Source organism: Brachyhypopomus gauderio, chromosome 17 (assembly GCF_052324685.1).
Source record: "Brachyhypopomus gauderio isolate BG-103 chromosome 17, BGAUD_0.2, whole genome shotgun sequence".
In the NCBI taxonomy this organism is placed as follows: Eukaryota; Metazoa; Chordata; class Actinopteri; order Gymnotiformes; family Hypopomidae; genus Brachyhypopomus; species Brachyhypopomus gauderio.
In genome coordinates this window covers 16,888,084-17,009,979 of record NC_135227.1, presented here as the reverse complement: position 1 = coordinate 17,009,979, position 121,896 = coordinate 16,888,084, and the positions used below count along the sequence as shown (strand labels likewise).

Genomic DNA, 121,896 nt, shown 5'->3' with positions numbered 1-121,896 from the left:
CTCAATATTTTCCTGAAGCTTGGGCTTGCTAAATGCCACATGGCAAAACCACTCAATAACACAGGGGAGTCTTTACGTCCTAGACAGGTGCACCATAAATCACATCTCAGCTCTAGGCCAGGCACTCAAGAACCAAGCAAGAGCAATTCGTTCTCACTGCAGCGTGAACTCCAACCATTACAAGGGCAAGATGTCTAAAGTTCTCCTAAATGGTCACTTTTATAGAATATAATACGGCATATAAATCCAGCTACATCTGATAAATGTTGGCTGATTCCACGGGGAGTGATTCAGACTTTATTTAAAGCCACATCTTAAATATAGAAACTCTAAAATAAAACATTAGAGACAAACCAACCTCAAACTCATTGTGCATTTGTACCTCACATTACAGACTGGTAATTCAGTATGCTTAATAAACATTATAAAGAGGTCCAAGCTGAGGGATTGAGAAGCCTTATTTCTGTTCTGAGTGGAGTGAAACTAGAAACTGTGGCAGGCTTGTGTAGCAAACTTGACTGCAGCAGCTCTGCTATTTTGTGGCTGGGTTTGTGTGTGTGTGTGTGTGTGTGTGTGTGTGTGTGTATGTGTGTGTGTGTGTGTGTGTGTGTGTGTGTGCTGGGAATACACAACATCAGTGCAGATATGATGCTGAATCTGTTCTCGATCAGAGCGGGACGGTTGTAAGCATAACAGCAACACTATCATAAGATCATGTTTACATAGAGCCCTGGACAGCAGTGACCACCCAGAAATATGCTACGACAGCAGAAGCAACACAATAAACAAACAAAACATTTTTAATTCTAATATTTTAACATTTAATGTCTGTAGAACCAAAGTTGTTCTTAGGGTGACGACTGGTAATTATCAAATAAACTTGATAAGAGATTCCAGAGCATGTTGAATGCTGGGGTTATTTATGCCTTTCACCACACTCTTCCATTGTCTCCCTGCACTAATTGCCACATTGGAATCAAATGGGAATAGCACCCATAAAGCTAGATTTCAGATTTAGTGTCTGATAGAGCAATAAGCTTTAATAACTCACAACAGGATCATTTTGAAATGGTTCTATACACCAAAAGGCTGAACAAACCCAACTGCTTCCATCTAGAACCTTTGTTAAAAACAATGTGACATTTATTCCATTCACAGTTTTCTGAGGCACAGATCACAGGGGTTTCCCTTTCTCTGTGGCACAGATATGGCTGTTGTAACAAAGAAGCCTTGGAGAATAGAAAGGACACATTGGATCCAACACTACGATGATTAGACTACAAAGTGCTTCCTGAGCACGGTTTCACATAGACGCGTGCAACGTTTGGATGCAACAAGATCTGTGCACGACAGCAGAAACTAAAGAAATATTCACCGAAAAGTCTTTGAGCCGTGTAATTTGTTATGACACATTTGAAGGATTTCATAGGATACACCTTAGTATACGAAGGTTTATGAATAGGCTGAGGAAAAATGATCTCACGATCATCTCATCTCTCTCACATTTGGCCATGTGGTGCTATACACAATAAGCTTTTATTAAAACATCACACAAAAAGTACACAGCTGATGCAGGTGAAGCCTAATTCTAACACACTGGTGTGTGGAGCATCAAATTATTTGGTACTTTTTGGAGGAGATGCTACTTCACATTTGGCGTGACTGATACTGGTACATTAGGCAGAAGGACAGGGACCATTAAGGGGCATCTGGGACAGGATTCTGGCTCTTCATGTTGAGGTATTCCAGCAGGAAGACCTCCAGGATCTTGTTGAGGTTCTGGATGGTGGCACGGTCCAGGTTCTCCTCGTTGTCTTCGAAGGTGTGCCACACAGAGGGAAACGGCATGGGAATGAGATGGAGAACCCGAACGCCTGTGGGACCAGGAAGAGGGTTCTGAGCATTGATCTAGGTCTCCAACAGCCTCATGCATGGGAACATGCTGCATCGGGACGCTCACGCTTCACATAAATGTCCACCATTCTGTCCTAAAGCTGCGTCGTGTGAAGGAGATTGCATCAGGCTGTTACCTCTGTTGAGGAAGGGCACGTGGTCATCCTGCACTGGTCCCACACGCAGGCCTGGCCAGAAGTACTGCACCTCATTTGGGTGATCCTCCAGCTGACCCAGGGCATGGAGACGCCGTTCTGCAAGCAGACAGAACAGTTACTGCACGGCCAAGTCGGTAACAACCATACGGTCTTGGAGGCAAAAAGCAGATAAGGAGATGAGTCGGGAGAAGCATCTAATCTCATGAAACAGAACAGTGTCTTCCTCACACTCAGGTCCAGTGATTGTGAAATAGTTTAATGGAGTGACATCATAGTGAAATATGAGTGGGTAGACATGCCTGAGATTAGACACCAGAAATCACAAATAGGGAGTCCTTTCTTAAACACTGAGCCTGATAACATCCTGAAATAGCTCATTACATCCTCTAAACATTTAATAATTTCATGTCATTTATTTATATTTGCAAATGCTCAGTATCCGTCTAAAGCAATTACCCTCCTCCATGATCCATACCATCTGTTTATCTGCGAAGGACAGGAGGAGGAATGACAGGGAGACAGACCCCCCTGTCCGGCTGGGGGAGGAGACAGACCCCTCTGTCCGGCTGGAGGAGGAGAGGACAGCAGGCGGAACGAGATCATTACAAAGGGGAGACTAAGCCTCACCGATGTTCTGCAACCTGGACAGCCACCTGGCAGTATTGGAGAACTGGTTACCGAAGCGAGGCATGGGACCCCCGATCAGATCCAACAGAACAAACAGATCCTGTTTTAAAAGATAGGAAAAAAGGGGGAGGAAGTGAGGATGCAGACAGAATGAAAGAAAAGGTAAGAAAAAACAGGCACCTAGTGAGATGGGGAGAAAGACAGAGCACGAGAGGAGGAGAAGAAAATCGGTGTTGCTGTGTTTCTCTCCCTGGAGACAAACTTTCAAAGTCTCCGCTTCCTGCGGGTCTTTGAGGTGAAACACGATGCCAAGTTCTGTCCGCTGTCTGCAGCACCGTCTCATGGGAAGACTTCATACCAAGGCCCAATAAAACTCCGCCAGAGTTTGTATTCCTAATAAAAGCTGCTTAGCCTTATTGCTTAAATACAAGTTAGAATCAACAAATAGATCACCAATCAGGATAGCAAGGGAGTAATTATTGAAAAGTTCAGATGTGTACAAATTCGCTTTCCACATACAGTTGTACAGTATATCTGATATTTACATGAGTAGCTAGATGTGCGGGCGAGACAAACGTACGATGCCATGCAGCTGGTTTGTGTCACTGGCTCCTGGGGGGTGAGCCGTGCTTTCCATTTTGTGGGCCAGGTGACGGGAGCCGTACAAAGAGTCTGTGGAGGACCACTGGAAGAGAGCCTCCTCTCCATCAAAGAACAGCAGCTGCAGAGTCAGGTCCGAACCCGAGTCCTGAAAAGACACAGAAGACGCACTGCCATCTAGTGGTCAATCTATAAAAATACACCGGTTTAAAATTCAAGTTGCACGTTTCTAATTTTTTTTTTTTTTAATTTTTATTTTAACCTTTATTTAACCAGAAAAACCTCATTGAGATTAAAAATCTCTTTTTCAAGAGTGTCCTGGCCAAGACAGGCAGCAGTACATTCACAATTTACAATAAAAACAATCATACATAAAAACAATAACAAGTTTTCAATACATCAGAACATAGAATCAAGACAATAAGTCAGATCAATTAATCAGTCAAAACATTTGCAACTAGAAGCATCCACCTCCAAGTTGCTCAACATCCTCTTAAAAGAGCCCAAAGAAACCAGATCTTTAAGTTTCAAGTCTTTTTGTAGCTCATTCCAAGTAAATGGAGCTGCAAACCTAAATGCTTTTTTTCCCAGTTCAGTTCTAACTTTAGGAACAGACAATAAAAAAAGATTCTGGGAGCGTAGATTGTAAGAATCAATACTCCTATGACTGATATAGGTCAGAAGGTAGGATGGGAGTAGACCTAAAATAGACTTATAAACTAAAATAGACCAATGATATTTTCTACGAGCATACAACGAAGACCATCCAACACGCGCATACAGCATACAATGATGTGTAAGAGATTTAAAATTGGTGATGAACCTCAGAGCTCCGTAATAGACAGTATCCAGAGACTGTAAGCTTTGAGAAGAGGCGTGCATATACAAAACATCACCGTAATCTAATACAGATATAAATGTAGCAGAAACCAGTCTCTTTCTAGATTCAAAAGAGAGACATGATTTTATTCGAAAGAAAAAACCTAACTTCAGTTTTAATTTTTTAACAAGTTGCTGAATCTGAGCAGTAAAAGAAAGAGAACTATCAATTAAAATGCCTAGATATTTATACGTAGGAACAAGTTCTATCTGAGTTCCTTGAGCAGTAATAATTGAAGGCAGGTTTGAAAGTTTAGATTTTGAATTAGAAAACATCATAACTTTTGTTTTATCAGCATTTAAAACCAGCTTTAAATCATAAAAATTTTGTTGTATAATGTTAAAATCAACTTGTAACTGACTGAGAGCTTGGATAGGTGTGGATGCAGAAGTATACATAACTGTGTCATCAGCATAAAAATGAAATTTTGCATTACAAATATTGTAGTTAATGTTATTAATATAAAGTATGAACAAAAGCGGCCCCAGGACTGACCCTTGTGGAACACCCTTTTGTACAGTGAGTAAGCTGGAAGTGCAGCCATCTACTTGTACACACTGTGTTCTGCCTATTAGGTAATTTTTAAACCAGCCAACTGCATGATCTGACAATCCTGCTTTAGATAATCTGTGTGCAAGGATGGAATGGTCTACAGTATCAAAAGCCTTAGACAAGTCAATAAAGAGGGCCGCACAATGCTGTTTGTTATCAATAGTATCTATAAAATCATTAAAAACATGAAGTGCTGCTGTAATTGTGGTGTGTTTTTTCCTAAAACCAGATTGAAAATCAGACAAAATACTATTCTCATTTAAAAAATCCTTTAGCTGATCACTAATAAGAGACTCAAGAACTTTAGCCAGAACAGACAACTTGGAAATAGGTCTATAATTATTTAAGATCGTGGGGTCACCTCCTTTAAGCAAAGGAGTAACCTGGGCAGATTTCCAAATAGGTGGTATGGTATTAGAGACTAAGGACAAGTTAAATATATGAGTCAAAGGTGGGGCAATAAAATCAGCTGCTAATTTTAAAAAGTAAGGCTCAAGTTTGTCCGGGCCTGCAGCTTTTGTTAAGTCTAAGAGACTGAGGGTTTTGTGAACCTCAGTAACTTTAATAAGATTAAAAGTAAAAGAATCATTTAAATGAGTCTGGTTATCAGACTTAGCAGGAAAGGAGTTATATGAAGAGTTAGATTTTGTGAGGTTAAGAGACTCAAATAAGAATCCTGAAGCAACAAAATGCTCATTAAAACAAGCAAGCATTTTGGCCTTATCCGAGATTTTTTGAGAGTCTTTAATAATGCATGGAGGCAACTCAGAACCTTTACTATTTTCTGTAATAGATTTGATGATTTTCCAGAATTTTAAAGGGTTATTTAAATTTTGAGTAGTTTGTGAAAGAAAATAATTAGCTTTAGCTTTCCTGATCTTGACAGTACATGTATTACGTAATTGCCTAAAAACTAACCAGTCAGAGTTTTGATCTGTTTTTCTGGCTTTCGTCCAGGCCAGATTACGCTGATGGAGAAGATCTGAAAGGTCTGGAGTGAACCATGCATTGTTTCTACCTTTGACTCTATACCTCCGAAATGGAGCATGTTTATTGATAATGTTAATGAAACCATCATAAAAAAATTCCCAAGCAATATCAATATCTGCAATGAGATTAATTAATTAATTTGACCGCATCCAGGAGATCTCTAAATAGTTAAATAGTTGTTGGAGCCACCATGGGTGTGTATAGCATATTAACTTAACAATTTGCTAATTGTTGCTTGTTTCTTTACATCATCTTTCTTTTGTCTTTAACTCTCCCCTCTTTCCTTGAAGTACCTGTTTCTGTACAGTCATCATCAAATAAACAATCCACTTTGCTCCAGAAAAGAAAAGCTAACATATTTACGACATTTTTCCCAAACCCAGCACCAGAGTAATAGATCTACACAGTTTGGTGCCTTATTCAGCTCCCAAAGGATATATCGTTAATAGACTAATTACGCTAACTGTGTTAACACCTGCTAAACCGTTAATACAAGCTTAGCAGCTTAGGGACACCCAACAAATGTGCTCCAACCATAGCTACCACATCTACCTTCCATATCTAAGCTCTCACTGAAGTGTTATAGGCGATCTTGGAAGTAAAATATGAGTAAAATATATTCTGCATCCACTCCTGACCTTTAGACTCTTGAGCTCAGGGTCCAGTGCTCTGGCCATCTCCAGCATCATCGAACAGGGCACAGCTGAGTCGGTGGCTCCCACAAACACCCGCCCATGCCACTGAGCGGGGTAGTACTTGGAGTCGTAGTGGCAGGCCAGCACCAGGCGCCGCTTGGCAGCAGGGTTGAGAGTGGCAATGATGTTGGTGAAAGGCATCTGGCCGTAAGGGGTATAGCCTTGGAAGTGGTCCTCAGTGACTTCCCAGCCTGCCTTCAACGAGCCCAGGACCGATTTAATATGCTGGGGGACGAGAGAACACATACAGGAGACTACATTTCAGGCAACCGCATGAGATTGATGCACGCACACACACACACACACACACACACACACACGATCGCACGCGGACCTGCTGCACCGCCTGGCTTCCGGTGGAACCTGGGTAGCGCACCACCAACATGGGCCTCAGGTCCTTCTCCCACATGCGGCCCACGTCGGTGTGGGCCAAGACGCTGGTCAGATCATCGGAGCCCAGAGTGCTGGCCTTGTGATAGAGCTGGAGGGAGAGAAGAACATACCTCAGGGCCACATGCTACAGTCTGGGCTGTTACAGATCATCAGATGTGCTCCCTGGTGATGCCTCTGTGTGCTCTTTCTCCTCATGTGAGTCATCAGTGTGAGTAGAAGCTGCAGATGCAGCACCCAGTTGTTCTAGGTACTGATTATTAGTGACATTTCCCTGGTTAAAATAGCCGGTTAAAAATAGCACTGAGAGGCCAGTACTGAAAGTACCTGCTTTCAGTACTGGTTTTCTGACCAAATTTCACTAAGTATAAATCAGATGTGACTTGTTTAATCTAAAGGGACCATGAATACAGAACCAGCAGCCATTTTCATAGCAATTAAAATGAATAGCTATTAATAGTTATTTTATAGCCTGCTTAAATTATAACTTTTAGTCCACATATTCTGAAGTACAATGAACACTGGGCTCAGCACGTAGATGACTTACGCATTTGCACTATACATAACTGTATAGAACAATATACTACAATATTGGATGTACAAGATATAGCTCACCTATCTATGCTACTATCTATGATGCATTCTGTGAACAGACACAAAGCACATTGTAAGTCGCTCTGGATAAGAGAGTCTGTTAAATGCCCTAAATGTAATCGTAAATATACCGTTTTAAAAATAGAGCTGGTGCAGTGTGGATATTTTGTGTGTATATATAAGTACATATATAAACATTTACAAATGCAAATATAAAACCAAGAAAGTGATGCCGCACATCTGAATATGATGGGGAGCAGACAAACACACTTCTTCTCGCACTCTTCCAAATAAGTAAACCTTTGTTCTTTGTCTTGTCTTTTAAATACTCACGGGCTCCACCCACTCAGTAAGTATTACCGAATAACTTCCTTTGGGTCGCGCTGACTCAGCTGGTCTCCATGTGCTTAATAACAGGCCCCCTCACTTCAGGAATTACATGTATTTAAATTATTACTGTCAGAAGCTGTTCATTCCTTTGACTGCTGTCAGGTCTCTTGAGGAATGTATGAAGCCCAAATTCAGCCTAATGAATCTTTAAACAGTCGGTTCTTATTAATTTCAATGCTGCCTTGAAACGTTGTTGTAATTCTGCTGATAAACAATACTCCTAATTTTGTGACCCACTATTCAGGCAGGATTACAATTACGGAATTACTAAGTTAGTGAATTACAAGTAGTCAGACATGAAATATGCTTGCACCACTTAACTGTGCTGTTCTGATAGAGCTCATTCCTGCTTGTAGCGGTAATTCTACGCTGCATATGCCTGGTGGGTAATTATGTGGTCTGAGCCACACAAGGCAACTTTCAACAACATTACGTGCACTGGAACTACAGCTGGAAGTTATTCACAGAAGAGATGACACACAATCTGCTAGGCTGAATGGCCTCAGATTGGGCTCCAAACATGAAGCCAACGCTTCAGACTAAGAAGAACGATTAAAATGAACCAGAAAACATCATCCTTAGTAGGATACCGTAGACGTGTGCTCCAGACAAACACATTTTTTCCTCACGGCGTTCGCTGTCGGTGACGTCAGTCTCGTTAGTCTTGTTTGGCGTTTAGGTCCGTTTAGGTTGTTTGTTTGTTTATTTATTTGTTATGATCATTTATTCTCGCTAGAATTCACCAAGCACACCACGCAAATTCAAAAATGTAAAACCGTTTCACGTAAAAGCAGACTGATCTAGCCTGCATGTTCGTCTTAAATGCTGAGACCTATATCCAGACGCAGATATAACGGAACGATAAAGTTCATTACGTAAGATTTCACAGTGTGGCAGGAGAAATCGACAGCAGAACATGCATTGCATTGCAATTTAAAGACCATGCTATAATTCATACAAATCCTCCCGGGAATTTGCGAACGCGTTAACGGGTTTTAATCCTGGTTCTATAAATATCACGATCTCTACGGGCGGATCAATGAAAAAGAGCGTGCTGCCATGGCAACAAGGCAAAGGAAGAGACTGAACTGCGTACAGCTGGTTTTGAGATGCTGTGTTCAAACCTAATAGATAAGATGCAATCTGACTACGAAAGTAAATTGGGCTCTTCCCCACAAAAATGGCTTGGATTGCAACACACTAAGCAGTAATGTCTGCTTATATACCCAGACCAAGATGATCTTATGATGATCTCATCCTGAATCACTAGTCTCAGTATGGTAAACTTTTTTTTTGTTTAAAGCAAATAATCTTATCAAGAACGAAATGGAAGGCAAAAAGAAACTCAAACAGTATAATGTATTTGGAAATAAGCGTTGATAGGTCTATTTCAGAACACAACAGCACGCTTATGAAGGAAAATCTGGTCTATAATTCGTAGGCTACATTTGTCAGGTTTTACGTTGTAACGAAAACTTACAGCTGATGGGACAACTCGTGAATCACTAATAACAAAACCGACAAAATCGAATATTTAGGCTACCGTCACTTACAAATATAAAAAATTGGATTTTGTACAATAAATATGCAAAAAAACCATCCGAACCGTTCCATTCGTCAGTCTTGATGGACAGATTGAATGTAGGCTACACGCAAAACGAAGGTAAACATCTCCGTGTACAATACAGAAGGTAAATAAATTACCTTTTCTTTTGTCCATGGAATCTGGCAATTGATGTAGTCCGTAAACAACACAAAGATGCCAAAGAAAGTGAAGAGACACATGGTCCGACTTCGCCTTGAAGCGGCTGCTTCCCTTTTTACGCACGGCGCATTCCGCACCATCTGCTCCAGACCTGGAGATCATGTGAGGGTCTTGAGGGAGGACCTGCCGCCCGGGTCACGCCGCTGCGCTTCGGTCATCTACATGGAGCCAATGGGCTCGTAAAACAAGCAAATAAACAAAACGTATTTGTCTTTGCAGTGATGGAAACAGTTTGATTTCTTTTTCATACAGCTATTTTATTAGGGGGTGGAATAAGGCGTTTGATTCCACAAAAACTCTCGAGCATTCGAACTAATGAGTTTTTTGTACGACTATTCCCGATAAACTGACTGGTTTTTATTAAGGGTTATAAAACAAAGACCAGAGATTAGCCAGGTTTTATGTTAAATAGTGGGGGAGAAGTGAAAGATTATATGTTGTAGTTTGTCCTATAATGGGCTTCCTTATGTTAGGGTTAAAATGTACTATTTCAAGACAGTGTACATGCAACGAGAAATGTTGGGGAAAATACTCATTGGGGAAAATTAGTACACTCATATATGAGTATACTCATTTTCAAAGCTGCATACACCTTTGAAATACATAATACATAATAAAACAACAGTACGTTTCAAATAAACCTTCTAAAACCGGCCCTTACTAGACTACTACAGATGATATTAGGATAAATAAATGAAACATGGAAATATGGATCAGTCATGCCCTCCACTTTACGTGTACTTTGGCCCGTGTATTGAGGATATAGCGTTTATAGTCTCTTCTTTGATTGGTTAGTGAAAGCACGTGAGCTACCGACGCGCCCCTACGTATTTGTTGACGTATGTAAAACAGGAAGTAGGATTGAACGCCTGTATGAGGACATGTGCTAGCTGACTACCTGTCTAAGTAGGGGGTTTTAATTTCGTGCTTGAGTATAAGTACAGTTTGATTCGGTTAAAATATTTCATGTTGGACATGGACGACGGTATTTCGGAGCTGAAGAAACAGCTAGTGGAAAAAGACAAGGAAATTGCTGCTTTAAAAATGAAGCTTGATCAAATCCAAGAGGTTTGCATCGCAATACTGTAATCAAACATCTCGGTTTGTTCCTGTATCTTTATCTAAACTTGCATTCCTTCTGTCTCCTTAGGCTAACTATTTACTGTCGGACTTGCAGGACAAGGTATCGACTCTGACCCCTCTGAAAAACACATCCCTAACAAACGATGACATTTTGAGATACAGTAGACAGCTTCTCTTGCCAGACCTCGGCGTTAAAGGTAATCAGATGGCTAACCAAGCTTAAAGTTTAACGCAATCAAACGTTTACCAGAACATCTTGCGTTTATATCTAAAAAAAATATACCTGTCTCGTCTACTTCCAGGTCAGATGAGCCTGTCAAACACGTCTGTTCTGGTTGTGGGATGTGGAGGGCTGGGCTGCCCACTTGCACAGTATCTTGCTGCGGCAGGTATAGGTGGGTATTGGTACACTGTTCTGTGTATCCAAGCTGTGGTTAATTTTACACTAAAGGCACTTTGTCACTTTGAACTATTCAGAGGCAGGATGTCTTGAACAAAGACAATAATATACACACACACACACACACTATATAAAATGTGTCACATTTTATGTGTCACGTGGTCACTAACCTGGCGAGCTTCCCGTGTCTCGTGTCCTTGCAGGCCGTCTGGGTCTGCTGGACTGTGACGAGGTGGAACTCTCTAATCTTCACAGACAGGTGCTGCACACGGAGCAGACGCGAGGTCTGGCCAAAGCCCTGTCTGCAGCACAGGCACTCGGCAGGTAGCCCTCAAACACCGAACGAACATGCAACATGTCTGACAGCCAAGCTTTGCTATGGCCTTCAGAGCCATGCGTGGTCTGTGTGCTGTGCGCTAACTTTAAGGTTCTGACAGGTTGAATTCTAAAGTGCAGTGTGTGCCATACCACCTCCAGCTTTCTTCAGAAAATGCTCTCCAGCTCATTGGACAGTATCCTTTCACACTGTGCTTCTGCAGATAAGTGTTACAGAGAATTTTTTACTAATGTGAACTGTTAGTACTAGGACATTAATATTTGTTCCTTAAATTTCATCAGCAGTGGCAGTGCAGTCTTCATCTCTGTGCAATACATTTTCGAGCAGTTTCTGTCTGTACCAGACAAGCACAGTACTAATGATCTCATTCTGCATTATTCAGCAACATTAAAACCATTATGTAAGGCATGTAGTTCAGCCGGCAGGTTCTTGCAGTGTGAAGGGGTTGACCTGTGTGACCTGTGTAGTGTTTGAGCTGCTGGTTACGTTTGGAGTCCTTGACTACTTGTTCTTCATGTATGACATCGTGGCGGACTGTTCCGATAACGTACCTACGCGGTACCTCGTCAATGACGCCTGTGTCCTGAGTGGCAAGCCGTTGGTGTCAGCAAGCGCCTTGCGAATGGAAGGGCAGGTGAGACCACAGGTGCACACACAGGTGCGCACGCTCACATCACGTTGCTTCAGGACCCAGGTGCGCGTGTGATGTCTGATAAAGCAGGAGTCGCTGCGTTCACGCAAGCGTCTGCATCTTGGGGTGAATGGACGCTGCTTTGCTTCTCACGTGCTTTCTTGCCCATAGCTCACCGTGTACAACCACGAAGGAGGGCCCTGTTATCGGTGCCTACACCCCCTCCCTCCACCACCCGAGACAGTCACCAACTGCTCTGATGGAGGGGTCTTGGGAGTGGGTGAGGCCCATCGCATCCCTTTTGCACAATTAAAGTGAAGCTGTAAAGCAGCCTGGTAGTAATATTTAATGTAAAAAAAAGGATTTGAATAAAAAAATATATATATTATAAATGAATTATATTATTATAGGCTTACCTGAAGATTTTAATATTTCTGCCCATTACATATTATATTTCTCTACTGAAAGGTCTTTCATTTCTATACTGGTCTTAATTTATGGATGGAAAACAGCCCTGTTGTGTGCTGTTAATATGTATGTGTATAAATAAACTGCACTTATGTAAAAGCGTTCACTTTTCTACTTGTGACAGTGTTCGCCCCAGATAATTATAGGTGCCCAGAGTATTCAAGCCAAAGTCAAAGCTCCGGCATATGCTGAGATATTTCCATTTGCTTGCAGTTCCTGGAATCATGGGTTGCCTTCAGGCCTTAGAGGTTCTGAAGATCGCCTCTGGCCAACGACGTATCCTTCACCGAATCCGCGTGACGTTAGCGTAGCTGACGGTGCTGAGTGGTTGCGCCAGGGTCCTCGGTATGTGGCAGTGTCTCTCTTTGACTGGACCGCGACAGCTTCGTTCAGGCAACACCTGCTGCTGTTCGACGGCCAGGACGGCCGCTTCCGCACCATCAAGCTGAGGGCCAGGCGGGCGGAGTGCGCCGTCTGCGGGGACACACCCACCGTCACACAGCTGCAGGACTACGAGGCCTTCTGCGGCTCCGCGGCCACGGATAAGGTGCGCCTCACGGGTCACGCAGCCATGCCTTCTGTCAGCTGCAGTGCTCGACGTGTCTCTTTCCATGTGCGGTTTGATATGACTTGGAACAGACCTGCTGCTCTGTTTAGTAAATGTCCACAAGAGGTCACTGTGACTCTTATGGGAAGCATATGTGTACGCTGTGAATGGGCAGTAGACTACTCTTTGTTCCTAAAAAATGCTTGTCTTTGTCTTTGAAAGCCAAATAAGGCACGCAGGGCCTTGTGAGAGGCATTAGAAAGTCCCTGTTCAGAAATCCACCAGAGTTTCATACAGAGCTGCTATTGTCTTCCATGCTTAAGGCTTAAATTTCTGTGTTTTGCCGGTGTTTGAAAGCCCTCCAAACGCCCACTACATCAGTAACATCCAATCGTAATTTAATTCCACTGTATATTCCACTCATTTTCAGTGTTCACCTCCTTTGTAGTGTCGAAGACTGAATCTTCTAAGTGCTGGACAGAGATTCTCTGTGCAGGTATCATCCATCATGTATCATCAGACATTGTGTTTAGCACTAGTGCTTTATTAGAGATTTTTTTCCCTCTATATTCTCTTATTACAGCACAGCTTATGTAAGCAGACACAGCCCACAGCTTTATCAGTCATTCACTTACACAGTTAAAAGATTGATCCGCCTTTTCCTACTCTAAAGATGAACTTTGTGTGGTTACCTGCAGGAGTATAAAGCCATCGTGGATGGTGGCAGCCCTCATCTTCTGCTTGACGTTCGGCCCAAAGTCGAGGTGGACATTTGCCATCTGTCAACATCAATCAGTATGCTGTCTAATGGTTTTACTTCAGTACAAACCCGGGGCAGATGTTTTTGGTTTCGCTAAATGATCATACCGTAGTATAGCTTATGCTGATAAGTAATACAGTTATCTCTCTCTCTATCTATCTGTCTGTATCTATCCATTTATCACTCTGCTGATATTTGGTTTATTTTTTGTTATGAACAGATATTCCACTTCTCAGGATAGAGGAGCGAAAAGCTGATGATGTGAACCTGCTGAAGGAGAAGATCAATGAAGTGAAGCAGCAGATGAACACGGACTCACCAGTCCCAGGTCAGTATGGTGAGGGAGGACAGTGGGCGTGGTGAGGGAGGACGGTGGGCGTGGTGAGGGAGGACGGTGGGCGTGGTGAGGGACGACGGTGGGCGTGGTGAGGGAGGACGGTGGGCGTGGTGAGGGACAACGGTGGACGTGGTGCTTTATGTCCACATGCTGCTTTGTAGAAAAAATTAATTGTGAAGGGATTTCACCATTTTATATAATGTAAAATACTAGTTGGTGTCAAGATGTCAAGCTTCTTATGACGACGTATTCCTCTAAGGAAATCACTGCTATCCCATAACCCCTCCCTGCCTTCTGTAGTCCCCGCTCAGCAGTGCCACGCCCTCCTCAGACAAGTGCACAGCCGCAAACCGCACACCTCACGCTCGACAGGTTGCTAGCGTCGAGCTACGGCCGTTACACCGTCCTATCTTGTGTGTACAGTGAGCTCTCCTTCAGTGTGCTAAACGCCAGCAGCCACCTATCACAGGGCATTGTGGCCGGCTTCTTGGGCCAAGGAGAACAAAGGAGGAGTAATCGGAGTTTCCTCAGGCCAATTAGGCCTTTGTAATGTTGCGTTGCCAGATTACTTGCTTTTCTTGGATGACCAGTGAGGATGGAGGTGACGGCGTTGCTAAGCATTCGTTTTCCAACACAGAAATAGTCTGGTCATCAGAAACAGCTGGCCTCCTGTTCCATAACCAAGTATTTGTATGCGGCGTGTTCCTATTAGAGATGAGAAGCTCTATTTGAGCTAGAGTGTTTCGATTAAGATAAGATTACTTAATACAGTTGCCTGAAATAAGGTTTGTGTTGGGTAATTACTGACATTATGAAACTATGCTACTAGCGTTTTTTGCCTCTGGCTCCCTGAGGCGCAGGAGTAAGAACTGTATCTCCACCCTTTGGCAATGCGCTTCGTGTGTGAGAGTCGGCGCGTGAGGGACGGGGACCGAGCTAACGGCACGTCTTCTTTCCCTTGTGTCCCCCTTTCCCTTTGTTAGTGTTTGTGGTGTGTAAACTTGGGAATGACTCGCAGAGGGCGGTGCAGATCCTGGAGAAGATGTGTGGGTCAGAGCTGGAGAACATCACCGTGAAGGACATCTCTGGAGGTCTGATGGCCTGGGTGGACAAAATCGATCCCTCTTTTCCTCAGTATTAACTGACATTCGTTGCTTGTACTTTGGTTTTTAAATTAAAGCAAACCTGCCAGTGTGAATTGCTGTTTGTTAGCTTTTTGATATATAATGGTGTCCCCCCCCCAAGTGTTTTTGGTCTGTGTCATAATATGAATTTAGTGCAGCATAAATCTTCAGTTAGTTGTAGCTTAATTAACCTTTAGTCTTAAATTTCACTTACAGATTTATTAATATTCTATTTATTCTTTTTATTCTATTCTTTATTAATAAAGAGTTCACCTTTCTTTTTTTAACTATCAACAGTGTCAAGTAGAGAGTAGTTATTATATTTATAAATGTTGTATAAGCTTCCCCCCCTCACAACTCCCCACTCCGGCTATGGAAATAATGTCTAACTTAAGAATAAATTTAGGCTATTGCGTATACATTTGCGTTGACATACGAGTGAAACTCGCCCGACCACAAAAATAAAAGGTACTTCTATCGTTTCCCCAGAAGAGGTCGCTAAAACGCGTGAGTCGTCTTTTCCACACAACGGAAACGGTGTACAGGATAGGCATGCGCGTGGTGCAAATGCAAGAAAAAAATCTAAAACACTCAGCATTTATGGAGCTGTAGTTGAGTCCTTTAAGGCTTGAGAGAGGCGTTTGCTTTCGCCGAACTTCAAACCCCAAGCAGCGGTTCTGTTCTTTCATCCGACATGGACGAATCGTCGCAATTGGGACGATAAGATGCGCGTGAAGTAACTACCTGGAGTACGTAAGATAAAAGTTTTCCAAAAACTATACGAGTCGGTGTTGAGCTAATATATTGGCGATTCATAGCTTTTAAAATAGATAGTCTGTTACCAAAGGAGCAGTTCTGAATCCAAAAGTCTTAGATTGTAGAAGGTTGAGGTGTTTTTTTTTTTTTTTTTGCAGGCCACTTGTTACGGAAAAGAAAACGCCTTTTCTAAATATTAAGCGTTTTCATCGTGCAGTGTGTTTGTGATGTGAGTGAATCAGTGCTCATTACTCACGCATATATTACTGTGTAGTGTTTATGAGCGAGAACAAAGCCATTGTATAACTTGTTTTGCTGGCATTCGTGGTCCTCTGCCAGCTGTGATCGAGAGTGGGAGGATCCTCTCCAGATGTGAAATGGCTGTGGTTCCAGATGTTAGTCGTAGGGAATAACCGTTACAATAAGGAAGAAGTGAATGTAATTATTAGAGTACGTGTCCTGAAATTGGTAAACAAAGGTCATTTTTATAAACGTGTTTTTATAGCAGTTTAAAATAATTATTTTTCTCCCGCCACATTTAGACGTTAAAATCCTCATGATCTAGAGTAGGAGTGGTTGCTTTGATCATGTGACGGGATTTGGTATTTTGTTACTAAAGGGTTATATTTATAACATGTTTATCGATTACAAGTGTGATTCCTTTCTTTAATAAATACTGTCGATTGGTTTCAATTTTGTCTTTCTGATAGAGCTTTGGGAAGCAGGAATGCAACCTGACCACAAAGTGAATCACAAGGATGACTGTCACCCTGTCGAGGCTCAAGCTGCTGTCCTGATTGCTGAGACATGAGCGTAACTCGTCAGTCCAGCATGTACAACGCAGAACAGCACAGGTGCTGAGGCAGGGCACTGAGCCCCTCCCCCCCTTTCAAACGCTAAATGAATTACCACACAATAGCTGTAGCTGGCGCAACTGACAAAATACCTTTATCGAGATTTTCATAGCCTATGCAAAGGACAGTCCAAGCCTGGGACAGGTGGGACACCTCTGGCGTTAGGCACAGGGATCGGATGTCCACATAAAGCACTCGTTGGCTCTGAAGCGCCGTGCTGATCACGCCACAGATTCGAAGCTCATCACCTCCAGTTTCACGCAGCGGTCATCTCAGACGCAGGAGGAGAGCCAATGTCTGCCTGCAGCAGCACGCCTCCTCCAGCCGTGACCCGAGCCTACCTCAACACCCAGCACCCACCTTCGCCCCACGTCCACCATGGGGCAGCCTGCGGCCGACTGTCCAACGGGAGCCACAGCGCTCCCAGCCCCACCTTGTCCCGCGGGTCTGTCCACTGCGTCTCCTTCCTCCTCCAGATCGGCCTGACCAGGGAAGCGGTCAGTCTGGAGCCACATGACCTGTCACTCAATGCTGTGAAGGAACTCGTCTGCTCCATCGTTGACCAAAAGGTAGAGATCTCAAAACTCACCTCCGAAGCAGCATATTTTTCTGACTGAGACCACACGTTTATTATTCAGTAGCTGCACTGGAATCTGTAGGACTCTTCTGTGCGTCACTTACAATAGACGACAACACGATCCCATCGGGCAGGGTCTGGCCAAGGTGCCAGACTGCAAGTTATATTATGCAAGATGTAACTTAAACTTCTGTATTGTAGGCATGTTGCTTTTATTAGCAGTTACGAAAGAACGATATCAAGCTCAACAGCTAGAAACACCAACAGTGTCAGTTAGGTTCAATCTGGCAGACATTTATTTTGGAAATTTGATAGCTTTGGACTTTAGGAGAGAAGACAAATTAGTTAATAAGACAAACTGGGCATAACTTTAGTGATACTAGTAAGATGTAACTCATTTGAAAACTAAATTTGTGAATGCTAGTACTGGAAAATGTACATTGGTTTGGTTATGTCCAAATGTCCAGTTTAAGTTTTTTGTGAGACTTATTTTGATTGATAAGGTTGAAGAAATCCCTGTGATGACTCCCACCACACCAGAGCAGCAGGGTCCTATATATTGCCTGTCTCACTTGAATGCTATCCAAATGGCAAAGATAACAGTGAGTCATAGTTTGGCATTACCCATTTTTTGTAGCGTTTGTCATGCTAGTGTTAAATGTAAGTCTTCTGTGAGCTTTCTGTTATACATCTGATTTTACCAATGAAACATCTCAGAACACCTGCTTGTATACGTCTACCTCAAGCAAAGCCACATCAGAATGTCCATCTAATGGTCAGAATGGGCCAGTGCGTTGTGTGATCCTGCGCGCTAACCCGCTAACCTGCGAGCTATTTCACCATTTTACCACCACATCCCTCTCACCAGCCCCTCCAAAAGGCACCATTGTTCGTCCAGAGAACAGTCTGGTGGTCGTGTGCTGACGTGAGCTGTTAGCAGCTCTCCTGCTCCGAGATAAGATGTGAGCTGCAGTAATCTGCTATACGCGAGCAAGCCGGCGGCGTGACTCGATGCCTGACTTTGCGTGCTCCGCCAACACATTTCTGGTCAAGCTCACATTCCTTCGGGCTGGTGTAATAGTGTGGTTCTTTATGGGGGCCGTTGATGTGGACTGGCTAGTTAACTGAAGCCTTACTTAAATGGACAGGACAGAACTGATGGTTTTTAGATGTCGGCTTTTGCCAAGAAGGCAAGAGTTTCATCCAGAGGCAGGAGGCAGCCTCCCTTTGCTGTTTTGAAATTGTATTTATTTATTTATTTTCAATTGGTTAGAGGAAACATTTGCCCCTGGCGTAATGTCATGGTGTGGTGCCAGATTTCTGCGTTCGTCTATCAGTCTGTCCATGGTGTATCGCGTGCAGTTTTAAGGGTCAGCTTGTATCATCTTTTCAAAAATTGGCTATTTTACAAAGAGACTCAAAGAGAGTCATCCACTGTAAATGGTTCGTGATTGGGGGGTTGATATACAACAGTGCAGCGGTCCCGTTTGGGACACAAGCGTGCGAAGGGGAGTGAGGGTTTGCGGCCCAAGACTGCACGGCCCAAGACTGCACTATCGTGAGCTGTACTGGATCCCTTTCGCCCTTTTCCCCGAAGACCCAAGGGATGAGCTGAAAACCCCATCTGCTGAGAGCCAGCCCGGCAGAATCATATGGGTTTGATATCAGTGGAAAATATGACTGTTACTTCTCCCATCATCCTGGCCTTCTTTACACATGCAAGTGTACACTCATGTGCGCGCGCGCACACACACACGCACGGACACACACGCACGGACACGCTTTCTGCTCAACGCTTGCCCAGTTAACAGGCGCAGACAAGGAGAGTGTTTTATATTCTGATAGCTCATAAGATGTGCCTTTGGTGTGAGTTCTGCTTCTGGCAGACAGCCAGAAAAAGTAAACGATTCACCAGCACATTTCAGACCATTTCATTCATCCTCACATATTACAGATGTACTTTGTGACCTGTGCTGTTCAGCAAATTCATATTTTCTGGCCCGCAAAAGATGTGATTGCTGGCTTGATTGCCCGATTAGTTGTTCCACTATTATGATTTGTTTCAGCTACTACATTTGTGAACCAGATGTTTATTAATGACATGGGAATTAGTAGGAATGAGCTAGGAACGAGCTAGCTGTGTTCGTGTTTCGACTGATCCAGGACACACGTAAGGCAACTGTGGTTAAGGGAACCTAGGCTGGTGACCACAACGATGCTGATTTGAAGCATTAGTGGATTAGGCTTAGGTAGCAGAAGTCAGCTCAATCTTTCCCATATGCTGTTGTGTCGCCGAGCAATGTAGCAAGGGCAAGTATTTTGGTAATAATATTCATTGTTATTAGTAATATTTATAATATTTTAAGAATAGTAATTGGTATGCAGAGCACTGTTTCAAACAAATTCACAACCAGAAGGAAGAAAATGGGAGCCTTTTGATTTGAAATGAGAAGGTTTAGAGAGCTTCCTGGTGGCAGGGCTTTGATCTGAGCAGGCCCTGACCACAGCGTCTCAGCGGTATCGTGTGTGAGCTCCTGGATGAACTTTCACTTTTGAGTTTATAGATTCAGATGAGCTGCACTCACTGCGATGGAAGGGCAGTTTGTGAACACACCGGGCACTCCTGCCCCACGGCGCCGGCACGGAGGGTTGGAGGAAGAGGCCAATAACAAAATGCTGGATGTGTCCACCTGGGCCTGCAGGGCTGCTTCTGGATACAGGTGACCCACAGTGGGGAAGAGGCCTGCTGTTCTGTAGGAAAATTAAATCCCTGCAGTCTGCCAGGCGGCATAAAAACCAGCCGTTTCCACCGAAATTGGAGAACTCCGACCTCCTGAAGGGAACAGGCGGATGCGTGGAGTGCCAGGTGGCTTTCCGGATCTGTGCGGCACGGCCCTTTGGGCCTGATGCAGGGGCCTGAGGCAACACGCGTGCGATTGGGAAGCACTTCCTGTTTTGAGGTCACCCCAGCTTTGCTGCCACAGAAGGAGGTGCTCTCAGGACAAAAGTTCACCACAGCAGCAGTTGACACGTGAGGAGCATTCTTGGCATTTCCAAGGGTCTGACGTTTGAGGAGGTCCTATCAAAATCAGACGTCTGGAACCTGGAAAACTGGCTTAGCATTTTACTAGCTTCGTCCTTGCAAAAGACACAGGGTAATATAGGAGGTTCTGGACAGATCGGAGATAGGTGCAAATGAGAGAGAATCGTTGCACAGTCTGCTGTATTTCAGTGTAAAATTGGTTTGTGGGGAATGTACTTTGGCCCTGTACGTAACAACCCCCTCCTCCCCCCCTCTGTCAGAGGGGATGATAAAGCTAGCTGAGAGGAAGAAATTTTGCAGCTTTTTTGGCAAACACGTTGGAAAAACGCATAAACTTTTCATATTCTCTCAGAAGGCACTTTTATGAACACTGAACCTTAAAACCTAACCTTGGAATACTGGAGAAGCTGGAAACACTGTACAGTAGGATGGACAGGCAGCTCTTCCTATAGCTTAGCGCAACATCCGTCATTATTTGGACAAGGCCACGGTATTCGTAAACGTTCTCGAACATATCACGGCTCTGCACTTTCACAATATTAAAGTAGTATGTGCCAGAATAGGTGGATGACTGCAGAGTTAATCTGAGTGTATAGAGAGATTTTCATTTTCCTATCGCCCCTTTAATAATATTCCACCCTTTGCACATCATCTTTGTTTTTGAATGGAAGTGTGGGGGCTACAGCCACAGCTGTCTAAGGTACCCCCCCCCCCCCCCAACAGAAGCATGGAGCTCCCCAATTCGCCGTCTGCCGCTATAACGTGGAATGTTTAAGCAGCATTTAATAGTTTCAAATATTTCCGGCTATTTGGATTTCCATGGAAAATGCTATCTGATTGATCTGGCTGACAGGAAAAGGGAGGAGATCTGCCTTCTGTTTTCTGAGAGGAACTTTATCATTGCTCTCCCGTAGGTTCACTGAGAGGGTAGTTGTCAACATTAAAAATGTTACCGGGGTAACAAAGAGCTGGACGCAGGATCCAAACCATCAGTGGAGAAAGAAAGCGCATGAAAACTGGAGTTTGCTGTGATTCTACTGGCCAAAACCAACTGTGAAATGAACAGGAAATAAGGCCCCCCAGCCCCACCCAGAAGCTCATATAGTGAACCTCTGCTTACTCCTATGGAAGAGAGCGTTTCTCTGTTGTCCATCCAGCGTGACATACTGTTACTAAAACATTTACTTTCACAGCTCCTATAATGAAATGCGACAGCGTGGGTTTATGGAAGCATCCAAATTACAGTCAGTGGCAAAGTTAGACTTCACACGCCTTATTACTGAGGTATTGTTTACTTGTTTAATTCGGTATTAAGCTAATTCAAATGTGCGAGGCAGGTGAGCGTTGCTCTGTTTCACACACTAGGTGTGCGTAGGGGCGGGGCTTCTCGTCAGACTGGCTCTGATCAGCTCTGAGGCTGCTGTCTGTGAGAGTTGGGCAGAAAGGGGAAGTCCTCTCTCCCAAAGAGCTTAATCTTCACCATCTGTACTCTCACTTTGGCCCCTCTGCCCAAGTGCACGGCGGCGCGCTCTGAGAAAACACACTCCCCGCTGCGTGACTCATCACAAACGCCAGCAGCAGCGAAGGGACGTGTGTGTGTGTGGAGGTGTGTGTGTGTGTATGGTAAGAATCAGTGCCTGCACCACAACCACGTGGATGTCGGTTTCCTTGGCAGCATGTGTGGGAGATGGGTGTATGGATGGAGGGAGTTTTTTTCCGGCTCTGCGTTGAAATTGCCGATGGAGGTTGCCCTGAAGCGTGGCTGTTTTAGTGATGACTTGCAGAAATAAAGATTATAATTTTTAAAAATTTTGTTCTGATTTTAGATACGATTTAGAGATTGAGGTTTTTTTTGTGGTGGCTCGAACGTTTTGTTGGAGAGTATGAGGTTTTGTTCCATCCAAGTTGACTTCATTGATTGAGCAAAATATTCTTTATACTGAGGTCACCATCACCATCAACTGAACTACCTGCAGCCTAAAGTTCAATTCAGCCACATCAACCATTACAGTGTTTTTGTTTAAAAAATGCTGGAATTTCTCAAAGCCTATATGCACATAACTGCTAATTTTATACATTAATTTTCAGTCCATCAGATTGTCACACAATAACTGTGTAGCTTGAGCTATTGCTGATGGACACCGAGCTTGCCAAGTTCCAAGGGGGGGGGGGGGGGGGGGTTGCTGGAGTCCAGGCGAGGTCAACTGTTCTCAGCTTGTGTGCGAAACCCGTAGGCCTCCAGCTCTGATGGATAGCTCTGGGGCCTTGGTTTAACGGATCATCAGACTTCTGCAGCCGTATCTGTGCTGAACCACAAGAGTCCAGGGAATGGACGTCCTGGTCCTGGGAAGGAGGAGGAAGAAGACGACCAAGAAGAAAAGGCTGGGGGAGAAGAAGCGTGCATTGTCTGCTGTCCAGCCCGAGGCCGTGGCTGGACCTCACTGAGGTTCCTTGGGCTTGACGGAGGAGCATTGCTCATGTGTCCCATCATAAGTAATGTTTGCTGACAGGATGGAATGTAGGGTCAGAGTGTAATGCTCCGCGGTACTCTCGACGCTAGCATAAACGAACCCAAATGTGTTACGGCGCTGCTGCGATGAGCTGCCCTTCGGCACCACCGTGTGTAGGTAGGAGCTGTGAACGCTAGCACACCACGGTCATGTGGAAATGACGCTGGACAGGAGAAGCCTCCTTCACCCCAGGGTTCACTCGGCAACTTGCTGGCGGGCTTGTAAGAGGTCTATCCAACCCGAGCCTCTCCGGCAGATACGCAAGCTGTACAAAAAAAAATAAAAAATAGAGATGTGCTCCATAACACGTGTTGAAAGCACACGCAGATGCTCGGACCAGGTTTAGACACCTTGACAGTGTGAAACGAGCAAGTGGACGCCGTGAGCTTGTCCTTGGTTCCTTTTGTCAGGTCCGTTTTTACAATCTGCGGCCGTATGACACAAGCTCTCCCAGCAGAACAAATGCCCAGATGTCACCGAGACCCAACAATGGAGCCACTGTTAGCACTCGAAAATGGAGAGATTTCCTCCCATTATGTTAATAGCAGCAGGTTATTACAATGAAAACCATATGGAGGCCTTTCACAGTCTCCCGAACAGGGTGGCTAATGCTATCGATTGCCATGGTTTGGAAAGGTTGACAGAGCTGTGTTGTGAGGTGTTTTCATTAGCCTTGCTTTTCCTGTCTGCCCGTTGACTTAAGTGATCTGCTAAGCTGATAGCTACTTAGCAAGGAAGTTTGAAAGGGTCTCAAAAGAAATAACCCAGACCACCTCTCTGGGGACTATTGCTTAAGGGTTGTGAAGAAATTCTTGTCCGTCACCAGGTAGAGAAGACAGGCACCAAGGCTGTGAGATGCCCTTTATACACCCAGCTTGTGTTCGGTTGCCGTTGTAAGATGATCCACAGACATGGCTCTTTTGAATTTGATCATTCGTGCGAAGCGTTCCAGCACTGCTCCGAAACACAAGCGCTTAATTTTAAACAATCCACTTCTATGAAATTGCACCCAACAAAGACCTAATTGGCAGTGTTGGGTCACAGGAAATTAAATCATGTTTTTAGATCGCGTCTCGATTATTATTCCTGTGCGAAGCTGTGGCGTTCTCTTAGTCCAAACAGTGGAGCACAGCTTCACGGTCGCTCATGTTCACTCGGGGAATCAACTAAGTGAAGCCCCGCCTGCTCACTTCTTTTAGTGACTACACTTGATATCACAGTCATCCATTTTGTTTCATCCGTGTAATGGATAAGCCTTCCAAAATAGATTTACATTGGACATTTCATCCTTAGGTGGGTTGGTAAACTGGCAAGATGGTCTCTGCAGTTCTTTTTTTATTTCTTGAGGTGTATCTTTTAAGAATATGAAAAGGACAAAGTAAGACAAATGAAATATAGACTAGCATTAAAACGTGTGAACGGATTATGTGCATTACGTTGACTCCAGCAGCAGACCCACAGCAACCTCAGTGAATATCATAGTAAAATGTTAAGTGGTAATGCATTCAGGAAAGTGAATTCTAAATCCTTTGAATACTGTTCACACAAGAATAAATAGCTTTTTTTCTCCTTTTTCCCCAACTCACAATTTAGTCAAGTGCAGCAAATTTTTAAGCAAATTACTTTTAAGAAGATCAAAAGCACCCTGAGCTGAAATTCTAGTTTGATGGATGTTCTGTTTGGTTTCTCCAGACCTGGAGATTAGCCCGGTGGCTAAGGCTGCAGCGGGGGAGGGGCGAGGCTGAGGGCAGCTTTCTGGAAGGCCCTGTAAGTGTGCTGGCAGCTCGGGTGAAATGTGAACCATATGAAGGCGAATGATGGTGCAGATGGCTCGTGAAGTCTGCCGCTCCCGGGCCCTCTCCTCCAGATGCTGGTGCTTGACTTGGCACCGTCCACCCGATGGTAAACAAATAGTTTTAGGTAACCCCCGCCCCGCCGCCTCCAGCGGCTGACTGGACGCATTAGGTAGCTGTTGGAGATCGCAGGCCACGCGCCCCTCTGCTCCCGTGAGGCATCACCTGTGCTGGGTTCTTGAAAGCCTTCCTGGGTTCATACTGCTGTGACGGGCAGCACCCACAATGTTCAGGCAGGCAGGTGGTACGGAACCATCGATCTAGAAGTAGCTGTTTACTAATGGTGCACGGATTCCAGATCTCGTATTGTGTTTGAACATGGTGACAGGTGTATTTAGTTTCCAAATGACTTTTATATCCGTTCCGACATGAGATATGAGAGAAATGTTTGAAATCAGCTTTCAGTGTAATTATATTTCCAACTGATCGTTCAAAAAAATCTTTTATTGTGGAAACGAGTGTCTGTAAAGAAGGTTCCGTATTTCAGCTTTGGACGGCTTACTTCAACAGGACTTGGGTGATCCACTCAACAGACTCCAGCAAATGCCTTTTTCCTGGACGTCAGCCTCGATAAGTGGCCCTCTCCTCTTCTCTCTTTCTCCTTCAGAGCTGTTGTCTCACAAGAGAAAAGTGTGATTGCCTCAGCTGACTTTCTGAAAGTTGAAAGGATCGTTGGCTCTGAGAGTGCCATCTGTGAAACAGATCCCTCCTGTTAAGCTCTTACTGTGTTCTTTGCCAGTTGTTCTAAAATGCTAATTTATGAATTCTCTCCTTAGTAATAACACACAGTATTTGTCATAAATTATAGCTATTTGTCACATAATTATACATCTAAATTATTAGATGGTAACTGAGAATAAACTGAAACCTGTATTAATAATTAAGTAATTAATAATTCAAGGTTGAATTATTGGCACTTGCCAACTCTGTGCTATAGAGTACATCAGCTCCAATCTGTGAATATGATACAGTCATGTCTTGACTCCCATGATCTATTCCAGTGCTCACTTAATGTCCATGACCTCTGTGTGTGTTAGCCTTGTGTCAGACCTTCACATGGCGCTGTGCTGCTCTGCTCTGAGCCGTGGGTATGGCCTGCAGCTGCTCCTGCACTGGTATAGGAAACGTGGGCTAGTGAGGAGCAGAGACGGGGAGAAGGAGAGAGAAGTGTGGTGCCAATAGGAGTTGGCTCCTGCCACTGGGGAGGTGCAGGGTCCGGGGCCCGGGGTCTGGGGCCAGGGTCCGGCGCGTGGAGCCAGAGGAAAGCCTTGTGCAGGAAGGATGCCTTCCAAATGGGACGAGACAGCAGGGACGAGAGCATAAATCACGGCCGACACCACGACTGGGGCCAGCGGGCGGAAGCAGGCCTGCTCTTTTGAAACTAGACATGGGGCGCCGTGTTTGGGGTCCGATCTGCTTCCTTCACAAAACCTTCATCAGTCAGTGACACGCTGCCGAATCAGTTTCCTACCCCTCTACTGCACATTCCCTCACGTCTGCTCACTCCTGCCCACACGTGGTCTCCGCCGGTGCTCACGTGTTTTGGCGGCCGCGCGGCTGCTGTTATCCAAATTCAGGCAACCTGGTTCTCCTCGACTCCGTGTGCTAGGAGTGGCGTGCTTACAGTGGAGCCTCCGTCCTCGGGCCGGACGTGGTCTCGGGGGCCGGCGCACGTAAGCCAGCAGACATGTGCGTGTGTTTTTTGCATGTTGGGGAACAAAGGGAGACCTGGCTACACTGGTCCTTTGATGGTCTTTCGCAACTGTGGAACATAAGTGCTGAATTGGTATTAGTGAGACATGGAGAATTAATAAGGAATGATTAACATTAACGTGACAATGCATTTTGCACACAGTACTTCTCTCCTTCAGGCGTCTCCTGAACCACCAGGAGCCACTCCCCTCCAGCTCCTCACCCGGGCCCCGGGGCCGCAGGTGATGCCCGGGTCCCATCAGTGCTAGAGCCCCCGAGTCTCGTTTCGCCCTGGTGCTGGATGGGCGGTATTGTTTGCCCATGCATTGTGTACAGGGACAGTGCAGGGAAACAGCTGTGGTTGACGGACTTTCCAGACCTGTTTCTTGGCAGCATGGCGTGCCCTGTCCAAAGACCTCACCAGAGCCAAGCCTTCATCCTCTCACTCTCAGCTCTGCTTCTCTTCCTCCGTTTAAGCTTTCGAACCCCAAAAACCAGCATTACACATAAACCAGCTAGCGGTAGAGGAAACCAGGCTCCCACATTAGAAATACAAACATTCTAAAGAAGATACTGCTTCATTTAAAAGATGTCTCTGAAAATCTCTCACTAATCCCACTGGACACCTCTCCTCAACCCCACTGAAAATCTCTCACTAATCCCACTGGACACCTCTCCTCAACCCCACTGAAAATCTCTCACTAATCCCACTGGACACCTCTCCTCAACCCCACTGAAAACTTCTCACTAATCCCACTGGACACCTCTCCTCAACCCCACTGAAAATCTCTCACTAATCCCACTGGACACCTCTCCTCAACCCCACTGAAAACTTCTCACTAATCCCACTGGACACCTCTCCTCAACCCCACTGGAAACTTCTCACTAATCCCACAGGAACCCTTCAGTTTTTTATAGCGCTATATTTGACGACAGCCATTGCCACAAAGCAGCTTTACAGATGTATAAAGCCAGGCTCCCATTGGGCTAGCCGTAGGCGACATTGGGAAGAAGAACAAAAAAAACACCCTAGAACAGGGGTGCCCACAAGTTTTCGGCTTGCGAGCTACTTATAAGATGACCGAGTCAGAAAGATCTACCGGGGTGGCGGCGAACGTAATTTGTTGAGCGGGGGGGGGGTGGCGAACGTAATATGTTGAGGGGGGGGGGGGGGGGGGGGGGTGGCGAACGTAATTTGTTGAGTGGATTGCAGATTGGCTACCGTGAATGTCAATCCAAATACAACCGTCACTGCAGATGTGCGATTCATCTACTACTATTTTATGTGACGAGATCTATGCACGTTTCTTCGCGATCGACCGACACTTCTTTCGCGATCGACCGGTCGATCGCGATCGACGTAATGAGCACCCCTGCCCTAGAATGAGCATGAAATCTTATGAGGAACCAAGACTCAAAGGGGAAAACCTCACACTCACCTCACTAGAAGCCTCTCGCTAAGCTTTCTGATATTAGAAAGAAATACATGATTGCAAAAGTGTTGAGTTGGTCACAGTCAGACTACTATGTGGTATTTTTGATGGACTGAAACAAATTCTGTGTGGTAAGATGTGCTAATGACGGTCATCCTGATATATAAAATAGATAGGTGATAATATCTAGTACCTTTTTCTCAGTTCCATGTACTTTAGTAACCTTTGGAAAAATGCACATTTCAGAATACTTTAAATCAGTAACACTTTTTAATATTTATGCTGACTTGTAATGAAAAATGTGTCTTTTAATCGCGAGCATTTACAGTTTTTTCTAATATGGTTACTCAAGTCTTACACATTAAGAGCTTTATTCACAGCACCAAAATGGCTAGACAGTTGGGCTCTTTGGTTTAAACAAACATTTGTACAATAAATCCAGCAGACCTACAAACAAAAAATTAAATTATCTTTAGGAAGTTTTAATTAAGAAGAGGATTGATGCTGGTGTTGCAGTAATCCAGAGTAATCTCTGTGGGTTTTAACAGTAAACCTTTACATTTCCACGAGGCTCCTTTCAGACGTCTGCTTTGGTTTCTTTTAGAGTCGTTTGAGTAAAGACACAATGATTTTAATTTTGTGGTTGTATATTACTCAGCTGCTTACCGTTAATGTACATTATTCATTAATTGAAGAAATGGAAAAAATCACCGAGGTGGTTCTCTGTAGACCAAAGGGTTATTCCAGTTCATGTCAGTGTTGTGTAACCGTGTCTGCTGCCTTCGACAGGTGGGATCTCTGGTGACTTAGGAAGAGGAAGTGACTCAGTATTGGTGGTTGTGGACACATCCTGGCATGATCACACAAAGAGGCTGATTCTCGAACCGCTCCATTTCTAAAGGACCATAAATTGACTGATCATGATCTGTGATAGCAGAGCACTGGATTTTCACTCAACAACAACACTACAGATAGCAGCCCCTGAAGACAGACCAGGCATGCGAGTGGTGTGATCACATAGCTTCAGATCAGAGCAAAACACATGACACAAAAACCCTAATAGAAAGGTTTGCCTAGTACACACAGACAGACACACACGGATTACTTCCCATGGCTATGTTTTGGGCTGCAATGTATAGAAACAGACGTGGCTCGCTTTGTCTGTGTGTCTGACACAAACATGTCCTTACTGCACTGCTTATGCCCGTTCAGTCTTAAGCAAACTCTAACGAGGACGTTTCATTAGCCACGCGCGGGGCTTCAGTTTCAGATGCACACTAGAGCGTTAAAAAGCTACAGTTCAACACTTTTGACTTCTCTGTGTGTATACAAGTGGCAGGGAGAAAAGAATGAAGGAACGATGAACACGAGAGAAGTGAATGGAGGCTCTCTCACTGCAGACCTGCCCTGTACGGTTTGGGCAGGGAGGGGAAAGAGAACGTAGCCCAGGGAAGTGGCGAACAGAGGGGTGACTCATCACTCTGGGCTGCGATTCAGCAGATGGCTGTCAGGCCGGCCCCTTCGCTAGGCTAATATCCTGGACGTTTCCATCAGGCCCTCTCCTCCGCGTGCTTCCCAGCTTGGGTAATCTCCCCACGAGGGAAGCCATTACTCCAAAGTGGAACAGCACACAGCGCGTGTCACTACTGGCTCGTCCTCACACCCATCTCCGTCTCGGTGGCACTCCAAATCAGAATGGATTGTTTACATGTGGATTTTATATCCCGCAGTAATGTTGGGGAAAACAGAATCCGAGGTGGTTGTAAATTATGTCCCAAGAGTCCGAGAGACAATCCGAATGGTACATATGTTCTCAGAGACGTCTTGAAGCTCTCTTGGTAACTCTTGGAAAAAGGAAGCCTTTGTTATTTTTCGAACTCCTTTGACTAAGAAGAAACCTTCTGCTCCTATAAAGACCTGTGACGTATTATTAACAAACTCCCTTTCCTGTCTGCAGTTCCCGGAATGCGGGTTCTTCGGCATGTATGACAAGATCCTGCTCTTCCGCCATGACCTGAACTCGGACAACATCCTGCAGCGGCTCACGTCCACGGGGGACATCCACGAGGGAGACCTGATCGAGGTGGTCCTCTCGGGTAAGTTCAGGACTTCTGCCGTTCGTCTGGAAGGGCACAGGTGATGCTTCCTGACCGCTCCCCGATTCTCATGAGTCTAAGGTGCAGCCCAGACTTAACTGCATTAGACTAGATGCGAGCTCTCCAACGAACGGACTGTGGAGGACCGTTTCTCTCAACATGTATGCCAGATGTGCTGGGTCAATAAAATGTCAGTAAAAGCCTCAGTTGGCCCTCTCTGGATGACTGCGAACACTGACTGGTTAGGTCCTTGGAGGCCGCTACTCACAATCAATTTCAGCCAGGCCGCGAGTTAATGGAAAACACCACACGTGTTAAGAGAGTTAAAATCAGGCATGCGGACTCGAGGGCTTATTAATCTATTTATTTGACAGGGTTGGGGAGGGAGACTTCCAAGCCGTAACTTTGGAGTTCATTCCAGTCTTCTGTAGGCCTCTGTCACAATACAATTACACAATATGTTTTAGATACAAATCCTGGTTGGAAAGAGGTTTGCAGTAGAATCCTTCCAGCAGGCTTGTGGCGTGAGGGGCCGATCACAGGGTTCAGAGTTCAAGTTCATGTGTTGTTCCTGTGCTGAATGGCTTTCGCATCCTGCCCCAAGAGCGGGTCCATTTTTTTTTTTTTTTTCGGAGCCCCGGTTTTCCTCTCTGTGGCGTCTCCACAGGGGAGTCGTACAGTGCACCTGCCTTGAGGATCCTCCCCCCCAGCACAGATCCGCTGCACACGTGGGGGGGGGGGGGGGGTCACTCTTCTCGCTGTTGTTTGGCCTCCCATAGCCTCGCCAACGCCGGGTGACTTTTCACTGTTGCCCTGCAGCCGGTGACATTACCGGAGGTGGAGCCTCCTGGGCACAGAGGCAGTGGTTGGGGAAGAGCAGCCAGACAGCCAGCCAATGAGCAGGAGGGGGGCGGAGCTCGGACTGGGTTCAAAAGGCGAGGGCTTGTTTTTGTTGCAGTGAGTGGCAGTAGTTGTTCTGCTGGGAGGTGTTAGACAGAGAGAGGGAGAGGGAGGGGAAGAGAGAGAGAGAGAAGGAAAGGAAGGGAGAGAGAGAGAGAGATAGAAGGAGAGGGAGGGAGAGAAGTAAAGGGAGGGAGAGAAAGAGAGAAGGAGAGGGAGGGAGTTGGGGTCAGAGCACACCGAACCCCACAGGCATCCATATGTTGTGTCCTGACACTGCCCCCCAATCATGACTATAGAGTTCTTGACTACACAGAGCTCCTGCAGGGCTGTGGTTGCACCCAGCACAGCCTATGGGCTGTTTCCAGCGCCTGAGTGTGAGCTGGTGTCAGCGCTGGGCGCTGCTGTCTGCCATGTGACCACTCTGCTCCTCCACTTCCCTGCTTTGATGTTCAGAGAGGGGCACACTGCTCTGCTCTGATCCAGCTAGATTCTTTGGTTTCCATGTTCTTCCCTGTGCAAATGTTGGCCTGAGATTTTTTTTCCTGTTTCCTTTAATCTCTCAGAAGAGAAAATGTGGAAGATAGAATAATAGTGATAACAAAAAGAACAAAAAACAAAGCTTCCTTTTACCATTAGAAGTGCATATTCAAATAGGTGCACAATTCATCGAAACAGCCAATCAGGTGCGGTGTTCAGCAGCCAGACTGAGAGATGCCAAACGGACGTATCTGAAGTGGAGGGAACCTGCTGAGTCCAGCCGATGCCTCCTGTTGTCCAGGAAACGCCCCGACCCTGCCGGGCTTTTACAGTCAGCTTTTACAGTCAGCACAGCCCATCTAGATGAGATCACTCGTATATGGAGACGCGCCACTGGGAGGGGTTTCCGCCATGGGGGGGGCGCTGTACTCCCATGGTTGCGGTAAGGCCCGGTGGGTTACAGGTCTGCTGAGATGCAGCATGCCGGCCTGTCCTTAGCTGGTCTTCATCATCAGCGCAGCACAGACACCAGGGCAGACAAACTGTGGGCAAGCTGTCTCTCAGTGCCAGAACACTTGAGCCATGCTTTCTAGCAGTCAGAGATGGCTCTCTCTCTCTCTCATATGGTTCTCTCTCCCGCACGCCGGTTCCTGCTTTACCCCCCCCGAGTTAGTACTTTAATGTCGGGGTTAAAAGAAATTAACATGGTCTGTGTTAGAGGAAACCACCCCCAAATTCTGAAATTTCTTCTAATCGGCTGCTGATTTATACCTGATGAATAACCCAGATGAGATCACTGTTATCTGAAGAAATCACTTTCAATGCCGTTTCAGTTGGAATCACTTCAGTGCAGTAATATTCACTGACTCTGCACTCTGACTCACATTTGAAACACATCAGTGTCTCCCTGGCACGCTAAAGGAGAGTAGTGTTTTGTACTGGGCTGATCATGGTTTGACCTGCAGCTGTGTCATGCCTGTGTCTCATCATAGCCAAATCATAGTCAAAGACCTCTAATTAGCTTTATGAATGTGGAGCAGTTTGGGACCTGCTGTGTAAATATTGTATTTCTTTATATGTGCATTATTACACTGTGAAGTCCAACCCCGAGCCCAGTCAAACAGTCGGACCGCTATAGACTGGGACTCACTTTCTGTGATATGTTAAAATCTCAGACGACCAAAATACAGCAAATATACACTCCCATCTGTAATTCCCAGAATTACACTTATCACATACTGTTTGTATCCAGAAATGTTTAATATGTGTTTTAATGCAAAATCAGATCTTTTGTTGTTGACATAATGAGGACTGAGGGTTGTATTGATACAACTGAGCTGTTATTTCTAAATGAGGTCCAGTAGCTGGAGGATATCTTCTTAAGCTTGCTGTTCTATTATTTTAGGTTACAAAATAACTAAATTACTAAATATAATTTTGTACAAATTATTCAAAGTAATTAGTGACCTTAAAAACTGAGTTAATCTTACTGGTACATTCAGTTTGCTTTTGTGGCATATATTGACCAGTAAGGTAAAGTACCGTGCTACCGTGGGGTGTCCAAATGACAACTGTGGGAGTCATGGTGAGGAAATCTGTACCTGTGTGTATTTGTATTTGTGCAGTTCAACTTATGTCTCCTTAAATAATGTTGGTGTGGGTCTCTGTACAATTGAAATCCATTGAAATGTAGCCATCTTAAAATCATTATCGCAGAACCTATTCAGGACTGCGAGAAGACGTCAGGTTTGTTGAACCTCTGTGGCACGTATAGTGTTGAACTTTAAAAGCTTACTGTGTGTTCTCTTTTGTGTCATTTGCGTTTTCCTCGTGTGTCTTTTCCTTCAGCCCGTCTGAGGCTCTTTTCCTTTTGTTCCTTTGGTTGCGTGCGTCCTGTTTTAAGTTGAACTTTAATTGCAGCCCACGCTACGGTGGAGGATTTCCAGATCCGACCTCACGCTCTTTACGTGCACTCGTACAAGGCGCCGACCTTCTGCGACTACTGCGGGGAGATGCTGTGGGGGCTGGTCCGGCAGGGACTCAAATGTGAAGGTACCCGACGCTCCGAACTCACCGCCGCCCCCTTAGTGCTTTTTTCCGCAAACGCTTTACGTCATCGGGCGCGTGTGCAGGCGTCCGGACACACCTGAGCACCTGAGCTGGTACGACTGCAGCATGTGCACGACGCGTGTCCGGTACGGTCCTCCAGAGGGGACGGAGGTGCGTGAGGCCGAGCGGCTCCTGCTGGAGGCCCCCGACCACCACGTCCACCCTGTCCCCGCCCTGGACACGTGGGCCTGTCCTCTGCTGCGTGCAACCGCTGCTCGAAACCGACCGCGGCCCTCGGAGGCCATAAAGCAACCGCTCGCTGCTGCAGTAATAAGCCACACTGATGTGTGCAGCACATCAGACTCCCGCCGGGTGCTCTCCAGGGAACAAGCCTGTAAAACAGCTCATGATATATGTGATTAATATAGTGGCTTAAATCTTCCTGAAGCTCTGTCACAATGGTTTGGAATATGATCTGAGAGCTTTACTCTTTTTTTTTTTCCTCTTACTTTTACTGAACTGTTCCAGTGGGTGCTTCTAACAGCATGATTTCAGACATCAGTGAGATGGTGTATGTGGAGCCCTCTAGTGGGCGTTTAGAAAAACGACATGTAAGAGAGAAAGGAGACACCAAGTCCCCTCATCTGATTCTGTGTGTGGCGTGAACGGCGTTCCGTGACACGCGTGCGTGTGGCGTGTTTGGCACGTTCCCAGGTTGTGGGCTGAATTACCACAAACGCTGCGCCTTTAAGATTCCCAACAACTGCAGCGGCGTGAGGAAGAGACGGCTGTCCAACGTGTCCCTGACGGGCCTGTCCATGTCGGTCCCGCGCCCCCCGCTGGTGGAGCACGCTGCCGTGACCCCGGACGAGGTGAGGGGCCCCACGCTCACGTTTCCTACCGACTCCACTAGTTAGCGTATACAGTAATAAATACAGGGACGCTCGGCCCTTGCGAAGCGAGAGGTCTGCGTTTCGTCTGAGGCTGAACAGGAAGTGATTAAAGTTTGACTTTAGGCACCATCCCATAAGTGTTGTATATTATACTGTAAGCGTATCTCAGGGCTGTGCCTATACAAGCCAAACTCCCTCAATATGAATGGACATTACTTCCAGGAAATGCATTCTGCAGTCTGGCCCTGCACAACTGAACTATAGTGCACACAGAATGCTGACAGCATGAAATTTGAATCCCAGTATATATTTTATTGAGAGTTTATATATGACAGTATAGTAAATTGGTAATTCTACTTGAAACTCGTGCTTATCCGTGGATGCTTGAAGACTACGTTACTAAGCCTTTGTTTTCTTAGGTGTCTAAACAGTGCGTATGAATGGCCTTCTTTCCAGCAGTTATGTCAGAAAAATCACAAAAAGAAGAAAACTGACCTCTCCAAACGCAGCCAATACTCAAACCATGTGTGCACCTATCTGTCCGGCCCGGCCCGGTGCTGTTCCTCCGGGTTAACCCTTATGAATGCTCGTTGGAAATGGGGTTGAGTAAATCACTTCAAGCCCCGGCGGGTTCCTTTATGCAAGTCTGTGCCACGACTCCATGTGTTCTGCATGGAGAGGGCTCCAGGCGGGACTGCCCACTTCCCAGAGGCTCAGACAGGTTTTAATAAAGCGAAAACAATCCGAACACAAATGCACAAAATCGGAAAGACTTATCGTTTCCTGTGTAAAATGCTGCGGACGGTTTCGGCTCCACAGCGTCCAGCATGGCCCCTGATGTGTTTGATGCCTCTCCAGGTGGCAAAGCTCACATGTCTCCTCCACCCCTCCTCACCCCTGTCCAATCGCCATCCGCAGAGGCCCCATCAGGAAGCCGGGAAGCGCCTCCCGTCCTGGAGCGGCCGGCCCATCTGGATGGAGAAGATGGTGTTGGGGAGGGTGAAGGTGCCGCACACGTTCGTCATCCACACCTACACGCGCCCCACCATCTGCCAGTACTGCAAACGTCTGCTCAAGGGCCTGTTCCGTCAGGGCCTGCAGTGCAAGGGTGAGGCCCCCCCGGGGAACCGGAGGAGATCATACAAAGCACCACGACCACATCTGTGATTTATGTTAATACCTTTTCCTTTTATGTTTTCCAGACTGTAAATTCAACTGTCACAAGCGATGCGCATCTAAGGTACCGAAAGACTGTCTCGGGGAGGTTCTCTTCAACGGAGGTACGGGTTTTTTAACCGCTCTGGAGGTTTGGTGGTGAGACACCGGTGAGTTTGCGCTGGCTAGCTGACCTAACGAGCCCCGATGGTCCCACGGCAGAGCCGGCCAGCCCCCTCCCGGATTCAGACACCACCATGGAGGTGGACAGCAGCGACATGAGCAGCGAGAACACCAGAAGCTTGGAAGACTCTGAGGAACCCACGACCCCTGACGACAAGGTCTTTGGAGATTACCCATTTGCAGACCAGGAGAAGGACGAGGAGCCTGTGAAGACTCCTCAGATCAGGTACGTAACCTGCGGTCTAGGACACAGGCGGGCTATGGAATGTATTGTGGTGTGTATGATTTTGGTTTCGGTTCCGGTCATTTGTCCTGTTTCCCCTGGTCTTTGTGTAGCCCGTCCACAAGCACTAACATCCCTCTGATGCGTGTGGTCCAGTCCATCAAACACACTAAGAGAAGAAGCTCCACTGTGGTCAGAGAGGGCTGGATGGTGCACTACACCAGTCGGGACAACCTGGTAAGATCAACACACACCTGCTTTCATTCATAGCGCAATTAGCTTTTAGTTTTAAGATCTTCAAAAATAACTGCAAAATTCACATTTGTAAGGGTTTTCTTTAAACACATAACAGATGTATACAAAAATATATACGAATATATTTTATTTATTTCTCAAATCTATCAAAAAAAAGGTATATAAAAAAAATAATAATACTAAAAATAATAATATTTCTTGATTTCCCCAGAGGAAGCGGCACTACTGGAGAATAGACAGCAAAAGTCTGACTTTGTTTCAGAATGACTCGGGAGCAAAATTCTACAAGGTGAGAGAAGGGGGTCTGAGGGGCATTTCTCTTTCATTCTCTTCCTTCTGAATTATAATGACCATTCTATGGTACTTTTTCAAACAGAGACAACGCCAACGGTGCACACTGTGTGAAACGTCCCCTCCCCCGCTGATCTGGTTTCACTTTATGCAATGTAAAAATTTCACCCTGGTCAAAGTGGGACACGTGTAAACACTTTACCGTTTAGTCATAATGTATCTGAGGTCATTGTAGCACCTCCACAGCAGTTGGGCTGTAGATTATAGCTGTTAACATTTAAAAATTAAAAAAATATTCTGAGAAAAGACGTGATAAGTACGTTAGTAATGAACATGAGTTACTCCTCCATCTTCATACACCACTGAGTACTGTAGAGGGTGAATAGCTGTACGGTACTGAACAGTTGAAGTACGTGTATCCAAGCGAGGGTGAACAGTCACAATACTGCATGAAACTACATATTAATATGTAGTCAGATAGTACGTTATACGTTTTAAAAGTGAATTTATCTCGGCGATTGCATATGCACTCGTGAAAGATTTTCTTTATCACCCTACAGAGACTTTTATCATTTTAGTAGCCTGGATCACCTGTAAATCTGATTATTTATGTACAATGACAAAATGAAAAGACCCCCAGACTTACCCCCAGCAGCACCATTAGAAAGGAGTAGGCGTTGCGCACGATGGATATCTCCTTTCATGATCAGGGTCTGTGGGCAGCCCCGTGCCGTCTCCTGCGTGCCGTCTGTCAGAAACACCACCTGTGTGCTTATGAGTCAGACAGTGCCTAGAAAAGCCCGTCGTGTAGCGACTCCCGGGCGGTGCGGCGACTGTGTTGCACACCACTTCATTATCGACCGCCTCCTTCAGTCCTGGGGTGTCAACGTCAGTACTGAACGCTGGAGGCTTCTGTGCCCTCGACCTGGATTGATGTGGCATGGCTGTTGATTTTTGGACCCTTGGTGCTACGCCTGTCTGCTTTCATTAGTCGCACGGGGACAAATCTCCTCATAGAACCTTATTAGATGCGAGAGGAGAATTGGGGCAGCTCCCTCTCACAGCTGGGTAACAGCCAAACGTTTGTCTCTTGGGGGCATTTCCAACTGCTGCCAGCTACAGTGGTGTCTTTCTTGATGGAGGAACCCGTTGAGCAGTCAGCGTGGAGGTGATGAAGCAGACCCTCTGTGTTCAGACGTTTGCGATAAAGGGCCCTTGGTCCTAAGCACTTTTGGTGGTGACTGGGTTCAGATATTCTTTTTCTAAGCAACTAATGTTTGGTTTTCTTTTTTTTTCTCCCTGTATGTATTCACATGCTTTCTGGTGGTCATGTGTCAGTCATGAGCTGGAACACTGCCTCTGTTTCTTACATTTGGAAGTCATAGTCAGTTCTTTGAAGACAAAAGCCCTGTAGTTTTGGTTTCTCTGCCTCTTTTATGGGTTATGGGGGGCTTCAGTTCTGTCTCCAGATAACTGCTCCTCACCAAGACCACCCCCCTTTCAGGGTACAGTGGCCATCCCCAGCACAGTGTCACACTGACTACAGCTCCATTGCCTAACACACCCACCCACACACAAACACATGCAAACGCACACACACAAACACACATGCACATTCATAGTAATAGAGCCTTATGGTGCGCTGCCTTGTAATCATGGAGCTCTTCAGTGGGCGGGATCACGTGGTTCACCCCCTAACCACAAGCGCTTGAGCTGAAGCTCAGAGCAGACCGCTATTGGTCACAGCTACCGTTTCTGCCGCTCGTTTCAAGACTGTGCTGTGGGCTGGAAAGAGGGCCGGCTGTTTAAAGCCCCGTCAGAAGCAAGCTTGCCTCATTTGTCTATGAAATAGCAGAAGGGATGTGAAGTGCAAGTTCAAACCGATGCACACTCTTGGAGAAAACTGAAACCCAGCTTGGACTGTGTCAAACGCCCATACTGTGTTCTAAGGACCTTCAGGTATGGATTTGAAAGCAGGAGGTAGTGAAAGTTAGTTCTGCGTTAGTCTCACCTATCAGAAGCGGCTTGGTCGGACATGAATGACTCTCTGTGCTGTTTAACCAAAGTTCTGAATTCTGAATGCTGAATGAAAATGGAACTGAATAATTTTTTTTTCTACTGTCTTTTAGATTTTGACTGTAAGCTATAGAACTGATTCACACAGAATCAGATGTTGTCGGTCACAGCGTGTGAATGGCTGTTTCTTCTTGTACGAACAGGAAATTCCCCTGTCCGAGATCCTGCAGGTGGAGGCAGCTAAGGACTTCAGCAGTCTTGCCCTAGGGGGCAATCCGCACTGCTTCGAGATCATCACTGCCACCATGGTCTACTATGTAGGGGAGAACTCGGGCGGCCCCCACCTCCACATCCACAACCCTGCACTGGCCGCCTCCGGCGTGGGACCAGAGGTAGCTCACAGCTGGGAGAAGGCCATCCGGCAAGCCCTGATGCCTGTCCCCGTGACCCCACAACCAAGTGTGGGCACGGCTGCAGGCCAGGGAAAGGATCACAGTGAGTACAACAGAAATGGTTAAAGCATGCTTATGTTATTGTTTCAAAGCTGGATATTAGGGCATGGTAAAATTAGATTAGCAGCAGTATGTTCATATTCTTAAAAGGTAATTTGGGTAAACAGACTGACCTTTAGCAAAATTGCTTACTTAAAAAGATCTCAAAAGTAGCTTTACAGGAGGTATTCTTAACATCTACCCCTGGATATTTTTTTATATCCTGATTAGTTAATATTGATCTACCTTTCCTGAAATGTTCACACAATGAACATGTTCAGTGTAAGAAAATAAACACCAAGATAAATGACACAAAAGGAGTTCCACGGTTTTCTTTCGACAGTGAAAACTTAAGATATGGTAGCTGAAAGGCACCCTGATGTCTGATCAAATTCATCGTTGATGTGTAACACTCGTGCAGGTCCACTGACAGCTCTTGTGGCAGATGAAAGTGATTAGGCCTCTCAGAGAAGGACAAAACCTGACTCCCAACTCAAATGTATAGGACATGGGCGTAAGCCAGCATGGTGTGGGTGGGGAAGGAACCAGCTCCATACTATTAGTTGTGCTAGTCCCACATGTAGGACTGCTTAGATGTATAAATGATTCAGTATAAGGACTCAAATGAATAAATATGTCCCATATATATGTTGCATTTGATTTGAGATGGTTAACATTTCTATAAATTGAGTTTGGATAGAAGATATCAATAAATATCACATAACCAACATTGTGTGAGTCTGTTAGTTTTCATGTTGTGATACCAGAGTGCACAACTGCCACTCAATAATAAATAATTTGTTTTGTTGCAGGTAAATATGTAAAATGATATGATGCTAGCTATATGTAATGTCAAAATTGATTTGTATGAAGTAATAAATAAGCAGATAGATACATATGCCTGTAAATTTAGACATATCCAGGATTATGTATAGTGTTTAAAGTGATTCTAGGATTACTGAAATACCTGAATAGTATTGTGAATGGAGTTGCAATAAAATCAATATCCAAACTTAATATCCAGTCTTTTTTATTTAAAAAGAGATGATAAAATTTCGAAAAAGTGACTTTGGTGACAAAAGACTTTACATGGATATCTTTAGTGGACACTTTTGCATTTAAAATTACTAAATAAATATTTTAAAATATTATTGTGTTCCAGTGTTATATTGTAAATGTTAGTGAATAAGAATAGAATGATAAGTGATTCCAAACTGTATAAAGCTGTGTACGTGTTAAAATTTGTGTACGAGTTAATCACATTACTAATATGATATATTTTGCTGACTTCATACCCCTAAGCAAAGTTATACTATCAGGTCTGGGCATCAGTGGAAAATGACACTTTAGCTATGATGCACAAATATATATGTAGGCTGGGCTGGTAAAAGTTTAAATCTCATCTTCTTACCTTATGCATGTCAGTGTTTCCTTGTAAATCTAAAATGTTCTCCCTAAAACAAGGTTTTGCTACCTCACCATCTCAGCAGGGTTCCAACACAGTTCTCTGGCCCTTGGATTCTCAGTATTAGACATTATTTCACTACCTCCAAATGCCAGTTCTTCACTGCATGCCTCACCTTCCCATGAGAACATGTTTATAGAACGAGTTCCCACTAATCTCAGATGAATATCTTCATCTGTGCATACATTTTAGAATGTAAAAATGTATTGATTGAAAACATTTCAACGATGTACATCAATTGTTTGAATTTTGTATATATTGCTCTCATGATTTGTTGCTCTTTGACTAGATCGCGTAAGATGGCAAGTCTGTGAGTTGGATTAATGCCTTGTGTGGACTACTAACTGAATTTCTGCAAGGTGATCTGGAGAAGAGCATGTTCATCTGATGTTCTTTTTGTGTGCCTCCACAGAAGACCTGTCCATCAGCATTTCTGTGTCCAATAGTCAAATCCAGGAAAATGTGGTGAGTCAGGATTTACTGTTACTCTCGCACTCTCCACCGCATTTTCACTTATTGTCTCCAAGTTTTCTGCAAAAGACCAGTTGTACACACCAAGTTGACAGCTTTATAAAAAGGAACTACAGAACTAAATTTAAAAAAATCAAAGAACACAGTATATAACAAATACATGAAATCACTACAGACTCGATCATAAGTATGAGTACCTCGTCAGACAGTTTTGATTTGCTGCTCTTAACGTTTTCCCACATTTAGGATATCAGCTCCATTTACCAGATTTTTGCTGATGAAGTGCTGGGATCAGGCCAGTTTGGCATCGTATATGGAGGTATGTGAGGAGATGATTGGCCATTTTTAGATTTTTTTTTTCAATTATTTTGTTTATTTCTCACTTCATGTGCCTCTTCTGTTTATAAACCAAATAGTATTTACAGTCAAAATATGTATTTTAAAAAACTTAAAATATAAAATAAAAATTTCACATCTGTCAAAAGGAAAACACCGAAAGACGGGCCGGGACGTGGCGATAAAGGTGATCGATAAAATGAGGTTCCCTACCAAACAAGAGAGTCAGTTGAGAAATGAAGTAGCCATTTTACAGGTGATACGCCAACCCCACAGAGGAACAGTCTGACATCATTTGCCACCCTTGCCTCATGTAATTGTGACGAGGTCCTTTTTTCCCCCCGTGTGACAGAACCTGCATCATCCCGGCATTGTCAACTTGGAGTGTATGTTTGAGACTACGGAGCGCGTGTTTGTCGTCATGGAGAAGCTCCACGGAGACATGCTGGAGATGATTCTGTCCAGCGAGAAGAGTCGTCTGCCCGAGCGCATCACCAAGTTCCTGGTCACGCAGGTCTGCAGATCATTCTATGTCCCCTAACCCCTCGGTGTCCTTCCAGGTCTGTCCATGTTGAGACCTCTTTGTCTTCCCCCAGCCCTGTTTATGCTGGCTGAGTGCTATGAATGGGACTGTGTTTAGACTAGTCTGGATCTCATCAGGAGGCTTGAGCAAACCTCTGCCTCTAGTGTTGGGGTCTGTGGTCTGAATAGAACAGAGGGGCCACTCCAGGAGGGGTGGGGGGGGTGCAACGGGAGCTCATCTATTAGCTATGGATCCGCAGTCTCCAATTAGCACCGCTCGCCGGCTCTGATGTGGTTGGGAGGCCCCTAACACTGTCTGATGGGTATATATTTCAGTGAAAATGAATGATAAATTTGAGCCAATTTGATTTCCCCAACATGTGTTCTCAACATGCATCATAAAATGTATTTATCTTGTAAATGTGGAAACATATTTGGACAGTACTTAAAGTAAGGCTTAAGATATTAGCTTGAGTTGGACGTGCAACATGTTGCTTTTCTTTCTCGTCTGTAGATTCTGGTGGCTTTGAGACATCTCCATTTCAAGAACATTGTTCACTGTGATCTGAAGCCAGAGAATGTGCTGCTAGCTTCTGCAGAACCCTTTCCTCAGGCAAGAGTCCATTTTTTTTTAATTGCAAACAAACCTACAAAAAGACAACAAAAAGCACCTTGTGTGCTCGTGAGGATAATTAGTGCTTTTTTCCCTCTGCAGGTAAAACTGTGTGACTTTGGGTTTGCTCGCATCATTGGGGAGAAGTCTTTCAGGCGTTCCGTGGTGGGCACCCCAGCCTACCTGGCCCCAGAGGTTCTGCGCAGTAAAGGATACAACCGCTCCCTGGACATGTGGTCCGTTGGGGTCATCATCTACGTAAGTCTGAGCGGCACCTTCCCCTTTAACGAGGACGAGGATATTAACGACCAGATACAGAACGCTGCCTTCATGTACCCACCGACGCTTTGGAAGGAGATATCCTCAGAAGGTAAGAGACCATGGCGTACTTCGTCCAAAGCCGAGTAAAAATATTTCTTCGGGTTTTACCACTAAATGCTACGTTCTTCCAATTAAAACGATGACCTCAAGAGAACTTCACAATGAGGCATTTTTATTTCGCTCCTTTAAACATTTTATGCTGCACAAAGTGAGACCGAAGTTTTTCCAGTGTAGGGATTTTTGAGGTAGTATTTGTATCTTCTAAGTTTCTTATTATGTTTGCTTCTCTTTTACCAACATTCTGTTTAAACATATTAGGCAGTAGTTACAGTCTAGACAATTAGTCGTCTCGACAGGGATTTTCCTATATAACGTGGCTTACCATACAATTTCTTGTTGCTGAATAATGAATGCACTATACACTACAATGAATATGTTAATATGGTTGCTGTTACACCAGCCATTAAGAGGTGGGTCCAGTGATGGTCAGATTATATTATAGAGGTTCTAACCACAATTACTACAAACTGCAAGTCGCGTGCCACATTTAAAAATCTATTCAGTATAATTATTTGCAAATGGTCCAGCGTCTGGTTTTAATACTGTTGTGGGTGCTGCACTTGAACCCGCCAGCCCTACAGTAGACGCTAAGTGCGTAAGGGACCAGGCTGCCCACCCCCACGTCTGCTGTCTCCGACCTTTAAGCTCTTCTGAGTCACTCACTAAACCCCCCCCAGACGACTGCTCTGTCTCAACCACAGGAGACAGTCCCGCCCTTTTGCTCACCCACGGTCTTACCTCTTTATCAGGGTCGTCTTAAATGTGATCAGAACTTTGATGGGAGATCTTATTAATCATTCGTTTTCTGGTGATTATTTGGTCTGTTTGGACCATTTATATCCTATGACATTAGGGAATAATTAGATGACATTTTGATATCATCTTGACATTGAGTTTGGTATTTTGATAAAGATCTCTCTCTATTACTGTGCTGTAATTAGTGACTATGTCACGGTACGGCGGGCCCCCTACTGGTCGCCCCCGTCTACAGCGGCAGCTGTCCTGTCAAGTGTTGCGTTGATCAGGTGGTCTCACCTGAGGGTCGTTTGTTTGTCTATATATGTCTTGTCTTTGTACCAGTTGACCGTTGGTTATTATATCCTTAATTTGGATCAGTTCACGGGTTTTGGTTTGCACACTTTCTGTATTAAACCATCCTTTTTCCCTGAGACTTGGCGTGATCGCTTCCATTTTATTTCGCTCACCCTGCCCGTCACAGACTAAAGTGACGAACACTTTTCTGTAAGCTGCTGTAGATGAGATCATATGATAAATTTTGTAATTATGAATGTAAATGTAAATTTAAAAATGGATTCTCTCCATCGGGCCTCCGATGACATTTTGTCGATTTCTAACCTTGCAGCGACAGATCTCATCAACAACCTTCTCCAAGTGAAGATGAGGAAGCGTTACAGCGTGGACAAGACCCTCAGTCACCCGTGGCTTCAGGTGAGACAGCTCCGCCTACACCATGCCGACGCCCCCACCCCCCCACCCCAACCCCCTGGGCTGACTCGCACGTGCTGACCCTGCTCCACCAGGACTACCAGACGTGGTTGGACCTGCGGGAGTTCGAGACGCGCCGGGGCGAGCGCTACATCACCCACGAGAGCGACGATGCGCGCTGGGCCGAATACGCCGACGAACACAGGCTCGTCCACCCCAAACACTTCATCATGGCTCCCAACCTGGATGACATGGACGAGGACCCCTAGCCACCCCGCCAAGCAGGACAAGGGATGGAGGGCAGGGCTGCCACTAGGGGGCGCTAGCTCAGTTAACAAACTGAGACCACAGCACTGTGCTAGGGCAGGTGTGGACCCAGGCAGGATAATGCACTGCAAATCATTACCCTGGTGTTCTGGCATCTTGGATACAGTTCAGACCCATGTGTGATGATGAAGGGTTTCTCGGTTCTCTTATTTCAGGTTAATCCTAGTCAGAGTACAAAGCCTAACTGGGCGTCATGCATTCTGCTCTCTAGCACTGAATACCCTACGTGTAAAGGTGCTGGTCTCCGTCTTATTCGCAGATCGAGTGCTCTCTGTGTTAACTATTTTTTACGTGAATGATCAGAATTTGGACAACAGCACTAGGTGATGTTACACGTGGGAGAGAAGGAGAAGGATAAGGACCCTACTTATCTGAAGGCTACTTTCACATGGCCTCGTGTTTTGTAATCAAACTGGAAGCGTTTAGAGTTTTTTTTTTTTTTTAAATATGCTGGCTGAAAATGTAAGATTTTACACTTAAGTACGTGCAGTCAATAACTATAAGGAAATACACAGTTCTTTTTTCTGATAGTCCACTTGAGAGAAGGATTGACCGTCTTACAGGGGCAGAGATGGAGACGTGGGGCACTATTCAGCGAAGCTTACACAAGGCATCAAAACCCCACGCTGTGATCTGATCTGGAACATCTAGTGGATGTTTATTCACAAATAACCCCAGTCATTTGAAATCAGGAACCTTTCATATTCACACACCAAGTTTAAGTGGTAACTTCGCTACATTAAGTGGTAACTTCGCTAGATTGAGTGGTTACCAAAATGTTACTGAGCCATTTCCTGGTCCTGCTTTGCAGACTTCTGTGTGCACAGAAGATGTCTGTGGTGCCTTACACAAAATCCAGATTAGTCATGCTTTGGAGGACCATTTCAACAGCACTACAGTAGATTAACACAACTTCCTAAGATTAAAAAATAAATAAATTATTGAGGCCATTTAAGCATAAGACAGTGGCACATTACTTTTAAACCATGTTGTGTAGGAGTTTTTTATTTGAACTGCACAACTGACAGAACGTGGATGCATGGATGTATAATAGTGGCAGTTTTCAAAATTATTTCCAGAACTGGACTACCAAAGAAGAGAGGCGGTAAAAAAAAAAAGACTTTTTGTTCCAGTTATAAATGCTGAAACAACTTCAACTGTGGGCCTGTTTTCACGCAGACCAGAAAGATATGACTGACATTTGAAGCAGGGTCAGTGACTGACTGGTATGTTGCTTCACAGCCCTGTGTGCTTTGGGATGGCATTTGTGTACGTGCGGTGACCCGCCGAGACCTTACTTTAAAGAAGGGGTAGCATCTCTCTCTCTCCAATCTATTTAATTTATCAAACAGAGTCCGCTGGTCAATGCGTGCACACTTGCGGTGGTTTGCCATAGCACAGAATAAGGAGCCATCGTGAGCAGATATGACTGCATGAGATGGAACGTTTTCCATCACATTTTGATCCTGTAGTCTGGGAGAAGAAGGGGTGGTTATTCCCCTGGATCCTTATAACAGTTACTTTATGTTGCCGCTGGATTGGCAGGTGTGAGTGTTTTGTATATTTTAGTACAAAAACAAATAAATGGTCTACTTCATACATGTCATTCTTTTTTTCAGAGCTAAGTCACATAAAGGCATGTTGGAACAATTTATAGGTGGGCAAAATAAAAAAAAAAAAAGGACATGGCTGATTTTGATGTGTTGACGAAGCAAACGTGGAGTTTCTGAAGGTCATACATGAAACGAGCGGATCAAGGTGCCGACACCACCAAGGTTTGTTTGCCATAGAGCACTTTGGGGAAGGGGCTCAGCCAGTGGCTGGAAATCAGTGAATAAAGTGTGTGAGTTCTCAATCAGCTAAAGAGTTCTGCTGGTGCATCAATCACAAAAAATATATATTTTTCCAAGCACTGACAAAGGAATGAAGCGGGTCGAAAAGAGTTGATGAACACGACTGCCTCAGAAGTGACCGCAGAACGGAATCAGCGACGACATCAACTAAAAATACAAACAGACCAGAGCACAAAAGCCCCATAACCTTGTGTGTAAAGAGCATAAACCCCGGAGCCCTTAGCAATAATAACACTATGGTCAGATGGACTGACTTTCACCCGCTTTGCTACATCTGGACATGTTTACATTTGGAGAATGCCAAAGGATGCCTTAAACCCACAATGACCAACTGTTAAACATGGCGGTGGATCCATAACACCATGGGCAGCCATCTTGCATGAGCCGTCAGGTTCGGTGATTTCTTTGTGGTTGCGTAACGGCCAAGGAATATGAGGCCAGGTGCACCCTATGGTGCAATCATTGTTCCCTCATGATGTTCCCATATAGCAGTATCACCATGGCCTCATGGACCATGAGACATGGACCATCATAACTCCAGGATGCAATCCAGCTTTCCATTTCTTCCACAATCAACAGATATAACCATCAGTGAGCTGTACTGGCGTGGTCTGAGTGCCGAGTGTGAAGGCAATCGACTCCGCCCTCAAAGAGCTTCTCAAAAGCACATGGCGTCTCTTCTCCTTACCACAGAGTATGAAACTAATTCTCCTCGTCGTGCCACATACACATGACCCGTACTTCTCGGGTGAAATGTGACATTTCTGTCACAGCACATCCAGCTCAACATAGAAAACACTCACCAGGCGTCTTTTCAATGTGCTTCTGTTGCAGAGCTCCACGTGGCTGCAGTGTTCACCACTGAAATGCTCAATAAGAGCAATGCATTCAAAACCGGGAGGGGGTTCAATGGCTTTCTAAGAGCGCTGGAAATTAGCTCAGTGAAAGTCTATTCCTTGCTATTTCCATCATGTCCACCACCTGTAGTTATACAGCAAAGTCTTTTTTTGCTTGGGCTGTGGCTTTAAAAGAATTCAAAAAGGCACTGAAATTAAATGCTTGCTGTTAACTCTTACGGGGCCACGTGTTGACACCCCAGGCTTGTGTGCTTGAGGGAGATTTCTCTTCATGTGCAATGCTGGTATGTGTGTGTGTGTGTGTGTGTATGTGTGTGTGTGTGTATGTGTGTATGTGTGTGTGATTCCCGCTGCTCTGGTGGCACCACATGTCACATGTAATGTGCAGCAGCTGGATGCAATTGAGTAACCACTGGCCATCAAGGCAGGCAGGCTCCCCCCATAACACTGCAGTGATGAGGGCACTCTTACAGCAGCGTCCACCACTGCGCATGGATATACATACACATGTCAAGGTTTTTCCCCTTCCTGAATATAACTTTCCTAAAATATTATTTTTAGGAAACGAACTGTAATCAATACTGTAATAACTCAGAGAGACTCATAAATCATCATTTTGAAGGTGCGGGAACTAGTTATGCTACGTAATCTCATAATGGCACCGCAGACAAAACATTACTTGACATTCGGTATAATGTGTAGCTAGCTAATAGCTTTTCATGGCTTGTGTCCAAAGACACTCACCTATAGCTCCGAGGCACTCTGGACTGGAAGGGCAGTGTCTCCACCCACCAGCAGGAGGGGAGGGTGTAGGAGGCTCGGGGAGGGGGTCTCCGCTCCGTCCCATGGGCTGGGGTAGACTTGAAATGAGCTGCTTTATCTGCTCCCTCTTCAAATTGCTTAAAGATGCCAGTCATGGCACATGGTTCTCTGATAAGTGCTCATCTTCCAGACAGAGGAAAACCCGACAGACAAATTGGCTCTCACCCCATTCCATTACCAAAGCTTGTGAAGTGAGGAGAAGTTTTTATTTATCGTCATAGTGCCATTTAGATAAGGGGCAGGATGTGGCTGGACTGTTCCCGGATCAGTCAGCTGAGTGATGAACATGTCAAACATCAAGGGCTAATAATAATAATAATTAAAAAAAACCTTCAAACATCCCATTTAATCTTTTGCATAATCACAGTCATCACCAATTCATCTTACAGGACTACGTAGGTATATTCCTGAATGTATACCTTACTGGAGATTCACAGGAAGTGCACAAACTCATTCTTCCATGGATAGCGCAATAAGGCGACGACAAGCTGAAGGATTTGTTCCGTGTTCTCCTGACCTGCCGAAGAGCAAACGTGAGCCCTGGATATGTAAATGGTTCAGGAAGCGTCGTGCAGATCCCACAGGAAAGTGGGAGGGGTGGACAAGGGGGGTGGGGGCCCAGCTGGTGGTGCCAAGACAGGACGTAGAACCGTGGTCCTCCCTGAACTCAGAACTGTGGTCCGGGCCTCCACCGTGATGGAAGACTTGGCCGTCCGTTAGACGTCGGAGAAATGCTGAGATGAGAAAAGTTCGTAATGCCCGTGTTGTGTAAATATTCCCGATGAAGTCCAGATGTTGGCGCGTCGTGAGCAGCACTTCGGCAGAGTGGAAAATGACACAGGCCTGCTTCTTTGTGAGCCATGCCATTTTCCAAGTGATACGGCCAGTTCAGTCGTACCCGGATTCCCAGTCAAACGTGGGTATAAATAAGTGTAAGGGCAAATATTTGATAATGTACGTCATAACTTTACACTTATTAGATGATGTGATTGCTATAATCACAGTTTGTTATTCACAGTTTGTTATAATCACTTTTATTATTATTCAACTTGTCACAGTTCATTCACTTTGTGGAAGTAATAATAAATATACAAATAACGAAATGATTACTACTACAACGACGAAGATTCTACTATATTCATTACAGTAGCAATTGATTATTATTGTATTATGTTTACATGTAATGTCATCTATGTTGCATTGGAACATATCAAAAGGAAAAATTGAAAATTCAATTGCTATTATGAATGTTTCAGTACAGTGGGAATTTCATCTACTAGATAAAGTCTCTGGTGAGTCCAGTTCAATTCCTTTTTGCACCACTAGGTGTCATTCTGCTCACAAAGTTTATACCAGGCTTCAAATGGATCATTGTCAAGTACATAACAATAAACTAAAACACTCAATACTTGCAAAAACACACTTTAAATTGCTGTAGTTTAATTTAATTTAGTCATTGCTACATATTTTTTTTTTTTTTTTTATATCAGAATGACCTATAAATCAACATAATTTTCTTTTTTGGCAATACTGGAATGTACACGCAGAATCAGGTGTCGTGTGGTTGTCTGGACTAGCCGTGAAACACAGATCATGTTGCAGTCTGGAGCCAGCGTTGGGGTGGTCTGTGTGACGTAGCCGAGTCAGTCTCCTCCGAACAGGCAAACAAACCAACAAACAAGCGAGCGGACTAAGAGCAAATGAGCTGCGGGAGCAGAGTGACGGGCGGTGGGCGAGGATGTTTGCAGTAGCGCAGGATCTATTTCATGGAGGATTCCCACTAGAGCAGCCAAGCAGGACCTTTGATGGGCCCCACAGGCAGGTGTGCCCTCCAGCTGCACACACTGCCTGGTAGGGATGCAAACCGAAAGTTGTGGTGTTGTTTTTGATACTTTAGATTTTTTTTTAATCTTAATTTCATTATAATTTTAAATACTGATGTTTCTTTCCATACGAGAATAAAAATGCAATGATTTTCTTGCCAATGCCTTCCTGGTTCCTTCAGCTAGACTCTTATTTTCTTATTCAGCTAGACTTTTATTTCAAGAGGATAAAGACCAATGATGGAGGCAGTGGTGAAAAGCAGGTGCACAGTCATTCAATTAGTCAGTCACAGCTTTGGTGATGATTCTCTCAGTACGCTCTGGAGCTATACTAGTGTTGCTTAGGCCCTACACATTCAAACACTGTTTGGATCCTTCATTTATCTAACGTGCAATCATCTGGAACACATGGTCAATTTGCTCTTCAATTGTTTTCTCCACATTAAGGCTCAGGTGAGAGTTTAAGGGCCTGATGAGCTGTTGACACCCCTGTTAATCTGTATGGTGGCCAACAGTGCTCTAAAAACGTCAAGTGCCTGACAGTTCCTTGGTGTTTCACTAGTGTCACGATTAAACTGAATTAAAACTTTTGATGGATTCATTTAGAGGTTCAATTATGATTTCTGTGAAAGGTTGATCTTTTCTGCGGGGGAGAGGGGAGGTGTGGAGGAAGTGAATCCTGATGTGCAGAACAAAGGGGCCAGTCGCTCTGGACCCGCCGTCGCTGGCCCGCTTACGGGGCCCCAGCTGGGCGGAGAAGCGGTCCCGCAGTGTCACCCCCACTTCCTGCGAGTGGCTGCAATACGCAACTTCAGAAAGGGGAGGGGGAGAGATAGGCACTGAACTCTCAAACAAGTGGCAATATTTGCTCACCTGAAACACACACGACTCAGCAATTGAGGCCCGGGGCAGGAGAGAGCACCCGCCTTGCTCAAGCAGCTGTGGAGCTAAGAGGAGTGGGAAGGGGCAGGAAGCATGGTGACTGGGGAGCGGCCCCCCCTGCTGGGCAGCTGTTTATGGCCAGCCGTGCCATTGTGTTTTATGGGTGGGAAGGCCGTATTTGTCCTTAGCCGCAGGAGGCTGATGAAGTGCTAATCTGCCGAGTGGCTGCGTCACTGGAGCCCTGCTTGTTAGCGGGCTAGCCTGTTAGCCGTCGGAGCTTGTAAAACTCAGTCTGGATTCATGGGCTCCCCTGCCAAGGGTTTTCACGGGTAAGCAAACACAGGCTGGGCCCTGATGAGACACACTGACCGGCTGTGGGAGCTCTGAGAGAGCTCTGTAAGAGCTCTGGGAGTCACAAGCTAGGGGAACACAAAGATGACCCCCCCCCTCTCTCTGCTTTTCAGTAAACTTAACAAATTAGACATCTCCATATGGATGGAAGCTTAGGTGAGTGTGGAAGGGGAAAACAATCAGACGTCTACAGATCTGGCTTCAGTCTCAGAACTAAAATAATAAAAAGGAACCTTTTTTTTTTTTTTAAACGATTGCTCACACGGACAACAAAAAAACTACAACTCTAAACCGGCGCAACAGTGATCCAGTAAACACGCTGGCTAAGTAAAATCGAATCAGACCGTGCCAGGAAGTGGGATTTTTGAGGAGCTCATCGAGGTGGAAGCGAACGGCAGATGGGCGGCTTGCGAGTCTGGCTGATGTGGGCTCAGGGCAGCAGCCGCTACGGGTGCCGCAGTAATCCCAATCTCACCAGTGCCCCATCAGGACTGGGATGCAGATAAAGCGTCCAAGGAGCAGACGCAGAAACAATGGGAAATGGGAACTTTGGACTACTGTAGAACCGAGGTTCTCAAGGGCTTCTGAATATCTGGCTCAGTTAAAAAAGACAGAAACATTTGTTCTTAGCAATATTATATAGATAATGTATATAATGTGGGGTTTTTATTTTTTAGGATCCAGTCTCAGACGCAACTGTTCAGGAGATGTTAGGAAATCATATGGGAATAAATAGCAATGAGCTATGCAATGGGTATGCAAGCATCTGAATAGTATACAGGACCATTCTTCAAGAAAGGCACATTAGACATGGTCACCATGGTGTTTCAACAAACTCTAATGATTTATCACTTCAGAGATCCAGCCATTCACTGCTGTGGATGTGTTTAAAAAATCGTCTTATGAAGGAGACAAGGACAGGGCTGATGTTTGGGTTGGGGTTATAAGGACAGGGCTGATGTTTGGGTTGGGGTTCGGGACAAAATAGCTTTGTAAAGTGTTTGATGAGCAATACTTGTTGAGCATGAAATGAATACCCAGTATTTTCAAGTACTCAGTAAGATGTTATTTTTTGGAGCTTTGTACCAGTCGTGTTTGTCTAACTGTCCTACCTTAAATGCTCTGTCAGCTACAGTTCTTTTTCCCAGGTAAAATGCTTCTGCTAGTGTTTGTGGTGTTGCCATGACTTTTTGACATGAACCCCAATCATTATATACATGTGCTGTTACTGCTGCATCTAATGTTTAATGTGGCCACGGATCATTTGACATCTTTCAAAACCAGTTAGCTGACTTCTACGTTTATAGAAACAGACAAGTTGAAATTCTGAACTTTAAAAGCATATTTTAGAGCTTAAACATAAAGATCCATAATGGTAAAGAGAACCATGACAGAGCAGAAAGGGCCCCACGGGAAAACGGGCAGAATGCAAAGGTTAGCTGTGCGGCCTCTCGTATGAACTATGGTAACGAGGGAAGCGTGGGAATTATTCCGATAAAATAGTTATTTTTTATTATCAATAAATTCATTGCAATGTGGTGAGTTTTCGAAATGTAACTTCAAAATGTAACTAAGGTTTTCCTTTACCCATGGATGTCAGCATCATCTGCAGACCACATACATTACAGCTAACACATGCAGCTGTAGATGTAACACACCAGATGTAACTAATGTGTAGCTAGCATTGCAATCTGCAGGACATGATTTGGGGTCTTCATTATTTCTACATTATAGTAGAAAAGTTTCATATGAATGATCAAGAAGAGTAATTCAAATTGCATAGTTATGTCTACTTCACACATAATAAACTTTTTGTATAAATGTACAAAGGAGAAATCCAAGGTTTTTTGTGGTAACTACACCTGCTCATTGGCACGGGATGGCAAATAGTTCTAGCCACTGGCTTGTTTTTCCAGTGGATATGCTATTGCCTGATTATTCTGCAATCAAATGGCCAATGGTCTTGAAATATACATGGTGGACCAGAATAATGACAGTGATGGTGTGGATGGATGGACCGTGTGAACAGGACACTTGCACTTATTAACCCAGAAACACAAAATGTCTTCATCTCCAATTTAATTCATAATACAAGCATTGCCTTTTTCCGTAATTTGGTCTGTGCCTCGTGGAGGTAGAGGCAGAAGTAGCCGTACTCTTCTGTTAACTTCGGATTTAATTCCCGTCACCACCCCTAATGAATGACTTTCCCTAATGAATTAATTTCAACTGAAGCCACGTTTACTCTCGAGGTGTCAGCTGAGGAGTGAAAATGTGTCGTCGGAGTGTGAACGACGACGGCTCCTGCTTCAGGAGGGAGGATTGATGGTAGTAATATTTAAGAACTCCTCTTCCCACGGGAGCGTGCAGTTTAATTAGCATACTGACGTTTGCCCTCACATTTAATTGCTTTCGGTTTTGTAATTAAAACGCGTGTTGACTTTGCCTTTCCCTCACTGATGAATAACAATGGAGGGTTATATGATATTACACTTTTGCTGTGGTGTACATTAAAATGGACAGATTAAAATAACAGATGTAATCCAAACCATTTTGTGCCTATCCACTAATAGTTTGTCAAGCATGGCGAAGCATTATAATGCATTAATCTTTTCAATTAAAAGATCAAGCATCTCAAGACTTCACCCAGGGGCTTAGTTGTGTTCTCTTCTTTGGCTTTCGGTGCTTGTTTAAAACTTCCATCCATTTGGGCCATTCATGCTCAAATTAAGAGCTGTTTGATTTTCCACCTTTGCCGTGTTGACCGGATGTGGATTGGCACCTTGTTGGAGGTACGCATGACTATGCCGCCGTCGCTTTAGCATGACAAGAGGAGCGTATTGCGGCCGCCCCTGGATACAGACCACATGGAAGCCCAGCGCAGGGCATTCCCCAGTGAATACTGCTCAATATCAAAAAGGTGCGTATTTGAGGAAATCCTTAGCCCATTTACGGGAGTGTTTGCACCCAAAGCCAACGGGCCCCTGTGCAATGTCTTACGTACCACCCCTCTGGCTGTGAATGACACCTCAATGGCCACCCTAGGTTTTCTTTCTGCTCCACCCCTCGCTCCGGCGAGGGGTGTGTGCATTCCCCGTCAAACTACTTTTGAGATTCATTTCCAGGTAAACACGCTTTGGCCGGCCACAAACCTGCGGCCAACAGCCGTTGTCACAGCTGTGGGAGATAATGGTCGGCCCAACTCATGCCCCGCTCCGGAATGTTTACAGTCACCACAGGGCCGACACGGCAAACACTACTCTATTACTCTCCAGGGGAAGAAAAAGGATGGTCCAGTTATTAATTTTATTTTGACGAATCACATTCTTAACCTGTTGGCCCTTATTTACTATATCAGGGAACCCAAGAATTAAAAGCACTGAGAAATGCAACCTTACACTGGGCATCAAAAGCTTGATGTTTTTGTGTGTTTAGAAAAGCTTGCTTTGAACGTGAGGACTCTAAGTAACACATTCCTGCAAATAGCGGGGGTGGTGGTGGTGGTGGTGGTTGGGGGGGGGTGTCAAATTGAACCTCCCACCTAGCTTGCAATGGCAACCTAAAGTCTTAAAAGTTCACCCCAATAATTCTGGGCAGTTTAACGACTCGGCCAGAAGTGCAGTGAATGTGGGCTGGATAATCAGCTGCATCACAGGTGTCGGATGGCATCGGTTAGGGAAGCGGGAATTTTCATGCCAAAAGTTTCCCAAATGAGAGCGGTGACATGCTAAAGTGCTTCTCATCCTATTGGTTGATATTCATGGGTTCATGGGTCATACAATTTGCAGTCAAGACTAACAAAAATCTGTTACAACGCATCATTGAACCTCCCAATGGCGTTCCACCCCAGCCTCTAAAAAAATAACCCAAAACTGCGATGCTTATATAATCTGAGCACTGAGATTTCCTGGGCTGGTCCTGAACCACAGGAGACTGAACCTGAACCTGTCTGTATCTCATTATGACTTATAATACAGTTGAACTCAGAAATGCGAGTTCAACAAAGAATACTTCTTCTAGACCTCCCATGAGAGGATGTGCAAAATGCTTCAGAAGCTTAAAAATAGCTTGACCCTTCTGCGATCTTCAACATGAATTCCTGTCTACAATGGGGAGAATGCAGGTCAGTGTTTAGAGATCCCGAGGCAATATTTGCTTAGAATACAGGGCCTAATGTATGAGTTTGAGCAGGATCACCTAGGTGCCACCCACAGTGCTGGCACATTGCAACACACAGAAAGCATTCAGATACATGATGGATGGCCCAGTGGTTATTGTATAAGCACAAGGACAAAAAAATCTGCCTAAATATGAACAGAAATAAATGTGAGAATTTTGCAATAAATATGAGAATTTTGCAATGAAAGTTCCAATAGTCTTTTGCTACATAATAATTGAAAGATCTGGGCTGGATGGATTGAAGAACCTGCCAAATTCTACCTCCGGTTCGGAGGAAATTAGACCCAAAGTTTAAACCCATACTCCAGCACCTTCTGTTTGCTCTTTTTCATTTTGACCAAATACAAAAAAAAGTGACCTTCGCTACTAAGTATGTTCACAATCTGTACTCACACATGAATGATTAACTTGAGACAAAATATCCCAAAGTCCTTGATGCTGCACACCTGCCCAGCACGGCACAGTGACCATGTGTAACAGTAGCCATGCTACTTTAAAGAGAAGACTCTTAACTCTCAGAACATTCAGACACATGCATGAAATACAAATCTAAAAAAGGTTTAAATTACATTAATGATAATACACAAATAACTGCGGTAAAGGTTAATGTTGTATGTATCGGTATGTGGTGGTTCTCTACCATAGTCCCTTAGGAATACTTAACAGTCTATGTAAGTTGACCAATTCCATCATGACCTTTAAAATAATGATCCTGTGCCAGTGTTAAAGAGATCTTCTCATTGCAATTAAGAAAGAATATTGGGAATTTTTAATATATTTTAATATATTATATAAATATAATAAGTATTTTTAAGTTGTTAAAATGCACAATTAAAACATATATTATATACATTGATAAAGATTTCATTGTGCATAAAAAAATCATTCGTCAAATACAATTTTAGTATAAATTAAACTCATGTTAAATTTTGCATCAAAAGGCCCTTTCACATTTTGTCATATTGACCTCATGAGCAAAAAGATTTTAGTCATTGAAGTGCATGTATTAATTTATTATGTATTAAGTATGCAATCGTGTAAATGACGGTTCATGCGCATCTGAGCAGTATTCTTGAAACTGAAAACCGAATTCCGTTTAATCGATTGTAGAGCGGTCAAAGGTAGACGAACAAATAACGCCATGAGAACTCGCACGTGGACGGTTTGGCACCGTGATCAGACTTTCTGGCTGCGTGTATTTCAAGGAAATCTTTCAAGGGAGCATAACGTCGACAGGTATAAACGTGATATTAGTATATACCCGTGTAAACACTTATAACGACGTTTAAATTGCGTTATGGTTATCAGGAGGAATAGCAAACGAAAAAGCAGAAAAGGATTGATATAATAATAATAATAATAATAATAATAATAATAATAATAATAATAATAATAATAATAATAATAATAATATAGACTGGACTTGTTGTTGTAAAAATGTTACAGAAAATGTCAAGCATTTCTGTCAAACTGACAGACCTTGCGCGCTCTGTCACGCTGCGTTTTTGCGCCGTCTGAGAGCTCGTTACCTTAACGCCGTTTACACATTACACACAGGTCCAAATAAACTCCAGAGATTATATTGACATTTGTGTGCCTGCGCTGCGCAAATACGTAATCAAACAGATACTAAACGATAACACTGCTGGACAGGCACGTGCCAAACACCTAGGCATTAATGTTAATGCCTCGTGGTTGAGTTATGTATAAACGAGGGAATAAACATCCTTTTAAAAACCTTACCATTGAACCTACACCATCTGGAAAGACATGAAACACACAGATAAACTTCTACACACCGCTGCGGCAAACATGCAAAGTAGCAAATGCACATTTTAAGTAATGATATAATGAACAGGTAAGAATATTGTGATTCCAAAAGGGGGCGCCCTCAAACACAAAGGCATCTCTTTACAAAATACAAGCCGTGCAAGACGGGCCTACATATTAAGATCAGTTTTTAAATGTGAACATGTTATTCCAAAAGAAACAAATAAAATAACATGTTCTGCCGTGTACCTTTGGTCATCAATTCAGCCTTACCGGTGGTCAAACCTGACGTATTTTTTTTTCTTTCTCAATATTTTTGTTTGACTTAAGTTTAAGTATAGGCTATGAAAAATTAAATTACCTGATCTCCAGGATCCTCAGACTTTCTCCTGCGTACCAAACCGTATCAGCATTCGCCTCCGCGATTCGCCTATTTCGTGGATAGTCAAACACATTGGATAAATGTTAGGTTACTTTGTTTAGTGAAGGCAATCAAATCTCACCACTGAGCTCTACAGAATCAACACTGATGACCCGTGTGCTAAGAGCGAGCTCTTACATTAGCAAACTATGACCTGCTACTAGTTACATACATTAGCACACATATAAACAAACCAAAAAGCAACAGGAAATATCGTACAGATCACGGCTATTTCTTTCACGCCGCCTATATTTTAGCCAGTTATGCCAATTTGAATTAATTTGGCTTAGTCAATATAAAAGCAAGTAGATTATTCGCCCGGAATCTGATTTTAAGGTGGATTTTTTTTCAAACTTTCTATAAACACTATCTATACTACCTATAAATCGTGGCATAGGCTACATTTCTTGAGCTAAATAACTTAAACACAGGAAATGTAATTGAATGGAATGTCAAGGAAAACGCTGTATTTAATCATAAAAACGAATGACTAAGAGCATATCAATGTATTCTTAATGTATTAAAGTAAATAATGGTCAACCATGAAAGTTTAATAAATTGTCAAAGGAATACTTAATTTAGTTACGTGCGTCGTCAAAATTTATCTAAAAAGGCTGTGCATGATAAAACCCCCCTTTACAATTCCTCGCCCCTTTATCCTGCTGGAATACAATAAGATTAGGTTATAATGAATCCTTTCAAATGAAGGCTGCTCTTTTCAAGCAGTGCAGGTGTACAATAGGGGGGCAAATCGAGAAGTCTCACGCCTAGGTGTGAGCAGATTATTCAAATAGGGCCAAGTGAAGAAGGGATTGGAGGCTCGCCCGGCGCACAGAGCTATATCATAGCGTTAACAGGCAGGAGCAGGCGTCATTTGAACTCCAGTCATCAGCAGACGCCTCTCAGCGTCCGTGGGCACGGCTGGCTCACACACACACATGCGCCAGCTCTCGACAGGAGAGCACAACTACGACACGAGTATCCTGTGGTTGCAAACAACCACCGGCGTCGCCGCCTGCCAGAGGACGCTCTTGTGTGGGAAAACGATTTGAAAAATAAGAGGAATCCTCCAGGATGCTCGGTGCTGTCAAAATGGAAGGACACGAACACGCAGACTGGAGCTACTACGGCGAGCCTGAGGTGGGTCCCCTAAATACGTATATATATATATTTTTTTCTCGTCAAAAGCCGATTCCGTTTTATACAACTCAATATTAGCCCAGAGATAATATTAACTTTGAGATCAAATATTGACTTGAGGCGCTCCAAATCCTCCCCCATCTCGACGCCTCGCGCTCTCCTAACAAAGTTGTGCTTGACATGTAACACTAACTTCCTTCCTATTGTGGACTTCCATGTATACATGACTATATACCGCAATTACACTCATTATTTTCAGCAAAAAGCGAAAAGAGGGAGGTTTGCTTTATTGTGATTAAACAGTCAGTTGAGTTTCTGTTTCTTGTCTAGTATCCTAGATGAAGTGATTTGGATTAGACTTACAGGCAAATGTACCAATTTTTCCAAGTTTTGTTTGTATGATTTCCCTAAATAAGACTCTTATTCTCTTTCTAGATGACCGCTCTAAACAATGGAAAAGTAGTTTACTCATTTACATATCAAAGCAAATAATACATGTTTTAATTTTTTCCCCAAATTTACGACATATCGAATGTAATGTCGCATTTGAGATCCCATGTCTCTTCCGACAGCTCTTTTGTATGTCTTAATTTGTCACAAAAAGTAACTATTTTCTCTATTTTTCTAGTGTTATACCTCAGTTGGCAACATGAATACTGGACTGGGAATGAACTCCATGAACACATACATGACCATGTCTGGAATGAGCACAACGGCAAACATGACGGCTAACACCATGAACATGTCCTATGTCAATACGGGGATGAGCCCCTCCATGACTGGCATGTCCCCGGGTGCTGGGGCGATGGCCGGGATGGGCGCGGGGATGACGGGCATGAGCGCAGCCCTCAGCCCGAGCATGAGTCCTATGACGGCGCAGCCGCCTTCAATGAACGCCTTGACCTCCTACACCAACATGAACGCTATGAGCCCGATGTATGGTCAGTCCAACATAAACAGATCTAGGGACCCCAAGACGTATCGAAGGAGCTACACGCACGCAAAGCCACCTTACTCCTACATTTCTCTGATTACAATGGCCATTCAGCAGTCACCAAACAAGATGCTAACACTAAGCGAAATATATCAGTGGATAATGGACCTTTTCCCCTTTTACCGTCAGAACCAGCAACGCTGGCAGAACTCAATTCGCCACTCGCTGTCCTTTAATGACTGCTTCGTAAAAGTGCCTCGCTCTCCAGACAAGCCCGGAAAAGGCTCGTTCTGGACCCTCCATCCCGACTCGGGCAACATGTTTGAAAACGGTTGCTACCTGAGGAGACAGAAGCGCTTCAAATGCGAGAAACAGCTAAGCAAGGAGTCCGGACGGAAGTCATCCGAGGGTGGATCGAACAGCAGCTCCGAGAGCTGCAATGGCAACGAATCCCCGCATTCCAACGCGTCCACCAACGACCACAAAAGGTCACTGTCCGACTTGAAGTCGCATCAGGGTCTGAGCCCCGAGCACGCAGCCTCGCCAGCGTCCCAGCAACATCTCATGGCGCAGCACCACTCCGTCCTGGCGCACGAGGCGCATCTGAAGGCAGAACACCATTACTCGTTTAACCATCCGTTCTCCATCAACAATCTCATGTCGTCGGAACAGCAGCATCACAAAATGGACCTAAAGACTTATGAACAAGTAATGCATTACGGTTACGGTTCTCCGATGGCCGGCGCACTATCCATGGGGTCAATGGCGGGCAAAGCGGGCTTTGATTCGTCGCCATTGGCAGCGGACACATCATATTATCAAGGTGTGTACTCGAGGCCAATCATGAACTCGTCCTGAAGTCTGATGGACCTTTTCACGTGTTTGTACATTTGTAAAATTACAGTCTGTGCATATGTATTCTGGATTTTTGACGTTTCTCGTTAATTTAGTGTTCAAGTTTATTAGTAATTATTTTGTAAAGACAAATGTTGTGAAGAAACGAATGTGAACAGCTCTGCAAGCGACTTTGAAATGGACCAAATAACGCGGAGTACGGGGAATCTTTACCGAATGAGAGGGAGGACAGTTCTTCAGTCATTTGTGAAATCATTATTTATGGCCTGTAAATGTGTATTCTTGTAGCTGATGACAAGAACAGAATCTATATTAAAGTGTTATCTGAATTTTTACTGACCACTGTGAATTTGGGTCTCGTTCATTTCTTCACTTGGTTTAAGTGGTAGCCTTGTGCATTATCCTCCAAAACAACCCAACAAATGATTCATCTATGATTTATGAATATCTATCATTGCAATTTGAGTGTATTCTGGTCTTTTCACTATACGATTTAAACATATATAATCTGGCCAAAGCTACAAACATAGTGAGAAACTATAAAAAGTTATATAAACATACAGTGTATACACAAACTAAAGAGCGGTATTTTCCCTTTTCAATCCAAACACGTAGACGGTGAATAAGGCGGTGCAAACCTCTCTCGTTTTTTTCCACCTCAGAACCAATTAGCCACTTCCCAAATAAACAGGCCCACGCAGTTTCAACAGCTTTCACTGCGCCTACGCCTATTCATGAAATTAGATAAGGATTCAATATGGCTGTTTTGATTAAAAACTCAGCAAGGTAAATGGAATTTAAATTGAAACGCACTTGTTGTGCTTCATATAACACATATCTTCAGAATTACGTTATAACGATCGTTCACTGTATATCCAATATAGACAAATAAAAACGATCCCAACAAATGCCGTATGATTATGAAAACATCAAGAGATAATGTTTATCACCATCGTCATCAGCAACAGGCGCAAATAAAACAGATTTAATAACCACCACCACAACAATAATGAATCATATATTCAGTAAATTATAGTTTGATCATTAATAAAAAAAAGTTGATCAGTCGAATCAGGTAGGTACAGCTGTAGCCTGTGTATCAAAACTTTAAATATACAAGTTTGCCATGTCACCATCTTCCCTGAAAAGGTTTTTGAAAGCCAGTTAAAGGCCAGCAGTCTGTTGAATACTTTGTCTTTGCGGAGAAGACTGCACGCCTGCTTGGCAACGTTAAGACCTTATGCGTCTGCATATTGTGGTGAATTCGAAAGCACTTCTCATTACACCAGATAAAACACTCGAATAATCGACAAAAAGCCGCCGGCAGACTGTAGAACATCTCGGCCTACTGTATGTTAGTAAACTGTGACAACCTTGAAACAAAAAAAGTTACATCGTAATCAGTTGCATGTGCTCAAAACGCGTGGCCTCTCCAAGTTGAATTATGGACAGGCCGTTCCTAGGCTCAGTCTCCACGCGGGGCAAGCCTATTTCAAATACTCATGATCTGCGAATAAACAAAAACTGGTAAACAATGAAAATATGGTATTAATATATATAGGACGTAGGCATGGACGACCAAATTGCAAGAATGTAAACTTTCAATGAAAGCACGTCAGCGCTAGGTAAATTTACACAGATATTAAATTTCGGTCCCCTCATTTTAGACATAATGCTAGGCTGAATTTTTATAGCGCACCGATCGATATCTCTGTAAAATAATCATTTTTTTAAACTAGCGGGGCAGTGAAATCTTTGCTTTGTGCTAAAGTCAACAGTGACAGAGTTTGAGCTCAAATAAATGCCGTGATGCTTCTAGCACTTTGCAGAAGGCAGCGGGCGAGTCAACTCCAACTACGCAGAGTCCCGTCCTCAGGTAGGAACATTTCACGTTCTCGTATACGATTTCGATACATTCAGCGCTCTCGTTTAGGTTTGTGTCAGCATGCTGGAATTTAGAGTCGAGTGGATGCGTTTTACAGGGACCGCGAAAGGTTTCGCACCCTTGAATTCATGACAATATGGTGTGATGATTCAACGGGGATTACTTGAGACGGGAGCTTTAACAGTACCATAGCTGTCCTCAAGTCTTTTAGGCAACTGACAGACGCCGATGCCAGCTGATTGATGTCATTCATACTGGGGAATCCTGCCAATAACTTCCTAGACCATTCATAATACATTTCTTAGATTCTTGGAAATGAAACTTGGAAATGGTCTGAGTTGTTTTTCCACTTGTCAGATGCTTTTGAAAACTCGAAGATAAACAGTGTAAACTAAGAACTCGCTTTTTAAAGGCGAGTTAGGTCATTGCTTAAAGTAGGGTGGGTCCTTCACACAAAATTGATGCTGACGGCAGCAGAATAATATGATATGCGGACAAGCACGGGTTATGCGCAATAAATAATATAATGATAATGACAGACATCTAAAGGATTATCATCGAACGCACATCTTCGGCTCGTTTTATGATTATGTCGCATTTATACTAGATTACGCAGTTGTCTTCTGATTTGGCTTTGGGCGGAAGCAGGCATATATTTATCAGGTAATCGATAAAAAAACAAAGCAAAACATTTACGGGCTATGGTGCACTATTGTAATATTCCTATACCGTTTCAATGCCTAAATGCAGACATTTACTTTTGGTAATAAAATATAACCTATTATTATTATTATTATTATTATTATTATTATTATTATTATTATTTCTGAAAACAACTAGAAAAATTACAAGAAAAAGAAATTTGATATCATTGTGTATATTATAGTTTAAATATGGTCTACAAAGCTCCAGTCCATTTATCTCAGATATCTAAACCGCTCTAGTTGTATTAAATTTCTATGCAGAAATTAAAGTTATATTAATTCTCTATGCAGATGTAATTGTGTTATTATTATTATTATTATTGTTGTTATTATTATCATTATGACAAAAAAATCACACAGTCATCTTAAATGTATTAAAGGGTCATTATTAAAGTGATTATATCAATAGCTAGAACTGAGAAGAAAAGCGCAAACAGCAAAAATAGACTTAAAGCTACGTGGAATATAAATGGTTTTAATTGCATTAATTCTTAACATTAATATATATTTAAAGAAAGAGTAAAATTGCTTACGTGTTATTTATCCGTATTAGTAAATGCATGTGATTTCTTTGAGTGTTCCCATTTGAGCATTTTACAAATAAAAGTCTGCAAATAGCCAATAACCAAACGACTTTAAAATTATTGCATTTCTCAAACTTTGGTCTACCGAGATCGGAGGAATTGGTGGCACTATTCAGCACATTTTAAAATCACAAAAACTGCTTTTCCTATGTGTTTGCACAATTTACCTTTTACTGATTTCACTGATAAACTGCGTCTGCCTGCTGGTCTCAATCGTGCATTTCTTTAGCATGAATATAGCCTATGCTATTTTTGCACACTGGTGAGCTTACAACCCTTAGAACTGTCATACAGTTTGTGATTAGAGATGTAAAAAAAAAGACCAATATAAAAACCGATCAACGATATAACTAAATCTGGTGGGGGCTTACATAACCTAAAAGGCACTTATAGGCCAATCAGTAGCACGGATGTAGCTCGGCTAAAGCGCGGAACACCCAAGTAGAACGGTCTCCAGGGAGATGCGGACACCCATCTTACAAGCTGTAATTCTGCTGTTAGCCCTTTGCCGGGCTGGGGCTGTTCACACTACGCCGACTTAACTTCTCTCTGAGACGAAATACTTTTAATCCCGAAGCGAGGCAAGCGAAGCTGCTATCCCACAGTATATTAAAAAGACACACATTCAGTGCGAGTTCGAAAGGCAGATTCGCGACAAAAAGAAGAAAGAATAATAAAAAAAACCCTGAAACTGAGGTTTCACATGCTTAAAAGAGGGTGAAACGGGCTAACGCGATTATTTTTTACACCCGTGTGGATTGTCGTTACAACAAAATATGCATGCGCAAAACCATATTTGCAATTGCCAAAATATAGACATACATTGCTTCGACTTCTACGCACACGTGGGCCTTGTGAATAAACAGTAAAACCCAACATTGAGATAATTAATTAAAATATTAATTGTAACATGTCCAATGATTTTGTCAATACATTTATCGTGCAACGACTTTTTATCTGCACATGCATTTTAAGGTCAGTTTATGTTATTAAACACACTTAAAATTACGCTGTGTTTTAGTGGCTGTATAATTATTCACGAAACGCCCATATTTATTAAATGTGTCTTTCTTACTGACGGATGTATATATTTGTATATATTAATGTGTTAACATTTGTCAGTAGTATCGGTAACTTTAGAAGGCACATACATTAGAGGACTAATCGGTAATTTCATACCACATAGTTTTATTCTAATATTATATATACAGCATCCAAGAGAAAACAACACGCTCGCGCTACTGAACCACCTTTAGCACCTTACGGGATTAGGTCCTGATTAATGGAGTGCATTTGGAATGTCCCAATGTTTTGAAAGGCCTGGAGTATTATACAAAATACTTTGGCAATGTCTGAATTGGATCAGATTATAACTTTCAAACAGTTATATTTAAAAAACAAGTAGGCGACTGCGAACATAAACATTGCCTGGCGCACAGATACGCGCGCGCGTCCACACACACCAACGCACGCACACGCCGACAGTCATCTAATCTGGACATGAGTAGTTCAGTGGTATTCCTCAGAGATAAAGATCATGGATCAATTCGAAGTTCTTTTAAAATACACCACCTCCCAAAAGTTTGGGGATATTGTTTTTTTCAAAGTTGTTTTTATATTTAGTTTACAACACTGAACATATTGAACACTATCTCGATTAATTTTCAAGAAAATAATATTAAGTTGACATTTCTTCATAGTAGCCAGTTTTTCCTCAATGACTTCTCTATATTTATTTTAGGCAAAACATACTCACCATACTAAGGAACATGAACATACTGGTAAAACAAGAGTGTTGCAAAAAATATGTCTGAAGTATTATTAAACCTGTGTTGGGATTTGTGTAAATCTAGTATTACTCAAAGATGCGGAGAAAAAAGAAAGTGTCCTCAGACTTTTGACAGACAGCATACTATGAACATAACTTCAGTTTAAATCAGGCTGAACAGAACAACATTCTTGCATTTCTATTTTTCTATATGTAATATATTCTGTATAGAACAATGTCCTTGTATTTCTGTACAGGGCCCCATTAAAGCACTATACTGAGGACCACAATACAAATAATATTGCAATAAAAAGAAAGCTGGTGAATATGTCTCCCCTGAAAAACTGCTGATCTGTTAACACCCAGTTAACTAAATGTTGCATGGCTGGTAACCTTTAGCATCCTGAAATGGAGCATATGTATTTAGATTTTGCAGACTCAAACTATTTGCAAGTCGCTACAAATATATGTATGTCGAAACATGCACACTGTACATAATGACCAGAGGTGTGCACTACTGCACGTCTAGAGTCTCTGCGGATCCAGCTGGCCATGTTCTCTCAAGGGTAGAGAGTTTGCAGCAGAACTCCCTCTTCACCATGTGAGGGATGAGTTTATGGAAAATGTGCATGCATGGGGGCGGAGTCAGCACAGGGGGGGCGGAGTCTGACGTGTGTTTAGGTAATAGGAAATGCTGCATGGCCCACAGTTCACATTTATACAACAAATTCATATTCACAGAATCAGAGGTGCACAGGTCAGGGCCCATAGCGTATGCTGCCATCCATTATGATGGAAATAATTACATTTACAGGCCAATGTGATGAACATTTGCAAGTGGTTATAAGTGCTGTTCTGTACTCATATTGCTTTTAACATTCTTATTATCTTTGCATGTCCCCCATTTCCAAGACCTTATTTATTGACATGATTTCTTGCTGAGGCTATTGGTATAGGCTGTAGACAGACAGACAGATGGCAACGGAAATTGACCCGGCATGTAACTGAGGTCAGGAGGGTGTTCACACTGCTGCAACGAGATGGTGTGAAATTCTTCTTCTGGGCCTCCGGTCAGACAGGTCTCACCAAGGCTGGCCAGACCTTTCCACATGATTCGTTGTCCAAAATAAACTCAAATTCAAATGGAAAATACAAGAATCTCCTTATATCCTTTTCAGAGCTGATGTGTGTATATTACTTGTAGTTTTCCAAAAGAGCGCATATAGATACAATAAAACAGACTGCACTATTCAGCATGGCCACACAGGCTAGCTCGTGTTTACCCTCGTCCCCTTGTGCAGACATTCACATACATATGTGCATGATATGGATGCCAACGGTACTCACTCTCATCCAACATTTCCTCTGGTTAAAGGCTGCAGTTAAATATAAGTCACGGGGAAGGACACTCAACTCATTAAATCTTAATGAAAGCAATAAACACGGGCGCCAGCAATTCATTCAGACTTCCAAACCAATCTCCATTTCCCACTAAAGGCAAACAAGCCCAGATGCCCCAGAGTGATTCTCAGAATAACAAAAGCAAATCAGATTTTGTCCTGCATGTGTTCCCAGTGCAGAAATGGCAGGGGCGATGGGTTATCCCGAGACAGAGCTTGTCCAATTTATTGTACGTGAGACGGGTGTGTCACAGAGGTGAGTCCTGCAGTTTCTATGACACCGAAGGGCTTGTAGTTGAGAGGACCACAGACATACTGTATTCATGCAACATTCATAAGAACCCTTTTCCTCAAGGAAGACCTGGGCAGGCATGCATGACAAAAAATAATCAAGTCTAAAGCATTTCTGCACACCAAAGTGAGTCCTTGTCCTTGTATGTAGAAACGAAGTTACAATGATCTATTGATAATCTATTCAATATTCGTTTAAAGACTATTCATAATCTTCGTTCCTGATTGTATACAGAAGTGCACAGACCATACTAACTGTTCTTTGAATTGCATGTAATTGCAATAAAGGAGTCCTATCACAGACCGCTGCATAATTGCCCAATCTTCACTCAGAACTATGTGAATCCTCATTTCAATACAATATAAAGACAGACATCATTCATCACACTGATATTAAATGTCTTAAGAGCGACTATTTAAAACCCCAGAGGTACTTTTAGCATAGCTGAACAGATTAGCAGTACTACATGTTAGTGTTCCCCTGACGCACGCAATTTAACCCGTGTCGGCGTACCACTGACAGTGATATAGTAGCGAGACTAATTCAATTTTCTGTCAGATTAAGTCTCGTTACTATTGTTGAGGCAAGAGATTTATTAGCAGCGATTGCAGCCCTTTATTTAGCAATTTACAAAAGAGTGACCCACAGCCTAGACGTTGACGACAACGGAATCAATTAGGAGAAGAAAATAACGAGTCTTGGAGTCGTGTAAGAAATCTCTGATGTTTGTATGGAACACAGTTATCTCACCCCTCAGAGACTCTACAGTACATACAAAATCAGCACTCAAAGGCAATTACTAAAAATATGTTGGACAAAATGGATATAAAAACCAAGTATGGAAAAAATAAATCCATTTTGCCTAGATGATGAGCAAAACAATGATTTTTTATTTTTTTTTCCAGAGCTTGGGTTCAGTGTTTTACCAACCGTTACCATAACTGCTTCTAGAGCTTAACAGGATCAGCCCTCTGGTAAAGTCCCTCTTCCCAGAGTCTGTTCTTTTACCACACCAATGCAAATCATCAGCATAGTCATCATAGGCCATGCAAAACCAAAAGCCCAATGTAACGAACCCTTTGGGGCCGTTCAGATAATTTATAGCAGGGAAAAGATTGACTAAGAAATAAAAGTTTGCTTGTAAAAAGAATATTTTCAAGAAGGTTTTAATGGTGTGACTTAAAATACCTTTAAAAAGCTAACTCGACTGGCAGTGGTAAAACAATGAGATTTATGCATCGTGAGCATCAAATGTAAAGTATGAAAAGTATGTAAGTTTAAGGTTTAAATTGACTGCTGTCTTGGAAGTGACAAGAAGGAATCCAGAATAAAGGCCTTGTTCAAAAACACATTTTACTTTTTCTACACAACACATCTGACAGTCACCTTTCTATTTTCTAAATGCAGTTTCTAACTAATACCCTAATTGCAATATAATGAACAGAATCCAATATGCAGCATATACACAAGCTTCTCCAGGATGAAAATTACATAAATTAATAAAAAAAATAAATGATCACATAACATGTTTCATCATGCACCTGTAAGCCAACACACTTCAGAAGAATACTGCAAAAATAATTTAGCAGTTAAAACCAATTAAAAATAATTAGGTCCATGTAAGCCTTCATTGCAAAAAACTATATACATATATCTTAAACAAGTACAAGGTGTCTACCAAAAGGAGACATCCAGCATCTAGAAGAGAGGACGTAACTACTAGCATACATTTCACCGAGCAGTTGGTGATAAACGCAGTCAGCCCCTCCATGGCTTAAAGCAATTAATTCAGGCACCCTGACACCAACTCTCCAATCCTCTGACAGCTTGGAGCCCAAATCAAAATGCTAGTTCTCCTGGGAACAGCAGAAGATAGCCGGCTCTTTTCTGGACTGTTTGCTCACTGGGCCTGAGAGCAATCTTACCCGCCGAATGAAATGCAAGGACACAAACAATGTGGCGGCGAGAGAATGGGAGAAGGGAATGAACAGTTTGGAGTATTTGCTCAGCAGAAGGGCAGCCACAAAGACTGGCCCATGGCTTTCCCATGCATCAAGCCTCTTAGTCTTAGAGCTCCTTTGTTGCGGGGTTTCGTCCAGATAAGAGCCCAGCTGCCCCATGCATTTAATTCCCATTGTACGCCGTACAGTATAGCCGTTTATCCGCTTTTAGGTGGCTTTTCGCCATTTTGTTATTCCACGTCGAGCGTCATATCGCACATGTATCTCCACGGCCGGGCTTCACCTCTGCATGTGCAGCCATTTAGGGAGGAGAGTCCAAGAAAACAAGAGAGGTCAAGGCAGGGGGGGGTCGAGGAACGGGACCGCCAGCCCTCTGCGTCCTGTTTGGGACGCGGGTGCTTGGAGACGCTACAGCAATGGGCCGTCACGTTATATCCACCGCACCTCAGATCGGACCAGTTCAGCTATTATTAGAAGTCAGTTTGACTCCTTTCAAAGATCAGAAAATGAGATGAGGGCAGGCAGGGGAGGCAAAAACCCAGGCAAGACATATTTGGCTTTGTTCCTTATGCGTCACGTTTTTGAAACAGGGCTTCCCAATAAAGGTGTGCAAATTCAAAATAATTTGTCATCATGTCAGATGAATTCCACGCTGCACTGTGTGTTTATGGCTGGGCGTCCAGTGCAAGAATCCTCTGTAATGTGGACAAGACAATCCTCTGAGTTGACAAGAGTTAAGTGTTAATTGGTATAAGGGGTTTACACTAGAGTGGGAGGGATGGTTAGAAGAGGAAGAGAACGGTCTATTATATCTTCATCCTGTTTCAAAGAGCCAGGCTATGACACATGATTGCAAAATGCCACATGGGTGAGTAGATCTCACAGAATCTACCAGACTCACTGAGCGCTGTAGTCCTTGAATGATGCTGCAAAAGATGAAAGAGAACGATACACAACACAAAGCCTTTAAAAAGCAGAGCATTTGAACAGCTACAGCCGTGTGGGATAGTCTGGCCTCTGCATGCTCTTGTCACCTGCATGTGCACGCCCGTGTGTGCGCACGTGTCCATGCAGACGAGTGTGTGTGTGTGTGTGTGTGTGTGTGTGTGTGTGTGGGATGCTCCTGCACTATGCTTCACTGATGCTAAAGTAAAGCTCTGTTCACGGCTTTTCAGCACTTCTTTAACTTGCCACCGCTGTGTAATTTATGAGTGCTGAGACCCGACATGGAGGTGCGTCGCTCAGAAATGAAAGAGAATGACTAAGACATACAAAATGAAACGCACAAAGGCTGGGCGATTAGCAAGTACCGGAACCTGTTAAAGACACCGCTCTGGGAACACACATGAACACACACACACCCAGTGCCGTCCAGGATTTTTGCATACAATCTACCCGGCCGACCAAACCATATAAAAAATCATCCGATTAAATAAGCACTCATTTTCCCTCTGGAACTCAACATGTTGAGTTTACTCAAATGATTTGTGGGAGGTAACTGATTCATAATTCCATAAGCTGATTTATTTATGAGATTAATTATCTAAGTATGCATCTTAAATACAGTGTGTGAGGACAAAGCAAATGAGTTGAGGCTAGTTCATAAACCATTTGAATAAATGTCAAAGAGGAAGGAAGAGAAATTACAGCAGGCTGCCATTATATAAAAAAATAAAATAACACAGACACATATACTTACAGAATCTATATAAAATATGAAGACATTTGTAAAAATTTGTAAAAAACTAATTTAAAAAATCACAATTTTTAGCATATTAGTGTGTGCCTCTATTTAACTTATTTAACAAGTAAATAACTCTCAGTTGTATTGTGTGTCTTCTGCTGAGGTAGAACGATTCTCTTTGGCACTAAAGACTTTCATGTCATATCTTCCTTTCATTCTTGGGGATTAGTGTCTTATTCAAGGGGGCAATTACAAAGCTACACAGTGGAAGGGTGGAGCAATAAGAGCCTGCAGGTCTTGCCATTTCAGTTCAGTTCGTTTCAGTGGTGCATCATGTAGGGATTTGAACCTGTAGCCCGATGGCTTTGATGAGAAGCTCTTCACTGCTGCAGTACTTGAACTGATCAGCACAGAATTGTTGGAAGGGCCTCACAGTGCAAAGAGCTGTGCTTGAACCCATCCCGCCTCCTTTAGGAAACCGCTTTTACCAAGCCATTAGCTGACGTCATTAAAACTAAATGGTAGAGTAACAGAAAAATAATGAAATGATATGTAAATAATGCAACCACTACACTTAAGACACTAGAAATTAAACATTTAGACATAGGAGATTTGTTAAAATTTTGTTAATAAATGAACTGCTTGATTTTCTTTGTTTGGCAGATGGTCATCCTGAATTCATTTGGTTGCAATTTAAGTATGCGGGATTACTAACGTTTGACATGTGAATATATTGATTAATTTTTTCCCTGCGTTTTCACGACACGTTGATGATGTGACTTACGTTCGGCATTTCACAATTTACCACAACAGCGAGTGAAAACAAATGTATGATGCAAGCCGGCTGCCTAAGGTTTCCATGGCATAAATTAACCAACACGTACCACATTTCAAAACAGAAGCCCCCTGTTGAGCAACAATTATGAAATAATCACTTACTGTCACTAAGATTTATTCGCCGTGAGGCTAAGCTCCATTATGGAAATACAAGTGAATGCGAATGACTAGCTAACTGAGCCCCCCCCCCCCCCCCCCCCCCTTTTTTCCCCATGCAAATTTCAAACAGGGAGCTGGAGCTGACTTATGAATAGCACCAATCAACCAAATGACAGTTATAAGATGTTAGACATGCCAACAGGTCAGTACTTAATAATGTAGAGGTCAGACAATGTTTAAAACATTTTTAAAAAATGGTTTGCGAATACCAAATTAGCTAGCTACCTTTTAAAAATATTTCAAATATTAAATCATAAGCAAATAGTACATGAAGTTTGGTCCCGGAGGCCAGGGTATATACACAGGGCCTCACAGCTAATAAAGAAAGGGCTTCGTTTTCACCACTCTTCAGAACTCTCTCCCTCATCAACTGCTCTCCCTGGTCTCTGCTCATGAGGACACCAGAGATAAGGACCAGGGGAGGAGGTGATGGCTTCACCATGTCCCCTTGCGTGGCCTCATTGACCGGTCCGTGGCACCGGCCAGGTATGACTGCAATGTTTAACCAGCCATCCATCTTCTACCTGTGCCTGGGCAAACAGGCAAGTCGGTCAGATCTACCCCGACGCCATCAGAGCAACCCACCCAACAGAGCAACTCGACTTATTTCCCCATTGGCCGGGGCTCAGAACATATGCCTTCCTTTAATCCGCTTTTTATTTCTCTGACAGGACCATTTAGCGTGCTAATGCATTTGTGCAAATGGCTGGGTGTTGCTTGAGAGGAGAGGCTACTGCCAGGTTAAACTAGTGATTTGTGGTGTGCTCACCTTCCCGGCTCTTATCAGTGGAGTCCAGGGTTAATAAATAAACACACCATGTGTAAGCCCAGTCAGGAAGTTATAGGCCATTTTCATGTATATTAATGCTGAAATGCATATGGATGTTGTTTTAGAATGAGTTCTTTATATAAAAGTGCTAAAAGGCTGTTTTCTATTTAATTTTGTATTTAGCATATTAGCATACACTTTAATGTGCTCTTAGTTTACTGGCTACTCAGTGATACTTCCTCTTCAACCAGCTGTGAACTGACTGCTGATAAACACAAACTTCATCGCAAAGACTAACAGATTTTTTTTTTATGGGAGTTCACCTTCTACTGACATTTTAAATGTGTGTGTGTGCATGTGCATCTGTGTGGGCAAATTGTGTGCATGTATTTTCTGAATGGAGCGGGGGTACCACAGGCACGTTTGGGCAGGGTGTGGCAAGTGGAGTCTCAGAAACATTTTTAGTACAAGACCGAGGCTCTGTTGACTTAATACCCCTTTTAGAAAAACATGGCCTCGTTTTCTGTTTTTCTCTCATAGGCTAAGTGTGCGCTTGTGTGTGTGTGTGTGTGTGTGTGTGTGTGTGTGTATGTTTGTGTTAGACAAGAGCGAGAGAGAGGGAGAGACACACAACACTTCACAGTGAAACAGTAACGAAATCTTACATTCTCCTCCACTTTGTAAAGTGGGTGGAAGCTTCCCGTCTTATTTCTGACGTTCAATTAACTGCAGTGGAGCTAAACAAGACTGGCAATGAAAGCATCATGGATGCAATACTGATACAATACATTACATTACACATGCCAATGAAGACATGACAGAAGAACCTTCTATTTTAGTTATTAACAAGTTTTTACTTATTTCATTTTTGCGAGATATGTGTATAGGGGAGGAAGCTTATGTGATTATGAATAATTTTACTTCTCTCTGTGTGTGGAAAAAAATACATACATACATTTCCTTTCAGGTCTGGACCAATCAGCACAGTTCACTGGGGGCGCCTCTAACCCACGTGTGTGAAGCAGAGGCTTGCTGTCCTCAACATCGTCACCTACGACTCCACCGGTCATGTCTGACCTGGGCGTGGATGGGAGATAACATTCGCATCTGCTACGCCGAGGCTGGGTGGGTTGCTTCAGAGAGAACAAAAGGAAGTGTGACGTTAATGATTAACGGCGCTAAAAGCCCCTGCTTTTGTATCCCCATGGTACCGAGGCTATCTGGTGGCCATGTGACCTACGTGGAGGAGACGGGCGGGTGGGGGCGGAGGGTGGGGGCGGGGTTGAGCACCAGAGCAAACACAGGTGCTGTGTTTGGGTTGGAGGCGCCGGCGCTGCCAGGGACAACCGCAAACACAGGCGGCCGTGCCTAGTTACGGGAGCGGCCACCCTCACCGGCAGCTCGGGCTCCCACCGACAACAGCCCACCTCCACCCAGCACGTCTCCATCACCCCCATCCAACACGCCCCACCGGGACCACTGCATGCAAAACCACTGGCCACACTCTTTTGCTTAGATTCACCTAACAGTTGATTTGAGGTCTAATCTGCGTTTTCAAGCCTTGCCAGTCAGACCCATAAACTTAGCAATCTTAACAAAAATAATCTTGCCTCTATATAATGCAAGCTAATTTTATGAGAATGCATTATTTATTACAGTACATTTTCGTGGTGATGCGTGATCATGATATCATGTCGCATCAAATTGCTAATCAATTCCGATGGGGCTGCATGCTTCTCTGTGCAGTTAATGAGCTATTCTGGATCAATCTCAGCCACAGTAAACACTATGCAGATATGTCCATGGGGAAGGTGTTAAGATGCCATTTAACCTCAGCGTTTCCCAATGTCACTCCCGGCTGCTAATGCAGCCTGGCACAGGAACTGTTGATAATGTAATCGGCTGATATGAAGACACTATCGACAAAAACACTTTCTGCCCGTCACACAAATGCTGGAAACGATAACAAGAACAAAAGGTGCAATATACGCACCCCCAATCTTCAAACCAAGGAAATGGAAAGTCCTCTGTTGGAGAAACACTTCAGCACCCTTTTTTAATTTGCTTGGTGGCGTGCTGCAGGCCCGGCAGACGGCCCGTTTACGCTTCAGATACCAGTGTTTGTGTTCTGGTCACCTTGCAGTTAATTGCCAGCAATCGAGGGGAGCTAATCAAGGTCTGATTATGAGCGAAACCACGATAAAGCTGTTACACTGCCAACACTTCACATAATCACAGGGGAAAATTAAATTGTGGAGATAGAATTAGTGCGAGGAAGACAGAGAAACCTTGTTTCTCAATTTAACAGCAGATGTAAGATAACTGTGTATATGTGTGTACACACTTGTGAATGCTCTCAGCACGGATAGAGACATAAGCCCGTGTTGGCTTTCTCCAGTATCTAAGCAAGGGGTGGGGGAGGGAAGGTCAAATCAGGAAGTCCACTCTGATGACACATCGCCTGAACTTCAGATTACAAAAGAAGGCCGAATGCGATTTAGCTCCTGACGCTGAAAATAGTGTGTGCTTAAAAGATGTGGATTTATCTGTCCATGAAAAAAAAAAAAAACACAAAAATGTTTAAGAAACAAGAAACATTCTTGGAAATAGATGTTTAGATGGGATGATTCAGCTGGAGGGGACAGCCCTACCGCAGACAGCTGTGAGCAGCTTTGAGACCCAGGCCGTGTCATCTGAGCGCTGCGTTGCCCCCTACAGACACGTGGCTATTGTGGACGGTAGCTTGACGAGGTGATGCGCGTTATACGTGTTAAGCTAGGCAATGTAAGAGTGGGCCAGAACAGTGCCTATGCCTGGGTTTGATGCAGCGGCAAACTACGCATTAAATCTCCAGCTCTTTGTCTGCCTCCCCACCCAGAACGAGGTGAAACTTGAGTGAACAGGAAGCTTCTCTACTGTATTAAATGTTTAAAACAGGAGACCAACTGACTGCATGATTTCTGATTGTGTAATAAATGGCAGAGCCTCATAACTGAAGTGTGGCACAGGATATTCACATCAGTTTTCCAATTATCATTTCTTACATGGATTGTGAGTGGAAGGTTAATTTATTATCATTATTGTGCTTAATTACAATACATAAATAGAGGTAGAGTCAAAACTGTTTAACACTCTCCATGGCTCAGAGTAAGTGGACTACCCATAAGTGTTTAAGATGGTCAGTTCTCTTTCCTCCTGCATCCCCTGACAGTGGCCAGTCCTGTGTCCACGGTGTTTAAATGTAGCACTGAACATGAATCCATAACTCTACCCTATTATAACTGGATATAAGGCATTTCAGAAAGAGCTGCTGTATTGGTGACCAAAATACAAAAAAGGTTTTGATGTTTTCTGTGTTTTATTGCCTTTAAAAATGGCATATAAAATATAATTGACCTATCCATTATAAGCATCTGTCAAGGACTTCCTGTATCAAGTGAGCATTACACACACACACACACACACACACACTACTGTATATTCTGTATTATCTACCCATTCCATCACCACTAACTTGTTTGCTGATGTAAGTGTATAGTAATAAATGCACCACTGAAGAAAACCTACATCCACACTACTTTATAGTCTTTATTCTTTCATCATCACTCAACACCCAATAAAAGAAACACCTAGCAAACGGATAACGGCACGGACGAAGAGTGGTTACGGCGAAGAGGGGCACACGCCACACGAGGGCCCCTGTAAAGCAGCGTGTGTGAGCAGCGTGTGTGAGCAGCGTGTGTGAGCAGCGTGTGTGAGCAGGTGACAGCCTGGCCTTGTGCTGCCCGACACCGACGCACGCAAAACTGTTTGATCTCATTATATTCGCTCGTAGCAGAGACAGCAGTGATGTGTGGGGGGGTGATGGTGGGGGGTGTTGTATGCCGACAGGTGTAGCGCAGTGGTGTAGAAAGGAAGGCACTCCCTCTTTCAGTTGCTCCCTTACTCTCTGTGCCGGGTGTATACAGAATGGGGCGAGACGGCGGCCGGGCGAGTGCGTGCAGCTCAGAGCAGACGGCAGGTGCAGTGGGGAGGCAGGAAGGACACATTAAAGATGCAACGGGTAACTGAGCAGTAAGTGGAAGGGTGGATATAAGAGAGTGATGAGAAGAGAAAGCTCACATCAGACTAGAAGTGTCTTCCATTTACACTGGTTGGATCAGAACAGGAGTCTTCTTCATCCTGTATTGTGAGAGGCCATGTGATCACAGTCTAAAGCAAAAAAGAAAGCAACATATTGCTTCTTTAGATGACAGTGATGGCAATCCATTGTTTTTACGGTGGACTCATTTAATACCATCACTAAATTACATTCATTAATGTACATACACTAAAATAAATTCAAGACCCATCGACATCATAACACTTTTACTTGCACAAAATGTTTGAATGTTTAACAATAAAGAAATAGACTTCGATGCGGGACAGGTAAGCCGTGACCCAGCCAAACAGACCGTCTAATCACTGCACCTGTGTGTAATTTTATGCCATTTTGTGTTTTTGAACACGTGTGAGCAGATGCGTGACTGAGAGGGTGTGGTCAGGGAAGAGAAGGACAGCCGAGTGAGCAGCTGGCCTCACCGCTCACGCACGCGCGGCCAGCCCCTTCCACCAGCGGCCCGTGTGGAGCACACTCGACTTTTGGGCCCATTTGAGGCAAGATAATGGAAACAACTGCTAACGTTTGTATCCACGAGCAGAGGAGAGACGAGCGGGAACGTCTCCCTGCTGCGATACGAGCAGTCAGAGCGATCACAAACATTTTGTGGATCTCTACTAAGTTCACGAGTGCCGATAAGTGCGGCGTGAAGGGCGTGAATGCACACGCTGCTGTGCTCGTCCACGCGAACGCACACGCTGCATATGAACTCAGAAAGTTCTTCATCTAGGCAGCGCCGGCTTGATGGATACAATCTCGGAATACTCCAGAAGGATTATGTGTGAGAGGGGAGATGTTCATTGTGTGTGTGAGTGTGTGTGTGTGTGTGTGTGTGAGAGACAGAGAGGCTGAGAGACACAGAGGCTCTGAGGTAGGCAGGCAGAGCGATGAGCCCGGCGGCTGGGGTCGGGATGGGGCTGATAAAGAGATGACACGGGCGATAAGATAAGGCAGCTATACTGCACACATTCGCAAGGGCAGTGGGAGGGGTGGTGTGCAGGATTGGCAGCAGATAAAGCCAGTGGGGCCCCTGGAGAGCACAGGACAATGGCAGGAGGCGGAGAGATGGTGGCTGAACTAAAGGATCGCTTCCGGAAACATCCACGGAGAGCGGCCTTGAAAGAGTGGGCTGTGCCATTGAGATGAGCCGCCAAGATCCTCTTCCATTAACCCCGACGAGTGCCCCCCCCACCCCACACACACACACACACACACACACACACACACACACACACGGCAGCTTCATTACCACAAAGGGCTCGGGTTTGCTGAGCACTCTCTGTGCAGCGAAACGGATTCAGCAGTGAATAAAATAAATACTACATGCTCTGTAACATTCTCAATCAATGAGACAATTTGTGAAGAAAATGAATGAATGGGGACAAACGTTAGAAACGTCACGCTCACAACATCTACAACAACAAGGTGAATCATTATCTTAGCACACCTAACCTGCCGTCTAACACAGAAAAGGGTAATACATAAAAATGTACAAGTCTTTTCAGGTTCAGCGTTCCCTTGCAGTCTCGCAGAGGCCAAAACAGAGAAACAAGACATGCGCTTCAAACCAGGCCCAATACAGACCGGGCCCGAGCTCTCCCTGATTTACGACTCAAGAGGTAGGACAGGACAGACCCTGAATCGAAGATGAACTCATTTTACGATGCCGGCGCTGAGCGGGAGACAAAGGCACGGAGCAAGCCGGCACAATGGGAGACACAAAGAGAAAACTAACTTCCCCGGCGCTGAAAAGGAGGCGAATGTCTGGGCCAGCTGTTTTTAATGGCAGCAGCGCTGTCGGGAGGCGGGTCATTTGTAACGGTGCGCATCGCTCTCATTCATCCACGCACAGACACCCTGCTATTCACAAGCCCTCGCCAATAACCTGCGGTGACCTGCATTCAAGGACACGTCAGGCTCCCCTGCACAAAAGGTGCCAGCAGACAAGGGGTGTGTGTGTGTGGTGAGCGGGGCAGCAGCCGGACTGTGCATGACCCCTCCAGCCCCACTAATTCACGGAGACCCGACTTTCAGGAGTTTCAGTTAAAGAGAAGCATAGAGACAAACAAACACAAGGAGAGGTAGGTACACACACACACGTGTGCACACACACACAGACACATGCACCCACACTCACTCTCTCTCTCTCTCTCTCTCTCTCTCTCTCTCTCTCACACACACACACACACACACACACACACACACAGATGAAGAATGTACAAACAAGCTGAAAACAAAAGAGCTCTTGTAACAGAGGCGGGGATCTTGATGAAAAATTCAAACAATATTATATGGAGAATGTCAACAATCGGCACACTTCTGCTGAGGGCCTTACAAACAGACTGAGCAACTCGGCACACACATTACGGCAGCATGGCTCAACCTCTCAGTGTAATGATGATGGCTCTGTTTTTACTCTGGCCTGCCTTTTAAAACCAACACACACTCACTCACACACATACACACACTGCAAACAATCATAGGAGGGGGAGAAGTCTGGACATGTCTCTTTCTACATACCTGCCACACACACACACACACACACACACACACACACACACACACACACGCACGCACGCGCGCGCGCGCTTACACACTTTTATACACACTAACACACACACACACACTCTCTCTCTCTCTCTTTCTCCATCTCGCGCAATGTTGTGGGTCGCTGGTGTGGCTCTATATCCTCTGACCACAGGGAAAAGGGGAGTTTGTGAAAGACGCAGATTAAGACATTACCCTCCTCACATTCCAGGCGTGCACCATCACAATGTGGGGCTTTAATGCCTCCTGACAGAAAAGCTTAGACATGCTGAATTATTCGCTCAGCGGAGGGAGACACAGTGAAGAAAACACAGGGCTCAACCAGCAGATCCTCCGCCTCGCCTGCCCAGCTCACAGCACTGCCTGGATCAAGAGTCACCGGCAGATTCACAGACAGCAGTCGTGAGAAAGCAGGCCGGACACGGCTAAGGCCCTTGGGCATCCATGGCAGAACAAGCACTGCCTGCGAGCAACACTTCTGACAAGCGGAGCTGCCCACAAGCCAAGCTGCCCACTAGGCGAACTGCCCGAAAGGCGAACTGCCCATCAGCCATTCACGAGGAGGCGTGGCCAAGCACTGACTGGGCCTGGAAGGCTGGGCCGCGGTTGCAGGAGGAGAGAATCGGCACACTTGCGCACCTAATTGTTATTGCGGCAGTGTTTGGCCTGGAGCCAGTCGATAGGAATCGGGGATCGGCTCCTGGGCGCTCTCGGAGTCTTAGTTGTAATGCATCCCTCTACTAACAGGGATCAAGGTATTAGGGATCTGGGTTATTTGTATTGATTTTATGTGCTGTCATGCTGCGTGCTAGCCAACTCATATTTGTGGAAATTGCAAATTTTTGCCGGAGAAATGTCACCAGCGTTTAATCTTTCCCAGCGTGGTCAATACGGGAATCTCCAGCTGATCGGGGTGATGTTATTGCTTTTGGGCTGCTGAGTTTCTGCTGTTACCATGGAGTCAACCTGGTGCTCAGAGGTAGAAGCAAGCAAAAGATCTAGGAGAGAGCATCAGATCTAGGAGAGAGCATCAGATCTAGGAGAGAGCATCAGATCTAGGAGAGCGCATCAGATCTAGGAGAGAGCATCAGATCTAGGAGAGAGCATCAGATCTAGAAGAGAGTATAGGGTGTAAAGTGTGTGAATGGTCATAAAACCTTGTACCTATGCTAATTGAACAGTGATGTAGGGTTCTTAAGGGTTACTATATAAAACTAAAAACTTGTTCATTCAAAGTGAATGTTTACAGTGTAGTAACATTTTTGTCTCCATCTCTGGACAGATCGTTCAGAATGAATGTGATAAGCCAATCGAGTATTTTGTATTAGGCAATTATTTCAATACAGTAGTAAAGAGGTCAACAGAACACAATCACGGAGAAGTTATCAAGTTACTCAAATATAATTTAAGCAGGTGACAAAAATCTTCTTTTGGCAAAACTCGCCACAAACAGTGCAGGATGTTACAGACACACAAAAGCAGGGGGCACACCACAAAAACAACGATTACATTGTTCAGATGTTCATATTACAATCCATCCAACACGGACACAAAAAGGCCACAGAAGGATCAAGTGTGCTTAAGTGTGCCTCTTGCAGGTCTGCTACTTGCTTTATCTGTGGGCTGCAATTTAGCAAACCAAGCCTAGAGCCATGTAAATATCCTGTGACATGCCACGGCCCAGACTGTTGGCTTACACATGGCACGCTGCAGATGTTTTCTTACACACCAAATTTGCTCTGGAAACTAATCGAGGCCCGATAAAGCTCACGGCAAATATGGAAAAGATTGACATCCACATGTGGAAGTTTACATAGCTCGGCCAAGTGTACATACAGCCCGTGGTGAGCAGGCTTGCGGCCGGGCCAGAGGGAGGTTGGGTTTCAGCGTCAGGCTACAGGGGAGGCCACAGAACCGGGGCAGGATCCTCCTCTAAAGCTGCCCTGCAGAACAACACCACTCAAATACGGAGGACACACGCAGAGGACGCCGCGCTTGAACAGACAGCGCCGGCGTGCAGTGTTTCTGAGAGGAAAAACACAAAAACCCAAACGAAAACTAACACATGATGCAAAATGAGGATTCCTTCTGTATTTCCTCAACAGTGGCACGTTTAAATAGGTGCTCCAGCCGTGTGTGGTCCTGTTCTCCCTCAGACTGCCCGATCAGGCGCAGAATACAGGCCAGCGTGCGGGTCAGCTCATCCCGCTGACGCCACCTCACGCTAATCAATGGATCAATTAAGGGAAGGCGCATGGGGTCAAACTGCAGATATTGCTCTGCCCATTAGTTCGTCTAGCTGCCATTATTACATAGTCACATGTCCAAACAGAGCAGGGGGGACTTGACATGCCCAGCAGTGCTTGCCAATGTAAACAGAGGCGATGAGGCTCCCAACGAAATATTGATCCGACACAAAACTGCAGACGAGGGCTATGGAGGCTGCCATTAAGGTTATTGTGTGCGGTGCTTGTGTAAGGTGGGAGGTGCTTGAAGTCTTTATCAAGAAAACTTATAAGACAAGTTAACATTTTTGCTGTTAAATGCAGCTCATAAGATAATATAAAAGATTTTTTATTATTTGCAGTACACCAATTCTGTGCTTCTAACATGACACATGCACCTTTATTTGTTGATTTAAATTCTCCTTTATTCATGCAGGAATACAGGCTGTTAACAGTACCAGTAATATGAACAACCACCTTTTCATGTCACAAAGGATCATTTCCTCATCGTGTCCCATCGGGTGCTGGATGGACATGTCAAAGGTCATCTAAAGTCATGTCTAAGGTCATGTATGATGACTGATGAAACTGTGTGTAACTGTGTTACAAGAACCTAACAATGATTTAAGAGAATAAATTACTTAAAAGTATATAAATCATATGATGTGCTACAGTGGTTTATGGTATACAAACAAAACACACACAAGAAAACAGATGACAGATTAGGGGCAAGTGAACATGAGCAGTTGTATGCTGCCTATACATAATGATAAATGTTTATTTCTGGAGTTCAAGCAACAAGTATCAATGACAACTAGAGGTAATGAAAAAATTCAATTGGCAACTGAATTATATGCAAAAGATACATAGAGAAATAACTGCTGATGACTGTTTTTGGGGATTAAAATGCATGTCCTGCTGAGAGGGATGGGAATCTTAATTTTCCATTTGATAACTGTTCTGCAAAGCTGCCTGCAATGCTGGACTGTCACGTCACCCCTTCAAAATCCATGTGCACACATTAGTTATGAATAATTTCAGTTTTGTCCTCCATAGCAGGATTAGGATTACTGTGGGCTGAATGAAAGCTTTAAAGCTGTGGGCTTGAGAAGAGTAACAATACTGCTGACAAAAACTTGTCCAAACAGTCCTAGTAGAGTAATCCGACATTCCATGATTCAAAAACAGTATTGTATGACTCCATTGGAGATAGCAAGAGTCCTCATTCAAGACTGATAAAGTTTTCAAATTCTTTGAGAATCTTCTTTTACTTCCCCTCCTTCCACGACAGGGTGCCAAGATGCCCTGTGCTCCAAGACCTGTGGACAAAACCGGAGGCTGAAAGGGAAAATATGCCATTGACGCACTGCCAAATGGCAAAGCTGCCTCATGGCTGCCTTCTTTAATACCCCGCACCATTTCATTCACTTTGGTTAGAGGGCTGGCACAATTATAACCAAATTAGCAATTGTGGCCTGAGCAAACATGCTGGGATTTGGGCCTGCCACAATAGGGGCACAAAAGGACGGTGGCCTAACGGGGACATGCGGCCCAGCAGGGCACCCTCTTTTGCAAGCTGATCCTCTGTTCCCTCCTGCAGCTCGACAAGATAAAGTAGCCCGCTTTGCACACAAAAGGACCATTGGGACAAGCCCTGTAGGACCAGCTCGGCCCTGTCCTCACAGCTTGCCATCACAATAGCACTAGATATCACCTACAGGACCGACCACCCCCCCCCCCCCCCCCCCCCCCCCCCCGCTTAGTGGGAGCTCTGATAATGTGAGGGTACTGAATGCTAATTTCATTAGCTGCCCTGTTTTAACCACTGCAATTCAAAGGAGCGTCAAAACGCTTTAGAGATATAAGAGGGAGATTAAAATAATGGGGTAATTACAGGAACACTTTCATTCCGCAGTGCTGCAAAAGTATTTGTGGAAGCCCGTCTGGATGTTCCGAATGTATTAAAAATAAATAAACAAAAAGAATAAATCTTTTTCTCCATTTTCTATGGTATTGGCAATAGAATTACTGTAGAATTATAATTTTTTATTATTATTGTGTAATAAAACCCAGTTGTAGGAAAAATAGAAACTTCAGAGTTCTGCCCTCAGAGTTTGAACACTTCCCTTCTCCTGCGCAGGCATAAAGCGGTGTGGCCACTCTGCACTCTTACACTCCGTCACACGCACAATACAAGCAGAGTTTTTGTAAACGGCATTTGCTCCTAGCTACAGCTAATCCCATCAAAAACGGACTCCTTGTTGGAAACAACCAGAGCCGGTTCCTTTTAACGACAGAGGGATGTAACGCATGGCGTGCTCTGAGTGGCAGCACGGCGTATGCCAAAGCTCCCACAGCTGCTCCACCTACAGACCCAAAGTCAACACGCCGTGCCCAGCTGTGCACAGATGCTGATCGGCTGGGGAGAAGAAAAGTGCAGATGTGAAGGAGACTCGTGTGGCGACACGCGGTCCGACCTCTCGCACGGCAGCTCTCACTTTCAAAGGAAGCATCGAAAGACGTAGTGCATTCCCACTGGGGGATATTTGAAGACTTTTAAAAACTCCTATCTGATAGATGATTGTTAAACTATCTGATATGTACCAATACATAATACAATACATACAGATACATAATCATGAAACATGAGTGATTCATACTGCAATATACTTAAAAAAAACTATTTTTTAAAACATGTATTGTATTTAATAAAACATGTATTGTAAATCCTGCAAAGTATATCTATATCCTTTCTCTCCAGTCCATTACCCAGTCCGATTCTGTCCCTTCCATGTACCTTTGATATATATAAAACAGAAATAACAGAATGAACATGGGAGGTGAGGGGGGGGGGGTGTAACCTCAGTGGACAAGCCCTTTCAATAAGAGCAGCTACCACGACTACAGGGCAGGTTGGACACTCCAAGCCAGACCTTTGTGCTCCTCTGACCCCAGATCTCACTCTAAGCCCTCTCCCCCCAACAGCAGCACATGGAGACGGGCCTTTTCTCCGGTGCCTGTGGTATCATGTCCTCCTTCAGTGGAGAACCCTCAATGTGCGTGGAGAGCCATTCGAGGTAAATAAGTTTACAACGAACGCCGCAAAAGCAGCGCCTGGAAAACGCTCTAGCTTTTCCTGAAAAAAGGCCAAGCATAATTCATATTTTCCACTAGTCTCTGAGAAACACGGACACAGTTACTGGGTTCATTTCTTGCACCGGTGAATCTGCAGCAGCGGTAGCCAGCAGGACGTTTCAAAGCGACGTGCAGCGTGTGAACGCCGCTCGTCTTCTCAGACGCCTCCCACACATTTGCATGCTGATGTCTAATACTGTTAGTTTAGGCAGATGCTGTGAACTCAACACTCACGGAACAGGGTCGCAGCTGTCTCCACATCTCTTGCTAGCGCTGAACCTCTCGTCAGCCTCGTTTTTGACATGTTTTCATACAAATGAAAGCAGTCTGTTTGGCGTTTGGGTCTGATTCTTATCTAGCAACGACCGAAAAGCACTGGGGTGTTTTAAACGATAGTCTTCCACTTGTGCAGAACAAACAGAGGTGTATTGCGCTGGCATTGTATTGTTCCCAAATCCACCATGCTTACATTTGTAAGATGTAGATTTCAAATATCAAGCTTTTAACAAATGAATCATGCTTTAACTAATCGAAAATTGCTAGGCCACAAATTGGGCCCAAAATGCTGAAACACCTAAATAACCAAATTAGTGTTTTCATCGTTTCCTACTGATTTTAATGTCTGATCCCTTGAAGTAAACAATTTTACAAAATCACTGCATTTTATTATAAACAACATTTCAGAATAAGAGTCCACTTAAGGAGCTAAAACACAATAAAAAACTAAAAATATATATATAATTTTAGGAGGTAAATAAAGACTGACGAAATGAAGTCTAATACATATCAAGCACAGGTAAGGTAACGGGATGATATTACAAATGTGAGACCACCAGGTGTGATGGCTCTTACAAGCAAGTTTTCATCTCATCTGTTTTGTTTTTTTTTTTTTTTCCTACACAAAAGCCAGAGTCTAATTTGCCATCATCAGTTCTCTTTGTTAACCTGGGACTGGTATTTTGGAATAATCCTCTTCCCATAGAATATGGTCCCGACAGGCATGGGCAGGACGCGGTCCTGAGCTTGTTCACAGCCCAGCCTTTGTGACTCTTCCACGTTCAAGGCTGAGTACGTGCTTTTTTGAGAAACAGAGGGAGGTTGGACAGGATGCATCTCGGCTCCATTGTACTCGCACCTTTTAAACCACAGTCGGCTTCTGTGTGGTAGTTCACTCATAGACTTCTCATTTTATCCACAATTATCTGAAGGGATAATGCAGTTGCTACCAAACCTCACACTAAACATTCTCTTAGATATAGGTCTGGCACTTTATTCTACACTTTATCCTGCCGGGCTGTGTAAAAATCCCCCAAATCACATTGGAGATTTAATCAACATGGGGCTATGCAGTATTGGATTCTGTAATACATTATTATAAGAATTAAAATATACAAATATGAAGTCATTTAAAAATTAATTTATATCACCAAACAAAATGCACAAATGCAGCTTGATTACTTTGAAATACAGAACGCTGCAAGTAAATTTCTATTGCAAAATTAAAGCGATAAAGAAATAAAGAAAAAAAATTGCAATTGTAAACAGTATTACAATAAATCACAGCAAACTGTACTTTTATTCAGAGTAAATAGCAGGTAAAAAATATCATAAGTCAATGTATATGTACAAATCAAACGTTGATAAACAGCGTTAAATATGATTTATAACAGAAAACCACATCATTAAAACCAAACACCGATATATGAAAAGGCCCATTTTGCTCATATCAAAGATATTGCGCCAGTGTGCAGCAGAGAACCTTAACCACACACCAGAACCATAACCACACACCAGAGTGCACCAGAACCATAATAATACACCAGAGCATACCAGAACCATACCCATACACCAGAATCATAACCACACACCAGAGCGTACCATACCCACACACCAGAATCATAACCACACACCAGAGCGCACCAGAACCATACCCACACACCAGAGCGCACCAGAACCATACCCACACACCAGAATCATAACCACACACCAGAGCGTACCATACCCACACACCAGAACCAGAACCAGACACCAGAGCGCACCAGAACCAGACACCAGAGCGCACCAGAACCAGAACCACACACCAGAGCGCACCAGAACCATACACCAGAGACCACATTTCCTATCATTCCTGATGTCCAATCCACTGCAATCAAGTTGTAAGATTTAAATACTGTGACAGGTAGTCAAAGGTACAAACAAGATGGCAAATAGCAAGCTGCAAATGTCGATCGATTGTTTAGATGCTCCAGTGATGGCGTGTCATGTGAGGCCACTTCTGTTTACTCCCCAAATTTCAGAAAATGTTGCAGGTGCATTAAAACCGTTGACCCATTGATGAGCTTGGGGCTTGGATTTTGTATCCTGACTGCAAAACGCTGTAAATAGATTTGTCAAAAACAAACAAAAAAGTGGCAAAACAAAGTAACAAACTATTTGTAATGTCATGACTGTGTGAGTGCTAAATAATCTGCATTACACACTGAGGTTTGATAAAAAAAAAAAACGAAAACAAAAGTCACTTTAAATTACTTTAATTTTGACAAACATGCCACACAGCTCTGTGGAACAGGGGACTGGTGCGTTCGTTTTACAACCATGCAAACCAAACAGCAGCACCATAAAACGTCCACGCATAAACTGTTCATATGTGCTCATTAGAACACTGGAAGATATCGTTACTCCTTTGCTTAGGAAAAAAGTATTTTGAGCACATTAAAGTGTGGAAAAAGGGGGCCTGTCACATCCAACAAAGAGGGATAATAGATGGATGGCGAAGGCGCACAAAGAGGACCTGCTACGCCTGCACACACAACGCTCCACCGCCACTAAAAATGAATCCATTTACTTCACACTGTTTAACTTGTACTTTTGGCTGGTGACAAATAAAACAGGCAGCCAGTTCAGTTTTTTTTTTCCTTGTTTTTTTTCATAGGCTTTTTTTTTTTTGTCTTCCTTCTTCCAGCGCTTCAAAAACTGGCTTGGCACAACGCCCCAGTGGTGTGGAGAAGGAGGGGAGGAAGAAAGAGTGGAGATGGGAGGAATGAAAGGGAAGAGCGCTAACATCTGCAGGAGCTTCCAGACAGACAGTTGGAACGTGAATAACTCAACACTCGGCTGCCCTGACCTCGGAGGAACAAAGGGGGTGCGGGAGGGTGCGGGGGGGTGCGGGAGGGTGCGGGGGTGCGCGCCTGGGTGAGGAGTGGGGAACAGCGAGGTGGCCCCTGGGGTGAGCCCGGTGAGCGGAGATTTATTGTCCCGGCCGTGGTAGCGAGCGGCGGCATGGGGGGCACCCACCGGCACATGCCGGCGCCACTGCCATAGCTGCAGGACAAAAGACGGGCCCCCTGGGCGGGACTGCGGGGCAGGACAGGGGCAGCGCAGAAAGGGCACATTGGCCTCCCCGTGCCCGCATGAGGCCGGCCCCGCGTGGAAGCACAACGCTCCAGTGCGTCTGCGAAAGCACAAACGCCACGTCACAAAACGCACAAGAAAGAAAAAGTGGGGGGGGAAAAAAGTCGCAACTGAACATTTCTCGTTTTTTTGTGAGCAACAAGTTGGAATAATCAGAACTTATTTTTCTCCCAAAATCAAAGCACAAAAAGGCCAATTCTCTTAACTCAATATCAAAGGAAGACACAACAAAGCAAGTGTGTACTTCAAGACTTAAATCTTACAAGTTCCTAATCCTTCTGAAGGCCATGCGGGACCTTTCGTCTCCATGGAAACGCCGGAGCATTCAACCAAGTGATTGCCTCCAATGAATTTCAGATAAGACGAAATGGAAGTGAATTGATGTGATTTTAATGCAGAAGAGAGTGGCAGAGGGGAGGTCCACTCGGTTCATATTTGAATAAAGCAAACAGAGGAGACAAAGGCCTGACAGCCGTAAATGACATTGTCAGTACAAAAATTATCAGCCAGTTTACAATCTGTTTGCTCATGTAGAACAAACAGAATGTGTGTGGCATCCCCGGGCTTTGTGAATGGCAAGTCGGCCAGCAGGCAGTGTGAGAGAAAGGCAGACACCCGCTCCCCCCCCCGACCACCTCTGCTACCATTAGATAGCAATTTGACGGGCCGACAGAGAAGACGCACGGACTTTCACCGCAGGAAAAGTCGAGGTGGTTCTTGCGATGTTTTTCCTCTACCCTGATTGAAAATCAAAAGACGCGCCGCTGTGCGGCACGAAGGAACGCGAGTGAAATACTGGCGAGCTGGGCTGCCGTGCGGAGGGAAAGCGGCCCGATCGAATGGGAGGCACATTCCACAGGACAGAAGCTCAGTCACCTAGCAAAGGCTCCCACCACGCTCTCCTCTCCCCCTCGCCGTCCAGCCCGGGGGAGACGGAGGACAGGGGGACGCTCCCCAAACACAGAGCCTCCGAGGACAGTGGTCGACCCCTCCCCGACACCTCCCATTCCCCTTTTGTGGCTTTTTTGTGACTTGTTTTGTTTTGAGCTTGTTAACTTCTCAACGGCTACGCTTGCGCGAGCAGCTGGTCAGCTCGTCAACGTTCAGTCCGAGGAGGAGGACGGGGAAGCTGCATCACAAGTTCTGCCACGTGAGATCTACCGCGTGAGATCCACAACGTGAGATTCACACTAGACCTCTGGCCTACAGGCTGGGGCCAGAGCTCCAGCTCTTATAGCACTGTAGCCGGCAATGTAGCTGGAATCATCTCACAGTGTTATTCCTTGAAGTCAGGCAAGATAGGATGAGTGCCTGAAGAGATAGCCAACATCATAAAAAAAATAATAATGGGACTAACTATAGTGACTAAGAAGATGAATATTTTGTTAATCAAAATGTTAGAATACATGCGTGTTTATGAAAGCGCAGAGCATGTAGAATGTGACTTAGAAATATTATGCAACGTGGTGCCCTCAAAAGGCATTTGAAAATCATGAAAGGACATATCTACTGCCAATCAATGCCAAGAAGCCTCTAAGGATAACTGTGTTAGATGCATGTGTTAAAACAGTGTGTGTGTGTGTGTGTACGTGTGCGCGTACGCATGCCTGTGTGTGTGTGTGTGTGTGTGTGTGTGTTCATTGATATTCATGCCTGACTCTCAGTGTTCCTCGCTGAGAGTGGTGAATCCTTCCACAGGCAGCGGTGCTGCGGTTCAGTCTTATTAAAAAGTTGTTTGATTAGCGGGGCCCAGAATGGCACCCACGGAAAGGGCTGCAAGGGCCAGATAAAAGGCCAACGATAAACAGGCAAAAAGGTGCCGATCACCAGTCAGCCACTAGAGCATCAAAACACAACCATTTTCAGCAAACTTGATCCAATTATTGTGGGGCAGTGGGTGATAGCAAGGCTGGTTTTTCGCCCCATTCATCCAAATCTAAATTGCTCTTTCTTCTGTCCTGATATGACAATCGGTCATAAAGGGGCGGCCATCATTAAAGTTGTTTGGATTGGAGCTGTATAGTGTTTGGTTAAGAGGGCAAATGCAAATTTGATGAAAGAATAAGGCTAAATTTACATATCAGCCTCAGCTCACACGGGGAGAGTAAACATTCTGTTTATCTCGAGTGTCATTTTATGATTTCAGTAGAATATAAAACAGACCTTGGCCCCAGCCACAGCAAAAGGCATCAGCGAAATATACTGTTGTCCAAATACAATTTGCTGAGGAAGAGCATGTCAACAAATCCTCAGTAACTCAGCAAATAGGGGTGGCGTCCAATTTGTTAGTATGAAAATGAACCAATGAACCGCAACTCCGTTAATTTTACTGTTATGAGTTTCAACGTTCAAATTTGAACCATCTAATGATCTTCTGTTGTAGTTTTTGGATTGCGAGCATTTAGGTGTGCATACAAACCAGACACACAAAGACTCTGATATAATGTATAAAACTAGTGCTGCATATATTTTGTGTGCAGGTCGTTAAATATAAGAACCTGAGAACTACAGAGCAGCATGTCAACAGCACGCTTGCTGAAGCTGCCATTACAGCAGGAGCTTGAACACTTCTGATGCTTCATAACACTCTTCCTTGTGAGATGCTTGAATTTGTTTGAATCTGCCACTATTGTACCCCTGTACTTCAATGTAGAGAATGGGTGTAGACGCATTTCCTTTACGAGTCACGGATCCAGGCTTTAGTACGTAATGGGCACTATGTATTCTGTGTATGGCTTTCGATCTGATTCATTGTTGGTTATGTGTTTGCCTTTGAATATAAACACAACACAATAAGCAGACTAGGCTGCTTTTCAAGAAACCAAAATAACAGCACACCCTCAGTACATTACAACAAACACAAACAACTGTACATTAACAACTGTAAAGAACACAGCGAGGGTTGTAATACTACAACATCAACAACAACAAAAAACACACACCTGGAGGTTCCCATGAGATAAATTTAGCACACTCTCCTGAATTTGGTTTCATGCAGCAGCAACATCTTTACTCAGAAGAGTCTTACGGGTTGCCTGTTGCTTTTATTTTACATACAAAACAAAAACACCAGTATTATAAGGCGAGCTAAGGGAGGCTTTCGATATCGCAGCAGCACAGGGATGCAAAACTGAAGCAAAACACTGCCATCTATGGCCATGATGACGGCAACGCTGGGCCCCTCTGATCTGATGCTGGGATGAGCAGAACCCTACTCAGGAGAAACCAGAGTGCAGCCAGATAACCTTCAGCCTCATTAAATAGTACACAGGTGTGCATGAGAGGAACATACTGTTATCTGTTCAGACTTCCTAGAAAACGCACATACCCTACAGAAATAATCTTATAATAATATGCCACCAGCCTCCAACAAAACAAAACGAAATCAACTAGAACGTAATTTGCATGAACATGAAAAAAGGGGGTTTGGTTGTCTTTTTTGACCATATTTTTCCCGGGTAATCATAGAATCACAAACCAAACACCAAACTGATGTGGCAATATGGGCATGTGTGAGGGTAGGGTTCAGGGTTTACCGTGTATTGTAAGGCTCTTGAAATAACATGCCCAACTCAAACGGGCCACAGTGAACTCTTTGTTATTGTGCCATAATCAATCATCTGAGAAAAAAACGTCCCTCTCGTATTCAGCGACCGTGAGTCATCTCTCCTACATTAGTAAATGGGAGTGGGGCAGTGACACATGCAAACGCACCAGTTACTGTTCTCTTCTTTTCCTTCTGCTGGAGTCAATTAAAACTAAATATAATAACATGCTGATTACTATTGCTAACCCGGTTATGGCTGACTGCTCAAACAAAACATCCTAAAAGCTTGTGCTGTCTACAGGCCTTCTGAGGCCTTTCACAGGCATTCTTTCGAAACTATAGTGATGGATTAGAAGTTAGACATCCAACTTTCTATCCAAATGACCATCTGGTTGCCTTATCCTTTAAATAATTCAATTCAGAATGCAATTAAGCAAGGGGATTCTGATGCAGCTTTCAATACCACCTGCTGTAAAATCATAAATTCAGATCTTACATTAGCGCAGAACGACTTCAACCATGTTCCTGCTGTTGCAAGTAATTATGAATGTGGTCAAGCTCATTTCTTCACAGTTACCTTTTTGACCTATGAACTATTAACCTGCAAATGCTTTAATGCAACAACCTACCTTTAATAACTAAATTTAGGCTAAAACACACAGAAAGAGAGAGAGAGAGAGAGAGAGAGAGAGAGAGAGAGAGAGAGATTACAATCAGAGAGTTAGTGAACGTGTTTAATACTACCTTTTAATCGAAAGGTTAAGACAAGGTCAGCACTCTACTTCCTCTACTTCCTGCTGAATTACGTAATGGTCAAAAATAAACGAGTCTGCCTTTAACACACCTTAAGCTCAGGGAGGGGCTCCACGCTCCACGCAGCCTGAGCGATCAAGATCCCGCCTCCCCCTGGAAGCCCCGGCTTTACTCGCCATGTGCTGTGATCTGTCCCGTCTGTCATTCTGTCTGTTAGCCGCACACACCCTCACTCTGCCTGATGCACAGAGTCACAAAGTCGCCATTAATCCGCAGCTTGGGGGGGGGGGGGGGGGGGGGGTGATGGCTGGCACACTCCCTTCCCTGCTGCTCTCGGGACGAGTATGTCACGGAGAAGCAACAGACCTTCTCAAAGCACGATGGATTTCAGGAGAGATTTGCTTTATGGATCTTTTTGAACCGTTGCCATTTGAGCGGACAGTTCTCAAAAGTTTGTGATTAGCGTGGATTCCCGCATTCTGCAATCACTGCACTACTGAACTAGCAGTACTGATTCTCATGATTTAGAAGCTGGCGAGGTATGACGGAGACCGTCGCCCCCTGAATGAGAGGACCATGCAATGAGACATGGAGCTGACTCTTTGGTTTGGTGGTCAGAGCACATTTGCCACCTAGCTAGCCAATTTCTGTAGGACAATATCAATAAAGTTCTAGACCTAATTAAATGACTCATCTAGAATTCTAGAAATCTAGAATCACTCATAAAACAAACATGTGAGGGTGTGTCAAATGGCTGTAGTGACGTTTTACCAATGCACAAGTTCCTAAGTTCAAAGAGAACTCACAACGCACCTGTTCAGTGGAGCATATATATATCACAGTACACTGACAAAAGCAGATATTGGCTGTCAACGTCCTGCAATAAAGCGAACTTCTCCTGTTAGGTCCTGTTTTCAATCATTGGGTGTTCTCATCCATCTATTGTTCAATGGTCTATCACAGTTTTTATATAAGGAAATACATGAAGAGGGCAGACTAATATCCAAACACTGAATCCAACCCTGCAGATGACCTGGTTTTATGTCGTTATGTACCAATTATGGCCACCAATAAAACAAGCTCAAAACCCATCAGCCCTCTATGACTTGGAACGTCCTGCCATAGGCACAAGTCTGGTGATGTGTTTCTAAAGTCAATATACTTTGTATACAGTTTACCCTACAATGTTTACAAACAAAATGCATTAAGACCTTATTTAATTCATTGAAACATCCTCTAAGATATAAGCAAATAATGAATGTTTTGGGATTCTTTACTCTGCAAACATGCCTTGTAATAGCTTAAGTCTGACAATATGCCAAAGTTATCAAAGCAAACTAGCTTGGCGACTGACAGGTCTACCTGATGTGATTTTTCCCCCTTAACCTGCACTTTACAGATTTGCCCATTGTGAACCTGTCAGTAACCTGTCAGGGTGCTGTTAGAAAAGATCTCTTCTTTTCCCTCTTAAAGGAACACCATTTTGACCTGAGAAAGTCAGCCACCCTAATATAGGGTCACTGCAAAAAATGTGACCCGTGAGGCACAGACTTCGGAGTTCACTTGAAGGTCCATTAATCAGCCATCACAAACACTGCTACATATTACAAGGTTCAACCATATAATAATGGACATGTGTACTACAAATTGACATTGATAGAGTTTCCTGCAACACACAATGAGGTAAGTCCCAAAGCTATTAAATAAGTCTGCAGTAATGAAAGCTTACAAAGCATTAGATTGACCAAGAAGTTCTTGACGACGAGAAAGAATGAACAGCTCCCTGAGAAACTGCCCGAGATCAACATCAACTGAAGACATTATAGTGCAGTCAGGGCTGGATCACAGAAAGTGTCCTTCAGACCATTTAATTTGCTCCTTTAACATCTTGTGCTAGATGTAGATGGAACTACTTAGGTGACCATATTTTCTACATATCGTCTCTATCTCCCTCTCTCAATTCTCAAGAACTAAAATTCAGAGTTCAAACTGAGGGCAATGCTATTGACACAGCACATATCTTATGGTCTGTGGCTTACACTCAAGTATGTATGTGTCTTAGACTGAAGGCTAGCAGGCTTTTATCACACCTACGTGATTCTGGCCCAGCTCTGCCAACAGTCTGGGAAGGTAAAGATAAAAGCACAAACATACATCTTTGTAGCCCACAGCACAGCATGAACTGCAGGAACTGAAACGGCTTACAATTCAGACATGAAATGATAGCAGAGGTGTGTCTACTTCTAATGCCTCGGCAGGTAAATCTCCGACAAGGCAGGCTTCAGCAGGTGTGGACTGTTTCACTGGAGTCCCCTGGACCTTAGCCATGTCTGACTAAACAAAGGCAACATTTTACAAAAGTAAGAACGTAAAATGTATTTCTATAGAACATTTAAAACGACAAGAGTTGCACCAAACTGCTTTGCAAATATGGGTGTAAGAACTAAGAAAAAAGAAAATGAAAAGTATATAAAAATAAATGATGGAACATCCACCCTGCATAACTTCAGTTATTTTCAAAAGCCAAATGATATAAATTCAGTTTAAGCTTTGACAGTAAGGAAGTAGCACATATGATCTCAGTAAGGAGACAAACATAGAGATGTTTCTCATCACAGAGAGAGCATGATTAGCTTTTAGGTTTTTATTTCCACTTGAAGCACTCAGAAGCTTATCAGAAGATCATAAAACTGTTGATAATGTATATAACAGAAATATAGTGCTAGAGACCATTCAGTGCTATACAGTAAGACGGGGCCTAACATGGACCTCTGAGGGATGCCTCAGGCGACAGGAGAAGTGTGGTGAAGCAGGTCTCCAATACTGACAGCCAAGGTTCTGTAAACTTTTCCAAAAACTTTAGACATAAGAGAGAAATTGGAGAAAACTGGGGAGCCTAAAGATAAGGTTGGGTCACTGTAAACTTGTTTACAAGTTTACAACAATGCCGGTCATTAATGATGAACAGATACTTAATACACTACGGTAGAAGATTCCGGTTTCCTCCTTCGAGAGCCCACCTGGAAACATGTCCTGAGTATAAGGCACAGGATTCATACAGGACAGCAACCCTTTCCAGAGGGAGAGATTCGTGCCCAAAGTGGTTTGCGGTTGCTGCGTATGACAGCCACACAAAAGAATCAGATCCAAAAGATTTAATAATCAATCTAATATTTTCAGTTCTTTCCATAACCCATTTGCTAAAATTGCAAGGTTTCAACAATGCCTGCAGGCCAGGAGAACCAGAAGGGTTAAGCACAGCATTAGTCAAACTAAAAAGAACATTTGGTCTGAAACAATTACGTACAATTACATGACAAAATCCTTCAACTACTGTAAGCCTTTCAGGAGTCTTGTCTGAGAACTGAAAAAGCACCATTAAACCAGGGTTTAGCTGTAGACTCGACCTATTTCAGTTTAAAAGAGGTGTCTGAATCTAAAATACCAGTGCAGGTGTTGTTAAAAGATGTTACTAAGTGCTCCATACAGGACTCGGCGGTAGCAGCCGAGATAAGAGCCACTCCGTTGAAATTGACAAAGTGTGAACAACTGTTCCAGCTAGACTATAACCAGACTATGATTAGAGGAGAGTAATGCCTGCAGCCGCGTCTACAACAGGGCTGGCCAATGTGGTAGTTGGTTAGTTGTTAATCATTTTAGCAAAACTGGTCTACATAATTCAAATATGGGACAAATAGTTGAGATATAATGGAAGCCCTGACTGTCTTATGGCAGACTGCATCTCAAACACTGCTACCCACTGCATGGGATGGAAAGAGTTTCATCATTATTTATTTTTAACAATAAAATGCAAGTCACCTTAGCAAACTCATTAAAACTGAATTCATGCAGGCTTAATATCTGTGTCTGCTTGGCCCAACCTCGGCACCATCTCCACACCAATCGCTTCACCCAGACGAGCGTTTTGTTAAACGCTATGCAACCGATAAGTGAACTAACTTAAGAGCAGAAGGTTGAAACAGAGCCGTTTAGGTACATTCCTTGGGAGCTGCTCGGTGGAGTGCGCTTAAATAAGGCCCTCTTCTTCAATTACCAGCAGCGGTGTTCTCTTTTGAGTGCAGAGGTCACGCACGGCTGCAAACATCACCAACACTGTCCACGGCCACGAGGGGCACGGCACACACACACGGCGCGCATGCCTCCTCACAAACGCACAATCCTTCATACTTGACAGTTACTAAAAGGTTTAGGTAGCACTTCCCAATTAGGGAAACCTGAACTCCCGACAGGTCAGGAGGGTCATTTAGAAACCAAGGTTAAATTGGCAATATTGTGTGTGCAAAATTTGAGAAAAACAGTAAAGGTGTCAAAACATCAACAAAGATTGAATATTTGTATAACACAGCATAAGATTTTAGATTGGGTATGTGGGATTACAGAAATGGTCAATGGTAAATAAGGCGGGCAATTTCAGTCCTTCATGCTTATAGGCTCAATCTCAATCTACTATTGGATTGGAGCTGGTTGCCAAGCTTTGAATGCTACGCATCTATCAGCACACACGGCTCATTAAGTTATGTTCATGTTGCCCTTTAACACAACTGTAACACATCACACCTCATTAACTTCTGCTCAGTTTACTAGTCCTCTCATTTGTATGTTGGGTTTGCTGGTTTAATGCTCAGCAAAGCTTATGTCAAGCTAACTTATATATGATCAAAACTGCATGCGGGTGTCTAACGTCATCCTCTGGTTCTGTACTGTGTAAACCAACTGGCACTGGAACATCATTAGGTGGGAAATGTAAATGTAAATCGAGTAGCTTAAAAAAATTATAATGGTTGCCAAACACAAATGGTGGTTACCAAGCATTACTACAACTGAATATAATGGTCAGTATGATTTATTTTAAATTGCATTCTGTTAGTGTATGTGATGGTGCAATAATCTGATTGGTTGTTTGCTATATTCTTGCTAAAGCAGTTAGCAGGCTTAATGCTGTGCTATTTGAGTGGAGTTGCTTTACATGTTTCAATTGGGATATTCTGTGTTGCCACCGTCATTACCTCATAGCCCAAAACACATAGGTCTTTCTCTTAGCCAGGGTCAGAAATGCCATGTCAAATAGCCACCATGTTCATCGTGTTAATGGATTACTCAGCTTAAGGGTCTTCCATGTATTCCATATTCTTTCAGAATAAAACAGATGGTCATAGTACAATTAATGGGGAATACAGAGAAAGGGATGGTAGATGATGCTGGACACAAAGATGTTTTAACTGGTATTTTGAAAAGGTCGACAGTGACGTTATCATCTCAACATACACTATGACTAACCATGAAATCTGGACACCAACCATAGATGCGACAGTTTGCCGAAATACTTACATTTCAAAGTACATTCATCAGTGCCCTTTATGACAATCATGTCACTGCCTATACTTTTATTAGAGCAATTCATCCTTTAGTACAAAGTTGTAGAAAAATCTGAGAGCTCAAACACCAGGTCATCAACAAAAATCCACTTCCAAATCACTGCATTTCCATGGGAGGTTCGACGTCGCAACAACAAACTGAATATTTTATTTCAAGCCACAATTTTACATGCATGTGCTGAGCACTTGTAAGGGGAATAAAGTTTTAAATGAAAACTATTTGCTGAGAGGACATTAACATTTTATTATTGTTTTCGAAAAATTGTATCAAGGTTGTGTCTTACCTCAAGCAAATTTAAAGTAACTTCAGATACACTTGGGTGCTTAGCATACAGGGTATTTCAGACAGATGCTTTAGTAATGGAGATATTGGAGGCTCTTGAGTAAAACAGCTAATGACTTATGAGACCTTTACATTTTATTTCATTATTCTATTATGGCATAGGGTAAGCTTGTAAATACTGAGTGAAGTTAGAAACTTCGACATGACTGGTAAACTGGTAAAAATACATGAAGAAAATTGGCGTTGGCTCATTCAACAGTTAATTGCAGTAAAAGTTAGTTGGATGCCATCTAAAACTTGCCAATTTTCATTCCTTTTTGTATTTTCAGATTTGGGGGATACAATTCCAGCTAGTATTCACATTTAATTCCAGCTGGATTTCACATCTTCCTTCCCAAAGACCCGAAAATGCTCTTAAACTATATAAACAACCACTATTTGGAACACTTTTACGCATGGGCAATGTTCCGGTCTAATGCTGACCCTGTCAAACTCGTGCCATGTGAGCCTATAGCAGTCTTCAAGCTAAATGTGTTTGGGACCGTTGCAAAGCGAGAGCACTGGAACAAACATGCACAATGCAGATCGGATCCTGTGACCTCACGCGGGCTTTTAGGAACATCAGCCGTTCCTCATAAGAAAAGCACCACCAACGGCCTCTTCCGGCTACATCTGCAAGGGCTTAAACTTGTATTATTAGTGGCAGACAATATGGAAATGGATATTGATTTCTTGAATACTATTTTCCTATTCAGTCACAATGGCAACAATTAAGGTTGATCTCTTCTAAAAGAAGATATTGAAATGAATACATTTACATCTGAGGCCATGCGTTTACTTGATCGTTTTCGACAGCGTTTTTACGTTAACGTATCAGAGACGTTGCAGCTTATTTGACTGCTAATTTGTTTGTCCAGTGGTAAGAGTTGAACGCAAACGGCCATTTCAGTTTGTTTATTAGCAACTTAGCAAAGCCAATTTTAGCGGAATTCCCATGATGCAGTTGGCTGAGGTACCTTAGCCAGCATAGCATACATTAACATTCACAACAGCATACAAGGGCAGAGTACATGATACTTACATGATCACATCTATGCCTTAGACTGTGATACATGACCTTTAAAATGTCGACTCCATTTGTTCAAATGTAAATCAGAAAACCATTTTACTCTGTATACACATAGCACTAATGGGCTAATAATATCATATGGCACCAGAAACTATGGCCAATGGATTGTCATTGAGAGAATGGTCAGATTTATGCTCTACCTCCAAGTTTGGAATCCAATACATCTATTTTGTAATCTGTGTCAAGACTGAAGATTAATACAAGATTAATACAAATCCATATTCTTACCATACTCAATTTTAACGTTTTGGGGAAGAAATTATTGTTGGATATTGTGGGCTAACAGAGTACAGGGGATATGAGAGTAATTTATCTATTACAATTTCAATTCCAAGTTCAATTCCCTTGCTCAGAGCTATTTTGCTAAAACCACTCAACTCCACTTAACAGTCAAAAAACATCATATCTGCAAAATGCAGATACCAGGTCTGAGCAAACCGACATTGAAATCTGCATTGCAAACGATAAAACATCCAGGCACAACTGCATTTTATACAAGACTTGCATATGATCTAAGGAAAGGTCAGGTAAACCTGACCCACCCCTGGCAAAACAATAACAGCGCAGCTATTCCTGCGTATATGTGCGTTATGCAGTAGGCCGACATTCCATTCGATTGCTTCACTCTGAGCAGGAGGTGACAAGAACACAGGACGACGGCGTCTTTGAGAGACGCTCAGCATGCAAACTCCACGCATCAGAAATGAGAATTGAAAGAACGGGCAAGTGTGAGTGAGTGAGTGAAAGATTAGCTTAGAGAGTACTGTCAAAGTCAGAGGGAACAGGCCAAGGCCTCCTTGAGTAACTGGCAGGTGTGCGCAGCACAATCTCAGTGGGAGAAACAGCTAGAGGAGCTGGTGCCAGAGGTGTTGAGAGGCACCAGAGCTCTGCTGTAAAGACTGGCACCTCCCTCTCTGTAAACACAGGGCTGTTGCTTCATGCTCCAAGTGTCAAACCAGTGAAAAGAACCCACCCACTGATTAATGAGCACGTTCTGGGAACTTTCTGGAAAAGGGTAACACTAAGCTTATTCACAGTTTCGGCTCAAAGCCCTGTTAACACATGATAAGTGTGCTATGTGGGGTCCAAACAGGACTAGCAAAGTGATCAACATGCCAAACTTGGCAAGATAAGTGGTGTCCTCATCCCGTAGACCTCATCTAGTTGAATAGAGCAGCTGTGATGCTTAATGGGAGCACTTGGTTGAAAAATAAATGAATGATGATTTTTTTTTTATATGGTGTCTCTAATAGCAATTACTACTACCACAGAATAAAAGGCAATCAAAACAGTGACCAAAAGACCACTATGAGAACAGCATCAACCATCAAGGTTTCTATAAGCATCATGAAAAAAGGAAATGAATGTCGGTTATCAACCTCACCAAATGAACACTTCACCAAATGAACACAGCTCACCAAATGAACAGCTCCTATGAATTATGAGTGAGATCAGATTTTCTATTTCTATTCTGTGGTAGACATTATTGCATACATCTACTTGCTCTATTTTTGTAGAATAATAATAGATACATTCTAATACACCAATACATACATTGTAATTTTTAAGAGCTGCAAAATAGTTATACATCTTGATGCAGGATGTCTGAACTGATCCTGTATGAATTTGCAGCAAAGTGTACCATGGTTACATGGTCTTGCCATAGATTTCACCTGAGGTCTGACGGCACAACAGGTTTGAGGTGAACAGTGATCTTCGGTCATAAACAACAAAAGATCCCGTTTGGCTTTCTATTTTCAGTATTATTTATTTTCTGCCTCTTATTTGGATTAATTATCATTAATATATGACCAAGGCCACACACTCCATATTTATGTGAATAAATGCATTCTAAGAATGCATTTAAACGCATTCCCAGGACTAATATATAACTACTTATCAATTAGTTGCTGATAAAATTAGAGTTAATATTGAACTATTTCATAATTAGTTGCTGATATTTGTGGAAGGGAAGGGAGCATGTTGTTGAGCCAAGCTAACCTTTAAAAAGGCCCAACACCTTTAAGATGTACTTTAGAAAGCAAACGAACGCACAAATCAATATTTATTGTGTGGGTAAATGGTGACTTTTTTGAATTACCAGGATTTCTGCAAGAATGATTCTTAGAATGCAATCAGACCATCCTCACAGTCTTCAAATGAAAAAGACTAATTAAAAACACCCACATTACTGTGCTGTATCAGTACTGATACAAATGGTTTAGTCAGTCAAGATCATTGAGGAAAAAAACCATTTGAACATTACAATTCAATGCCTAAAAGAATTTCCTTTATAAAACCCTTTATCCTTAATTTCCTCTTTTATCCCAAACCGTTTCATCTCGTGCTTGCGTATGGGTGATGGTGCTGGAATGGCGTGTTCTGGATCCTTCTGGACCCATCTGGACCCATCTGGACTCATCTCCTGTGTGTCATCGGCGAAGTGAGGACCTGCATCCTGCTTGAGCCACCACAGTGTTGATATCCTCAGGTGTTTTGGATTCTTGTCCAACAGTAAAATTGTTTATTATTTCCCTAAACATACAGAAAAGTAAAGTTAAGCTTTTTGTTGACACACTATTGCCCCAGTAGTGCCACGGACACCCAGTAATGTGGTTACTTTCCTCTCATGTTTTTCAATCAATGGCACTGAATGTTCAAACCATTCGTTAAAGAAACAATACAGCGAAATGTTTGGTGTACACATTCTCTGTTAACCACAGTATTTTATTAATTAAAATGGACACATAACAAATGAACAGCACATCTCAATTTAGGAGCCACTAAAATGGAAGACCAATCCAAAAAGGAAGGGTTTACAATCACTATCTAACCAATGTACACCGTTACTGTACAACTTTACATTACTAAACATTAATAGTGAGTAAGGCCAGCTGTTGCTTATGCAGAAAGCAAACAGCGGGTCTCTTCAGAGTGAGCGGACTGCCCACGGATTTGATGAGGTGGAAGTCTGAAATGCGTGTAGCCACTGGGCTGGATGAATGTCATAAAAATAATATTTACAAAGAGATCTTCTGCTTTAATTCATAGAATGCACAAATGCACAAGCATGCACACACAATGGAGGCTGTTGCTCTGAACCATTCAAGGCACCATTGTTGTGGCAGTCTAAAATAATCACCGATCTTTGTTAGTATAGACTTCTTTGACAACCTCCCGTTCGTAAACATGATGCGCATTATATTCTGGGTTAAGCAAAGATATTTTTCCCAAGATGGCACCATTCACATATATGGACACTTTGCTACATTTGCAGTGTCAATATTTAAACGGACTTAAAAATCCGAGCGAGTGAAAGGTGTTCTTCATCTCCATTTTCAGTATTGATCCTCTAAAAATAAACTACTCACATCAGGTAAATCAAAATACAGTGACAAGCAAAGGCCCAAACAATTAAAGCTGCCTCTCATTTGGCAATCCAGGACATTGATGTGTGTGAAAGGGAACAAAGATGTTAGTTCAGGCGTGCCACAATGCCACTGCATCATTACAGCCATTGTAAAAGCAACACAGGATTTGATGGAAAACAATGCATTTTGGTGATATTTGTTTGGCATACACCTCGCACCTAAATTGTATTTCTGTGAAAGTTGTCCAACATTTATCAGCCCTGCTCGCCAAAGTTTGTTCTTGTGAGGTCCATATCTGATTTTTTATGGCTGGTGATGAGGCAGGTGGCCCTGTCTGTGCTGGGGGATATCGGCTATAATAAAGCCATAACTCACCGTGCCCATTAGAAGCCCAGTGCCCACCACTCATCACACCTGCTGCTCGCTTTATATCACGCTTTATGGCTCTTGCAGGCTCACGCCAGTGAAAGACGAGGGGGTTAACACTCCCAGATGCTGGGCACTGCGGGCGAGTGTTGACACACTGCTCTATGGCAATTATCTACGAGAGCATGTCAGACCTCATTCCAGATTCTAGACTGTTTCGGCCCTTATGATTAGAAGAGCAGAGAGCAGGTCTAGAGCTCTAAACTTCATAGTCATTGGTGTTTTAATAGCATCCCTGACAAGTATACTGCTAGGCTTTCATTACACACGTCATGGTGTAACAATCTGGTTTCAGATTTTTAAACTATAAGCAAGCTTAAGATGCAAAAAGATTGTGTGATTCCATTTTGAGTTGCCTTAATTGTTCCTAAAGGGTACGCTGACTGTAGGGTTTGTTGCATTCTGCCGCCCCCTGGTGGCAAATGGTATGACGCTACTCACACAAGTACTGTTGTGTCAGCTTATAGTGAATAGTTCTATGGGTCTATGGGTGTGAAGCTATCAGTCTGCGTGAAGCTATCAGTCTGCGTGAAGCTATCAGTCTGCTTAGAGCCATCACTGCCTCTAGACAAGTTATTCAGAATGTACTCGACATGCAAACTGTTTACACAAACCCACAAATTTAGCACAACTTAATTCAACTTAACTATACAAACACTAGATATTTCAACTTTTTAAGAACATTGCAATAGTTTCAGTATTCTTTACAGGAATACAGGAGTTCTTTCTGTAGGCATCAGCAGGATTTATTTATCCTGTTGACAATTTCTGCTTGCTCCCATCAAGTCCAAAAAACATCTGGTATATACTCCAACCTTCCCACCTAAGGCCAGGTTTACAGTCTGGGATACTTGTGATGATTATTCTGCCACAGATGACAAATCCTAAACCTCCAAGTCTCTGGCATCATCAGAAATGCTGCTCTAAATTCTCACAGTGAGACTACAGCAGGGCCGGAGTGGGACACTTTTTCAGCCCGGGAGTTTCATGTCCAAATCCGGCCCAAAATTATTTTTCCCTCCCAATCGGCCCAAACTAGAGACTGACATGAGCCGGCCCATCGGGAATCCTCCCGAATCTCCCGATTAGCCACTCCGGCTCTGGACTACAGCTACAACACATGTCTAAAACCAACCAATAGGGACTGGCCTTACACACAAGTCATGTGACTGGCCTGGCCTTGCACACAAGACATGTGACTGGCCTGGCCTTGCACACAAGTCATGTGACTACATCTAAACATGAAATATGTGGGACTTCTGGCATTTAAAAAAACATTTTTTGATGTCTCCCATTGGTAAAAAGAAGTTGCATGGATGACAGAAGCAGAAAATCTATTTTCTAGCATCATGGGTTAATCAACAGAAAACCTTTACTGCAGTCTGACTTTCAGCACAAGTGAGACTGATGGAATTTGGTCAAGATTTCAGCTGCAGTAACTTGTAATATGTTACATACATTGTACAAATGTATAAACCTTCTGTAACTGCAGCATAAAGCCGGCTGAAGACCTGATGGGAAGTCCTAAGGTTTGTAAGCTGTAAATCCATGTCAGTTCTGAAGTTTGTGGACAACAATATAGTCTCTGGTCTCATTCAAGATAGAGTGTTTACACAATTGTCAGAACAATATATATATATATATATATATATATATATATATATATATATATATATATATATATATATATATATATATATATATAGCATAGCATTTGGCCTACTTTAATATTATTATATATACGTATCATTATGGTGGTAGCTGAGAACTGAACCCATGACCTTGGAGGTGCTAATGTATGTGTTCTCTATGGTGAGAATAACGGCTAAGTGCTGGGCTGGATCATCCGTTAGGCCAGTGGTTCCCAAAGTGGGGGGCGCGGAGCTATTGCAGGGGGGGCGCGGAGCTTGGAAGTAAAACATGTGCACATGTGTCAATATTAGGGATATCTGAAAAAATTTTAGATCGGGTATCGGGGACAATGTGACCGAGCCATAAAAACAGATCTATTCAGTCTAATTCTATGCTTGTAACGCTTTTCGGAGTTAGTTCAACCTTAAATATCCACTCTGTCCCGGATAGAAGTGAACTTGGACAGTTAACAGGCGAGTGAAACACTAAGCACACAGAGGAGAGGTACTCGCGCTGGTGGTATTCCACTTAGTCAGTTTATTTGTTGGTTGACCAAAATAAACCTGGGCTCCAGTCAGGGGCGATTTTAGGATCTGGTCTTTAGGGGTGCCCAGCCCCCAGTGCTCACAGAGGCACAATACCAAAGTATTGCGCTGGTGCAGAGCAAGGTTTTTGCATAATATAATATTTAAAAAATGTGTTGAGCCAGGGGGTGCTGAGCAACTTCACGGTGGTGCTCTAGCACCACTAAAAATACCCTAGCCTCGCCCCTGGCTCCAGTACTACTTGACTGTTCATACATGAACTGGTGAGTTGTCCAAAGCTCATTGAATGCGTTACTTACAGAAATAAATTAAAGAGCAGTGGTCTGACTCAGTCTACGGCAGAAAGCTAAAAAAACAATATTCCATACGCGCGCTCAACTCGCTCCCTTAAAGAGACAGTATACATATTTCTGGCCGTTACATGCTTTGTGCTCTGCGTGATGTCTGCGATAGTAAACTAGCCCCATATGTATTGCTGTTTCTCTTATTTCATCTCCTTATTTATTTTAAATTATATTTAGAATTCTTGAACCATTTCAAAGGTTTCTTGCAGTTTATTTTTTTCATGTTTGATCAAAGTTGTGAACCTATTGTTTTTGTCAGTTTCAGGTTCTTTGGTATTATTTATTTTACATTCGATGTTATATTCATAATTGCACTGACTGAACAAATGCAAGTTGTGTTGTTTTTACATGTTTTTATGTGTGTTTAAGTGTGCTGTACTGGTGCAGAGTTTTCAATAAACTTGTAATTCAGTATGTCTGTGTTTAAAAAAATGTTTTAAGTCAGATCGGTATCGGATCAATATCGGCCGATACTAAGCCTCAGATATCTGAATCGGTATCGGAAATGAAAAACGTGAATCGGTGCATCCCTAGTCAATATGTGGGGGGGGGTGCAAAAATATTCTCATCTACTAAAGGGGGGCACGGCAGAAAAAGTTTGGGAACCACTGCGTTAGGCCATCTTTGGCCACCAGAGGGAGGCAGAGGGCGACTCCAAGGTAGTTAGCCACACCTGTCCACACCTGGGCAGTACAGACCTCGAGTTGCACCTTTGAGATTCTTGTGGCTGTCTCTTCATTCTTTCCCTAACCCAACTCCTGTTTTGGTTGGAAAAGCCTATTCTTGCTCAGTTTTAGGTTTTCACATTACATACCAACTTGTTCATTTCTCATAGTTTTGCTAAGACGAGTTTTGCCTTGATGGTTCACATTCAAAATTGCACGTGGCCTGTAACTGTAATGAGTACACCTGTGCACAAGTCACCTGTGTCACCAATAACAACAACAAAAAGTTATACATGACTCAAAACTGCTTTGAAAAGATTGTATTTGAGTCGCTTCAGGTTGGCAATGTGAATGTAGTCCAAGTCTTATTTATTTAGCTGTGTATATATTTAACAAGATGGTACCACCATCATGCACTACTGTTTGTAATACTGCAAGTATATTAGTAATTTCCAGTTCCACCCACCCTCCCCTCAATCACTCCATCAAGCCAGCAGAGCAAGGTTAGCATGTGCTTCCTCTGACCAGTGTAGTCAGCCACCATACCTTTTCAAAGTTTTTCAAACTTTCAACCTGCCACCAATACAACTAAGGTCTGCAGAACGGATTGGGTGGGCTGGCCTAATGACGCTGATCGATTAAACACAAACTGAGGTAAGCCTTGTTTCTCGTCACCAGTTCTTGGCATCAGAATGTGATGTTCAAAACACAAAGAAATATTACATACACCACAAATAACTCCATCTCAGGCACATGCAGTGACCATAGTTGTGACATGATTATAACGAGAGCACGTCACTGCCATTAATACTTCCTTGTCCTGAATTCCAAACATGTCTCAGGAGTCCAGAACATGGCTTTATCCAGACTGCCAGAGCCATGTACTGTCTGAAGTAAATGGCGTCTTCTCCTGCAGCTGTCTGCCGGCAGCTCAAAACTCAACACTCAATTACTGTCATCTGTTCCAAGCTCCATGGCTGAGACACACAACGCTTGCACGGTTTCACGGCTAGCTGAAAGTGGTGTGCACAGACACGCAACTGGGAATGAGACGAGATCTTTGTTATCAGGCTACATGACCAAAGAAATCCCTGGACTCAAGCTAGGATTTATAATGCATTCGACAGAGGAGGAAGTTCATCACTCCTGGCATGGCACCTTTTCTTTGCTGCTGTATGGTTGAATGCACGACCCTGTGTGAGAGCCATGGACATGTACAACAAGGATATATCCTGTTGGGGATATCCTTGTCTTCTTGTGCAGTTGCCAACCATTTTTCTAAGTGGAGTTGTAAACCTAAAATCAGCGACAAGACACAGCTCTGGCTCAGGAAGCCACTTCATTGAGAACCATTTTTGGCTTTCACAGAATTCAGTAAAATCATCATCAATGTTTTGTTCAATCTGTGCATAAGTATCACTTACGTAATTGAATGTAATTATACCAAACAATATAATTACCAAAATACAGAGGTGTCAATTCCAGGTTCAGAAAGTAAAAGTCCTCACCAGGATTTTGCTCAAGCTTGCTAGATTTTCTAATTAGTGCAATCCAGGTAAAATTAGTGGAATCAACACAATCTAGGACGCCTGAGCAAAATCCTGGGGAGGACTTTTACTTTCTGAACCTGGAATTGACACCTCTGCCAAAATACTAAAATTTCACATTGTTTGGTATTGTAACAACAGTGAGTCAGGAGTATAAGTATAAGCCATTTCTACAATTCATATTAACCGTTTTTATTTAGGAAATCTTGCCAGCAAAGAAGAGGAATATAAGAAAGCAAAAGGAATACTTCAGTGAGAAAAAGGAGAGGGGGAGAGGGACAATTCACCTCGAGTTACCCTCAATTAGAGCTACCTGCACCGCGCTCTGAGACAGCTGAAACCCACCCAGAGGTCGTTTAGTAGCAGTCGCCACAGTATATAACATTAATGTAATAACACCAAAGACAATTACACATGTTGGCTGTATTTAACACATTTAACATTGCGACAGTGTCCGCAGTTAGTGAACCGCCAAACCAACTCTGAGGAAATACCGAGTATTAGCAGAGAAGTGCGACACGGCTCTAGTCAGGAGCATTTACAAACGTAACGAAGGTTGGACTGTTCTAGTTAATATAACACGGAAATATAACAGTGTATTTACGAAATAGACGTGTGAAATATAGAAACACTGGGGTTAGTGTGCCTACTTACCGACTTATGTTGGTAAGTTGTGTGCACACCGCCAGCAGCCCTTCGGTAGTCTTTTTGTGTGTGTTTGTGTTTAGATTCAAGTTATTTAGTCAGTTATTTTTTCACCAACACAGATCACGTTTTTGGACTTGTCTTTCGCATCCACGATTAAAAACGTGGGATAAATTATTGGGTTTTCATGTTAATGCGCACGTAGCGGGTCATGGGGCTTCTGCTCATGTTTCAGACACTTTAATTAAGCTTCCGCCTCATTTGTGAACGTGAGTAATTACCGTCATGTCACGGCTGGGTCAAATGGAGCAGTGCTGAAGGTTCCGTTGTTCAGTTGAATTCTCTGAATGTTTATTGCTAACAAGATATAGGACCATGTGCTATTCTGCCCTTCAGTTGCCTACCACAGTAAACTGTAAGGACCTAATATCAGTTTTGAAGTTCCATTACAACCCAGCTCCTTCAGAAAATATGCAGCGTAATCAGTTTTATAATTGTCAACAAGCTAAGAACGTATTACAACCTAAACTGCTGAGTTTCGAAAGCTGCAAGTTAACTGCTTTTGGTGAACAACAAAAAGCAATGCAGTGGGATCGGATTTTGCGTGGGGCGCTAGATGAAGCTCACAAGCACCACCTGGTGGCTGAAAAAATATTACATTGAAATCACAGGCTCTGGCCATTGATCTATATTACTATAATATAGATCAATGGCTCTGGCTACTGAAACAGCAAAGCTGAATGTCCCTGTGCTCTTATCTGGAAGAAGCTGGTCCCCAAAAAATGGCTGAAGTTCAAACTGCATACAGACAGCCAGTGAGGAAAGAGATACAAGCAGAGACTCTAAGCGAAAGGCCACAAAAATGTGCAGTTCGTGTTTTAATTAAACTACGAATGGATCGGAGGCTTCTGCATCTGCAACATGGACACGTATCCACATGCTGGGGAGAAACCACCATGTCAAGCAACTGTAATTTGGCACCTGGTCCTGCAGAGGCACGCGGGACCTGCATGATCTTTGTCTGCTGAGAACCTGAAGGCTGAGGTCACGGGGAGAAGCCAAACATAAGAGGTCATAAAGAGATTTTATGGAGATGTGGGATTTGCGCATTATTTACCAGTTTGGGGGAAGACGCCAAGACGGTTTGATGCCCCAGGGATCTCAGTGGTGGGAGAACACCAAGTACAGCCAGAGCTGAGCCAGACAAAGCAAGGCATTCGATTACCAGGAGTTAAGGGGTTCAAAACCACATCCAGTGATGGTGACTATTACCCTCTGGCTGAAGCTAAATGAGGTGCTTGCTAAGCTGGAATTGCAGGGAATGATTGAGCCAGTGAGAAGCCCATCGTACCAGTAATGAAGAATGAAAAATGGTATTGTAAGTATATGTGGTAGCTACTCTATATTGCCAAAAGTATTTGCTCACCCATCCAAATGATCTGAACAGGTGTTCCAATCACTTCCATGGTCACAGGTGTATAGAATTAAGCACCTAGGCATGCAAGACTGTTTTTACAAACATTTGTGAAAGAATGGGTCGCTCTCAGGAGCTCAGTGAATTCCAGCATGGAACTGTGATAGGATGCCACCTGTGCAACAAATTCAGTCATGAAATTTCCTCGCTCCTAAATATTCCAAAATGAACTGTCAGCTGTATTATAAGAAAATGGAAATTTTTCGGGAATGACAACAACTCAGCCATGAAGTGGTAGGCCACATAAACTGACAGAGCGGGGTCAGCGGATGCTGAAGCGCATAGTGTGAACAGGTCACCAACTTTCTGCAGAGTCAATCACTACAGACATCCAAACTTCATGTGGCCTTCAGATTATCTCAAGAACAGTGCGCAGAGAGCTTCATGGGATGGGTTTCCATGGTCGAGCAGCTGCATCCAAGCCACACATCACCAAGTGCAATGCAAAGCGTTAGAACTCTAGAGCAGTGGAGGCGAGTTCTCTGGAGTGACGAAGCACGCTTCTCTATATGCAGCTAGCATCAAAATATTATGGCCCAGACATGAGGCTATGCTCAATTGATTGCGTATTGAGAGACATGTCCTCAGGGTGCTGGTGCTGCAGTGGTAGGCTGCCTGTAACTGCTGCCTGTAACTGCTGCATGTAACTGCTGCCTGTAACTGCTGCCTTACTGAAACTGCACAGAATGCAAATCACTCTCTGTGTGGTTGTTCTCTCACTGCGATTGTTACCGCACAGTGTCAGAGTTTCCCCCTCCCTGTGCACATGGTTCCCTCAGCTGTGGTTTCCACATTCTCTCTGCACTGGTTAGGTTCATGTGCTTTTTAGTTACTCCTGTTAGCTGTTGGTAGTTTTCCTTAGTTCTAGTATTTAAGCCCTGTGCCTCTCAGGTTATAAGTCTGGTCATTGTTTTGCTCCTCTTTAGCGTTTGCGTCCACTCTCAAATCGCCCCACTCTATGGTCGTTGAATTAACTTGACCTGCGTTTAATTTTAAATCGGTGAAAGTGACGTGTGACTCATCCATCACGAAGGACCATGCAAGAACTTGCGAGACATGGTAATGCTGCTGTTTCCCCCCCTGTTGAATGTCTGGGCTTTTAACAATTCAATTATGTAATCAAATTTAGCTGCAGCTTGTCGGTACACGTTTGTCGGCGGAGACTCTAGCCAATTCAAGTAAAGCTCTGTTGTCATCAAGTCGTCTCTTGGCTCGTACAGATGCACAGCAGCTTTGAGCATCTGTTGTGAAACCTGCAGTAGCCACACCCTCACAAGATCACAAGAGCTTCTGCATCTGCCCCCCCCAGGACCTGCATGCTCTCTCACTGCTGGGGGGCACCTTAAGGTCAGAGGTCACGAGCAGAAGCAGCCCTGGTGGTGCCAGTGCAAGTCGGACAAAAAAATAAACTCCAACCTGACATGTGCATTATCAGAAAGGCAGACAGTGCTTGGTGTGTGTAGTGTTGTAGTTTCAGGAGTCAGCGACCAGATTGTATGCGATTACCATAGCTGTCCTCTGTTTACACTTGTATTAAGCGTGGTCAAGATTATGGTTTTAAAGTCTGCTAAATGTACAGCCTAGCTTGTGTCCGGCTTCGGCTCCGCTGGGCCAAGCATCCATTTGGTTTCCCTCCTGCCCAACTGACCATACAGGAAAGAGGAGCAAGGGTCAAAGGGCACGGAAGTGCCATCCAATCAAGTGAAAAGTCTAAACACTAGTGCTTCCCAGGGAGCTATAGGCAGGACCAGCCGAAGTTGGTGTGAGCAAGAGTAACCACTACCTGGACACTCCCACGTCCAGGGTCTGAGCATGCAGGAGCACGCTTCATGAAGTCACCTTCATATTTATGAACCATCCTATCACTTCTCATTCACGGATGAATTTCAGTGCAGAGGATTGTTTCTATTCAATAATGTAGTGAATTATCTCTGCAAAAGTTCTGCGAAATTATCTCTGCCCTGCACAAATATTAACACACCGGGCAAACATTAGCCGCTTATCCTTGCAAATATTAAGAAAAAAATGGTTAGGTTTAATCTGACCTTTATTTTAAGTACAATGATTTTTAAGTAGAAACATTAATATCAGTAAATGAATGTGTTGGACAGCACAAGGCAAAGAATCTGAGATTCCTCCATGTACAATTTCACCAGGTCCTTCAGACTTCATTGTCCACGGAGGACTAGGATGACTGGGATAACCATTCAGATACCGAGCATCCGACTAAGTTGTCCAGAGCTTCTAAAAGAAAAAGAAGCATCATGCGTGTGAAGCATGGTATGGGATTTAACCACAATATATGCAGTCTTTCTTAAAATGTGTATACTTAACACATTAGTGATTAGTATATACACTAATAAATAGGGTAGATACTACATAATTTCAGACTGATGGATTTTTTACCTGCTCTTTTAGTTACAATGAGAAATCTTAAGACGTCTGACGTTATTACAAATGTTCTCCACAAGAGGGCGCGTTTTACTAATTTCTTTCAACTGGTTAAAAGCGACATACAGTATTTTGAGATGGTTGTACTACTACTATTTTTTTTACAGCAGGATAAATCATATATGCATGGAAATATATTAATATTTAACTGCACTGAATTTGTGTGTATGTCACTGTAAAAAAATACGTAAATGTAATATTTCATTTGAGTTATGGTTGTTCAATAAATCTTCTGATGCAGAATCTTGGACACATCATCAATGATAGTACCTCTAATGCAAGCATTTTTCATTTTGAAACTGGTGCCTTGATCATGGAAACCCTTTCAGCTTAAAGTCTGGATGATCCTCTTGAAAGTAATGGAGAACTCAACCAAGCTAAAAGATACATCAAGAGTTTCATACATTAAGTACCTCACTGACAGGCTGAACAGAAATTCACTGAGACACACACACACAAGTCAATCCAATTTGTGGTGGTCCCAGTGAAATTCAGTTATATATGAAGCTCTATGCTTGCACAGCTGATGAGGGATCATCAAAACCTCCTGGAACCTTCACTACAATTTTTAATCTCATTCTCTCTCGTTCTCTTTTATAGAACTGTATGTTTTATTATTTAATTTCCAATGCTATCTTTATTTTATTTACCACTTGGTTAAATGCTTGTCTGAGTCAGTTTGATTCTCAATATGGTTCAGTGTAATCCAAGTGTCATACCCACTGAGATTCTAGATCTGGTTCAGTGTAAACCAAGTATCATACCCACTGAAATTCTAGATCTGGTTCAGTGTAAACCAAGTATCATACCCACTGAGATTCTAGATCTGGTTCAGTGTAAACCAAGTGTCATACCCACTGAGATTCTAGATCTGGTTCAGTGTAAACCAAGTGTCATACCCACTGAGATTCTAGATCTGGTTCAGTGTAAACCAAGTATCATACCCACTGAGATTCTAGATCTGGTTCAGTGTAAACCAAGTGTCATACCCACTGAGATTCTAGATCTGGTTCAGTGTAAACCAAGTGTCATACCCACTGAGATTCTAGATCTGGTTCAGTGTAAACCAAGTGTCATACCCACTGTGATTCTAGATCTGGTTCAGTGTAAACCAAGTGTCATACCCACTGTGATTCTAGATCTGGTTCAGTGTAAACCAAGTGTCATACCCACTGAGATTCTAGATCTGGTTCAGTGTAAACCAAGTGTCATACCCACTGAGATTCTAGATCTGGTTTAGTGTAAACCAAGTGTCATACCCACTGTGATTCTAGATCTGGTTCAGTGTAAACCAAGTGTCATACCCACTGTGATTCTAGATCTGGTTCAGTGTAAACCAAGTGTCATACCCACTGTGATTCTAGATCTGGTTCAGTGTAAACCAAGTGTCATACCCACTGTGATTCTAGATCTGGTTCAGTGTAAACCAAGTGTCATACCCACTGTGATTCTAGATCTGGTTCAGTGTAAACCAAGTGTCATACCCACTGTGATTCTAGATCTGGTTCAGTGTAAACCAAGTGTCATACCCACTGTGATCCTAGATCTGGTTCAGTGTAAACCAAGTGTCATACCCACTGTGATCCTAGATCTGGTTCAGTGTAAACCAAGTGTCATACCCACTGTGATCCTTTCTGCACACCACCCCGTCCCCAAGTCCAGGGCCATCTTGTTCTCATCTCCTGCAGTTTAATGCAGTGGTGATACTGACTGAAAGCTTCATATATTTCAAAATAAACACATTTTGAAAATAGACAGCACACACTTAATATACACGCACCTCTGTATGAGAAGCTGGCTGGTCTCTAGTTGAGAGCAATGCTGATCTGGGTATGACCAGTGTGGTGGGTCACAGCAGAATTTCTTCTGGGGACATCAACCAGTATTTTAATATGCAGCAGGCAATTAAAGTGCCTTGTCATTTCTCTCCTTTATGCACAATGAAGCTTATCTCCTCTAATGGTTTCGGATCACAGTTAATCCTTAAAGCAAATGCCTTCTAATCCTAGAGCCCCCGTGTGCAGCTACCTGTGGGAAATATTACCCACTCCTCCATGTTCTTCCAGACATCTCACACATTAGTCCAATATATATTAATCCCTCCATTTATCTTTGTCAACGAAGGACAAGAAATCATTTAAACGAAAGTAAATAATAGACAGAGCTAGGGGAGAGTGAGGGCCGCGTTATTAAAGGCGGCAGAAGGCAGGTGTCTCCCACCTTTATGCTGCGAGCCCTTATTGTGGCGGACTTCCTAATAAGCCCGGCTACGTTCCAAATAACACCTCCTGCAACCGCCTCATTCACTTTTAATACCCGGTGAGATTGCCTCGAGAAGTAAACATGTTTCAAAAGGTTCATGGAGAAAAATATTATTAATCGTACAAAATCTCTTCAGCTTCTAATTTTTGCTGACCCTTGTAGATGAAGTTGATTGACTGCACCAGAAATATTTAAGAAAATGCAGCAAATATTGTCTAAACCTTTTTTTCTGGGGCAAAAAAAAAAAAATCAAAAATCATTAATTGGAATTTTTCATTTTAGTGAATTTATGATAAATTAATTATATTTAGTGTAATTCATTACAACATCCATCTCAAGATATGCCATCATTAGACATGTAAAGTTTGGCTACTTAAAAACAGTATAATATCAATATCAACAATATCAATACAAACCCTGCTAACATGAAGAGCACAGATGTGTGTGTGTGTGTGTGTGTGTGTGTGTGTGTGTGTGTGTGTGTGTGTGTGTGTGTGTGTGTGTGTGTGTGTGTGTGTGTGTGGAAGCCCCACACATGTGGGTGAATGATGTGGGGAGGCCTCGTTTCCTCAACACTCATTATTTATTTTCAATCCAAGATTTATAAGCTTCCATCTGCTGTAGGGCTCGCGCGGCTTGATTATTTACCCAGTGAAAATATGGCGGTGAAAAATTCATGCGCGCGTGTGCTGTACGGCGTCGTCCTGACCCTGCGGTCCCTGGCAGGATGGGAAAACGGGGTTAGCGGCGCTGGGAGATGAGGTCACCACTGAGAAGAAGCCCGAAGGTCTACGGAGGTGACACTACCCCTCCACCTTCACCCCCCGCAGCTCTGCGCGGCGGTCCGACATGGCAATCACACTCGGGTGCATCCGCTTCCTGCACAGCCACAGAAAGCCCTGCTGCACGCGCTTTATATATCACACCATCATCCGCCTACAAAATCGTTTGTATAAGGTTATTTTCATTATTGAGCATCTACATGCATTTTAGACCACCAGCAGGTGGCACTGTAGTCCATTATGGCTAAACTTGGCTATTATTTGACTCAATCCAGAATAGTTGGCATGTCAAGAGATGCACAGTCCAGCTTAAATGTAGTAAACTTTACTGAATATAATCCTTTTTGTAGTCTTAAAAGAGATTTTCATTTCATGGGTTTTTAAATAAGTATGTATGAGATTGTAAAAGTAATGATAAAACATTTCAGTTCACTTTAAATGTCCCCCCAGGAAGTAGTTTTCTTTCAGAACTCTGTGGTCAACCCACAAGTGCTCAGCACATGTGAGGACTTGCTTGGACAGACGGAGAAGCATCATAGGTGGCATGAAGCAAACACCAAGAGTGTGCAGAGTTGTCGTCAAAGTAAAGTGGTTACGTTCAAGAGTCCAAAATGACAGTCAGTGTTTGCTAAGTGCCAGAAATGTGCTGAATGCCATTAAACAGTAAAGGTAAGATTGTTTATCTGGTCTTTAAAATTGCTTATCTGGTCTTCAGTTGTACTGACACCTCCACTGCTTTTGAGGAGGTCTCCATGACCTCTGTATGATGTCACAGCAGCTGTCCATGGGTGCAGACATGTCACTGCTATGAGGAATCAAATCATTCGATCTACTGTGGTTGGGGCCCGTGTTACTTTCTGGAGCACAAAACTATCAATAACTGTCTAGGTCTTTTGGAAACACCGTGAGCAGCAGCTGGAAAATAATCTCCGTGTTCTTGGCTTCAGCTTTCACACTGTCCTGCCAGCGTTCGAGGAGCTCGCTGAAGCCCGTACGTTCCTGGGGTGTTTCGTATGAAGGCAGAATTTCCATATTGTCCAGCTTTCTCATAGCCACTTGTCAAAATAGCCATTAATCACCAGTAGATTTCTGCTTTTATTCAGGAAGGCTGGGGTTGAAAAGGATGCTTCATGAACCTTTTATTGACTGTGAGACAACGTAACCGCTCAATCCTCTGGGCTACATGTTACCACTGTGATGTTTGATAGGCATGGTGTTAGCCATATTTCTAGTTGTAATCCTCTATATATCTTCTCAGACAGTAAAACGTCAGATGTTTGAACATGCATGCAAAATATGAGGTGGGTATACCGACATGGCTTGGGTCTGAATAATCTTTCCAGACACTTGTGTTGCAAGTGGAAAAACATTGGGTAAAATGTGGGAGGACTGAGAGCTGCTTCCCACCAAGCAGGCCGGTGCTGATAGGTTACAGACCCTCAGACGGCACGGCCATTTCCTCTTCCTGTTGACCTGTACATCACATGGCCGACTCATACAGGAATTAAGGAAATCAAAAAAACACAATGGGTGTGGCTGTACTGGATTATGGGCGGGGCCAGGGGTGGCCACCTCCGAAGGTGGAGGGGAGGGGCCATTTGGCCGGACGTTGCACGCCAGCCAATAACAGGCATTTGGAAAACTCATCATCAGGAGTTAGGCCAGGGCCCCAGTTAAACATGGGTGGTCACCAACACAAATGACTTTACACGATGTGATTATTATCTGCTGTGCAGCGGTGAAAGGAGGGGACCAAACAGCAGAGAAACTGCCAGTATCCCATTGAAAGACAGAATTATGGGCAAGGTGACAGAATGGTGTTTGATGGCAGACAGAGAAAACATGTGTGAACAGGGCTGTGTTTGTATGAGCTCTGGGCTGCTCTGTTTGTGCAGAGGCTGAACGCCCAGGACATATTTGGACAGGAATAATAAAATCATGAAGGACACAAGGACACCTGTCATATATTTTTTTACACCATTTTACCTCCCTGTGGTTTGATCACTGGCACCAGAGCCAGCACTCTGCAGACATGGTTTATCTTAAATTTATCTTAGTTCTGACAACCTGTAATGGGTCAGTAATATCTGAAAGCAAATATTTACAGAATTCTTTAATAAATTTGAATGACCATTTTTTGTAATGTTACAATAATTATAAATCCCATGCATTATATTTTTATTACTGAATAAATGCATGACATGCAGGAAGTTAAACGCTACACTACACCCATGTTTACCAGACACATTCATTTGCATTTTTCAATTAGACCACTAGAGGTCAGGAGAACCTTCCAAACCTGTGCTGTGCAAGTTTGATCTACAGTTACTCTACAGTTCAGATACAGATGTAATATATATTGCTTGCCAGCCAATAACTAATTACTTGTTATTAAAGAGCAGTGCTGATAAATCGGAACACAAATACAAACATTTCTTCAACATATCAAATATATATCTGAGTTATATTTTTTGGCAAGGTAACAGATCTCGAGTTGTAATAAAGTTATTTTCCTGTGTAAAGCACTTTGTATTGCCGGTGTATATGAAAGGTGCTGTATAAATAAACTTGCCTTGCGCCCATAATCTCTAACACTCCCCTTTGCACTTTTGAATTCATTTATTAAAGTTGATATCTCTATTTGGACATTTTTGCCGTGCTGAATGAAACCTGTTGTGGCTAAGCATGTGCTGTGTCTGTGTGGCCCGATTTGCTGGTGCTTAGCCTCGGGTCTCAGGTGAGCCTTCAAACCTCAGAGGAGCAGTGTAGGTCTTCCCTTCTCTCCTCCAAAAATAACAGCAGTAAGTCTCATTGGTTTCTGTAAGGGAAGACCGGAGATCCTAACAGATGGATTCCTCGGACTCACAGATGTGCGCTGCCTGCCGAGGCAGGCGAAGACAGTGGGGGTATTGTCTTTCATTTTCACAGTGACAGCTCTGACATGCTGGAGAATTAGCGATTAGCATTCTCCAGTATTAACAACAGATCATCAGGATTAAAAACTTGCATTAATAAATTGCAAATGCTATCAAGAAACAGACTTTAGGACTATAATTCAAGACATTACTATTTATGTACGAAATCCATGTTTTCCTAATCAAAACAGTAATGAGATGTCATTCATGATCATGTTTTGTTGTTAATTCCGCGTTAGTCACATGTGCATTGTTCGGTGTGCTCCTGTAAAATCAGTGATTAACTGCACTATTTTTAGGATAAATCCCCGAGAAACTACACTGAAACTCCATTTTGTCTCTCTCTCACACACACACACACACGGACAGACAGACACACAAATATACATCCTTTCTTATTTTTGGAGCCGTTGCAATAGAAGGCGTCCCTCCGGCTTTATGCCGCTTGGCCTGGGATCAAACTGTCTCCATAACATTTAAAGCTTCTCCAGAACCCGCAAAGTCCAAAGAGCAGCTGAGGGGAGCCCTGCGAGGGGCAGCCAACCACACACGCTCGCTGAGCTCATCCCGCCCGGCTGCCGTAAATCACGGAGCGCACAGGCCCGCGTGGAAGACGCGGTCGTCTAAGGCCAATAAAGCACGCGTTCGCTCCGAGCGGCACACCCACATGTAGCTGTCAGTCACAGGCTATTGATGAGCCTCGCTTTATGCACGGTGCTAATGCTTCGCCTGGAGGTGCAGGGAGTTGTCACCACCGTTGCAGTCAGCAGGCGATTGCCGGAGGGGATATGTCGAATAAAATGATAATTGGTACATCAAGACAGGAGCGTCGGGCTTATTTGGCGGTGTGGTGTGAAGTCCCTGATAACTCACTGTATGGTGATAATCAGTAGGACATAATGGAGTGTAGAAATGGATTGGATCTAATAGTATGACACAACAGCTCTCTCGAGAAAGGCATCCTTCCAGCCTTCCGTTGGCTTGTTCCTCCCAGCTCTAGGAAATATTTCTCTTGCATGACACCTTCAGTGCTTCAAAGAGGAAAACACCCAGAAAGACTCCTGACTGCGAAATTCTGAAAGTGTTGGGTCGAAACCACCACAGATGAAGTCATGGATTTACGTTTCCTTCATAAAATCTCACGTGCGATGATGTCACGGCGACTCGTGCTAGCAGCTCCATCAGTATTATCAGGTCACATTACCAGGCAAGATCCAAAGGAAACGTAACCGCATTAAAATGTATCGTCATCTATATATATAGAGAATAAAACAAAAACAAAAATGATTTTTTAAGTCCTCAAGAAATAAAAATGAGCAAAATCAATTATTTTTGTTGATATCCTTGCTACTTGCTAAACAGAACAGTTAATTATTTGCCTACAGTGCAAAGTTACTAGTATGCTCTCACCCCCGTATTTACTGGTATACCAGTATATTTACATTACCTCTGGCAAAAAAAAGATTATTTCTGTATACAGAAATAATCTTTTTTTTGCCATAGGTAATGTAAATATACTAAAACAGTGTCATATCTGCTGAGGTAGCATCACCAAATAAAAAAAGACTGTTTGGGTGAGTGAGAGGAGTTTACAGTATTGTGGACCAGCGTGGCTCAGAGATGTTTAGTTAGACTTTCCAGCAGCCTCTCACCTCTGGAGTCGTGTCAGGCCAGAGGTTAGCGCACTAGAGGGGAAAGTATGTAAGAGCAGCAGTCTGGAGCCGGTGACCTCTCCATTATCAACGTCATTGGCTCCAGTCGGCCTGATGGGTAGTGCGGTTTCACTGAGGTGGCCTGCAGCAGCCTTCGTATGGCAGGGACCAGACGGCGCTATCTTGTTAGCCTGCTCACCGAGGAAAGGTGGTCGTCAGAAGGTACGTAGGTGTTTCCTACGCCGGCCGATGTTGAGGAGACTGCTGAGACTGGGCACCATGGTGGAGAGTGGCGCAGATACACAGCGTTTATCCCAAAGTGTGAGGGCCAGAGCACTGAGCACAACATTTACATCATTATTGACTCTTGTGGGTGGCCGTGTCTGGTTGAGCATCACAAGTCCCGTGCCCGGTCCCATTCGGGTTCAGTGAAGACCTGGCCGGACCTTTGAGGAGACTACTGGCCAACTCCTCTTGTCCTCTACAATGTTGCGCCCGAGCCAGTGAATGGCTACATACACCTTCCCTGCTCTAACACGCTTTTGAATTCCCCCCTCAGCTGTTTCTGTGATGTATAGAAACTGGCGTTCGTTAAACAGTCACATGATCAAGGGAGACGGCGAAAGGGAAGTAGGGGGCAGAGCGGATGGAGATGTGGGCTGCATATGGATGTCATTTGTAAGCAGCAGTGTGAATGTACAGGTCAGTCTTGCCCTCCGCTATCTCTCCATCCATCTGTTTTCACATTACTTGCAAATTATAGCGTCCTCCAGACTCAAATGAGCATAAATCAGTGGCGCAAACGCACAGAAGTTTTCCCCGCTGTCATAAAACAATGATTTAGAGCGGGCCTTGTGAAAATATGCCGCTGTGAATTCGCCCCCGCGCTCCACCAGTAGAAACACAAAGCACCATCTCATCGGAGTAATTTATGGCCTCCCTGGGAGATGTGGATGATTACGGCTCAGGCCACCAACAGGCAGAAAAACAGTAGGAGCTCCAATAAGACCCACTGGAAAACTTGGGTTAAATTTATCAAACAATTCAATGAAATCATTTCTGTTTGGAGAGAGGTGAGCAAAAGATGTATGGTATGTCCAGCACACTGGTACATCTTTGGAACGTTCGGTCACTGGGCATTTGTGAGTTTTGGAGTTTCTAAATTAAATAGTCGTAGCTGAAGACATGTGATGTATTGGACCGTGGCACCCTGGCAGCCAATTAAAATATACAATAGGAGGTTCCAGGACTTTAAACAAGATATTTGGGTAAATGATGTCACAAGGTCACAAGGTTTTTTGGAGAAAGTTTTTTGGGGACCAAAGATAAAGCAGCTCTGTTTGTGGATGGTGAAACTCATTCTGAAAACACAGACACGTATACATGCACCCCCACACACACATAAACACACGCTCACAAGGGCTCACACAAAGACACACACACACACACACACACAGCGTCTGTGCAAGTGCTCTGCTCTGTTGACCTTACCTCTGGAGGAGTTTCTGCGTTTATAAGCCTGCTCGCTGGGTTGCGGAGGGCGGAGTTGCTGATGGGCAGGGTGGCTTCCTGCTCCCGGCTTCACGTATTGTGATTATACTACTGCCACAGGGATGGAATGCAGCCTCGGGAAAAGTCACTTGCAATAACAGGCCGGATTTGCCAAAATGGAAGACTCTGTGGGTGTCCAGTGTGTGTCCTCATCAGCAAAATGTGTCTTTTCTCAGATTGTGAACATCATTGCCCTAATTAGGTCAGGTTGGAGGGTTCGTTCCAGTGTTGATTCTGAGGTGATGCTATGGTTGACTGGATGGGTAGAGTGGAGGATCTTGGGTTAATTCAACCAGACTCCCCAAGTCATTATCAGAGCGGCAGCGGTTACAGTGTTTACGATACGTTTCTAGTCCTAGATATACACGCATGCATCTACAGAATTGTCCTCTGAGAACTCTTATTTGCTCATGGTAACAGTAAAACTGAAGGGACGATGATGTTTTGAACAAATCCTGATTTCACCTCAGCGCTCACCTTTGACCTGTGTGGTGGTGGTGGTGGTGCACATTACAAAGGGTCTCATTCATATTCCACACAGCTTCAGTCAAATATGTTTGAATTGATTTTAATAACCGTTGCTCAGT

At 43.6% G+C, this 121,896-nt stretch overlaps 4 protein-coding genes and 1 long non-coding RNA gene across 7 annotated transcripts; 3 read left to right on the top strand and 2 right to left on the bottom strand.

Annotated features, from left to right (window-relative positions):
- Positions 1-556: 556 nt before the first annotated feature.
- On the bottom strand, positions 557-9,665 carry qpct (glutaminyl-peptide cyclotransferase). Its single transcript, XM_076979218.1, has 7 exons — positions 9,474-9,665; positions 6,730-6,876; positions 6,339-6,620; positions 3,259-3,426; positions 2,679-2,778; positions 2,031-2,147; positions 557-1,874 (listed from the first exon to the last, which is right to left on the bottom strand). The coding sequence occupies exons 1-7, from the start codon at positions 9,612-9,614 to the stop codon at positions 1,699-1,701; spliced, it is 1,131 nt and encodes a 376-aa protein (XP_076835333.1). The 5' UTR covers positions 9,615-9,665; the 3' UTR covers positions 557-1,698.
- A 699-nt stretch (positions 9,666-10,364) lies between these two features.
- Positions 10,365-15,295, top strand: mocs3 (molybdenum cofactor synthesis 3). 2 transcript variants are annotated; one of them, XM_076979216.1, is made up of 13 exons: positions 10,365-10,602; positions 10,712-10,814; positions 10,920-11,012; positions 11,221-11,341; positions 11,455-11,533; positions 11,875-11,988; positions 12,157-12,265; positions 12,667-12,729; positions 12,837-13,000; positions 13,449-13,496; positions 13,699-13,795; positions 13,981-14,088; positions 15,081-15,295. In XM_076979216.1, the coding sequence occupies exons 1-13, from the start codon at positions 10,501-10,503 to the stop codon at positions 15,236-15,238; spliced, it is 1,359 nt and encodes a 452-aa protein (XP_076835331.1). In that variant the 5' UTR covers positions 10,365-10,500; the 3' UTR covers positions 15,239-15,295. The 2 variants fall into 2 exon arrangements, with proteins under 2 accessions (XP_076835331.1, XP_076835330.1); XM_076979215.1 differs by having other exon boundaries at positions 10,367-10,602; positions 10,685-10,814.
- A 247-nt stretch (positions 15,296-15,542) lies between these two features.
- prkd3 (protein kinase D3) lies at positions 15,543-46,129 on the top strand. 2 transcript variants are annotated; one of them, XM_076979213.1, is made up of 19 exons: positions 15,543-15,970; positions 16,688-17,400; positions 29,897-30,035; positions 33,336-33,467; positions 34,179-34,336; positions 35,276-35,465; positions 35,560-35,637; positions 35,735-35,921; positions 36,032-36,155; positions 36,385-36,462; positions 38,684-38,975; positions 40,849-40,901; positions 41,154-41,226; positions 41,393-41,499; positions 41,596-41,757; positions 42,280-42,378; positions 42,481-42,748; positions 44,123-44,208; positions 44,301-46,129. In XM_076979213.1, the coding sequence occupies exons 2-19, from the start codon at positions 17,125-17,127 to the stop codon at positions 44,472-44,474; spliced, it is 2,676 nt and encodes an 891-aa protein (XP_076835328.1). In that variant the 5' UTR covers positions 15,543-15,970; positions 16,688-17,124; the 3' UTR covers positions 44,475-46,129. The 2 variants fall into 2 exon arrangements, with proteins under 2 accessions (XP_076835328.1, XP_076835329.1); XM_076979214.1 differs by lacking the exons at positions 15,543-15,970; positions 16,688-17,400 and having other exon boundaries at positions 29,910-30,035; positions 33,264-33,467.
- LOC143481259 (uncharacterized) lies at positions 40,139-60,292 on the bottom strand. Its single transcript, XR_013121988.1, has 3 exons — positions 59,904-60,292; positions 57,431-57,499; positions 40,139-40,967 (listed from the first exon to the last, which is right to left on the bottom strand). It is a non-coding gene; the product is annotated as an uncharacterized LOC143481259 (long non-coding RNA).
- On the top strand, positions 58,259-60,752 carry foxa2 (forkhead box A2). The gene is made up of 2 exons (XM_076979217.1): positions 58,259-58,630; positions 59,259-60,752. Exons 1-2 carry the CDS (start codon positions 58,565-58,567, stop codon positions 60,420-60,422), a joined length of 1,230 nt encoding a protein of 409 aa, XP_076835332.1. The 5' UTR covers positions 58,259-58,564; the 3' UTR covers positions 60,423-60,752.
- The last annotated feature ends 61,144 nt before the right edge of the window (positions 60,753-121,896 follow it).

Excerpts from the sequence above, each read along its gene's own strand:
- qpct (XM_076979218.1), bottom strand. The coding sequence starts at position 9,614 with ATGGTGCGGAATGCGCCGTGCGTAAAAAGGGAAGCAGCCGCTTCAAGG. Across the intron at positions 6,621-6,729 it reads GAAGCCAGGCGGTGCAGCAG|CATATTAAATCGGTCCTGGG; the intron begins GTCCGCGTGCGA and ends CTCGTCCCCCAG. Across the intron at positions 2,779-3,258 it reads CAAACCAGCTGCATGGCATC|GATCTGTTTGTTCTGTTGGA; the intron begins GTACGTTTGTCT and ends CTTTTAAAACAG.
- mocs3 (XM_076979215.1), top strand. The coding sequence starts at position 10,501 with ATGTTGGACATGGACGACGGTATTTCGGAGCTGAAGAAACAGCTAGTG. Across the intron at positions 13,001-13,448 it reads GCTCCGCGGCCACGGATAAG|TGTCGAAGACTGAATCTTCT; the intron begins GTGCGCCTCACG and ends CCTCCTTTGTAG. Across the intron at positions 13,497-13,698 it reads GACAGAGATTCTCTGTGCAG|GAGTATAAAGCCATCGTGGA; the intron begins GTATCATCCATC and ends GGTTACCTGCAG.
- foxa2 (XM_076979217.1), top strand. The coding sequence starts at position 58,565 with ATGCTCGGTGCTGTCAAAATGGAAGGACACGAACACGCAGACTGGAGC. Across the intron at positions 58,631-59,258 it reads GCTACTACGGCGAGCCTGAG|TGTTATACCTCAGTTGGCAA; the intron begins GTGGGTCCCCTA and ends CTATTTTTCTAG.
- prkd3 (XM_076979213.1), top strand. The coding sequence starts at position 17,125 with ATGTCTGCCTGCAGCAGCACGCCTCCTCCAGCCGTGACCCGAGCCTAC. Across the intron at positions 35,922-36,031 it reads GTGAAGACTCCTCAGATCAG|CCCGTCCACAAGCACTAACA; the intron begins GTACGTAACCTG and ends GTCTTTGTGTAG. Across the intron at positions 42,749-44,122 it reads GAAGGAGATATCCTCAGAAG|CGACAGATCTCATCAACAAC; the intron begins GTAAGAGACCAT and ends CTAACCTTGCAG.